The sequence below is a fragment of the Anas platyrhynchos genome, chromosome 36, assembly GCF_047663525.1.
Source record: "Anas platyrhynchos isolate ZD024472 breed Pekin duck chromosome 36, IASCAAS_PekinDuck_T2T, whole genome shotgun sequence".
In the NCBI taxonomy this organism is placed as follows: Eukaryota; Metazoa; Chordata; class Aves; order Anseriformes; family Anatidae; genus Anas; species Anas platyrhynchos.
In genome coordinates this window covers 3,473,818-3,603,389 of record NC_092624.1, presented here as the reverse complement: position 1 = coordinate 3,603,389, position 129,572 = coordinate 3,473,818, and the positions used below count along the sequence as shown (strand labels likewise).

Here is a 129,572-nt window from a genome sequence, read left to right as displayed (position 1 = left end):
TCCAGTATTAAATCCCAAGACCACTCTCAGCGAGTCCGCCAAATCCACACTAAAAATCCCAGATACCCCAAATTCAAAGAGAGGTTCAAACCTAATAGGGAACGGAGTGAGTTGTGGTGTCGGCAAAAAAACTCCTATCCCCGGGGAGGGCAGTGAGCCACCCTGCTCGGCGGGTATTAGAATTTCAATGGCTCTCTAATGAACACACTGACCCTATCATTGCTATTCCTGTTGAACCCCCAAAAATATTGGTAAATTTTCTTATTGATACCAGGACCCAAATGTCAGTAATTACGCATGAGACAGCACAAACCCTGAACATAACACCTGGTCAACGCAGGGTTAAATTCATGGGAATCAATGGTGTGGAAAAACAATGCCCCACTGCAAAAATTTCACTCTGGTTGCCAGAGGAACAAAAATTAACCAGGACAGAAGTATTAGTTGGTGCTGCATACACTAATATTTTAGGATTTGACATACCGCATAGTTGTAAGTGGAAACTCCCTGATGGAACTGTGTGGAGTTTCGCGACACATCAAAGGGATTCAGACACCATGAGACTAAGCCTGTTACAAACATCCATACCCCTATCCCCTGCTAAAATCATTAATGATCGGCAATATCTGTTGTCAGCAGCAGCACTTATGGGGATTGACGGGGTGGTAACAGAATTGGAAAAAAGAGGCATTATTAAAAGGACCAATTCACCTTACAATTCACCGGTGTGGCCAGTAGAGAAACCAACCAGGCAATGACATTTTACAGTGGAATACAGACAGTTGAATGCTAACACTACACCTTTGACTGCCAAAGTTCCAAACATGGCAGAGATAGTGAAAGCCCTCTGTGTTTCTAACAGTAGCAATAGTGCTAACTACTCCCAAATGTTTCTATGCATGGGAAATCAAAGATTGCTATTTCACCCTCTTTCTAACCCTGCTGGTTGAATACAACCGAGCATATTTTATTTTCTTTTGTGTTCACAGGAACCCTGAGCGAACTGTATAGGGATAGCTGGAAGATGACGAATCAACAGTTTGGATTAATGATGCTGTGCTTTACCCTGACCTTGATGCAATTACAGACCTTAAAGGAAACTTAGCTACTGTGGCTGTGCATGGAGCTGAGGTGTTTCACCATGGCATTTAACCATGTGTTGTCACAGTATAGCACTGTCGTGGTTTAACCCGGCCGGCAGTTAAACACCACGCAGCCGTTCACTCACCCTCCCCCCTCCCTCTCTAGGACGGGGGAGAGAAATGGAAAGTGAAGCCCGTGAGTTGAGATAAAGACAGTTTAATAAGACAGGAAAATAATAATAACAAAATAATAATAACAATAATAACAATAATAATACAATGGTGATAATAGGGAAATGATAATAATATGTACAAACAAGTGATGCACAATGCAATTGCTCACCACTCGCTGACCGATGCCCAGCCTAACCCCGAGCAGTCCGGCCCCCTCCCCCCGGCTAGCCACCCCTATATATTGTTTAGCATGACGTCAGATGGTATGGAATACCCCTTTGGCTAGTTTGGGTCACCTGTCCTGGGTCTGTCCCCTCCCAGCTCTTACTGCACCCCCAGCCTGCCCGTTGGCAGGGCAGAGCAAAAGGCTGAGATGTCCTTGGCTTGGTATAAGCACTGCTCTGCAACAATTAAAGCATCGGGGTGTTATCAGCACTCTTCTCATCCTAAGCCAAAACACAGCATTCCACCAGCTACTAGGAAGAAAATTAATTCTGTGCTAACTGAAACCAGGACATCTATCCACCCCTTATTCCATACAATTTATGTCATGCTCAGGTTACACTCTTTTCCATACATTCTAATTAGTCACCTATAGTAATCATGGTAGTGATAACATACAGTATAATATATTTATTGACATGGTACAATTCAGTTCATGGGCTATTCTCACCCAGTATTAAATCTCCTTGAGGTACACACCGCACCTCTCCGTTCTTTTGCATCACCCACCAAGTTTATCCAGGTCCCTGAGCGAAAACAATTCCACGAAGAGGTTTGCCTTTTCCTGAGGCAGGAGTAGCCCAGACTGTTTTACCCAGCATATTTTTTACATGCACTACAGGAACTTTATCCCCATCTACAGTACGTAACAGGTTTGATTGGGCAGGTCCAGCTCGGTTGGTAGATCCCCTAGTATTGACTAACCAAGTGGCCTTTGCCAAATGCGTATCCCAGTTTTTGAACATCCCAGCGCCCATTGCTTTCAAAGTAGTCTTTAACAGGCCATTGTACCGTTCAACTTTCCCGGAGGCTGGTGCATGATAGGGGATGTGATACACCCATTCAATACCATGTTCTTTGGCCCAAGTGTCTATAAGGTTGTTTCGGAAGTGAGTCCCATTGTCTGACTCTATTCTTTCTGGGGTGCCATGTTGCCATAGGACTTGATTTTCAAGGCCCAGGATGGTGTTCCGGGCGGTGGCATGAGGCACAGGATATGTTTCCAGCCATCCGGTGGTTGCTTCCACCATTGTAAGTACGTGGCGCTTGCCATTGCGAGTTTGAGGGAGTGTGATGTAATCAATCTGCCAGGCCTCTCCATATTTATATTTCAGCCACCGTCCTCCATACCAAAGAGGCTTTGACCACTTGGCTTGCTTGATTGCAGCACATGTTTCACAGTCATGAATAACCTGTGCTATAGCATCCATGGTCAGGTCCACCCCTCGATCACGAGCCCATCTGTATGTTGCATCTCTACCTTGATGGCCTGAGGTGTCATGGGCCCATCGGGCTATAAATAATTCACCTTTATGCTGCCAATCCAGGTCCACCTGAGCTACTTCAATCTTAGCAGCCTGATCCACCTGCTGGTTGTTTTGATGTTCTTCAGTAGCCCGATTCTTGGGCACATGAGCATCTACGTGGCGTACTTTCACAGCCAGGTTCTCTACCCAAGCAGCAATATCTTGCCACAATGCAGCAGCCCAGATGGGTTTGCCCCTACGCTGCCAGTTGTTTTGCTTCCATTGCTGTAACCATCCCCACAGGGCATTTGCTACCATCCATGAATCGGTGTAGAGATAGAGAACTGGCCATTTTTCTCGTTCAGCAATGTCTAAAGCCAGCTGAATGGCTTTCACTTCTGCAAACTGACTCGATTCACCTTCTCCCTCAGCAGCTTCTGCAACTCGTCGCGTAGGACTCCATACAGCAGCCTTCCATCTCCGATGCTTTCCCACAATACGACAGGACCCATCAGTGAACAGGGCATATTTCTTTTCATTCTCTGGTAACTGGTTGTACAGTGGGGCTTCTTCAGCACAACCCACCTCCTCCTCTGATGATATCCCAAAGTATTTGCCTTCTGGCCAGTCCATGATCACTTCCAATATTCCTGGGCGACTGGGGTTTCCTATTCGAGCCCGCTGAGTAATCAGTGCAACCCACTTGCTCCATGTAGCATCAGTTGCATGATGCGTAGAGGGGACCCTTCCCTTGAACATCCAGCCTAGTACTGGCAATCGGGGTGCTAGGAGGAGCTGCGCTTCAGTACCGACCACCTCCGAAGCAGATCGAACTCCTTCGTATGCTGCCAATATCTCCTTTTCAGTTGGAATATAGCGGGCCTCAGATCCTCTGTATCCCCGACTCCAAAACCCCAGAGGCCGACCTCGAGTTTCCCCAGGTTCTTTCTGCCAGAGGCTCCAGGTGGGGCCATTCTCCCCGGCTGCAGTGTAGAGCACATTCTTTACATGTGGTCCTGTTCGAACTGGCCCAAGGGCTACTGCATGGACTATTTCCTGCTTGATTTGTTCAAAGGCTTGTCGTTGTTCAGGGCCCCATTCAAACTCATTCTTCTTACGGGTTACTTGGTAGAGCGGGTTTACAATCAGACTGTAATTTGGGATGTGCATTCTCCAAAACCCCACAACACCTAGGAAAGTCTGTGTTTCTTTTTTGTTAGTTGGTGGAGACATAGCTGTTATTTTGTTGATCACATCCATTGGGATTTGACGACGTCCATCTTGCCATTTTATTCCTAAAAACTGGATCTCTCGTGCAGGTCCTTTGACTTTATTTTGTTTTATGGCAAAACCGGCTTTCAGAAGGATTTGGACTATTTTCTTCCCTTTCTCGAAAACTTCCTCTGCTGTGTCACCCCACACAATAATGTCATCGATGTACTGCAGGTGTTCAGGAGCTTCCCCCTGCTCTAGCGCAGACTGGATCAGCCCATGGCAAATGGTAGGGCTGTGTTTCCACCCCTGGGGCAGTCGATTCCAAGTATATTGGACTCCCCTCCAAGTGAAGGCAAGTTGTGGCCTGCACTCTGCTGCTAGAGGGATGGAGAAAAATGCATTAGCGATATCAATTGTGGTGTACCACTTGGCTGCCTTCGACTCAAGTTCGTACTGAAGTTCCAGCATGTCCGGCACTGCAGCACTCAGTGGTGGCGTCACTTCGTTCAGGCCACGATAGTCCACTGTTAGTCTCCACTCGCCATTAGACTTTCGCACTGGCCATATGGGACTATTGAAAGGTGAATGAGTCTTGCTGATCACTCCTTGGCTCTCCAATTGACGAATTAGCTTATGGATGGGAATCAGGGAGTCTCGGTTAGTGCGATATTGCCGCCGGTGCACAGTTGTGGTAGCGATTGGCATTTGCTGTTCTTCGACCCTCAGCAACCCCACAACAGAGGGGTCCTCTGAGAGACCAGGCAAGGTAGATAATTGTTTAATGCCCTCTGTCTCTAAGGCAGCTATACCAAAAGCCCACCGGAACCCTTTTGGGTCCTTGCAATATCCTCTTCTAAGATAGTCTATGCCAAGGATACATGGAGCATCCGGGCCAGTCACAATGCGGTGCTTTTCCCACTCATTCCCAGTCAGACTTACTTCAGCCTCCAATACAGTCAACTGCTGAGATCCTCCTGTCACTCCACAAATATAGATGGGCTCTGGTCCTTTATAGCTTGATGGCATTATAGTACATTGTGCACCGGTGTCTACTAAAGCCTTATACTTCTGTGCGTGTGACATGCCAAGCCATCGAATCCACACAGTCCAATAAACTCGATTGTCCCTTTCCTCCCCCTGGCTGGAGGCAGGGCCCCCCTAATCCTGGTCAGAATCTTCTTCGTTTCTGTGTTTGAAGGACTGTCTGCTGGAAGTTGGAGCAGCAAACTTTTCAGAGAATCCTTTTTTCCTGATTGTTTTCTTTTGCAACTCACGTACCCATGCCTCTAGGGTCGCGGTAGATTTTCCATCCCATTTTCTCATGTCCTCTCCATGGTCTCGTAAGTAAAATCACAGGGTGGCACGGGGTGAGTACCCACCATATCGTCTTCCTTGTGTAGATGAACGCCTACCCGTGATAGCTGAGACACTGCTCTGTACAGGTACAGAGGAGAATAATCTCTCTTCAAGTTTGTGAAACTTTTCAGAAAGTGTTTTCTCCCAGGTGTTCTCTTTCGGTTGTTGGACACTGGTTGGTTCAGGTGGGGAGGAAGATAGATTCTCTTCAAGTTGGTGAACTTTTTCAGAAAGTTTCTCCACAGCTGAGACGCAGGCCTGTAAGGAAGAGGAGAGACTTTCTTTGTACTGCTGGAGTTGTTTAGCCACTTCATCCACTGTGGGTTCCTCATCCTCTTTCCAGGCCATTATTGCCAATGAGCTGGCATATGATGATGGTGCACTCCGTACAATCTTCTGCCACATGGGTCGTGTACACTTGACTTCATCTGGATCTTTGGATGTTTGTCTGAGGTCTGGATCCTCATAAATCACTTCCCGTACGGCTAATTCCATCAGGTACTGGATTCCCTTCTCCATAGTGGTCCACTTGCCTGGTAGACATAAAAGTTCTTCCTTGAAGGGATACCTTTCCCTCACAGCTGAGAGGAGACGCCTCCAGAGGCTGGTGGGTTGTGCTCCTTCTGCAATTGCTTTGTCAATGCTGGCGTCTCAAGCAAGGGATCCCAGCTGCTTGGCTTCCCTGCCGTCTAATTCCACACAATTGGCTCCAGAGTCCCAGCACCGGAGCAGCCAGGTGACAAGCTGCTCACCTATACAGCGACCAAAATCTTTTCGCACATCTCGTAGCTCGCGCTCGTTTAGGCTTCGGGTAGTTACTGTTGATTTTTCGGCATCCTCACCTTCCTCCTCCTGATTCCTTGATGGCCCAGCGTCGTCATGTTCTCCGTCGTCTCTATACCTAGTTTTGGCAGAAGCCTTACCTGGATTGGCAGAAGACTCTCTGCGTTCTAAACGACCTGAATCTCTATACCATTTTTTCACCTTCTCTACAGGGGCAGCTTGCACTGCTACTGCTCGTTTCTCTGACTTTGTTACAGGGTCTGCCACAGGGGTTGGAATACCCTCTGCAGGGGCAGCTTGCACTGCTACAGCTCGTTTCTCTGACCCCGTTACAGGGGTTGGAATACCCTCTGCAGGGTCAACTTGCACTGCTACAGCTCGTTTCTCTGACCCCGTTACAGGGGTTGGAATACCCTCTGCAGGGTCAACTTGCACTGCTACAGCTCGTTTCTCTGACACGGCCACAGGAGCTGGAGCGGCTGCAGGAGCTGGAGCAGTTGCAGGAGCTGGGACTGGAGTAGCAGAAGGAGCTGGAACTGGAGTGACTGCAGGAGCTGGGACTGGAGCGGCTGCAGGAACTGGGACTGGAGCGGCTGCAGGAGCTGGGACTGGAGCGGCTGCAGGAACTGGGACTGGAGTGGCTGCAGGAGCTGGGACTGGAGCGGCTGCAGGAACTGGGACTGGAGCGGCTGCAGGAACCGGAGCTGAAACGGCTGCAGAGTCCACCGTAGGGGTCACAGTGGCCGTTGGATCTGTCACAGGGCTTGGAGTGGCCGAAGGGTCTGTCACTAAGTTGATAGCAGTATCAATGGCAGCTCGATAGGCATGAGCCAGGCCCCAGCACGTTACAATGATTTGTGTTACTTTGGAACTGCCAGAATCATGACACCTTTTTTTCAAGCATTCTGCCAGTTTTTGAGGATTTTGCCATTGTTCAGGGGTGAATTTCCAACACACTGGGGGTGCCAACTGCTCTAGATGCCTGCCCATATCCACCCATACTCCCTGCCACCCACAACTATACTGCCTCCGGGCAGATCTCCGGATGAGCTTCCTAAGTAGTTGTTTAACTTTAAGCAGAATCTGAAGTGCATTCAGGAGGCAGAACAACAAGACTATGCTGGTCTGAGTATCCCAAGAATATTCAATATCTTGGAGAGCTATTGTGACAAGCTCAGGGGATAAGAGGGTGGTGAAGGAGGAAGACAGAGTGATCCAGGAGGATACAGGGGTGGTGAAGGAGAAAGGGAGAGTAAGCAAGTAATAAAAAATGTGAGGAATGTTTTAACAATTCCAATTCGTGTCCATAAATTCGTGTCCATAAAGAATAATTCCGTTTGAATCCTGTCTGCCTCTAGGCCCTGCACTGGCAATTTAGTTCTTGAACCACAGATGCAGTGTGTCCCAGTCTCCCCCTCATTCTAGTCAATTTATCACGTCTTCAGAAAACAATCCTTAAATTTGTGAACCTGTTTGCTTTTGTTATTCCGGACTTCTATTTCTAACAGTTACAGCCGTTTTTCCTGTCTTCTTTGAGATTAACTTAACGCTGCCATAGATGTGTCTGTGAATGGCTGGGGAAGAATGTTTTAATTACTCGTGAAGCGTCAAATAAGAAAGCTGTTTGTGTTTGATGTCTGGGAGTTTCAGAACAACTGATAATAACTGGTGACTGTTATGAGATCCTTGGTATCTGGCCAGGGGGGCCAAGAGATTAAGAGGAAGAAAAAAGAAGCTGAAGGACGGTTGGGAGACAAGACCTGTGGAGAGTGTACAGAGAGTGTTCCATAAACTTGGAATAGTGCCGAGTGAGTACAAAGGGTGAGAGGAAGACTACGAGCCTTCAGCATGAAAGACCCCTAGAGACCTCCAGAGGAGACTGATGCGCATGCTCCAGTAGGAGGGACTGGACCCCGGAAGCTAATTATAATAATCTCCTTTTTTAGAAGTAGTAATGAATATGTATTAGTCTAGGTGCATAAAAATCAGCTGCTTGATGTAACTGGTGTGCGTCCTGGTGGAGCAGAGACTCCCGGTGCACCCAGCGCTGTTTGCTTACCTCTATTCCTTTATATTCTTTTAATAAATCCTATTTTTTTATTTAATCCTAATTTGAATCCTGAGCCATTTATAACAAAAAATATCCTCCCCTTTCCCTCCACAGATTGACTCCCTAATGGAAAAAAAACAATAGGTATAATTGATAATAGTTTCCAAGATACAGTTTCCAAAGTACAGAGTCGACGATGTTACTGAATACAAATAACAAGTTAGAGTCATGACAAGATATTTCATCGTCTCATAAGCCATTGCTACAACACACAGTACCATAATGATCTGAAACCAGGGCCCGGAGAGGATAAACAACACGACAGAGAGCAAATACGGAAAATAATGTACTATAATACTCAATTTGGAAAACAGGCGCAGCAGAGTTGAGATTAAAGCAATCAGCATCATGACAAGTGACTATTAAGCAGGTCTAATCCTTACACCAATTTTAGTTTAACACACTCTGGTCAGATCTGCCTTTATCTCAACCTTTCGGGCCCCACGTTGGGCGCCAAAAAGACTGTCGTGGTTTAACCCGGCCGGCAGCTAAACACCACGCAGCCGTTCGCTCACCCTCCCCCCTCCCTCTCTAGGACAGGGGAGAGAAATGGAAAGTGAAGCCCGTGAGTTGACATAAAGACAGTTTAATAAGACAGGAAAATAATAATAACAAAATAATAATAACAATAATAACAATAATAATACAATGGTGATAATAGTGAAATAATAATAATATGTACAAACAAGTGATGCACAATGCAATTGCTCACCACTCGCTGACCGATGCCCAGCCTAACCCCAAGCAGTCCGGCCCCCTCCCCACGGCTAGCCACCCCTATATATTGTTTAGCATGACGTCAGATGGTATGGAATACCCCTTTGGCTAGTTTGGGTCACCTGCCCTGGGTCTGTCCCCTCCCAGCTCTTACTGCACCCCCAGCCTGCCCGTTGGCAGGACAGAGCAAAAGGCTGAGATGTCCTTGGCTTAGTATAAGCACTGCTCTGCAACAATTAAAGCATCGGGGTGTTATCAGCACTCTTCTCATCCTAAGCCAAAACACAGCATTCCACCAGCTACTAGGAAGAAAATTAATTCTGTTCTAACTGAAACCAGGACAAGCACAGTCACTGGAACATCTCAAAACAGAAAGGACCTAAATCTCTCTACTTTAGTTCTACATGGAAACAAAATATTTTCAAAAGATGAATGGAGTTGGAACAATTCTCTAAGAATGGCTGAACTTCAAGCCATGTCTGGACAGACAATACAAATTGGTTGCCGAATAACTAACCGATCCACTTATAATCGGACGACTGAAAAGAAGACAGTTTCCAAAATAACTGAAACTGTCTCTGAGGTTACAGAGGCACAGAATTACTATTTGAATTCATGGTCAAAGGATAAGAAGCCTCTGCCCCTGCAGATATTTGAAAATGAACCCACTCAGACTCCCATTGGTCTAACTCCTTCCATCTTCAATACAGGCCCTTACGTAATTCAACAACAAATTCTCTTTGACCCTAGTTGGTCCCTAAAAAAGGGCCACAGGATGCAACTAGGTTATTGGGAACAGGATTAGGTATATTAAATAGCATTGATGCTGAGGTCCTAATGAGTAGACTAACTGCTACTACAGATGACCTAAGGAAACTGGAACAACCAATAAAATCATCCTTATTGGCCTTAGGAGCAAATCAATGGCTTCTATAAGATGTTTTGCCCCATTGGGAACAAATTGAGGAAAATGATCATCAATTAATTGTAAATGCCCTTGGCATACCTCCCTTCCCTTGAGCTGCATCCAAGTGCAGTTATGGATACAATCTGTAGCAGCAGCTATTATTAGAGAGGGAGAAGGAAAAACTTTGCTCACTGAAATTTGAAGACTGATTTGGGATAATGCTTCAGAATTTGAAAAAGAGTTTCAAGCATGGTGGCAATTAGTCAACTTTACCCATTATGCAGAAAATGATAAAGTTTTTGCCTTTATACTTACTATAAGTAATGCCCCCATATACAATGTATATCCAATCATTGCATTAGGACTCAATCATAGTGGAACTATACTTTATCCTAAAGAGCATAAAGTATGGGCCCATCAAAGGGGAGGAAAGTGGCAAACAATTGATGTAAATGCATGTATTGTGTGTGAACAAAAAGGTTTCATCTGTGAAAGTAACACTCTGGAATCTCAAGACATTTGTCTTGACACTGAGCAAAATATTTGCCACTTTGAGATACATCCTAATGAAACCCTTGAAACTGTACTTGTATATATTGGGAAAGGTTGTGTTTGTATGAGAACTCATTGTGATTCTATAGTCGCAGATAATACAGTGGTAGTAGACCAGCTTTGCACAAATATGTATCACAAGTATATCAGTGACCAGAAATCCAGGTCTTCCTACAGAAACGGATCAGAGAAGGCTTAGGAAGTAGTGGTGAAACCATCTTTTTTGAATTAGCTTGTAGGTTTTAATTTGATGGCAAAAAGCATGGGGTTAAATACAACGTAGTCAGAACCAAGGCTATGGATTTCAGCCATGCATTAACTGAGCATTCTCACTTTGTCCCTTCACTTCTCATTGTCATCAAACCCCTGGGCTATTTGTAGAGGCTCAGTGTCAACCTGTGTTGCAGTGGAACCTGTGGAGAAGAAAGGAAAGAGCTTCATTTCCTGGTTGTGGCTACTATCAAAGGAAAAAGTGAACAAAGCATTTTTCTGGTGGACATTGTAAAATAACAGCTTCTTGGTTGAGATATCCAGGAAGATCCCAATGTTACGTGGTCTACCACTCACAGTCAAACGGGTCCAAGGATCTGTGTAAGCCCAATAGTCTTGCCCATCTGCCACCCCTATGGCCCAGAAGCCATTCTGAGGAGAAAGAACCAAAGTGCCTTTGCGTGTCACAGTCTTCTGGGCAACACCCAAGATCCAGTTTCTCCTCTTTCCAACATCCACTTCCCAGTAGAGTCTCCCAGATGCATAACCTTCCTTTGCCAACACAAAGGTGTGGGAATCAAATCTCTCCTTCTTGCTGGGCACCCTTCTGATTACACCAGTGTCAATCACACTCTTCCCGTCTTTTGACACTTGCAGCCTCGGATGAGCCGTGTCAGCATCAAGGGTGACATCAACTGCAATAGTCAAGTAATTTGTTAAGTAGGAAAGAGCAAAAAGATCACTGCTTTGAAGCTTTCTCTTGGTTGACTTTTTGCATTTATTATTCTCCTACCATGTCTTGATCTCCACTTTGATAGGAAGTTGCTTTGACCAGGACCCCCCCACCTTCTGCCATCCCAGATCTCCTATGTCCCTTTTATGTCCCATCGATGGCACACAGAGAGAGAGGCCAATATTCAGCAAATTTAACACTCATGGAGACACTTCCTTGAAAATAGCATGTAGCTTCAAAAAGGAATGTAAGGAGATTACAAGCCTTTGCCTTAATCACTGGAGCTGTATAGAGGTGATGACCAGATAAGAGGCATGCTTAAACACAGAACTTGTCTTTGAGTAAAACTAGGACCACAGCATCCTCTTGTATGAGAATGGGGAGAAATTCTATTGGTCAAGACTGGCACATACACCATGTTAGCACACACTTGGCAGTAGAAATGTTGGAGCTAAACACCCTGAAATGAGCCTCTCCTTTCAAAGTGCAACATGGTTTCTTCTGGAGAAGAAATTATATTACGTTCCAGAAGCAGTAAACAATGGCCTTGAAGAGTTTCCAGGACACCAAATGAATAAGAGAGATTCGGAAACAAATTTTGCTGTTATGCTTTTGGTTTCGGAACTGTTACCTGAGAAGGGCAAATTTTTTAAAGAACTGCATTGAAGATCCAATTAGTGGAATTCAGCAAGTTTTGTTCTCATTTCTTACCTTTGTACCGTTGTGCATGCAGCAGTTCTGTGGAAAACAAGAAAAGGATGCAAACGGTGTTTTTCAGGAGAACAAGTGTCCAATGACTTATATAACAGCCTATGCTGTTGGTAGAAGACCATGCTCTTCTACAGTACCATGTCTCTTCTACAGGTTAGAAAGCTAATCAGAATGCTATTTAACTTTCCATGGTAAAGAAGAAAAAATCAAGCGGGGAAAACAACTGTTTACATACATCAGGCATAGATAATCAGGAAGTCCACAGTTTCTGTTAGTGGAGCCCTGCAGCACCAAAACAAAAAATGTGAAAACAGTCTACAAGTGGCTAGGGGGCACTGCCTTGGCAAAGCCAAAGCTAAAGAGCACCAAATGGAACAGTGAGACCAAGGCACAGACAGGTGCCTGGAAAAGCCGTCCTCATGATCTCCAATGACCGTATTGCCACACAGAAAGCTTGTGGAGAAGCTGAAAGATACTTGGACTCTGGGCAGTAAAACATCAAGAGACAACATTGGAAAAACCCCACTATCCTCCAGGCTGCTCACCATATCTCAGGGCAATAGCCCTGACTGGCACACACAGCATGCAACATTGCTGCCTGTAAGGCTATGACAGCTTCATGCCTTTGCTAGCTGTTGAGGTGCTGAAGGACACAGCAGCTCTCCTTGGCCAGACTGTTGCACATCAGAAACTGCAATAGCCCTAACACAGCACTACTACACATTCTTGCTTCCTCACACTATTAATTCAACCTAGTAGTCCTCTATGGCCCAGAGCTTGGCGTTCACTGTCTTTGGGGCTACTTGCTCTCCTGAGGTGCTGCTTTAAGCCTTGGCTCAGCATCAAGATCATTGAGCTTTCACAAGGGAGCCCACTAGGCAATGAGGTCCGAAAAGGTATAAGACCATCACAGTATCTGCTCTGATTGCATGCTTGGACAAAAATAGACCAGGATTGCTCCATCCCTGATACTTCCACCCTCCACTTAACTTTAGTGACAGTTTTAATCTTTCCAATTACATGCAGTCAGGGTCAATGAAAATTTTTTAGAAATTAAAAAAAAATTAAAAAGTATCCATAAGTTAAACATCAAGATTATGGGAGCAAAGAGCTTCCTCCAAACAGGTGTCTCCACTGACAGGGATTGCAATCCAGCCAAAGGAAACAGGGTTGCTCACTGGACCAGGCTCTCCAGCTCCAGCCACCACTTCTCAGGCTTCCATCCAAATCCCTTTCCCTCACTCTTGCTTGTGTTCCAAAGACTCCTCCACACAGGACCACTATACCATGTCCCAAAAAACTACACATCAGTTGTTGTGCTTGGCCTTCAGGCAGACAGACATGCTTACCGTTCTCCTTCTTCAGGGACTCTGCAAGAAGAGAGTGAGAAGGGAAGACACAACGCTTAGTATCCTGTCCCAAAAAAGGTCTGGTGGAAGAGAATGGGAAGCTTTCAGCGAGCCACACTCATCCTCCACCAGCACCTGCACCCAGCCACTGCTGCCCCATGCACAGAGGCATGGGAGCTGCACGCCACGCACTCACCCATCATGTCTGCATCCCCCTGCATCCTGCCTGGTGCCTGCAGCTCCTCTGCAAATACAAGTGAGGAGAAGGAAGAGAAATGAGGGCTGTGCCAGGCAGGAGCTGCTGCCAGCAGGGGGGACAAGGGATCCCTGGGTTCTGGGCAGTATAGCATCCAGCTCCAATGTTGGGAGATCCTCACCCCACTATCCTCTCTGCTTCTCCCCACACTCAACCTCCACCAACCCCCGTACAGAGGCAGGACTACCCTGGGCACTGAGACATGGGTCCCATGTCTCCACCAAAACCTCTCTACACTTCCCTTCTGGCTCACACCTGGACAGGATCCCAGCTGCTCTTTACTTCCCAGGGGACAGTGTTCCCCTTCCCTGGTTTTGCTTTCCCTCACAGTTTCATGCTTATAGTCTTCTCTCAGACATAATGCCACTGAGCTTTCACTACGGAACCCATTCTGAAATAGCATCCTTAACATTATGAGAAAATCCCATCGGTCATGCCAAAAGAACAGTGGGGAAAAATAAAGCCCAGGTGCCCAGGAGAGGCCCAACCCTCGCACAGTCCGCATTCCACGATGGAGCTTGATTCCATGGGCATCTATGGACATTATATACTGAACACCCACACTTACCAGTCTTCCTCTGGGCGTTAACTGAAATGAAAAATAAAGTAAAATAAAATAAAATAAAATAATAATAATAATAATAAACAGTTCTTTCAAGTTCCCTTCTTCCCAGGGAATGGTGTTCTCTTTCCTTGAGTTTCTTTTCTCACCAGTTGCCCTGCTTCACTGGTTAATTTGGCAATAGCTACAATCTAAATCTGCTACAATCTGTGCTAATTCCTTCTGTGAATTGTGGGTGCCTTGAATTGGAGGACCATGATGGTGGGAATGACAAACTCCCAACAAACCCAGAACATGTGCGGGATTTGCTGCTCTGCCTGGATCCATACAAGTCCATGGGTCCAGGTGCTTAAAGAGCTGGCTCATGTCATTGCGGGACCTCTCTCAATTATTTTTTTCAACAATCTTGGGAATCTGGAGAGGTCCCAGTGGACTGGAAGCTGGCAAATGTTGTGCCAATTTTCAAGAAGGGTAAGAAAGAAGACCCTAGCAATTACAGGCCTGTCAGTCTCACGACAGTGCCTGGTAAAATTATGGAGAAGATGATTCTTGAAGTTACTGAGGTGAACCTGGGGGAAAATGCAGTCATTGGTCCCAGCCAACATGGGTTCCTGAGGGGTAGGTCCTCCGTAACAAATCTATTTCCTTTTCTGATAAGATCACCCATCTAGTTGATCAAGGAAAACTAGCTGATGTGATCTGTATGGACTTCAGCAAGGCTTTTGACACAGTTTCCCATAGGATGCTACTGGATAAAATGTTCAGCATACAGCTAAACAAAAACATCATAATATGGGTGAGCAATTAGCTGACGGGCAGGGCTCAAAGGGTTGTGGTTAATGGAGCCACATCTGTCTGGCAGATGGTCACTAGTGGGGTCCCACAAGGCTCCATTTTAGGGCCAGTCCTCTTCAACATTTTTATAAATGATTTGGATGCAGGACTATAAGTTATTCTGAGCAAATTTGCTGATGACATTAAACTTGGAGGAGTTGTGGACTTGGATGAGGGTGGAAAGGACTTTCAGAGAGACCTGGACAGATTGGAGAGCTGGGTGATCACCAACTGCATGAAGTTTAACAAAAGCAAGTGCCGGGTCCTGCACCTGGGATTGGGCTACCCTGGCTTTACATACAGATTGGGCGATGAGACACTGGAGAGCATCCCTACAGCAAGGGATCTGGGGGTTGTGGTTGACAGGAAGTTGAATATGAGCCAGCAGTGTGCCCTGGCAGCCAGGAGGGCCAACCGTATCCTGGGGTGCATCAAGCACGGCATTGCTAGTTGGTCGAGGGAGGTGATTGTCCCGCTCTACTCTGCGCTGGTGCGGCCTCACCTCGAGTACTGTGTGCAGTTCTGGGCACCACAGTAAAAAAAGGATGTAAAATTATAGAGAGTGTCCAGAGGAGGGCAACAAAGATGATGAAGGGCCTAGAGGGGAAGACGTATGAGGAGCAGCTTAGGTCACTGGGTCTGTTCAGCCTGGAGTAGAGGAGGCTGAGGGGGGACCTACTTGCGGTCTACAACATCCTCGCGAGGTGGATTGGAGAGGCAGGTGACTTATTCTCTCTAAACACCAGTGATAGGACCCACAGGAATGGTGTTATGCTGAAGCAGGGGAAGATAAGGCTGGACATCAGGAAGAGGTTCTTCACTAAGAGGATGGTTGCCCTCTGGAATAGGCTCCCCAGTGAAGTAGTCACTTCACCAAACCTGTCTGAATTTAAAAAGTGATTGGACTGTGCACTTAGACACATGGTCTATACTTTCAGGTAGACCTGTGCAGTGCCAGGAGTTGGACTTGATGATCCTTATGGGTCCCTTCCAAATCGGGATATTCTTTGATTCTATGTTTCCCTTACATTTGCCTGTATGAATTGAGTGCCAGAGGAATACAGAAAACACAGACACCCTATGATCCTGCCTGATAGGTCTTCCAGGTAAAATGGAGACTAGGAATTGCCCTACTCCGTCTCTCTCCAGGCACATTTGGTGGGCTGTGGGAGAGAAGACTCTATGTCGATGAGGAACATGAGTAAGTGAAAGGGAGAAACAGTAGTGGGATGTTAAGGTCAATGTTCCTAGAGCCCCAACAGAGACCTTCACCAAAGCTACAGATCACTGAGAGCTCATCAAAAAACACTCCCTTCAAAAAAGTGGGAAAGAAGAAGGACCTTTACAACCTGCAGACCATATAGGCATTGGAATTGTCTCAAAGGTGAGGGACACATGGGAACACTCTCCCCCAAAGAAAGGGCTGTATTTCTTGATCCCATTCTACTAGAAAGTGAGGGCTTTCTCACTGGAAGATGTCTCTAAAGGATAATGTTGGCGTTTAGGGAGTCTGCCTGCTTACAAATTACTGTGCTCACCTTGTTTACGGTCCATCTTCAGCAGGTTCTCCTCGGACCACGACGTCTTTGCTGCCTCCAAATCATTGCTTATTTTAGCCTGCATCTCTGCTCTGAGGATCTCAAGGATCTCTGAGGCATCTTGCTTTCGAGATGCCTCTATGTTTTGCAAAGATGTCATCAGAGATTGCATTTTTTCGGAGATTGCCTGCAGGGAAGTCTGGGTGTTGGCCAGTTCCTCCAGAGGTGGGGCTGCGTGCTGTGAGACTTCCAGTTGGCTCTGCAACACAGCCAGCTTCTCAGTCAGAATCCTCTCCACCTCGTCCCGCATGGATTCCAGCGCCCTTGCGGTGTTTCTGTCCACGGTCCTTCCTGCAAAGAAAGAGAGGAACCACTGAGAAACTGACATTGCTTCCTGGCAAGTGCATCCTTATCTTTCTAAAGGGGGAGAGCACTTCATCTTAGAAAAGTCCGAGAAAATGCTCTTATCATTTCAATGCGAAGGTGGATTCTCATTGTAGCATGAAACGTTCAGTTCCTGAGATGTTTTTTCCACACAAGGGATACTGATCGTTTTGGGAGGAGGGAATCTGCACAAGGGCTGAGAGGGCACTACTTAGCCACTGCAAGAGAAGTGGGGCTTACCAAAAGACTGAACACTAGTTCCCTCCCCTACAGTCGCTTCCTAGGCCTTTCAGTCCCTCACAGCATTCTCCCTTACAAGTGAATCCTTCTCCATAGTCCGTGCTATTTGGGCTCTGGATGGAGGAGGAGGACAGAACGCAGAAGGTCCTTGCACCGCCCAAGCCTTGGTTTGCATAGACTGAATTCCAGAGGGATGGGCAAGGAGAAGAGGCTCCGGGATCCTGCCTGAAGGCTTGTCAGCGTGTAGCTGGGTGGGATGGAGGGTAGAAACTGCTCCACTGCATCCCTCCAGGCAGGATTTGTGGTCCATGGGTGGGATGACTCTTTGTTGATGAGCAATGTGAGTGAGAAAGAGAGGGACGGTGTCGGAGCCTGGAGGTGGATGTTCCTAGAACCCCACCTGCAACTTTCACCACGTGCAGGCATCACAGATAAACTACCAAGCCAAATCTCTTTAAAGGGGAGGCAGACAAGAAACAGCCTTACCATCAGCAAGCAGTACCCCGTCATGGGGCTGTGTCAGTGGAGTGGAACACAAGACCTCTCCCAAAGAAAGGGCTGTCCTTCTCACAACCATGGGGGGAACTCCGGAGACTAGCTCATTCAGTGGTGTCACCGAATGACACCATTGGCCTTCAGAGGCCATCCTGTTTTTGGCTGGCATAGGTTAATTGTCTTCATTGGAGCTGGTACGACATGGTGTTTTGAATTTGTGATGAAAAAGTTGTTGTTAACTGGCGGATGATTTAGTTGTTCTGGGCAGTGCTTCCCAACGGTCAAGGGCCCCTCTGCTTGTCATCATGCTCTGCCAGGGACGGTGTTGGGGGTGCCCAAGCTGCAGTGGGGGAACACAGCCAGGACAGCAGACCCCAGCTGCCCAAAGAGATCCCATACGACACCTTGTTCAGCAATAAAAGCTGGGGTGAAGAAGGAGGAAGGGGAGACATTCACAGTTTTGGCACTGGTCTTCCCCATGAAGTATTGCCTCTGGTGGAGCCCTGCTTTCCTTGTGATGGCAGAACATCTGCCCAGCAGTCAGAAGCAGTGAATGGCTTCTGAATTTTGCTTTGCTTGTGCTTGCGGCATATATCTTCCCTTGTCTATTAAACTGCCTATATCTCAACTCATGTGCTTTCTCACTATTACCTTTCGACTTCCCTCCCCCATCCTCTTAGAGGAACATGAGGGAGCATCTGTGTACTGTTTCACTGCCCACCGGGGTTAAGCCACAGGTCAAAGGCTTCTTTGGAGATTGTAGTGCTCACCATGTTTATTGTCTATCTCCAGCAGGTTCTCCTCGGACCACGACGTCTTTGCTGCCTCCAAATCATTGCTTATTTTAGCCTGCATCTCTGCTCTGAGGATCTCAAGGATCTCTGAGGCATCTTGCTTTCGAGATGCCTCTATGTTTTGCAAAGATGTCATCAGAGATTGCATTTTTTCGGAGATTGCCTGCAGGGAAGTCTGGGTGTTGGCCAGTTCCTCTAGAGGTGGGGCTGCGTGCTGTGAGACTTCCAGTTGGCTCTGCAACACAGCCAGCTTCTCATTGTTATTTGTCTCCAAGTCTCCCCGCGCCCTCCTGTTTCTGTCAACGGTCCTTCCTGCAAAGGAAGAGGGGAGCCACTGAGAAACTGACATTGTCACATATGAAGGAGATACTCTTCTTTATAAAGTGGGAGAGGATATTGATTTAAAGAATCATAGATATGTCGAGAGATGTTTTTTCCACGCAAGGCATACTGAATTTTTGGGAGAAGGGAGTCCTCATAACGTCTGAGAGATCACTGCTTTGCCACTGCCTACCAATTAGAAGTAGTGAATGACCTCTCTATTTGGCTTTGCTTTTTCTTGCAGCACTTGTCTTTCATATTAAACTATTTTTTCTTTCATCTTATTTTCGTTCTCACTATTATTTTTCCACTTTTCTTCTTCAAACTTTTAGAGGAACACAAGGGAACAAACGTGTAGTTTTTAGCTACCCACCAGGTCTAAAACAGTGTATGAAGGCTAGACATTATATTTAAACCTCTACGCATTCCTCTTCTCTGACAATGCCTCACACCAGCTGCTAGCCCAGAAGGAGCAGCAAGTGTACAAACACAGCTGGGAGGGGTCTGAGGATGCCCGAGCCCTCTATGCTCAACGAGCTAGAACAATTCGTATTGGACAGGGGAGACTTCACTTGGCCCAAAGCCTGGCCAAAGACTTTAAAATCTCTGGAGAACCTTTTTTGAGGATGCCACTTCTAAGAGAGCTGCCCTTGTTTGACTCCTTCCTGGCTCCATAGTATAAACTTTGGAGAAACACTGGAGGCTCCAATGAAAGACGGGAACCCAGAAGACAGAGAAAGAGACCCAGCACAGCCTTTCTAACACATCTCAAGACAAGTACACTACTCCCAACCTCTCTGCCTCCATTTGCCTCCAGACAGCATCCATGAAGACAAGATCTCACCTGCATGGGGAGTCATGTTCTTTCCACCAGGGACTGTAAGATGAGGAGCTCCAGAGATAGCAACTGCAAGAGAGGATAGGGTGAAGAATGTGCATTGCTTCCCTGGGCAGAGGAAGGCCTTGTGACTTGCCTTACTTGTCACAGGGAAGTCTCACAGAAGGGTGAGACACTCATCTTTAGCCTACAGCAACGGAGGGAAATCTCACAATGACCCGTTCCTGCCCCCACCCCACCCCCCAGCATCTTCCTCTGAGCCCATTCTTTGAAAGCTTTCCACTCCCCAGCACAGCAATACACTCTGCTGGAATAGGATGTGCCTAAAATCATTGAGGTGTGCCCCTAGGATCAAATCCATCCCTTCCCAAAGTCTCAGTGGACTCAGTCTCAGTCTGCTGTGGACTGGAAGGGCTTCTGTGTCAAACTAGCTCAGAGGAGTAGATTCCAGAGGAGCTCACTTCTGTCCACAGTGATACAACCCACCTTAGATGTTCCCCAAGAATACCACAGTAAAGAAGAGTGGGATCCTGCATACTTACCTGAACGTTGAAAGAAACCAATTAGCTCTTGGACACTGCGGATCTTGGTCCCAAGTTCTTAGCATAATGTTCACATGAAAAGAGATAAAAGAGGAAATTAAGAAAAGACCTTACCCAAAAGAAGAACAAGAAATTATTGGCACAGCTTTTGGGGAAGAACATATAATGTTGGCAGAAAATGTGGGCCTGATAACAACACCATGAGTTTGGACCAATTTATCCTACCATGCAGCCCCACTCATGTACTCGGGGCTGTGAGGCTCTGTAAGCTGCCCAAGAGATGAAGTGCAGCAGCCCATGGTCTTTGCTGGGAAGGCTTCAGAGGGCTCATGCTACTCCGTCATTTTGGACATGCTTAAGTGAAGTTCACAGGATGGTTTCACAATGGAACAGATTTTGATGTTGAGTCTTCCCCTGTCTGTATAGGAGAGCAGAGCATTTGGGCAGCTCCTACCTGAAAGATGGTTTACAATGGAAGAGTCCACTACCTTGCTGGTGCAGTGATTGAATCTCACCCACAGCCTTGACCTGGCTATTTGATAGGACCCTCACGCCAAGGAGAGAGATTCCTCCTTTGCTGTCTGAGTGAAAAGGAACAAGAGAAATGACATGCCAACTGCCCAGCATCTTCACACGAGCTCATCGTGCAAAAGGCTTCCACTACCAATCGCAGCCGTACACTGGGCTAGCATACGACGTGTACGATGTCAAAAACAGGTGCTTCATCCAGGACTTTGTAGGGATGTGTGGGGGAAGGCGAAAGTTCCAGACAAGAACACGGCATAGGTCAGCAGGCATCTCTGCTAAGGCTAGCAACTATTTCGCTCACCGTCTGGCAGCTTCCACCCATGTGCAGAGACGTCCGACCCTCTTCTCTCATCTCCTATATGCCTTCAAAAGCTAGAGCTCTTCCTTGCCATTGGTGTTCCTCTTGCATGGTGGTCCACCCCGAGGGTTAATCAGAACTCCCCCCTCCTCCTTATGATGGGTTCTCTCCAAGGGCATGACCATTCCTGACACGTGCACAGGTAAAGCTGAAGGCAGAGCAGGGACTGCTTTGTGCTCGGGACAGGCCATGGAGAAGGCTTACTGTGCTTTCTCCTAGAGCAATGGTTGCACAGTGCTGGGGTGGGCCTTTAGCATGACAGACCTCCCCAGGTTCCTCCTCTCTGGCAGTGTGCCACACCAGCAGCCATCCCAGAAGGAGCAGCAAGTGCACAAAGAGAGCGGGCGGAGGCGGAGGATGCCCGAGCCCTGTGTGCCCACCGAGCTAGAACTGTCTGCATTGCACAGGGGAGACACCACCTCTCCCAAAGTGTGGCCAGAGAGGTGGAAACCTCTGGAGAAGCCCTTCCAAAGATTCCAAATCTATGGAAGCTGGCCTTGCTGGAGACCTTCCCAGCAGTGAAGTAGGATATGTGAAGCAGCACTGGGGATTTCAAGGTAGGATGGGACCCCGGGAAGCAGAGGAAGGGACCCAGCAGTGCCCTTCTCATTCACCCCAAGACAAGTGCACTGCTCCCAGCCTCTGCGCTTCCCTTTGCCTCCAGACAGCGTGCATGAAGCCTCATCCTCACCTGCATGGGGAGTCTTCATCCTTCTCACCGGGTCTGCCTTCTGAGGAGCTGCAGAGCTAGCGCCTGAAAGAGAGTTTGGTGTTAAAAATGTCCCTTGTTTCTCTAGCGGCCACCAGGCATTTCTACGACAAATCCAAAGGTAGGGAACACCAGTTGGAACTCTGACCCTGGCACACTGGCTCACTCGATCATGGTGCAGGTTCAGGGGCAGCTGCCATTGCTGGTGCAGCTGTTGTCACTCGCCACTTCCAAGGCCTGTATCGCCTCGGGGAATCCTTGTGGGCAATTAGAAAGACTCACCCTCTATTGCTCAGAGCTCCTCTGCACAGTCACCGTGCACCCCAGAGAAGAAGAAAACAAGTCACGTCAAGACCCATGAGTTAGAAGGCAGTGCCTTCTGGGACTGTCCACCTCAATGCGGCACAGCAGAAGCCTCTGAGGGAGGTCTTGGGTCACGCCCCTTCCAGCTACCCCTAGCATCCCTCTGACTCTGGCAGGGATCATTGTCACCAGCCCAATCCTTGCACCTCACCAAATCAGGAAGGGCTACTTGGTGATCCAGCCTCTCCACATCCAGCCACCACTTTTCAGTCTTCCTGCCACATCCCCTTCCCTCACTATCACTCCTACTCCAAACCTGCCGCCACCAACGAAACCACCAGCAACACTATACCACTGCCCCAAAACCTGGGGGCAGTGCAATCTGGGTGTTATTTAAGCACACACTTATTTGTGTGCCACCTGAATGCTTCCCCTTCCCAGAACAAGCTCTTTGAGACAGAGGCGTTCTGAACAGTAACCTGTGCTCAAAGGCATGTCCAGTGTCTGTCCTGATGGAAGCTGATCTCTTCTGATTTGATAATCAGCTGAATGACATGGTTGCCATCCCAGCTGAGCTCCACTCTCACACCTTGCTGCTCCTCAGGAAATCATTACTTTGGTTAGTTCCCTGACTTATCCACAAGGACTTGGCGGTAGTCAGTGGGTCAATACCCCGATAAAAATTCAAAGAACGACCCCTTTGGCTTTCACTATTTGTATGAGGGAAGTCCCACAAAGGCTTGAAACAGTCCTCCTTATCTTACAACAAAGGGGGGATATCTCACAATGACCTGGTACCCCTTCCAGCATCTTCCTCTGAGCTCATTCGTTGAAAACTTTCCACTCCCCACCACAGCAGTACACTCTGCTGGAGTAGATAGGAAAAGATAGGAAAGATAAAATTTAGCCAAGACGTTCCCTGAAGGAAGGACAAGAACATATTTGCACAGCTTTCAGGGAAGAACAGGTCATGTCAGCACCCCAAGAACCCTAGGGTCCTGTGAAACATGGGCGTAATAGCAATGTCTTTTGTTTGGATCAATGTGTCCTACCATGGAGCTCCAATTATGCTCTCAGGGCCTTGATGCTCTGTGAAGTGCCTCAGAGCCTAAGTGCAGCAGCCCATGCTGGGAAGGTTTCAGGGGGCTCATGCTGCTCCTTCCTTTGAGAACACACTGAGCAAAAGTTCACAAGATGGTTTCCCTGTGCACCAGGTTTTGTGTTCAGGGATCTGAAGGCCTTCTTGGGGATTCTTCTGCTTACCTAGTTCCTTCTCCATCTTTTTCATTATCTTCACAGAAAAGAGTCTCTCCAAACAACCTCCTGCATTGATTCAAGTGTGGTCCTTCTGTTTGCTGCCACTTTTATTTCTGTGAAGAAACAGCAATAACCTGTGTTCAAAGACATGTCTCTGTTCTGATGGAAGCTGATCTCTTCTGATTTTATAAGTAGCTGATTATAAAATAAGCTCTTCTCCCAGGACTGCTTTTCATGTTTCCTCTCCATGGCCTTCAGTTTGCATCATCTTTAACTGGCTGAAACAGGCTCTGTCTGGCATAAGGCCCACACTAGTCTCATCCCTCAGAGGCCACCCGCATATTCCCTTCCTAACAAAGAATAAAACTCCAAGGATGTGTTTGTGAAATTGAATGTATGTGACTCTATGTAGGTGACTGGTATCGAGCCATTTCAGAAGAATCTTCTCTTTATCATGTCTTAACTCTGATTTCCTGATATGTGCTTTGTGCAACCTGCAGGGGAAGTAGGAACTCTGGCTTCTGTAAATATTTCCTAAAATACACCATTTCTATATCATAACATTGATTTTCCAGACAGAAAAGGCAGCACAGAACTCCACCTAGTTACAGCATCAGATCTGAAGGGAAATTTGAAAGAAAGCCAGTCCCAAACGACAACACAGTCCCAGAGGATGCAATTTCAGAAATGTCCTTAATCTAAAGAATAAGTGATGAAAATGTACAATGTAAGCATAGGAGCAATCACATAGGAAACAGGGCTTCAGCTCACAAGTGTACTTTTATTGAAGAGAGGATGAGGAACTCTGAAGAGGAGCCTTCATAGTCCAGGTCTCATGGATCTCTGAGTCAGACCTGCCAGGCTGCTGAGGAGGTCTCCAGTAACCAAGGGCCTCCTGAAAGATGCCAGACCCCATGGCAGAGGTATGAACTGCACCCGTGCAGGTGATTTAGTGGCTCTGCTTGCTCAAGCATGTAAACCTCTGCACACAGTCTCAGGAAGGACACTGAGAAACATGTTCTCCTCATGGAGATACTTTAAGTCCCAGAGACTTAAGTGCGCCTCAGGGCAATTAATGCCCAAAGTAACCATGACAGGAAAGAGCACCACAGAGGTATGATAGTTTCCACCTCAGTATTTCTGAAAGCAACAGAAACTCCCACAAACAGCTGACAAAAAGACTTGAAAATAACTTTGTGGAAACACAGTTTCAAGCAGTGTCTTCCTCTGCAACAGGAGTACCCACCCCGAGCAAGTGAAACTTTTCTGCAAGGTGAACTGACTCTTGGAGGGAGAAATCCCCTATGAGAAAAAGAGGAAAGAATAGTTCCCCTCATTGATTTTGCATTCATGCCTTGCCATGCCTTGGCTTACTTTTTGTCACAGACAAACAACCTATGATAACAAGTGTGTGTGTACTTCTGACCATCTTTCTTTTCACTAAGCTCTAAATCTAAACGTCTTTTAAAGACCTCCAGGGATGATGACTCAACCACTTCCCTGGTCAGTCTATTCCAATGCCTAAGAACCCTTTCAGTAAAGAAGTTCTTCTCAATATCAAATCATTAATTTATTTTCCGATAGCCAAGAAGGAAGACCAAAGGTAACATATCACAGAATCACAGAATCACAGAATTTCTAGGTTGGAAGAGACCTCAAGATCATAGAGTCCAACCTCTGACCTAACGCTAACAGTCCCCACTAAACCATATCCTTAAGCTCTACAATAGCACACTCTACATTTTCAGGGATTTTTTTCCTGGAAATGGTACAACAGAGTGATACATTCTTAAAGAATAACTGTGGATATATACAAAAATGCTGTAACGTACCTTCAGAAAATCCTCGTCTCATCTGTGTCACTCCTGACCTGACTGGCTTTCACTTGCAGTATGACGGCGCAGTTACAGGCAGCCTTCAGTGCCCTTGGACTTTACACAATTACAGGGAAGAGGGCTCTAAAAAAATGTTGACACTTGGGCACCTGAGTGGCAGAAGAGTTTTTATCACACTTGGAAATCTCACCCTTTGATAAGACTTAGTGTTGTGACTCTCTTTAAGGAATGCCTGCAGGCAATCTGAGGAAGAAAGGTTGCAGGTCATACATGACATGTGTGCTTGGAGTTATCTTGAATATGCCTCTAGCACAGATAACATACGAATGGTTACTGCCCAAAGACGACTGGTCACTAAGAGCAAGAAAGCTGTACTTTCAGGAATGGCTTGCCCCTCTGATATTACCGTGGAGACAAATTGCATTTTGAAAAGAAGCCTCTTTATTGTGCATTGTTAGGGATGCCTCTGTTGGCGAGATAGGGCCATATCTGCCTTTTTCTATTATTCCCTTTACGGAACACCGTAGAACATTCCGTGGTGAAAGGGACCTTCTAGATTCGGAATAATTTATGAATTAGGTCTAAGAAGCTTTGAGTCGCCTATGCAAGCAGTGATTTCTAGATGTAACATGTCAGCAGCTGTGTTCTAGATGTCTTCTGTAAATAAGAGAAGACTGTCCTCTTTTGAAACTGACAAGAATTGCCACTTGCAATGATTGAAAGCCCTATCTGAAATCCTCTGGTATTTATTGCCACATCATACCTCCCCTCAAGGAACTATTTAAAGTACAAAAGTCATTTGTAACACTTATCAGGGTTTCTTAGATTGCTTTTCCTGGACTTTTGATGGTAATTTTATGAAATATTAACTTGTGTTGTGGATTAGTCTGTCAGGCAGCTAAGCAACAGACAGCCATTTGCCCAGTCCCTCCCTGACATGGGACAAGGGAGAGAATCTGGAAACAGAAATGCAAAATTCCTGAGCTGAAATGGCGTTTAATAGAAATAAAAGAATGATGGAAAACAAGTGACGCACGGTGTAATTGCTCACTAGCAGCCAGTCCGTGAGCAACTGCAGCCCCCTTGGGCAACTCTCTCCAGATTAGATTGTTCACTTGATGTTGTGGAATATCCCTTTCCTTAGTTTGGGTCAGCTGTCCTTGTTGTCTCCATTCCCAGCTTCTAGTGCACCCTCATCCTCCTCACAGGCAGGGCAACAGAAAAGCAGAAAAATCCTCAACTTAGTGTGAGCACTGCTTTGCATCATTTAAAACATCAGAGGGTTATGAACATTAATCTTATCTTAAATCCAAAACACAGCACCGTAGAAATGATTAGGAAGAAGGAGAACTGTCCTAGCGAAGACCAGGACCTATGGCAACCTCATACCAACCTGTCTTGCTTCTCCTCCCACAGCCTCCAACAGCCAGGGCAGTAGAATTTCTGTTCAAGCCCTTTAGCCCTTTAGAGAAGTAGGAATATTCTTACAAGATAAGATCATTAACAAGTGTTAATATTTGAACTTAATGTAACTACCTCCAGAGTTTTCAGCAATTCTTGGTATGGAGTAGTTGTTGAGAACTAAGTGAGTGTGTGTGCTCATTCTGAAGTTGTTGTTAGAAACATAATCATCAAGGAGATTCTAGGATACTGAGGGACTGAGATATACACACACACAGGATGGCTATCCACAGGATGGTTTATTTATTGCGATTGGAGAGTCACCAAAACATACACAAACAAGCTAGAGAGAAGGGAATAAACCCATGGTTTGTTCCATTGATATTGGAAGCCGTGCCTAGTAATATAGGCAGACTTGGTCTCAAGAACTCTACTTAGAGTCTCACTACATCTACATTCCTAGCTGTCATCCATATCTTATAGGAGCACTTCCTGCACTTGTCCGCTGTGCATGAGGCAAGTAGCAGAATAGTAAAAGGGTTCTGATTACCTGCTATTTCACAGGACAGGATTTGCAGGCAGCTACTCTTTCAGGCATTTCACAGAGAGGCACGTGGATGCCTGTTGAGGGAGAAGCACTGCAATGTGTGTGTAGTTTTATGAGGTGTAGAGTGCTAGTAGCCATAGGAAGTTCATCTAAATGTGCCTGCAGAATTGTCTAGTTTTAGGTGAGATTGTCTTGCTTGTTTGTTAATTTCTTCCAATATGTGTTTCTAGGTGGTATCTGGTCTGATTCATCTAGTCTCTGTTCATTTGCTCCTTGCCTATTAGAACGTCTTGCATTTCAAACCAATAGCCAAGGTGTTCTCTGAAGGATGTCAAACTGCTGGCAACTGCCTTGATCTGAGTCTTCAACACCAAAAGAGCACCATGAGATTATGTAACAAACCACTGAGAGTTAGTAACAAACCACACTTAACAGTTGGTAAACTTGTGGTTATTAAAAATTATTAGAAACCTGTATTGCAAAGAAATGAAAGGTGATATTAGACAAGGACCTCACACCTATTGTACTGAAAAGACTATAGCTGTAGTAAGAGGGGCTGAATTTGTTTTTTTTTTCAGTCCAACAAAAAGAGAAAATGCAAATATTAGATCTCAGGAGGATAGGAATCACAAGACAAGATACAACAACTTAGGTGTCATGGCATTCAAATGGTGTGTTTTCTCCTTTATTTGCCTTCATCAACCATCTTTTTCAAGTTCTCCCTTCCACCCCCATCTGGATGTAGTACTCCAAGTCAGGCCTCACAAGGGCAGATAAGAGGGGGACATGTCCCTTGATCTGCTGGCCATGCTACTTTTAATGCAAACCAGGATGCATCTTTGCTTACTGTGGACTTTGGTCCCAAAGGTCCCATCTTCAGGTTCAGAAGTACTAAGTTCTATGTTTGTTGAAGACCCATGGGGATGGTGATTCAACCACTTCCCTGGGCAGCCTATTTCAATGCTTCACTGCCCTTTCAGTAAAGAAATTTCTCCTAATATCTGACCTAAACCTTCCCTGGAACAATTTGAGACCATTTCCACCAGACTTATCACTTGGTGCTTTAGAGAAGACCCTGATCTCCACCTTGATACACACTCCAGTAAGGTAGTTGTAAATTACCTACATTAAGTTCTCCCCTGGGCCTTGTTTTCTCCAAGCTTAACAACCTCAGCTCCCTCGGCTGCTTCTCATGAGACCTGTTTTCAAGACCCTTCTCCAGCTTCACTACACTTCTTTGGATACTCTCCAACACTGTGTGAGTAGTATTCAGTATTCTATATACTATACAGTATTTGAGGTGCGGCCTCACCAGAGTTGAGTACAGAGGGATATCACTTCCCTAGTCCTACTGGACAAACTATGTGAGATACAAGCCAGGATGCTCATGGCATTCTAGGTATCCTTAGCACACTGCTGGCTCATATTCACATGGCTATCTAGTAATACCCCCAGGTCCATTTTCTCCAGGCAGACTTTCAAGCCATTGTCCCCCCCAGCCGGTAGAGTTGCAGGAGTTTGTTTTGCCTCAAGTGCAGGACCCAGTGCTTAGCCTTGATTAACTTCTTACAGTTGACCTCAACCCATTGGTCCAACCTATCCAGATGCCTCTGCAGAGCCCTCCTGCCCTTGAGCAGATCAACACTTACACCTAACCAGGCTTCATCTGCAATCTTACTGAGGGTGCTTTCGATCCCCTCACCCAGATCACTAATAAAAATATTGAAGAGAACTGGCCCCAGTATTGAGCCCTGGTGGTACCACTAGTGACTGGCCTCTAACTGAAATGGAACTCCATTCACCACGACTCTTTGTGTCTGGCCACCCAGCCAGATTTTAACCCAATGAAGTTTACACCAATTCAAGCCTTGAGCATGCAGCTCCTCCAGGAGCATGCTGTGGGAAATGGTTTCAAGAGCTTTACGGAAGTCTAGGTAGACCACATCCACAGCCCTTCCCTCTTCAACTGAGCATGTAACCTTCTCATAAAAGGAGATCTAGTTCCTCAAGCAGGAGCTGCCTTTGGAAAACCCATGCTGACTAGGCCTGATTGCCCTGCATGATGACACTCAAGATAATCTGCCCCATGAGTTTTCCCAGAACTGAGGGCAGACCGACAGGCCTGTAGTTTCCCGGATTGTCCTCCTGCCCTTCTTGTGGCTGAGTGTCACATTTTCTAGGTGCCAGTCAACTGAGAGCTACCCTGATAACCAGGACTGCTGAAAAATGAGCGAAAGTGGCTCAATAAACACTTCCACCAGCTCCTTCCCACCTGGCCCCATAGACTTGCATATATCTAAGTGGAGTAGCAGATCAGTAATCATTTCCTCATGGATTATGAGGGCTTCATTCTGCTCTGTGCCCCTATCTACCAGGTCATGGGGCTGAGTACATGGACAACAACTGGCCTTGCTGCTAAGGACTGAGGCAAAGAAGGCATTAACTATTCCAGCCTTTTTCTTCTCTCTTGTCACTATGTTGACCCATTCCTCTCCCCCTGCCCCCTTCCCCACTCCCCAGTCCAATAAAGGATTGAAAATCCCTTGCAGTCCTGACAAATCTGGTGGCCTTCTTCCATGGGGTTGCAACACTGGAGTACAGAGGAAGAACAACTGAGCAACATGAAGTTCAACAAGGCCGAGTGCAAGGTATTGTATCTGGTCTGGGGCAATCCTAAGTACAATGATACAGGCTGGGTGGAGAATGGATTGAAAGTAGCCCTGATGAGAAGGACCTGGTGGTGTTGGATTATGAGAACCTTGGTATGAGCTTGCAATGTGCACTTGCAGCCCAGAAAACCAACTACATCTTGGGATGCATCAAAAGAAGCGTAGCTAGTAAGTCGAGGGAGGGGATTCTTCTCCTCTGCTCTGCTCTTGTGAGACCCCACGTGGAGCAGTGTGTTTACCTCTGGGGCCCCCAGCACAAGAAAGACACAGAAGTATTAGAACAAGTCCAGAGGAGGTCCATAGAGATGATCAAGGGGCTGGAGCACCTCTCCTGTGAAGACAGGCTGAAATAGCTGGGGTTGTTCAGCCTGCAGAAAGATTGAATCCAGCTTGGATGAGGTTTTGAGCAACCTGGTTTAGTGATAGGTATCCCTGCCCATGTTAGGGCGGTTGGAATGAAATGATCTTTAAATCACAGAATCACAGAATCACAGAATCACAGAATGTCTAGGTTGGAAGAGACCTCAAGATCATCGAGTCCAACCTCTAACCTAAGAGTCCCCACTAAACCATATCCCTAAGCTCTACATCTAAATGTCTTTTAAAGACTTCCAGGGATGGTGGCTCCACCACTTCCCGGGCAGCCTGTTCCAATGTCTAACAACCCTTTCAGTAAAGAAGTTCTTCCTAACATCTAACCTAAAACTCCCCTGGCGCAACTTTAGCCAGTTCCCCCTCGTCCTGTCACCAGGCACGTGGGAGAACAGGCCAATCCCCACCTCACTACAGCCTCCTTTAAGGTATCTGTAGAGAGCGATAAGGTCGCCCCTGAGCCTCCTCTTCTCTAGGCTGAACAAGCCCAGCTCCCTCAGCCGCTCCTCGTAGGACTTGTTCTCCAGGCCCCTCATCAGCTTCGTCACCCTTCTCTGGACCCGCTCAAGCACCTTGATGTCCTTCTTGTAGCGAGGGGCCCAAAACTGAACACAGTATTCGAGGTGTGGTCTCACCAGAACCAAGTCCAGGGGGACGATCACCTCCCTAGCCCTGCTGGTCACGCTGTTTCTGATACAAGCCAGGATGCCGTTGGCCTTCTTGGCCACCTGAGCGCACTGCTGGCTCATATTCAGCCGACTGTCCACCATCACTCCCAGGTCCTTCTCTGCCTGGCAGCTCTCCAACCACTCATCTCCCAGCCTGTAGTTCGGCTTGGGGTTATTGCGCCCCAGGTGGAGGACCCTGCACTTGGCCTTGTTGAACTTCATGCAGTTGACCTCAGCCCATCGGTGCAGCCTATCCAGATCCTCCTGTAGAGCTTTCCTACCCTCAAGCAGATCAACACATGCACCTAGCTTGGCGTCATCTGCAAACTTACTGAGGGTGCACTCAATGCCCTCGTCCAGATCATCGATGAAGATATTAAAGAGGACCGGCCCCAGCACCGAGCCCTGGGGAGTGCCACTAGTGACTGGCCTCCAACTGGACTTGGCTCCATTTACCACGACTCTTTGGGCCCGGCTATGCAGCCAGTTTCTAACCCAACGAAGCGTGCGCCAGTCCACGTCAAGAGCAGCCAGTTTCTTGAGGAGAATGCTGTGGGAGACGGTGTCAAAAGCCTTGCTGAAGTCAAGGTAGACCACCACCACAGCCTTTCCCTCGTCCACCCAACGTGTCACTTTGTCATAGAAGGAGATCAGGTTCGTCAAGCAGGATCTGCCTTTCATAAACCCATGCTGACTGGGCCTGATCGCCTGCTTGCCCTGTAAGTGCTGCGTGATGACTCTCAAGAGGATCTGCTCCATGAGCTTCCCTGGTACTGAGGTCAAACTGACAGGCCTGTAGTTTCCCAGGTCTGCGCTCTGGCCCTTCTTGTAGATGGGCGTCACATTCGCTAGCCACCAGTCGAGTGGGACCTCCCCTGATAGCCAGGACTGCTGATAAATGATGGACTGCTGATAAATGATGAAAGTACCTTCCTACCCAAAACATTCTATAATTCTTTGGTTCTATGGTTCCATGATTTTATGATTCTCCTTACTTCTATTTTTCTTCTTTAAGTATATATTAAAACAAACTTCATTGTCTTTAACGTCAGCAGCCAGATTGAGTTCTGGTTGGCCTTTGACCCATCTCATTTAGTTTCTGCACAGCCTCACTGTCACGTTAAGGGGTGTAGCCAATTTATCGTTACAGATCCAGTCAGATTCAGGGTACTGAACTTTCATGGTCACAGATTCACCAATAACACATTAACCAATATGGGTCTGATCAGATTCAGAGCACTGAACTACCACGGTCACGGATTCACCAAAAACATGTAACCACCATTAATCTAGTCATGTTTAATGAGAACTATCATGACTAGGAACAATGCAGTTAAGTGCAATTTATTACAGCAACAGGTACACAGGTGTTGTGGTTAAACCAGGTTGACAGCGAAACACCACACAGCCGTTCGCTCACCCTCCCCCCTCCCTCTCTGGGACGGGGGAGAGAAACGGGAAAGTGAAGCCTGTGAGTTGAGATAAACACAGTTTATTAAGACAGAAAAATATTAATAACAATAATAATAATAACAATAATGACAATAGCGCTACTAATAATAACGTGTACAAAACAAGTGATGCACAATGCAATTACTCACCACCCGCTGACCGATGCCCAGCCTAACACTGAGATGTCCGACCCTCCTCCCCTGTCCTGGTTTCAGTTAGAACAGAATTAATTTTCTTCCTAGTAGCTGGTGGAATGCTGTGTTTTGGCTTAGGATGAGAAGAGTTCTGATAACACCCCGATGTTTTAATTGTTGCAGAGCAGTGCTTATACTAAGCCAAGGACATCTCAGCCTTTTGGTCTGTCTTGCCAACGGGCAGGCTGGGGGTGCAGTAAGAGCTGGGAGGGGACAGACCCAGGACAGGTGACCCAAACTAGCCAAAGGGGTATTCCATACCATCTGACGTCATGCTAAACAATATATAGGGGTGGCTAGCCGGGGGGACGGGGCCGGACTGCTTGGGGTTAGGCTGGGCATCGGTCAGCGAGTGGTGAGCAATTGCATTGTGCATCACTTGTTTGAAGACATTATTAGTAGTAGTACTATTATCATCATTGTATTATTATTATTATTATTATTGTTATTATTTTTGTTATTATTATTTTCCTGTCTTATTAAACTGTCTTTATCTCAACTCACGGGCTTCACTTTCCATTTCTCTCCCCCGTCCCAGAGAGGGAGGGGGGAGGGTGAGCGAACGGCTGCGTGGTGTTTAGCTGCCGGCCGCGTTAAACCACGACAGTCTTTTTGGCACCCAACGTGGGGCACGATAGGTTGAGATAACAGCAGATCTGACCAGAGGGTGTTAAACTAAAATTGGTGTAAGGATTAGACCTGCTTAATAGTCACTTGTCATAATGCTGATTGCTTTAATCTCAACTCTGCTGCGCCTGCTTTCCAAATTGAGTATTATAGTACATTATTTTCCGTATTTGCTCTCTGTCATGTTGTTTATCCTCTCCGGGCCCTGGTTTCAGATCATTATGGTGCTGAGTGTTGTACCAATGGCTTATGAGACGATAAGATATCTTGTCATGACTCTAACTTGGTATTTGTACTCAGTAACATCGTCGACTCTGTACTTTGGAAACTGTATCTTGGGAACTATTAGCAATTATACCTATTGTTTTTTTTCCATTAGGGAGTCAATCTGTGGAGGGGAAAATGGAAGATATTTTTTCTTACTTGATCACTCTCCCTTTCTCCTTCACCACCCCTGTATCCTCCTGGATCATTCTCCCTTCCTCCTTCACCACCCTCTTGTCCTCCAAGCTTGTTACAATAGCTCTCCAAGATATTGAATATTCTTGGGATACTCAGACCAGTATAGTCTTGTTGTTCTGCCTCCTGAATGCACTTCAGATTCTGCTTAAAGTTAAACAACTACTTAGGAAGCTCATCCGGAGATCTGCCTGGAGGCAGTATAGTTCTGGGTGGCAGGGAGTATGGGAGGATATGGGCAGGCATCTAGAGCAGTTGGCACCCCCAGTGTGTTGGAAATTCACCCCTGAACAATAGCAAAATCCTCAAAAACTGGCAGAATGCTTGAAAAAAAGGTGTCATGATTCTGGCAGTTCCAAAGTAACACAAATCATTGTAACGTGCTGGGGCCTGGCTCATGCCTATCGAGCTGCCATTGATACTGCTATCAACTTAGTGACAGACCCTGCAGCCGCTCCAAGCCCTGCGACAGATCCAACGGCCACTGTGACCCCTACGGTGGACTCTGCAGCCGCTCCAGTCCCAGCTCCTGCAGCCGCTCCAGTCCCAGCTCCTGCAGCTGCTCCAGCTCCAGCTCCTGCAGTTGCTCCAGTCCCAGCTCCTGCTGCTACTCCAGTCCCAGCTCCTGCAGCCGCTCCAACTCCAGTTTCTGCAGCCGCTCCAGCTCCTGTGGCTGGGTCAGAGAAACGAGCTGTAGCAGTGCAAGTTGACCCTGCAGAGGTTATTCCAACCCCTGTGGCAGACCCTGTAACAAGGTCAGAGAAACAAGCTGTAGCAGTGCAAGTTGACCCTGCAGAGGGTATTCCAAACTCTGTGGCAGACCCTGTAACAAGGTCAGAGAAACGAGCAGTAGCAGTGCAAGCTGCCCCTGCAGAGGGTATTCCAACCTCCGTGGCAGACCCTATAACAAGGTCAGAGAAATGAGCAGTAGCAGTGCAAGCTGCCCCTGTAGAGAAGGTGAAAAAATGGTATAGAGATTCAGGTCGTTTAGAACGCAGAGAGTCTTCTGCCAAATCTAGGTATAGAGACAACGGAGACGACGACGACGCTGGGCCATCAAGGATTCAGGAGGAGGAAGATGAGGATGCCGAAAAATCAACAGTAACTACCCGAAGTCTAAACGAGCGCGAGCTACGAGATGTGCGAAAAGATTTTGGTCGCTGTATAGGTGAGCAGCTTGTCACCTGGCTGCTCCAGTTCTGGGACTCTGGAGCCAATTGTGTGGAATTCGATGGCAAGGAAGCCAAGCAGCTGGGATCCCTTGCTCGAGACGCCGGCATTGACAAAACAATTGCAGATGGAGCACAATCTAACAGCCTCTGGAGACGTCTCCTCTCAGCTGTGAGGGAAAGGTATCCCTTCAAGGAAGAACTTTGATGTCTACCAGGCAAGTGGACCACTATGTAGAAGGGAATCCAGTACCTGAGGGAATTAGCCATATGGGAAGTGATTTATGAGGATCCAGACCTCAGACAAACATCCAAAGATCCAGATGAAGTCAGGTGTACACGACCCATGTGGCGGAAGTTTGTACGGAGTGCACCATCATCATATGCCAGCTCATTGGCAATAATGGCCTGGAAAGAGGATGAGGAACCCACAGTGGATGAAGTGGCTAAACAACTCCGGCAGTACGAAGAAAGTCTCTCCTCTTCCTTACAGGCCTGCGTCTCAGCTGTGGAGAAACTTTCTGAAAAGGTTCACCAACTTGAAGAGAATCTATCTTCCTCCCCACCTGAACCAACCAGTGTCCAACGACCGAAAGAGAACACCTGGGAGAAAACACTTTCTGAAAAGTTTCACCAACTTGAAGAGAGATTATTCTCCTCTGTACCTGTACAGAGCAGTGTCTCAGCTATCAGGGGTAGGCGTTCATCTACACAAGGAAGACGATATGGTGGGTACTCACCCCGTGCCACCCTATGGTTTTACTTACGAGACCATGGAGAGGACATGAGAAAATGGGATGGAAAATCTACCGCGACCCTAGAGGCACGGGTACGTGAGTTGCAAAAGAAAACAATCAGGAAAAAAGGATTCTCTGAAAAGTTCGCTGCTCCAACTTCCAGCAGACAGTCCTTCAAACACAGAAACGAAGAAGATTCTGACCAGGATTAGGGGGGCCCTGCCTCCAGCCAGGGGGAGGAAAGGGACAATCGAGTTTATTGGACTGTGTGGATTCGATGGCCTGGCACGTCACACGCACAGAAGCATAAGGCTTTAGTAGACACCGGTGTACAATGTACTATAATGCCATCAAGCTATAAAGGACCAGAGCCCATCTATATTTGTGGAGTGACAGGGGGATCTCAGCAGTTGACTGTATTGGAGGCTGAAGTAAGTCTGACTGGGAATGAGTGGGAAAAGCACCGCATTGTGACTGGCCCGGATGCTCCATGTATCCTTGGCATAGACTATCTTAGAAGAGGATATTGCAAGGACCCAAAAGGGTTCCGGTGGGCTTTTGGTATAGCTGCCTTAGAGACAGAGGGCATTAAACAATTATCTACCTTGCCCGGTCTCTCAGAGGACCCTTCTGTTGTGGGGTTGCTGAGGGTCGAAGAACAGCAAATGCCAATCGCTACCACAACTGTGCACCGGCGGCAATATCGCACTAACCGAGACTCCCTGATTCCCATCCATAAGCTAATTCGTCAATTGGAGAGCCAAGGAGTGATCAGCAAGACCCATTCACCTTTCAATAGTCCCATATGGCCAGTGCGAAAGTCTAATGGCGAGTGGAGACTAACAGTGGATTATCTTGGCCTGAACGAAGTCACGCCACCACTGAGTGCTGCAGTGCCGGACATGCTGGAACTTCAGTACGAACTTGAGTCGAAGGCAGCCAAGTGGTACACCACAATTGATATTGCTAATGCATTTTTCTCCATCCCTCTAGCAGCAGAGTGCAGGCCACAACTTGCCTTCACTTGGAGGGGAGTCCAATATACTTGGAATCGGCTGCCCCAGGGGTGGAAACACAGCCCTACCATTTGCCATGGGCTGATCCAGTCTGCGCTAGAGCAGGGGGAAGCTCCTGAACACCTGCAGTACATCGATGACATTATTGTGTGGGGTGACACAGCAGAGGAAGTTTTCGAGAAAGGGAAGAAAATAGTCCAAATCCTTCTGAAAGCCGGTTTTGCCATAAAACAAAATAAAGTCAAAGGACCTGCACGAGAGATCCAGTTTTTAGGAATAAAATGGCAAGATGGACGTCGTCAAATCCCAATGGATGTGATCAACAAAATAACAGCTATGTCTCCACCAACTAACAAAAAAGAAACACAGACTTTCCTAGGTGTTGTGGGGTTTTGGAGAATGCACATCCCAAATTACAGTCTGATTGTAAACCCGCTCTACCAAGTAACCCGTAAGAAGAATGAGTTTGAATGGGGCCCAGAACAACGACAAGCCTTTGAACAAATCAAGCAGGAAATAGTCCATGCAGTAGCCCTTGGGCCAGTTCAAACAGGACCACATGTAAAGAATGTGCTCTACACTGCAGCCGGGGAGAATGGCCCCACCTGGAGCCTCTGGCAGAAAGAACCTGGGGAAACTCGAGGTCGGCCTCTGGGGTTTTGGAGTCGGGGATACAGAGGATCTGAGGCCCGCTATACTCCAACTGAAAAGGAGATATTGGCAGCATATGAAGGAGTTCGATCTGCTTCGGAGGTGGTCGGTACTGAAGCGCAGCTCCTCCTAGCACCCCGATTGCCAGTACTAGGCTGGATGTTCAAGGGAAGGGTCCCCTCTACGCATCATGCAACTGATGCTACATGGAGCAAGTGGGTTGCACTGATTACTCAGCGGGCTCGAATAGGAAACCCCAGTCGCCCAGGAATATTGGAAGTGATCATGGACTGGCCAGAAGGCAAATACTTTGGGATATCATCAGAGGAGGAGGTGGGTTGTGCTGAAGAAGCCCCGCTGTACAACCAGTTACCAGAGAATGAAAAGAAATATGCCCTGTTCACTGATGGGTCCTGTCGTATTGTGGGGAAGCATCGGAGATGGAAGGCTGCTGTATGGAGTCCTACGCGACGAGTTGCAGAAGCTGCTGAGGGAGAAGGTGAATCGAGTCAGTTTGCAGAAGTGAAAGCCATTCAGCTGGCTTTAGACATTGCTGAACGAGAAAAATGGCCAGTTCTCTATCTCTACACCGATTCATGGATGGTAGCAAATGCCCTGTGGGGATGGTTACAGCAATGGAAGCAAAACAACTGGCAGCGTAGGGGCAAACCCATCTGGGCTGCTGCATTGTGGCAAGATATTGCTGCTCGGGTAGAGAACCTGGCTGTGAAAGTACGCCACGTAGATGCTCATGTGCCCAAGAATCGGGCTACTGAAGAACATCAAAACAACCAGCAGGTAGATCAGGCTGCTAAGATTGAAGTAGCTCAGGTGGACCTGGATTGGCAGCATAAAGGTGAATTATTTATAGCCCGATGGGCCCATGACTCCTCAGGCCATCAAGGTAGAGATGCAACATACAGATGGGCTCGTGATCAAGGGGTGGACCTGAACATGGACGTTATAGCACAGGTTATTCATGACTGCGAAACATGTGCTGCAATCAAGCAAGCCAAGCGGTCAAAGCCTCTTTGGTATGGAGGATGATGGCTGAAATATAAATACGGAGAGGCCTGGCAGATTGATTACATCACACTCCCTCAAACTCGCAATGGCAAGCGCCACATACTTACAATGGTGGAAGCAACCACCGGATGGCTGGAAACATATCCTGTGCCTCATGCCACCGCCCGGAACACCATCCTGGGCCTTGAAAAGCAAGTCCTATGGCGACATGGCACCCCAGAAAGAATAGAGTCAGACAATGGGACTCACTTCCGAAACAACCTTATAGACACTTGGGCCAAAGAACATGGTATTGAATGGGTGTATCACATCCCCTATCATGCACCAGCCTCCGGGAAAGTTGAACGATACAATGGCCTGTTAAAGACTACCTTGAAAGCAATGGGCGCTGGGACGTTCAAAAACTGGGATACGCATTTGGCAAAGGCCACCTGGTTAGTCAATACTAGGGGATCTACCAACCGAGCTGGACCTGCCCAATCAAACCTGTTACGTACTGTAGATGGGGATAAAGTTCCTGTAGTGCATGTAAGAAATATGCTGGGTAAAACAGTCTGGGCTACTCCTGCCTCAGGAAAAGGCAAACCTCTTCGTGGAATTGTTTTCGCTCAGGGACCTGGATAAACTTGGTGGGTGATGCAAAAGAACGGAGAGGTGCGGTGTGTACCTCAAGGAGATTTAATACTGGGTGAGAATAGCCCATGAACTGAATTGTACCATGTTAATTAGTATATTATACTGTATGTTATCACTACCATGACTACTATAGGTGACTAATTAGAATGTATGGAAAAGAGTGTAACCTGAGCATGACATAAATGGTATGGAATAAGGGGTGGATAGATGTCCTGGTTTCAGTTAGAACAGAGTTAATTTTCTTCCTAGTAGCTGGTGGAATGCTGTGTTTTGGCTTAGGATGAGAAGAGTTCTGATAACACCCCGATGTTTTAATTGTTGCAGAGCAGTGCTTATACCAAGCCAAGGACTTCTCAGCCTTTTGCTCTGTCCTGCCAACGAGCAGGCTGGGGGTGCAGTAAGAGCTGGGAGGGGACAGACCCAGGACAGGTGACCCAAACTAGCCAAAGGGGTATTCCATACCATCTGACGTCATGCTAAACAATATATAGGGGTGGCTAGCCGGGGGGAGGGGGCCGTACTGCTCGGGGTTAGGCTGGGCATCGGTCAGCGAGTGGTGAGCAATTGCATTGTGCATCACTTGTTTGTACACATTATTAGTAGTAGTACTATTATCACCATTGTATTATTATTATTATTATTGTTATTATTATTTTTGTTATTATTATTTTCCTGTCTTATTAAACTGTCTTTATCTCAACTCACGGGTTTCACTTTCCATTTCTCTCCCCCGTCCCAGAGAGGGAGGGGGGAGGGTGAGCGAATGGCTGCGTGGTGTTTAGCTGCCTGCCGGGATAAACCACGACATCCCCCTGGCTAGCCACCCCGATATATTGTTCAGCATGACATCAGATGGTATGGAATACCCCTTTGGCTAATTTGCATCAGCTGTTCTGGGTCTGTCCACTCCCAGCTCCTGCTGCACCCCCAGCCTGCCCACTGGCAGGACAGACTGAGAAGCTGAAATGTCCTTGGCTTGGTGTAAGCACTGCTCTGCAACAATTAAAACATCGGGGTGTTATCAGCACTCTTCTCATCCTAAGCCAAAACATAGCATTCTATCAGCTACTAGGAAGAAAAATAACATTGTCCTAACCAGGACTAGAGGTTGTTTGGGTTGTTGGTGATAATTCACTCTCTGCAAAAGCAAGCTACCATGCATGAAATACACAGGAGCACAGCCTGGAAATTAACACTTTAAAAGGCATAAAGACTCTAGAGATTTTTAAGTTTCAGCAGAGACGCACATTAAAACCAAGTGTTCAAATCTCACCCAAAGGCATCCCAGTGGGAGGGGGAAGAGAGTTTCAGCCCATCGCCTGATCTCAGAAGTCAGGAGGTCCTCGTGATGGTATATTCCCTCATGTAGGTATTTCTCCTGACAATGGTATATTCCTTAATATCCTCTCTCTCTTAGGCCAATTTATATTATTTTCTATCTTTTAGGTGGAGCTTGAGTGACTCTCGTCAAGCATATCTTAGTTATGATTGGTGAAAAATTTTCCCCTCCCTGTTTAAAGGTATAGGCTCCAAGAAATTCAGAGCGCATGCTCAGTAAGGGGTGGATGCAACTTGGAGGTGGGTAGTTTGTGGGATGGAGGTGTGTTTTGGTACTATAATGATATTATAATGAGCAAAAGTACACTAGAGTACAACTTTTTGTCAAAAACATGACAGGTTGTTGGCTCAGGGTAGCAAAAGTGCAGCTTATCAATCTTGGTGTGCACAAGAACAACTGAGTCCCCCTCTTGTCACAAGCCTAGCCGCAGTGTCTCCACTCTGCTCTACGCTCCATACTGTTCCTTAGAATCAGCACACCAGGTTCCCCCAGTGCGATAGCATCTAAGGTTGGAAGCCTGGAGAACGCTCAAGTAATGCAATTACACGCAACTCTGAAAGACTCTTCAATGCTGTACATTTTCCTTAAAATGTGTATATTATTTTTATTTTCCTAGTTTAGGCAATCCCACCACATTCACTGCATCTTTATAGTCTTCCCAAGTGGAACTCCCCTTCTTCCAATGGTCATAAACCTTCTTTTTCCTTCCTGGACTCTGTGCACAGTTATCTTTTCAGCCAAGTCAGTCTTCAGTTCCAGCTCATCTTTTGGTATGTGGGGATTTCTCTCCTGGAGAGTTTCCAGCCTTCCTGACCTCCAATCTTCACATCACCCACAAGTCCTTCCCAATTTATGAGTAAAAGGTCTAGGGGGGTACCATCACTCGTTGTCTTACTCACCAGCTGTGTCCACACAGTCTAGAAACCCCCTAGACAGTTTTCTCTCCACAGTGTTGCACTTCCAGCAGACATATGTTAAGTTGAAGTCCCCATGAGAACAGGGGCTAGCAATTTTGAGGCTTCACACATCTGTCTGTAGAATATTTTGTCTGCCTCTTTGGCCAGCTTCGATGATCTACAACAAACGCCCACCAAGACATCTGCCTCACTGGCCTTCCCCCTAATTCTTACCCATAAACACTCACCTCTGTCATTGCCATTATTAATCTCAAGACAGTCTAAACACTCCCAAATATACAAGGCCACTCTACTGCCTCTCCTTCCAAATCTATCCCTCCTGAAGTGTTTGTAGCCATCTGTTGCAGTGTTCCATTCCAGCAAGCTGTCCCACCACATTTTGGTGATACTAACTTTGACATAGCCCTCCTGTTGCACAATGTCTTCCAGCTCCTCCTGTTTTTCGCCTGAGTGCATTGATGTAGACATACTTCAGCTGGGCTAGAGATCCTGCCACACTTTTGGAGGCAGAAGCCCTAATTCCTGCCTGACACTTCCCAGGCACTTTTGTGATTTCTAAATTGTCAATGTCCCTTGTACCTCTGCTGCTGCATGGCTCTCCATTGACGGCAGACAGATGCACCTTACTAGCATACCATCCCATAAACATTGTTATAACACCCCCAGGCTTTCTCGGTCACGATCCCTTAATCAGTTGTCCCAGGGCCTTGAAGTCTCTTTTGATTGCCCTCTGACTTCTTCTTGGAACTTCATCGCTGCCTGCCTGAAAATCAGTAATTGTTAATAGTCAGATTGCTGAACCAGGGCAGGGAGCTTTCTCTTCACACTTGTAATCAGGACCTCATGGATGCAGCAGACTTCCCTGAAAAGTGGGTCTGGTCTGTATACTGGTCCTGCAGTTCCCTTCAGAAGGGAGTCTCACATGAGAACAACCTATCTTTTTTTTTTTTTTTCTTGGCGGGAGCTGATTTAATGCAGGGTGCAGCTTGATATGACCTCAGTGTCACCTCCAAGCCAGATGTACCATGTTCCTCATTATTGTCCAGATCAACCTGCAAAACTTCATACCTATTGTGCGCAGGCACCTGGGAAAGTGGGGACGTCCCTGAGGGGTACCAACCTGCCACACCATGCAGGGACTTGTTGCCACCGGCCCTTATCCTCTAGTTCGGTGCTTTCAGCCAGGTGGAGAGATGATACAGTCCTCCAACATGTGTTTTCTTTCTGCCTGCTGGGCCTGTCTCGGGGAAGGTAGGGAGTGGCTCCAGTAGCCTGGCTCTCTCTTGGACTCCCTGGTACTCCTCAGCCTCTTCACCCATTCCCTGAGTTCTGTCACTAGGTGGAGGAGTGCCTCCACCTGGACGTCCCTCCCACAGATTTGCTTGCTTGTGCTGTCCTGAGCTGGTGTGAGAGTTGGGCATACCTTGCAGCCTGACACCTGGGTGGCAGTGTGTTCCCTGCAGAATGCCGCCTGGGAGGCTGCATTACTTTTGGGGGAAGTCAAGCTCTGAGGGGCTGTGGCTTTCTGAAGGGTAGATAACATCCCTGAACAAGGTGGTCAAGCGTCCGGGCCATGACATAGTTGACAAGCCATTCTCCATCATATGTGAAAAGTCATGGCAATCAGGTGAAATCCCTGTTAAATGGGAGAGAAACATCACTCGCATTTTTAAAAAGGTCAGAAAGGAGGACCCAGGGAACTACAATACAGTGAGCCCTACTTCCATGCCTGGGGAGATCATGGTACATATTTTTCCTGGAAGCAATGTCAAGGCACATGTAAGACAAGGAGGTGATCTGAGACAGCCAGCACGTCTTCACCAAGAAGGCTCTTGTGGCCTTTTCTGATGGAGTGACGGCATCAGCTAACAAAGGAAAACTGACCAATGCTATCAATCTGTGTATCTGTAAGGCCTTTGACATGGTTCCTCATAACATACTGATTTCTAAATTGGAGAGATATTGATTTGAAGGGTGAAACACTTGGTGGATAACGAATTGGATGAAGAAAGGAAGGAAGGAAGGAAGGAAGGAAGGAAGGAAGGAAGGAAGGAAGGAAGGAAGGAAGGAAGGGAGGGAGGGAGGGAGGGAGGGAGGGAGGGAGGGGTCCATACAGTTTTGGTCAATGACTCTATGTCAAGGTGGAGGTCGGTGATGTGTTGTGTCCCTCTTGGATCTGTCTTGGGACTGGTATATCTTAATATCTATCAGTGACGTAGACAGTGGGATTGAGCACACTCTCAGTAAGTTTGCAGATGACACCAAGCTGAGTAGTGCAGCTGATCCATCAGAAGGAAGGGATACCATCGAAAGGGATCCAGACAAACTGGAGAAGAGGGTCTGTGCGAACCTAATGAGGTTCAACAAGTCCAAGTGCAAGGTGCTGCACCTGGGTCAGGGCAATCCAAGACATGAGGACAGACTGGGAGCAGAACACATTGAGAGCAGCCCTGCAGAGAAGGACTTGGGGGTTCAGGTGGATGAAAAGCTCAGCATGATCCAGCAGTGTGTACTTGCAGCCCAGTAGGCAAATTGCATCTTGGCCTACATCAACAGAGGCGTAGCTTGCAAGATAATAGAAGTGATTGTCACCCTCTGCCCTGTCCTTGTAAGGCTCTACTTGCAGTACTTCATCTAGGTCTGGGGCCCCCAGCACAAGAAAGATTTGGATCTCTTGGAGAGGGTGAACAGAAGGGTTGTGAAGAGGATCAGAGGGCTGGAGCATCTCTTTTGCCTGTAGAACAGAAGGCTCTGGGGAGACCTTGTTGCAGCCTTTCAGGACTTCAAGGAAACATATTAAAAAATAAAATTAAAAAAAAAAAAAAAAAGAGAGAGTGAGAGAGAGCAATTTTTACATGAACAGATAGGTATAGGACAAGGGGGAATGGTTTTAAACTAAAAAAAAAAAAAAAGGGGGGGGGGAGATTTAGTTTAGATGTTTGGAGGGAATTAGATTTAGACGGTAAGACATTGGAAGAGGTTGCCCAGTGAAGCTATGGGTATGTCACCAATGGAAAAGTTCAAGTCATGCTTGGATGGGGCTTTGTGGGAGGAGTACGTATGCACGTCAGGGCAGGTGGATGCAGGTGAACTCTTTTTCACTTAATCCTGTTCCCTTAATGGAATCTGTGTCCAGTATTTGGCTTTGAAGATTCTACAGGCTTTTGCCACAGAAATGACAGATCACAAGAAGTTTGATGTTGGCACGTACGTCTGGAGGTCATCTGATCAAAACCTACTGCTCAAGCAGGTCCACCTAAAGCAGATTTCCCAGGACCATATCTTCATAGAAGTATGGTTCAAGGTCAGGTTGGATGAGGTGCTTGGCAACCTGATCTAGTGGGTGTCATCTCTGCCCTTGGTACAAGAGTTGTGACTAGATGATCTTTAAGATACCTTTCAACCCAAGCCATTCTCTGATTCAATGCTTCTATGATGCCCTGAGCTGTATCATTGCATCTCCTTTGCCACCCATAACAAGCCTGAAAATACCACAGGCTGCAACTGCTATTACTCTAAAATAAAACTGTTTTTTCCTGCTTGCAAAAGACTTTCTAATTAAACCAGCTTTTCTTGACACTGGTTCATGTTTATGAGATTTTAATGAGCACTCTTAATCTAGTGGTTCCCAGCATCATCCTTCCAGATATCTTCAGTTCCTTGTTTGCCATTGCTTCTCTGCTTTCAACATGTGTTTTCATTTATTTGACCCTGACTGTAAATTTAACTTTCATAACAGTGACCAGCAACCATGCCTGGTTTTTAATGTGAAGAGTATTGTGGGGTTTGAAATTTTCTGTGAGGTAGGTGATTTCTGGCCACTTTGCCATCACTATCTGACAAGAGCTAGGGGTGATCAAAAGGATTCTCAGCATCCTGACATCTAACTGTGTGTGCAGATCCTCCTGGGCTCATGATGAACTTGCCGGGAGAAGGTGTCCTAGCAGGAGGAATACCCAACATAGAGGAAGGGAAAGACATTCTCCTGCTGGCAGAAGCTCTTCTGCAAACTGTGCATGGGATAATTTGTACAGGTATTGTAAATGGACAGTGTTCTTGAGTGTGTATTCATTGTACAATGTATTTGTTGTTTCTTGATGAGAGAAAAGGATTAAATGCATGAATCCATGCAGGAAGGACAGGAGAGCTTGAGAGCAAGCTCATTGATGTGGAAAGTTTGGCTATCTTGATTTTCATGTGTGAATTCTGTCCTTCCTCACTAGAAAATGGAGGATATTCATACTTTTCAAATTCCCCTGAAGATTATTTGGACTGCATCCCCAAACCAGGGATGTAGGACTATTTCACACCCTTTCCAAATGAAAGGGGTTTCTGCAGCTCATTGAGAAATACTGATGACAAGTCATGTAAGTGGCCTTCAGGAAGCAGAGCATACTTGCAAATGACGTTGAAGGACCTGCTATGACTGGTGATCATCTAGAAACATAAGTCAGAGATATTTTTAGGAAGGGTGGCTTCGGCTCATCAGAAAGCTCTCCCTCCATCTCTAGAATAGCAGCCCAATTCTGCACAAAGATATCCCAGGTATTTCCTGTGATGTTTAGTGTGCAGAAAAATATGTCAAAAATATGTCATGTTCACACTGACATAAGGATATGTAAACAAAGATATATAAAGAGAATAATACTTTTAATTTCCTAGGCTGAGAATTCATTTGTTTCTGCAGGTTCTTAGAATACCTGGAGGTTGTCTCTACCAAGTGACTTTGTGGCCTGAAGTCCAGGTCTTCCTAGAGAACTGGCTCACAGAAGGCTTAGAAAGTAGTGGTGAAAGCATCTTTTATGAATTAGCTGTTTGGTTTTAATTTGGAGGCAAAAAGCATGGGGTTAAATACAGTGTAGTCACACCTATGGCCCTGGATTTCAGCCATACATTAGCTGTACATTCTCACTTTGTTCCTTCACTTCTCATCATCATCAAACCCCTGGGCTATTTGTAGAGGCTCAGTGTCAACCGTTGTTGCAGCGGAACCTGTTGAGAAGAAAGGAAAGAGCTTCACTTCCTGGCTGCAGTCATTATGAAAGGAAAAAATATACAAAGCGCTTTTCTGGTGGACATTGTAAAACAACAGCTTCTTGGCTGAGATATCCAGGAAGATCCCAATCTTTCGTGGTCTACCACTCACAGTCAAACGGGTCCAAGGATCTGTGTAAGCCCAATAGTCTTGTCCATCTGCCACCCCTATGGCCCAGAAGCCATTCTGAGGAGACAGTACAACTTTTCCTTTGCGTGTCACAATCTCCTGGGCAACACCCAAGATCCAGTTTCTCCTCTTTCCAACATCCACTTCCCAGTAGAGTTTCCCAGATGCATAAGCTTCCTTTGCCAACACAAAAGTGTGGGAATCAAATCTCTCCTTCTTGCTGGGCACCCTTCTGATTGCACCAGTGTCAATCACACTCTTCCCATCTTCTGATACTTGCAGCCTCGGATGAGCCGTGTCAGCATCAAGGGTGACATCAACTGCAACAATAAAGTAATTAGTTAAGTAGTAAAAGGCAAGAAGGTTTGTAATTTGAAACTTTCCATTTGTTGACCTTGTGCATTTATTATTTCCCTTCTATGCCTTGATCTCAACTCTGAAGGTCCCTAGGAAGGTTCTTTGACCAGGCTCCCTCCACCTTCTTCCATCCCAGATCTCCTATGTCCCTTCTATGTCCCATCTATGGCACACTGAAAGAGAGGCCAGCATTCAGTAAATTTAACACTCATAGAGACACTTCCCAGAAAATGGCCTGTAGCTTCAAAGAGGAATGTAAGGAGATTACAAGCCTTTGCCTTAATCACTGGAGCTGTATAGAGGTGACGACAGGATAAGAGGCATGCTTACACACAGATCTTGTATTTGAGTAAAACTAGGATCACAAAATCCTCTTGTATGAGAATGGGGGGAAATTCCACTGACTGAGATTGGCACATACATCATGTTAGTACACACTTGGCAGTAGAAAAGCTGGAGCTAAACACCCTGAAATGAGCTTCTTCTTCTTCTAGTTTCTTCTGGAGAAGAAATAATGTTGTTTTACATACCAGAAACAGTAAAAAAAAAAGGTCTTGCAGAGTTGCCAGTACACCAAATGAAAAAGAGAGATCCAGAAACAATTTTTTATTTTTTTCCCTGTTTTTTTCCAGAACTGTTACCTGAGAAGGGCAAAAATTTTACACAATGTCATTGAAGATCCAAGTTGTGGAATTCAGCAGGTTTTGTTTTCATTTCTTACCTTTGTACCGCTGTGCATGCAGCAATTCTGTGGAAAACAAGAAAAGGATGCAAAGGGTGTTTTTCAGGATAACAAGCATCCAGTGATTTAAATAACAGACCATGCTGTTGGTAGAAGAGCATGCCCTTCTACAGTAGAGTGACTTGTCTACAGGTCAGAAAGTTAATCAGAAGACCATATAACCTTCCATGGTAAAGAAGGGAAAGTCAAGGGAGGAAAAAAACTGTTTATGTATAGCAGCCATAGACAAACAGGAAGTCCACAGTTTCTGTATAGCACCTGCAGCACCAAAAACAAAAGATGAAAAACACACAGAAAGCTTATGGAGAAGCTGAAATACACTTCTTATTCCTTGGGCTCTGGGCAGTACAACATCGAGACCCAGCATTGGTAGAACCCCACTATCCTGCAGGCTGCTCACCATATCTCAGGGCAATGGCCCTGACTGGCACACATGGCCTGAAACATTGCTGCCTCTAAGGCTATGACAATGACATGCCTTAGAAAGAAGCTGCAGTGCTGAAGGACACAGCAGCTCTCGTTGGCCAAACCATTGCACATCAGAAGCTGCAGTAGCCCTAACACAGCACCACTAAACATACTTGTTGCCTCCCACTTGCAATTCAGCCTCACAGTTCCCTACAGCCCAGAGTTTGGCCTTCGTTTTCCTTGGGGCTACTTGCTCTCCTGAGGTGCTGCTTTAAGCCTTGACTCAGCATTGAGATCATGGAGCTTTCACAAGGGAGCCCACTAAGCAATGAGGTCCCAAAAGGTATAAGAACATCACAGGATCTGCTCTGATTGCATGCTGGGACAAAAAAGAGACCAGGAGTGCCCCATCCCTGATACATTCCTCCCTCCACTTTAGTGAGTTTTAATCTTTCCAAACACATGCAATCAGGGTCAATAAAAAATAAACAAGAAAATTAAAAAAAAAATAGAAAAACTTCAAAAATTAAACATTAAGATTATGGGAGTGTTAGGAATGTTTTAACAATTCGTGTCCATAAAGAACAGTCCTGTCTGCCTCTGGGCCCTGCACTGGCAATTTAATTCTTGAACCACAGATGCAGTGTGTCCCAGTCTCCCCCTCATTCTAGGCAATTTATCAAGTCTTCAGAAAATACTCCTCAAATTTATGAACCTGTTTGCTTTTGTTATTCCGGACTTCTATTTCTAACAGTTACAGCCTTTTTTCTGTCTTCTTTGAGATTAACTTAACACTTCTATAGGTGTGACTGTCCCTGTGAATGGCTGGTGAAGAATGTTTTAATTACTGGTGAAGTGTCAATAAGAAAGCTATTTGTGTTTCTATGAAGTCTTTGATGTCTGGGGGTTTCAGAACAACTGATAACAACTTGTGACTGTTATGGGATACTATGCAAACCTCTGGTATCTGGCCAGGTGGCCAAGAGATTAAGAAGAAGAAAAAAGAAGCTGAAGGACAGCTGGGAGACAAGACTTGCAGAAAATGTTCTATAAACTTGGTACGGTGCCAAAGGAGTACAAAGGGGAAGGACTTGGAGAGGAAGACTACGAGCCTAGAGACCCCCCAGAGGAGACTGATGCACATGCTCCAGTAGGAAGGGCTGGACCCCGGAAGCTAATTATAATAACCTGGTTTTTTTTTAGAAGTAGTAGTGAATATGTATTAGTCTAGGAGCATAAAAATCAGCTGCTTGATGTAACTGGTGTGCGTCCTGGTGGAGCGGAGACTCCCGGTGCACCCAGCGCTGTTTGCTTACCTCTATTCCTTTATATTCTTTTAATGAATCCTATTTTTTTATTTAATCCTAATTTGAATCCTGAGCCATTTATAACAGGAGCAAGGAGATTCCTCCAAGCAAATGTCTCCAGTTTCTACCAGGAATTGCACTCCATCCAAAGGAAACAGGGCAGTTCAGTGTGGACCATGCTCTCTACCTGCAGCCACCACTTTTCAGACTACCCTCCACATTCCTCCACTCTTGCTCCTGCTCCAAGGACTCCTCCACACAGGATCACCATATCATGTCCCAAAAATCTCCAAATCAGCTGGCATGCTTAGCCTCCAGACAGACAGACACACTCACCATTCTCCTTCTTCAGGGACTCTGTAAGAAGAGAGTGAGAAGGGAAAACACATTGCTTAGTATCCCATCCCAAAAAAGGACTGGCAGAAGAGCACAGGAAACCTTCAGCAAGGCACACCTGTTCTCCACCAGCAACTGCACCCAACCATGGCTTCCCCACACGTAGAGGCATTGGGGCAGTGCTCTGCATACACTCACCCTTCTCCGCATCCTCCTGTGCTCTGCCTTGTGCCTGCAGCTCCTCTGCAAAAGACAGGTGGGGAGAAGGAAGAGACATGATGGCTCTGCCAGGCAGGAGCTGCTGCCAGCATGGGGAACAATGGCTTCCTGCACTCTGGGCAGTGGAGCATTCAGCCCCAACACTGGGAGAGCCCCCACCCACTCTCCTCTCTGCTGCTTCCCACACTCACCCTCTACCAAGCCCTGTAAAAAGGCAGGACTACCCTGGGCACTGAGACATGGGACCAGTGTCCCCACCAAAACCTTTCCACACTTTCCTTATGTCTCACACTTGGAGTGCATCCTGGCTGCTCCCTGTTTCCCAGGGGACAATGATCCCCTTCCCAGGTTTTGCTTTCCCTCACAGCCCCATGCTTATAGTCTTGTCTCAGCTGCAATACCTTTGAGCTTTCACAAGGGAACCCACTCTGAATCAGCATCCTTAATTTTTACAAGAACATTCCATCAGCCATGCCAAATGCACACTGCAGCACAAGAGAGTGCAGGTGTCTAGGAGAGCTCCAGCCCTTCCACTGTCCCTATTCCACTATGGCGCTTGCTCCATGGGCATCCATGTACTTTATACTCTGAACATGCACACTTACCATTCTTCCTCTGAGCGTTAACTGAAATGAAAAAAAAGTAACCACCAACAACAAAAAATAGTACCTCCAAGTTCCCTACTTCCTAGGGAATTGTGTTCTCTTTCCCTGAGGTTCTTTTCTCACCACTTGTCCTGCTTCACCAGTTAATTTGGCATTAATTACAATATATATTTGGAAGTCAACCTTTCTCTGGTTTGCTATCTCTTGTCAGAAATTCCTACCATTCCTGCTGAATTGTATAATGTGATAGGAGAACAGCCTTTCATCACAGGTGAGAACAACACTTGCATAGTCACCTCTCCCATTCAGAGCTCTTTCTCTGGTCCATCAATTATACGTGTGTACTCAGACTTATCAATCCACTTGTTCTATCCCATTCTCCCTGTTTTGGTCTGTGGTATCACAGCCATCAGAACCATTTCTAGTGAAGGACTGAACATCTGCTGTAAGGAATGGGAGAAAGGTCTATGGGCAACTGTAAACTTTCCTTGCTTATAGTACCGCCCCTGTTACACTGCCATTGCTTCCTGTGAGGAATGGAGTTGACTGTCTGATGGAGGAGGGTGCTAACTATTAGAAAGGACCAGGAAGAGACAGTTCTATTTCAGTGACAATGCGACACAGCTTCACAGCATATTGTAGTATAAACTATGCAGATCATGGCTGTTTTTTTTTTTTTTTTTTTTTTTTTTCCGGAGAAGGACAATGTTCTGGGTGAGATGGCGCGGGGAGGACATAATTCACACAAAGACTGATGTACCACTCCCTATCTAATGGAAAAGAAGCAGAACTTGCCAGAGGCCTGAGCCCAGGCTCTGTCCCTTTAGCTCTTTCTCTGATGCTTTCAGCCTCCTGTGGTAATCACTCTGAGAACAGTCCACCACCCCATGGTGGACAAGAGGACATGTCCAAGAGGACAGAAGTCAGAACAATATTCAACTTGACTTCCATTGGCTTGTATGAATTATGTGTCAACGGAATGCAGAAAACACAGACACTATGATCCTGTCTGATGGGTCTACTAGGTAAAATGGAAAGTAGGAGTTGTCCTACTCTGTATCTCTAGGCAGGTTTTGTGAGCTGCAGGAGAGAATTTTTTATTTTTTTTTTGTTGATGGGAAAGATGAGTAAGTGAAAGGGAGAAACAGTAGTGGGATGTTAAGGTCAACATTCCTAGAGCCCCAGCAGGGACCTTTGCCAATCATATTGATTACTGAGAGCTCATCAAACACACTCCCCTCAAAGAAGAGGGAGAGAAGATGGACCTTTATAACCTGCAGACACAATATTGGCACTGGAACTGCCTCAGTTGTGAGGGACACTTGGGTGCACTCTCTCCAAAAGAAAGGACTGTATTTCTCAAGCACATTCTAGGGGAACCTGAGGGCTTACTCAAAGGATCATGTCTCTAAAGCATAATGTTGGCTTTCAGGGAGAAAAAGACCTGCTGGCAAATTACTATGCTCACCTCGTTTCTTGTCGATCTCCATCTGCTTCTCCTCAGACCAGGACCTCTTTTCTGCCTCCAAATCTTTGCTTATACCACCCTGCATCTCTGCTCTGAGGATCTCAAAGTCTTGCTTTCTAGATGCCTCCACGTTCTGTAAAAATGTCATCAGAGATTGCATTTTTTCGGAGATTGCCTGCAGGGAAGCCTGGGTATTGGACCATTCCTCCAGAGGTGAGGCTGCACGCTGTGAGACTTCCAGTTGGCTCTGCAACACTGCCATCTTCTCAATCAGAATTCTCTCCACCTCCTCCCGCATGGATTCGAGAAACCTCGTAGTTTTTCTGTCCATGGTTCTTCCTGCAAAGAAAGAGAGGAGCCACTGGGAAACGGACATTGCTTCCTGGCAAGTGTGTTCTTATCTTTCTAAAGGGGGAGAGCACAACCTCTTAGACAGGTTCAGAGGAAATGCTCTTCTGATTTCAGTACTAAGGTGGACTTGCCATTGTAACACAGAAGGTTCCATTCCTGAGATGTATTTTCCAGGCAAGGGATACTGATTGTCTTGGGAGGAGGGAATCCACACAAGGTCTCAGTGGGCACTACTTGGCCACTGCAATGGAAGCAGGGTTCAGTAAAGGCCTGAACACTACTTTCCTCCCCTACGATCTCTTTCTAGGTCTTTCAATACCTCATAGCAGCTACCCCTGTGACTCCTTCCCCTTAGTCCATGGTATTTGGGCTCTGGATGGAGGAGGACAGAATGGAGAAGGTCCTTCCATCTTCCTTGCCTTGGTTTGAATAGACTGAATTCCCAAGGGGTGGACAAGGAGAAGAGGCTCTGGGATCCTGCCTGAAGGGTTGTCAGTATGCTGCTGGGTGGGATGGAGGGTAGGAATTGCTCCACTGCATCCCTCCAGGCAGGATTTGTAGTCCGTGGGAGAGATGACTCTTGAACAATGTAAGTGAGAAAGACAGGGACGGTGTCGGAGCCTGGAGGTGGATGTTCCTAGAACCCCACCTGCAACTTTCACCACGTGCAGGCATCATAGATAAACTACCAAACCAAATCCCTTTAAAGGGGAGAGAGAGAAGAAACAGCCTTACCACCAGCAGGCACTACCCTGTCATGGGGCTGTGTCAGTGGAGTGGGACACAAGACCTCTCCCAAAGAAAGGGCTGTCCTTCTCACTACCATGGGGGAACTCTGGAGACTAGCTCTTTCAGTGGTGTCACCGAATGACACCATTGGCCTTCAGAAGGCCACCCAGCTTTTGGCTGGCATAGGTTAACTGTCTTCATTGGAGCTGGTATGACGTGGTGTTTTGGTTTTGTGATGAAAATAATGTTGTTAACTAGCGGATGTTTTAGTTGTTCTGGGCAGTGCTTCCACACAGTCAAGGTACTCTCCGCTTGTCAACATGCTCTGCCAGGAAGAGTGCTGGGGGTGCACAATATGTTGGGAGGGAACACATCCAGGACAGCAGACCTCAGCTGCCCAAAGGCATACCGTATGATACCGTGTTCAGAAATAAAAGCTGGAGTAAAAAAGGAGGAATCACAGAATCACAGAAATGTAGAGTTTGGAAGGGACCTAGAAAGATCATCAGGTCCAACCCCCCTGCCAAAGCAGGTTCCTCAGAGCAGGCTGCCCAGGTAGGCGTCCAGACAGGCCTTGAATATTTCCAGAGAAGGAGACTCCACAACCACCCTAGGCAGCCTGTTCCAATGCTCCATCACTCTCACCGTGAAGAAGTTCTTTCACGTGTCAGTGTGTGTCGTGGTTTAACCCGTGGTTTAACTTCCTGTGCTCTAACTTGCAGCCATTGCCCCTTGTCCTATCCCCACAAACCACTGAGAAGAGGTTGGCTACATTCTTCTGTCCCCCACCCCTCAGATATTTATATACACTGAGGAGATCCCCTCTCAGTCTTCTCTTCTCCAGGCTGAACAGACCCAAGTCTCTCAGCCTTTCTTCATAGGGAAGATGCTTCAGGCCCTGTATCATCTTTGTGGCCCTCCACTGGACTCTTTCCAGGAGATTCCTGTCTTTCTTGTACCAGGGAACCCAGAACTGGACACAGTACTCCAGGTGAGGCCTGAGCAGGGCAGAGTAGAGGGGGAGGATCACCTCCCTTGAGCTGCTGGTCACGTTCCTTTTAATGCACGCCAGGATCCCATTGGCCCTCTTGGCCACCAGGGTACACTGCTGGCTCATGGTCAACCTGTCATCCACCAGGACCCCCAGGTCCTTCTTCTCAGAGCTCCTCTCCAGCAGGTCATCCCCCAGCCTGTACTGATACTTCACGTTGTTCCTTCCCAGGTGCAGGACTTCACGCTTACTCTTATTAAATCTCATTTGGTTTCTTCCTGCCCTTCTCTCCAGCCGGTACAGGTCTCACTGAATGGCAGCACAGCCTTCTGGAATGTCAGCCACTCCTCACAGCTTTGCATCATCAGCGTACTTGCTGAGGGCAGACACTATTCCCTCATCAAGGTCGTCGATGAAGGGGAAGCATTCATAGTTATGGCATTGGTCTCCTCAGGAAATATCTGTGATGGAGCCCTGCTTCCCTTGTGATGGCAGAACATCTGCCCACCAATCAGAAGCAGTGAATGATTTCCGTATTTTACATTTCTTGTGCTTGCAGCATATGTCTTGCCTTGCCTGTTAAACTGTCTACATCTCAACCCATGTGCTTTCTCACTATTATCTTTCCACTTCCCTCCCCCATCCTCCCGCTCAGAAGAACATGAGGGAGAAACTGTGTAGTGTTTAGGTGCCCACTGGGGTTCAACCAGATGATGAAGACTTTTGGGGGAATTGCCTTGCTCACCTAGTTTATTGTCTATCTCCAGCAGATTCTCCTCAGACCAGGACTTCTTGGCTGCCTCCAAATCTTTACTTATTTGTCCCTCCATCTCTGCTCTGAGGATCTCAAGATCTTGCTTTCTAGATGCCTCCACATTCTGGAAAGATGTCAACAGAGACTGCATTTTTTCAGAGATTGCCTGGAGGGAAGTCTGGATGTTGGCCAATTCACCCAGATGTGGAGCTGCATGCAGTGAAACTTCCAGCTGGCTCTGCAAAACAGCCAGCTTCTCACTCAGGACGCTCTCCGCTTCCTCCCGCATGGATTCTAGGGCCCTCGTGGTGTTGACCTCCACAGTATTTCCTGCAAAGAAAGAGAGGAACCAGTGGGAAACTGACATCACTTTTCGGGAAGTGGCTCCTTGTCTTTCTTATGGGGGAGTGCACTGGTAGAAAGGTCAATGAAAATGAGCTTTTCATTTCAAAGCCAAGGTGGGCTTATCTCCAGAATCCATTGTAGCATGAAAGATGACATTCCTGAGAAGTTATTTTTTTTTTGTTTGTTTGTTTTTTGTTTTGTTTTTGTTTTGTTGTTTTTGTTTTTTTCCAGAAGAGGGACACTGTTAATGCCAAGATGGTAAAGGGTAGGAGGGAATCCACAGAAGGTCTGGGTGGGCACTACTTTGCCAGTGGAAGTGAAGTGGGGATTACAGAAGGCCTGAACCCTAATTCCTTCTGCTAAAATGCCCATCTAGAGTTTGCAGTCTCTCATGGTTATTCCCCCCTGTAACTGACTTCTTCCAAATCATCCATGGCAAGTGGGCTCTGGATGAAGGAGGACAGAATGGAGAAGATTCTTCTACCCTCCTTGCCTTGGTTTGAGTGGACTGAATTCCAGAGGGATGGACAAGGAGAAGAGTCTTCATGATCCTGCCTGAAGGGTTGTCAAAGTCCTGCTGGGTGGGATGGAATATAGGAATTGCTGTATTCCATCCCTCTAGGCAGGATCTGTGGGCTGTGGGAGTCATGACTTTGTGGATTGTACTGGGTCTGGCTGGAATGTTAACTTTCCGTGCAGCAGCCCATACAGTTCTGTGCTTTGCAGTTGTAGCTGGAACAGCAGTGTTATCACACCAGTGTTGTGTCTACTGCTGAGCAGTGCTGGCATAGCATCGGGACTCTCTCTAACCCTCCTAGGGGATGGGCAAAAAGTGAGGAGAGAAACATCACTAGGGCAGCTGACCTAAACCAACCAAAGGGATATTCCATACCATATCATGTCACACTCAGCAATAAAAGGTGGAAACAGGAAGAAGAGGGGAGGGGTAGGCTCTCATTGGGAAAATGGCGGTCCTCCTCCTGAACACCAGCTATGTGCATTGAGGCCCTGCTTCAAGGATGTGGTCAAGCATCGCTCATTTGTGGGAAGCAGAGAGTAATTTCTTTCCTCTGCACTTCCACATCGCTTTCATTTGTTTTATTTGTTTGCTTTCCTCCCTTTTTTTCCTTTCCCCCTCCCTTTTCCCCTTTTCCTTTTTTTTCCCTTTAGTTAAATTGTTTAGTTCATAATAATCTTTCTCTTATTATTATTATTATTATTATTTCCCTTTAATTAAATTATCCTTATCTCAACTCGTGAGTTGTTCTTTGCTTTACTTCTTCCCCTCCTCATCTAAGAAGGGGGAGTGAGAGATCGGTTGTGGTGTTTAGCTGCCCAGCACGGTAAAACCACTACATGGATGAGCAATGTGAGTTACAAAAAGGAGAGACAGTATCAGGACCTGGAAGTGGATGTTCCTAGTGCCCCATGTGAGGTACCACAGAGAAATCACAGAGAGACTATCAAGCAAAATGCCTTCAAAGAGCAGGGAGAGAAGAAACACCCTTACCACCAACGGCCACTGCCCTGTCACGGGTCTGTCTCAGTGGAGTGGGACACAAAACTCTCTCCCTAAGAAAGGGCCATCTTCCTATAATGCCATTGAGGAAATGCTGGAGACTAGCTCACAGGATGGTGTCACTGTTGGTCTTCAGGAGGCAATCCTACCTTTGGCTGGCATAGGTTAACTGTCTTCTCAGCAGCTGGTACAAAGCTGTGTTTTGGATTTGTGATGAAAATAATGATGATAACCTGAGGATGTTTCAGTTGTTTTGGGCAGTGCTTCCACACAGTCAAGGGCCCCTCTGCTTGTCAGCATGCTCTGCCAATGAGAAGATTTACGATGTCCAAGATATTGGGTGGGATCTCAGCTGGGAAGTAGACCCCTTCTGGCCAGAAGATATACTCCATATCACATGATACCATGTTCAGCAAGAAAAGTCAGGGTAAGGGAGGAAGGGGAGATACTCATAGTTATGGCATTGGCCTTCCCCAGGAGATGTTACATGTGATGGAGCCCTGCTTTCCTTAAGATGGCTGAACATCTTCCCACCACTCAGAAAGACTGAATGACTTTCATATTTTGCTTTGCTTATGCTTGCAACTCTTGCAGCTCTGGCTTCGCCTATTAAACTGTCTTAATCTCAATCCATGAGTTTTCTCACTTTGACCTTTCCAATTCTCTCCCCCCTCCAACTGGAGGAAAGTGAGAGAGCAGCTGTGTAGCGTTTAGCTGCCCACCAGGGTTAAACTACAACATGAAGTCTTGTTTGGGGATTACTATTCTTACCTTGCTTATTGCCCATTTCCAGCTGGTTCTCAGTCCAGGACTTCTTGACTGCCTCCAAATCTTTACTTATTTGTCCCTCCATCTCTGCTCTGAGGATCTCAAGATCTTGCTTTCTAGATGCCTCCACATTCTGGAAAGATGTCAACAGAGACTGCATTTTTTCAGAGATTGCCTGGAGGGAAGTCTGGATGTTGGCCAATTCACCCAGATGTGGAGCTGCATGCAGTGAAACTTCCAGCTGGCTCTGCAAAACAGCCAGCTTCTCACTCAGGACGCTCTCCGCTTCCTCCCACATGGATTCTAGGGCCCTCGTGGTGTTGACCTCCACAGTATTTCCTGCAAAGAAAGAGAGGAACCAGTGGGAAACTGACATCACTTTTTGGGAAGTGGCTTCTTGTCTTTCTAATGGAGAAAGGGGTTGCTGTTAGAGAAGACAAAGAAAAATGCTCTACTTATGTTCCAGGGCAGAACCATCCCTGCATAATTCCTTTGCAAGACCAATGATGTTTACCCTGTGTTTTTTTTTTTGTTTGTTTTGTTTTGTTTTGTTTTCCGTAATAGAGGGGTACTTCTGAGGGTCAGATTGTGATGGAAGAAGGAAATACACACAAGGATTGATCAGATACCCTTATCCAATGGAAGGGTAATAGAGCTTTCCAGAACCATGTGCCCAAGCTCCCTCCATGCAGAGATGTCTACATAGGCTCTGGATAGAAGTGTACAGAAGAGGGAAGATCCTTCCACCTCCCTTGCACTGTTTTTTATGGACTAACATCAGAGTGATAGGGAAAGAACTCAGGCCCCATGATCCTCTCTGAAAGCTTGTCAAAGTCTTCTGGGCTGAATGGAGCATTGAAATTACCCAAGTATAATAAAATCTAAGGATATCTTGAATGGGAAAGGACCAACAAGGATCCTCAAGTCCAACTCCTGGGTCCCCAAAGGACCACCCAATCAGACTGTGTCTGAGAACATTGTCCAAATGTTTCTTGAACTCCAGCAGACTCAGACCCATGACTATTCCTCTGGGGAGCCTCTTTCAGTGTCCAGCCATCCTCTCGGTGAAGAACCTTTTCCTGATATCCAGTGTGAACCTCCCCTATTGAAGCCTCAAGACAGGTCCTGTCATGGTCACCAGAGAGAAGAAATCAGCACTTGCCTCTCTGCTCTCCCTTGTGAGGAAGTTGTAGACTGCAACAAGGTCTTCCCTGAGTATACTCTTCTCAAGACTGAACAATCCAAGTGACTCCAGGCTCTTTACCCTTTGTTGCCCTCCTTTGGATGCTCTTGGACAGATTTATGTCTTTCTTCTATATTGTGGTGCCCAAAACTACACACAATACTTGAAGCACTAGCACAAAGCAGAGCAGTACAATCACTTCCCTTGACCAGCTAACAGTGTTATGCTTGATGCACACCAGGATACAGTTGGCCCTCCTGGCCAGCAAGGAACTGTACTGGCTCATGTTCAGCTTGCTGTCGATCAAAACCCCCAGATCCCTTTCTGTGGGGCTGCTCTCCAGCATCTTGCCACCCGGTCTGTACATATAACTAGGTTTGTCCCTTCCCCTTGGAAGAAGCCAACACTTGTTCTTGTTAAATTTCATGTTGTTGGTGATTGCCCAGCTCTCTAATTTGACAAGATCTCTCTTGAAGGCCTCACCACTCTTGAAGGAGTCAACAGCTCCACTCAATTTGGTATCAACTGTGAACTCGTTCAAAAACCTTCCAGCCATACATACAAATCATTTATGAAAACAAAGAGGACTGGTCCTAAAATGGAGCCTTGGTGAATCCCACAAAAGGCAGGTAACCAGCTTGAATTAACATCATTTACAAGAACCCTTTGGGCCTGACCTGTCAGTCAATTCTTCACCCATCTTACTATACTTTTATCTAACTGTATTCTGGTCATTTTGTCCAGAAGGATACCTTGAGAGACAAGCTTTATCGAAAGCTTTACTGAAATCACAGAATCACAGAATTGTAGGGGTTGGAAGGGACCTCAGGAGATCATTGGGTCCAACCCCCCTGCCAAAGCAAATTCCCTAAAGCAGGTTGCCCAGGTAGGCATCCAGACAGGCCTTGAATATCTCCAAAGAAAGAGAATCCACACCCTCCCTGGGCAGCCTGTTCCAGTGCTCTGTTACCCTCACTGTGAAGAGATTCTTTTGCATGTTGGTGCAGAACTTCCAGTGCTCCATTTTGTGTCTGTTGCCCCTTGTCCTGTCCCCACAAAACACTGAAAAGACATTGGCCAAATCCCTCCATCTCCCACACTTATTTGTAAACATTAATAAGATCCCCTCTTGGTCTTCTTTTCTCAAGGCTGAACAGACCCAGGTCTCTCAGCCTTTCCTCACAGGGGAGATGTTCCAGACCCCGTATCATCTTTGTGACCCTCCACTGGAGTCTTTCCAGGAGATCCCTGTCTTTTTTGTACCGGGGAGCCCAGATCTGGACACAGTACTCCAGTTGAGGCCTGAGCAGGGCAGAGTTGAGGGGAAGGATCACCTCCAGAAAGATTACTTTTACTGCTTTCCTTTGGTCAACTACCTGGGTGACCTTGTCATAGAAGGAAATTAAGTTTGTTAGACTACTTTCCCTACTGAACCCATGTTGGCTCTCACCAATTACTGTGTTGTCCTTCAGGTGTTTTTCAATAACTCCCAGAATAATCCTGTCCATATATTTAGTGGGGACTGAATGAGACTGGCAGGCCTGTAATTACCATGATCTTCTCTCTTGCCCTTCTTGAAAACTGGGACCACATTTGCCAGCTTCCAGTCAGATGGGACCTCTCCAGATTCCCAAGACTACTGAAAATTAATTGAGAGGTCCTGTGATCACATCATCCCTCTCTCTGAGTACTCTGGGATGAATTCCCTCAGGCCCCATAGACCTGTGTGCATCCAGGTGGAGCAGAAAATCTTGCACAAGTTCAGGATTGACTGGAAGTTTATCATTTGCACAGTCATGGTCCTCCAACTCAGGGCAGATGGAGTCTCAGAGCCCATCACTGGTGTTGAAGACAGAGGCAAAAAAAAACGCATTAAATATCTCTGCTTTGTCTATGCTTTTGTTAGATGACAGTCCTCATCAAGTATTGGACCCATGTTTGCTCTGGTCCTCCTTTTCTCATTAACATACCTTAAAAAGCCTTTTTTATTGTCCCCCACAATGCTGGTCAGCTTCAACTCTTATCAAGCTTTGGCAGCCCAGATTCTCTCTCTGCAAAGGCAATCAGCATTCCTCTAGTCCTCCCATGTCTCCTGGCCTTGCTTCCAGCAGCCACACATTTTCTTTTTTTGCCTACGCTCTTGAAGAAGATCCATGCTCAGCCTTCTGCCTCTGTTGCTTGACTTCCGACACTTTGGAATTTTCTGTTCCTGTTTTCTTAGGAGGTGGTCCTTAAAAAATAACCAGCACTGATGGACCCCAATGTCTTTAAAAGCAGTTTCCCAGGGGACCTTACTAACCAATTCCTGGGCAGTTTGAAATTAGTTCTCCCCAAATCCAGTGTTGAAGTTATGGTGGAAGTTCTCCTCCTATCACCAAAGATTTTGAATTTGACTAGCTGTGGTTGCTATGGCCAAGGTGACCACCTATCACCACTTCACCCAGCAGACCCTCCCTGTTTACAAGTAACAGGTGCGGGAAGGCACCTTTCCTACTTTAGTTCCTTTAGTCCCTCTTCCAAGTTATCATCAAGATGCTTCAAGAATCTCCTGTACTTGTCTCAGAAGTGTAATATTCCTAGGTGACATCTGTCCAGTTGAAGTCCCCCATGAGTATAAGGGCAGCTGATCTAGAAGTATCTCTCAGTTCTTTAAAGAGTAGTTCATCAATGTCATTGTCATGGCTGGGTGGTCTATAGAAGACTACCTCAACGACATCCCCTTTATTTTCTTGTCCCTTGATCCTTATCCAGAGGCTTTCAACTGCATTGTTATTGATGGCAAACTCCATACAGTCCTGTGCCTCCACTATAAAGGGCATTCTGCACCCCCCCCCCCCCCCCCGCCCACATACACACACACCTTGGTTGCCCTGCCTGTCTCTTCTGAAGAGCCTGTAACTGTCCATTGCAACACACCAGTCACAGGCCTCTTCCCACCAGGTTTCTTTTATGCCAATGATATTGTAGTTCTGGGACTGGGTCAATGCTTCTAGCACCTCTTCCTTGTTTCTCATGCTGCGTACATTTGTATAGAAATATGTCAGGTGTCTTCAACTGAACCAAGCCACTTGTGGGGCAGACTGAATGCTCTCGCTAGCATGCAGTCCCTCAAATATTGGCATGCACTCCTATAGATTATCACTGCTGGGAATACTCATTGAGAACAACACTGTGGAGAGAACTTGAAGGTTACAAAGGGCTACAAAGATGATTAGAGAGATGAAGCACATCTCCTACAAAGAAAGGTTGAGAGAGCGGGGATGTTCAGCCTGAAGAAGTGAAGGTTCTGGGGAGACCTCATACTATCATTTCAATAGAAGAAAAGGTCTCATAAAAAAGGATGGAGAGGAACTCTACTTGAGTAGATAACAATAGAACAAGGGGGAATGGTCTTAAACTAACAGACAATAGATTTAGATTAGCTATTAGGAAGAAATTCATTACTGTAAGGGTAGTGAGGAACTGGAACAGGTTTCCCAGAGAAGTTGTCCCATCACTGGAGGTGTTCAAAACCAGGTTGGATGGGGTCTTGGCCAACCTGATGAAGTGGGTGGCATCCCAGTCTATGGCAGATGGGTTGGATTTAGATCATCTTTAATGTCCCTTCCAATCCAAGACATGCTATTATTCTAGCTTTTTTACTCTCTCCTGCATCCCAATTGAGCAGAGTGAGTGACAGTTTGTGTGGTGTTTACCTGCCAACCAGGGTTAAAAACACAACCAAGATGAGTCATCCCCAGACTTTATTGTGTAGCAGAGCATTTGGGAAGCTCCTACCTGCAAGACAGCTTACAGTGGAGAAAGCACGCTATCTTACTGGTGCAGTGAATGAATCTCACACACAGCCTTGACCTGGCTATTTGATAGAACCTTCACACTAAGGAGAGAGATTCCTCCTTAGCTGTCTGAATGAAAAGGAACAAGAGAAGTGACATGCCAGATGCCCAGCATCTTCATACGAGCTCATCATGGGAAAGCCTTCCACTACAAATCACAGCAGTATGCTGTACTAGAGTAGGACATGTATGATGTCAACTGCATGAAGTTTAACAAGGCCAAGTGCCGGGTCCTCCACCTGGGGCGCAATAACCCCAAGCAGAGCTACAGGCTGGGAGATGAGTGGTTGGAGAGCTGCCAGGCAGAGAAGGACCTGGGAGTGATGGTGGACAGTCGGCTGAATATGAGCCAGCAGTGTGCTCAGGTGGCCAAGAAGGCCAACGGCATCCTGGCTTGTATCAGAAACAGTGTGACCAGCAGGGCTAGGGAGGTGATCGTCCCCCTGGACTCGGCTCTGGTGAGGCCGCACCTCGAGTACTGTGTTCAGTTTTGGGCCCCTCGCTACAAGAAGGACATTGAGGTGCTTGAGCGGGTCCAGAGAAGGGCGACGAAGCTGGTGAGGGGCCTGGAGAACAAGTCCTACAAGGAGCGGCTGAAGGAGCTGGGCTTGTTCAGCCTGGAGAAGAGGAGGCTCAGGGGCGACCTTATCGCTCTCTACAGATACCTTAAAGGAGGCTGTAGTGAGGCGGGGGTTGGTCTGTTCTCCCACCTGCCTGGTGACAGGACGAGGGGGAATGGGCTAAATTTGTGCCAGGGGAGTTTTAGGTTAGATGTTAGGAAGAATTTCTTTACTGAAAGGGTTGTTAGGCACTGGAACGGGCTGCCCAGGGAGGTGGTGGAGTCACCATCCCTGGAAGTGTTCAAAAGACGTTTAGATGTAGAGCTTAGGGATATGGTTTAGTGGGGACTATTAGTGTTAGGTTAGAGGTTGGACTCGATGATCTTGAGGTCTCTTCCAACCTAGAGATTCTGTGATTCTGTGATTCTATGTCAAAGATGTATCCTTGATACATGACCTTGGTAAGACCTGTACTTCGGGGTTGATAAAAGTTTGACACAAAACAATCTAAAAGGTCAGCAGACATCTCTGCCAATGCTACCAAATAATTCACTTATTCTTAGGCAGCTTCTGCTGACCCTTGTCTCTGATCTGCTATGCCTTCAGGAGATAGAGCTCTTCCTTGCCTTTGGCGTTCCTTCCTGCATGGTAGTCCTTCCCTGAGAGGACCTCATGGATCCTCTCCAGGGACATGACCAATTCTTGACACATGCACAGATGAAACTGAACACAGAGAGAGGAAGTGTGTGCTTGGAAGAACCAGTAGGGAAGGTTTACCATTGCTCTTTCCAAGAGCAATGGTTTCACGATGCTGGGGTGGACCTTTAGCATGACAGACCTCCACAGGTTCCTCCTCTCTGGCAGTGTCCCACACCAGCTACCATCCCAGAAGGAGCAGCAAGTGCACAAACAGAGCTGGGAGGGAGCGGAGGATGCCTGAGCCCTCTGTGCCCAACGAGCTAGAACTGTTTGCATTGGACAGGAGAGACGTGACCTCTCCCAAAGTGTGGCCAAAGAGACGGAAAACTCTGGAAAAGCCCTTGTGAGGAAGCCACTTCATAGAAAACTATTCTTGTTGGAGACCTTCCCAGCTCTGAAGTATAATCTGTGGAGCAGCACTAGGGGCTCTGAAGTAGGATGCAGCCCCAGGAGGCAAAGCAAAGCAGTGCCCTTCTAATTCATGCCAAGACAAATACACTGCTCCCAGCTTCTCTGCCTCCCTTTGACTCCAGACAGCATGCATGACACCAGGCTCTCACCTGCATGGACAGTCTTCTTCCTTCTGTCCGGAACTGCCTGCTGAGGAGCTGCAGAGCAAGCACCTGCAAGAGAGTTTGGGGTTAAAAATGCCCATTGCTTCCCTGGGCAGAGGAAGACACGTCCTGGTGTCTTAACCTACTTGTCACAGGGATGTCCCACAAACGGGAGAGACACTCCTCCTGACCATACAGCAAAGGAAGGAAAACTCACAATGACCTGCTACCCCTCCCAGCATCTTCCTCTGAGTTCATTCTTTGAAAGCTTTCCACTCCCCACCACATCAATACACTCTTCTCAAGTAGGATGTGACTGGCATCAGTGAGGTGTGTCCCTAGCATGAAATCCATCCTTTCCCAAAGGCTAAGATTTCTGTTTTGGTCTGGAAGGGTTTCTGTGTGTAATTTGCTCAGAGGAGTAGACCCCTCAAGGGCTCACTTCTCTCTGCAGTGATACATCCCACCCAAAATGTTCCCAAGGATGATCACAGGCAAGAGGAGTGGGATCCAGAATACTTAGGAGGCTCAAATATTTTCTTTATCTCTTTACACAGTCACAATTTTTTGCATCCCCTACCACCCCGCTGTGTGACTGCAGCTCCTCTGCAGAATCCTCTGCAGAATCCATGTTTGCCCCCTATCCCCTTTCCCCTTGCCTAAAATGAAGGAGTAAAAGCAACTACTTTGGTGGCCAATGGGCGTTTCTTTGAGAAAGCCCAAGCTAGGGAGCACCAGTTGGAACCCAGACCATGGCACATGGCACCATGGCAGGCTCCATCATAGTGATATTTAAGGTGCAAGAGCCATTGCTGGAGCAGCTGTTCTCACTCGCCACTTCCAAGGCCTCTATCCCCACAAGAAAAGCTTGTGGGCAAATAGCTGTGGTGTAACTGCCTGAAGTAACCGGGAAAATAAAACTAACATTCACATTTTTAAGGAAAAGGTACAGCATTGAAGAGGCTTTCAGGGTATGGTGTAACTGCCTGAAGTAACCAGGAAAATAAAACTAACATTCACATTTTTAAGGAAAAGGTACAGCATTGATTAACTGTCTGACCCCCAGACAGTTAATGCGTTTTTGGTGAATGTCTGAATGGACCCCCAGACAGTTAATGCATTTTTGGTGAATGTCCAACTGATTCAGTACTCTGAATCTGACCGGGCCCGTAACGGTTAATCAGCTACACCCCTTAACGCGACAATAGCTCACCATACATTGCGTGGAGTTCCAATGCACAGTCAGTATGGCCTCCAGAGAAGACAGGTCAGGTCCAGACACACGAGTTACAAGGCAGTGCCTTCTTGGACTGTCTACCTCCACATGGTACAGAGAATGCCTCTGATGGAGGCCTTGGCTCACGCCCCTTCCAGCTACCCCTAGCATCCCTCTGACTCTGGCAGGGGCCATTGTCACCAGCCCAATCCTTGCACCTCACCAAAATGAAACAGGGCTGCTCAGTGTACCAGGCTCTCCACCTCCAGCCACCACTTCTCAGAATTCCCTTTGCATCCCCTTCCCTCACTCTTACTCCTGCTCCAGAGCGTCACCCACACATGACACCACCAGCAACACTACACCATGACCCAAAAACCTCGGCATTAACTAGTGTGTTTGGATTCATGTCCCCACTCACCATTCTCCTTCTTCAGGGTGTCTGTCAGGAGAGAGTGGAAAGGGAGGACACATTGCTAAGCATCCCATCCCACCAAAGGTCTGGCAGAAGAGCACAGGAAACCTTCAGCAAGGCACACAAATCCTCCACCAGCACCCACATCCAGCCACAGCTTCCCCATGCACGGAGGTATGGGGTCAGGACTCTGCACGTACTTACCCTTCTCCACATCCTTATGCACCCTGCCTTGCTCCTGCAGCTCCTCTGCAAAAGACAGGTGGGGAGAAGGAAGAGAAGTGAGGGCTGTGCCAGGCAGGAGATGCTGCCAGCACTGTGGACAAGGGCTCCCTGGGATCTAGGTCATTTGCCATCAAGCTAACACTGGGATACCTCCACTGTCCTCCCACGTCTCCACACACCTTGGGGAAATAGATCTGCCAGGCACACACGGCCTGCTATGTGTATGTCTCCATGCTCATGACAGCCACATGCCTGTGTTGGCAGATGAGGTGCTGAGGGACATGACACCCCTCCTTGGCCACCCCCTTGCACACCAGAATCAGCAGTACCCCTACCACATCATGCGTAGACCTTCCTGCTGCCTTCCACCAGGAATTCAACGTGGCACTACCCCACATCCCAGTGCATGGCATTCCCTTTCCCTGTGGCTACTTCCTATAGGACCATTTCTAGCAAAGGACAGGACATATTCTGTAAGGAGAGAAAGTCTGTTGGCAAGTACAAACTTGTCTTGCTTATAGTACCATGGAGCTCCCTCCCTCAAGGCAGTCTTTTTGGACAGTGTTTGGAAGAAAGATGAGGGAAAGTTGTGAGAGGTTTTCTTAAATTCAGACCTCTCTCAGCTTTCTGTTTGCATTACAGACTCACATCTCCTTTCCACAGAAAGGATCATCTCACAGGAAAGCATATTCCTTATAATTTTGGAATGTATCAATCCTACAACTTACTAATGGCTTTCCTTTGAAACAATAAAGACAATAGAAACCTAACAGGAACTTCATTCCCAGCCAAAAGACATAACACCTAAATGTGAACTATATATATGTATTTAGGAGACATAAATAAAAATCAAGAAAACTCACTTGTATCAATGAATGGGTTCCAGATGATATACTTGAAAATCTGTAGTACAAATGCTAAAAACAAGGCAATACTATTATCATCATGACAGAATATAAAGCATGAACAGTTAAATTTGAAATGCCATCACCCCAGAGAGGACAGATTGGTATTCATTTTATCATAATCTGAAATCTTCACATTTGTTTTCTACAAATGCTGAGGATTTTGTTTCATACAGAAATGCCCCAGAGGCTTTGAGACATTGGCATTTTTAATATGCTCACTTCTGATGCTCACAAGAGCTAATTTTTCTTTTTCCCCAAGTAATATTAAATTTTCCAAAATATATCATGTCAATTGCATCAAAGTACTAGCAAATGCGGGTCGAATTCTATGCATTGTGATGGAAAAAAATGTGAACAGTAGATTCCTAACATCTTTACTGATTGATGCACACAAACTAACTAACTAAACAGATAAATAAAAAGGTAATATGAACAGGTATGATGAGGTGATGAAAAAAATAAAACAAAAAAACAAGTGTTTGTATTGAAGAAAACCAACATCAGTAAGTCTGGGTGCTAGAAACACAGAGGATCTGGAAAGGGAAAGAAGGATATTTTTATGGGGTTACGATGGAAAATGTCGATTTGTGGAGTTAAAGAGCTTTGGGGTACATTTGGAAGGATGGCAAATTCTTGAGTGAATTTAACTACAAAAGGATTCTTCTGAAGGAATCCAGAGCTTCTAGTTTCTTGAGAAGAATGAGTTATCTACAACATGGAATGTCTATGCCACTTTGGAGGGACAATAAATGACTGGAAAATGTGGGTTACAGTGTGTTTGGAAGTTCACTGCAAAGAAGAACTGGAAAATGGGGAGAGTAGCATGGGGGAATAGCTTACCTATTAAAATAAGGAGGAGGAGGCAAAAGAAGTAAAGAATCCAGAACCAGTCACAGTTTTCTGGAAAATGGAGAAAAAGCAATTAAAAAAAATGATATCAAATTCCTTGCAATATAACACAGATGTAGAGTTGCAGTGGAGTCATACAGTCTGTCCCATTTGGACATGGTTAGCAGAATCATATTTTTAAAAATAATTATTCATATGGAAGAGTGGTGAGGAACACTAAGTTTTAAAGAAAGTCTAGACACAACCTTGATGTTTGCATTTTATATCACTGCTAAAACAAACTGGAGATAAACTGGGAAGTATTTTTTTCCCCTGGGGAATTTTTAAATTATACTTGATCTGGATGTTATGTCTCTATTTTTATTCAAGAGCATACCTATTTCCTACACGACCTCTGAATGGAGTGATATTGCTCTAAGCGATATCATAAAAATGCTTTAGCTTAAGTTGATTATCAACGCTTTGAACAAGTAAGAATTACAGAAGAGAGCTCAGCCTTAGTTTTGCTTCTTGAAAACACCTTTCAGCCAGAATAATTCTTTAAGACCCTAACACCAAAGTATTTCATTGCTGGTGGAAATCTCAGCATCTGACAGTCTAAAGATCTGTGCGAGAAACCTCTCTGCAGAAACATAGAGGCCCATGCTAGTAAAAAGGCTAGAAGCACTGACCTCAGGAGCCCACTGCCTTCCTGGCTTTCCTGTCATCACCAGATGTTCTTCGCTTTTCATAAAATCATAAGATCATTCAGGTTGGAAAAGACCTTCAATATGGCGGAGAAGGACCTGGGAGTATTGGTTGACAGTCAGCTGAATATGAGCCAGCAGTGCGCTCAGGTGGCCAAGAAGGCCAACAGCATTCTGGCTTGTACAAGAAGCAGTGTGGCCAGGAGGTCTAGGGAAATGATTGTCCCCCTGTACTTGGCTCTGGTGAGGCCACTCCTTGAGTGCTCTGTTCAGTTTTGGGCCCCTCACTACAAGAAGGACATGGAGGTGCTGGAGTGAGTCCAGAGAAGGACGACGAAGCTAGTGAGGGGTCTGGAGAACAAGTCTTACGAGGAGCAGCTGAGGGAGCTGGGTTTGTTCTCCCATGTTGGTGACAGGACAAGGGGGAACGGGTTGAAGTTGCACCAGGGGTGTTTTAGGTTGGATATTAGGAAGAACTTCTTTACTGAAAGGATTGTTAGGCATTGAAATGGGCTGCCCAGGGAAGTGGTTGAGTCACCATCCCTGGAGGTCTTTAAAAGATGTTTAGATGTTGAACTTAGTGATATGGTTTAGTGGAGGACTTGTTAGTGTTAGATCAGAGGTTGGACTTGATGATCTTGAGGTCTCTTCCAACCTAGACAATTCTGTGATTCTGTGATCATCTGGTCCAACCATCACCCTACTACCAATGTCACCCATTAAACCATGTACCTAAACACCATGTTCAACCTTTCCTCAAATGTCCCCAGGATGGTGACTCCACCACCTCTCTGGGCAAACCCTGACTAATTCTGAGAAGTAAAGTTTCCTAATTTCCAACCTGAGCCTCCCCTGGCACATCTTGAGGCCATTCCCTTTAGTCCTATCAACAGTTACCTGTGAGAAGAGGCCGACCCCCAGCTCCCCACAACTTCCTTTCAGGTAGTGGTAGAGAACAATAAGGTCTCCCCTTAGCCTCCTCTTCTCCATACTAAACAACACCAGTTCCCTCAGTTGCTCCTAATATGACTTGTGTTCCAGACCCTTCACCAGTTTTGTAGACTTTCTCTGGACACACTCCAGGGCCTCGATGGACTTTTTGTAGTGAGGAACCCAAAACTGAACACTGTATTTGATGTGCGGCCTCACCAGTGCAGAGCACAAGGGGATGATCACCTCCCTGGTCCTGCTGGCTACACTAGTCCTGATACAAGCCAGGATGCCATTGGCCTTCATGGCCACCTGGACACACTGCTGGCTAATGTTCAGTTCAGCTAGCACCCCCAGATCCTTTTCTTCTGCATAGCTTTCCAGCCACTCTGTCCCAAGCCTGCAGAGCTGCACGGAGTTGTTGTAACCATAGTGCAGGACATGGCACTTAGCCATGTTGGCTTTTCATGAACCCATGGTGACAGGGCGTGATCCCCTGGTGGTCTCACACATGCTGTGTGATTGCATTCAGATGACCTGTTCCATCACCTTTCCTGGCACTGAGGTCATGCTGACAGGCCTGTAGTTCCCCGGGTTCTCCTTACAACCCTTTTTACAGATGGGCGTCACATTAGCATTTCTGAAGTCAACTGGGACCTCTCTAGATTACCATGACTGCTGATAGATGATGGAGAGCGGCCCAGCAATCACAACGGCCAACTCCCTCAGCACCCTCAAGTGGATCCCATCTGGCCCCATGGACTTGTGACAGTCCAGGTGGAGCAACAGGTCTCTAACTGTTTTCATCTGAACTGTGTGGGGGGGTTTCTTCCATTCCCTGTCCCAGACTTCCAGATTGGGAGGCTGAGTACCCCAAGGATAAGTGGTGGCTAGTAAAGAAGTCTAGTCTGATGTAAAGAAGGCATTAAGAACCTCTGTCTTTTCCTTATCTTCAGTGGTCATGTTCCCCCATGTGTCCAGTTTTCAGCCACAGCCTGGAGGATGGGATGCCATGACCGCAGAGACATTGACTTCATCAAAGTTTTGAGCAGCATACTCCTGAACAAAGTTAACTATGGAGCATTGTTGGAAACTGAATGAAATAATTCACAGCTTTAGGCCCATCCTGTTTATTAGTGCAGGTTGATATTAAAAGCAGGTACATTCGCTTCCTCAGAGAATGTCAAAATTCAATAAATGGATCTTAATTGCTGCATACCTGACTGTTGAGCTACGTGTAGACTGGATTCCACATTAGTGGTAAAGAAAGAATGAGATGGTTGTCCACAGGGTATCTCAATGGAACTTTCTGTTGCAAAAACACTGTCCTTCTCCTGTAGAATGCTTGTCTGGGCCAGTGAAGATAGATCTTCTCCTTGGGGATTAACCCACGTGGCTTTGGGCTTTACAAAGGAACCTCTCATTTGGCTTTTGTACATACAAGTGTTTGGCTTTTTCAGAATCATTCCATTCAGGGAACCTGCAACAGAGGCAACTGAATTGGGCACAACAAAGAAATGCCAACTACGTCATGGGAGAGATCTCACAAAACACCTGCACTTTTGTTGCTATTTCATCTACAATTAAAAACCTTCTGGCTTTTAAGCATTTTGTATTAAAATACAACAAATACAACAAATGCTTCTCTTTGTTTTCCACTCACAAATGTGTAACTTCCTGCCTGGAAGGGGTCTGATTCCCTCAGCAATGCAGATACAAGTGTTAAAATGTTACCTACCAGTTCGGCTTATCTTTTCTTTGACGAGTGTGACTACGCATTTCACATCTGTATCATCACAAGGCACTGTCATGATGCTTTGCAATGCAAAAAGATCTCTCTCATTCCATGTTACATAGGTCTCGGCCTCCACGTTTTTATTGCCTCCTCCATAGTTTGTCCAAAGTACTTCAGGCTTTGGATTCCATCCTTTTGACTTACATGTGTAGCGACACATGCCTTCCTCCTGCAGATCCCTTTCCAAAGTTGGCTTATTTCCAAGTGCTATAATGGAATTATTGCAGTAAGGATGAAACATGAGAGTTAAATAAAAATATAAACAAACATATAAGTAACAACAACAACAAAAACTACAGAAAGATGACACTTTCTGATTTTTTCTGTTTTGTCTTGTTTCAATTTGTTTGTTAATACAGTGCTCTAACTATTCATAGCACATAGAAACAACTGTAATTGATCAGATGAAAGTGGCCATTTAATTTGATTCCCACAAGGAAACACACTACCCCAGACAGTGAACGCCAATGAGTATGGAGAATGAAAAGTGATAATAAACTATCTGGGAACTTGCAAAACCAGATGAGCAATCTCTACATGGTTGAGAGTATATATGATACAGGGCTATAAAAAGGGAATGCTCTGAAGAGGAAGAAGAGCAAGGAATTGTTCCCTGTCTTTTCCAATACCAAAATAAGAGACATCAAATCAGACTAGCACATAACAGATTCAAAAAAGAAAAAATTGATTTCACACATTCCACTGATCTGTGGAATATATCAATGACATTTTTGTGGATGCTAGTTGTTTAAATGAACTCAAACTAAGCTCCTGTCTGACCTGTCCAACAGAACGTCAGACCTGAAAATGTGCTTTCTGGCAGTATTTCCAGGTTTATATTTGGGACAAGTCTTCCATGATGGGCAATTTCAAATGAGGAGGGAAAAGGGGTCCTTAGTGTATCATTGTGCTCACTGCACATTGGTAAATACCCTCCTTAGTAGCTCTGAATATATATATATATTATATATTATATATTATATATATATATATATATATATTATAATATATATATATAATATATTATATATATATATATTCATATATATATATATATATATATATATATATCGTTTTACAAAGCCAGACTTTCAGTTTACAAAGCTAAATGGAGAAGCTGAATATCGATAATTCCATAGTAGAAAAACATGATAGGTACTCGTACAGATACTCAGCAGTTCCCCATTGCACGGCTTTCCCACATGACAAGCCACATGGTCTATGCCCTTCAGTACCCTGTCTTCAGATACTCAGAACTGAAGCAAAACTTTCTAGCTATTTCCTGGGTCTCTGTATATTTCCCCAGGAGAAGGTCTCAACTGTTGAGGAAGGAATAGGCAGAGGCTAAAGAGCCCTGATGGGAATTGAAGTCAGCATGGTAGTAGCAGGTCTCATTTCACTGTGACAGCCTCCCTGCTTACCTGTAACATCAAGGTGAGTAACAGCCTCTTGTGAGCCAGCACTGCCACTCACAGCACAAACATATTCCCCTTCATCGGTTACTTGCACTTGCTGGATAATCAGAAGAAGTGATCTTCTTTCCCAGCGCCCCTTAATCCTGCACCATTCTTCATCCTGGTACTGCTCCACCACCCCACCCAGGCTGGGGGAAGAGCACAGTGGAGTATCCCTTTCCTTTTCCTTTTTGTACCAAATCAAGCCTGTGTTGGAGGGGAGACTGTGTGTCAACTGGCAGGACAGAGTCACTTGCTCACCAACACATACTACTGAAGGATCAACATTGATGGTGATAGGAACTTCACCTGCAAGGAAAAGGTGGGACCAAATGTATTGTTGTTGTTGTTGTTTTCTGCAAATATATTCTTTCTATTAAGGAAGCAATTAGGCAAAAAGTTATGTGTTACTTTAGTCCAAAACATAAATCTCAGGTTTAGGCTAGAGTTGTCTAGTCCCCTGCAAAAATGAGGACAGGATCTTTAGTCATTGTTACCACCTCCTCCAGGCACATACATGCTTTAGGATTTCCACATTTCCAGGTTTTTATATACATGGAAGTCATGTTATATGTTCATGGAGAAGAGGGTTATCGGGGGCAGCAATTTATTCAAGAAGACCATGGGTACGCCGGTGGGAGGATTGCAAACAAAAGCTCACTGAGATAGGAGCAAGTTACCATAAATGAGCTGCAAGGAGCTGACAATCTGATCAGCTTGAAAGCAATCTGTGTAGGTTCTTGCTCTCCACTGACCTTGGCTGTACTATCTGTGAGAAACTGACCAAGCCTCTTTCATCTGTGTGGTAAGATAATAAACCTATGTTTAGTCCCTGAGATAGCCAACACTCCAGATCAGGACTGTCATGTATCACCTCATCTTAGATGGCCAATGTTATTCCACACTCGGGAGTTGCCAGACATTACACAGGGTCTACAGTACCTTTATTCCTTCAGGGAATGGGTACATGAATGAAAGTGCAAGTGTGATATCTTAGGAAATTGGCTAGCTGAGCCAAATATTAAGCCATGCATAAGACATGAGCAGAACAACTTGGAGCCAACTCCTGGCCATGCAGTGCCAGGCATGGGATTAAAACAAATGTCCTAAAGGTGACTCAGGCAGGGACTGACATCTCAGACCAGAGTAATCTCAATCAGGATTATCCGTCTACACCAAAGTTAGGTTTCAGTAATTGTTTCTGTGAGGGACTTTTCACCCTGAACAACAACCCCTTCATGATCAGCAACTAAAATAGTCCACAAAAAAAATATGTTTAACTTGGTGGTACTGTCATTTTTCTACAAATGCAGGAAAAAGGGGAAAGGGAAGGTTTTTTTCTTCTGTGTTGCAGCTTCCTCCATGGATCCTGTTTTCTTCATTTCATTACATGTACTGATCTTTCATATAATTCATCATATTTATTTCTATTCTGTAGCTAAAGTGAATTGCTAGATATAGTAAGGATTTTCTTACCTGTAAACCACTTTGAAATTAAAAAACATTGTGGAAGAGCTAAGAACAGGACTGCTCTGAGATTCATTTCTTAGCACACGTTCTGTAAAACTTCCAAAAATATAACGTCAATCAAGTTAACTTGCTAATAATTCTGGAAATGGCTGATGTACTATGAGAAAGAATTCCTGAAATGAATAAAAAAAAAATGAAACATAATCTCACTAAAACAGAAACACTTTCTCAAACAAGGCACAGAAATCTTCACTTTTCTTTAGCATATACAGGCTCTATCTGACTGGATAACTTTTGGGGAGGGGAGTCTTGGGAAGAAGAGATGGACCAGTTAGCACAGATGTTTGGCATCCTGGGTAGAAGTTATTTAGCAGGTCACCATTAGAGTAAGTAGGGTGATAAGTGGAGGTGGCAAACCAGAGGATGCTGTGTATATCGTAAGTGGGAAATATACTGCACACTTCCTGATGATATTTTCCTAAGTGAAAAATGTGTGACTTGAACAGAGGCCACATTTTTTGTGTCATGGACCACAGGCCTGTGCCTACCTCTCCCTCCTTGACAGACTTTGGACCTTGTGTCCTGAATAGATTTTGGACTCATATTGGAGCTTGTCTCTAGCCCCGTCTCCATCTTGCTCCTGACTGTACCCCTTAAATGGATCCTGCAACTGATTCATCACTTTGCCTTGTGTAGGGCTGCTGATGGATTCCACCAGTAGCACCTGGCTCTGCCTGCTGTCTTCAGACCCTGTGGAATTGTTGGGTTATTTAGACAAAGGGGGAATTGTGCTTCCACAGCTCATAGCTCACTGTATCTGAGGGAACTGCTGTCCATCAGTTTCCTAACTATCCCTTTTATGGGGTATAGTAACTTTCAACTTAAAACTTATTTTTATGTCAGGCCAGGAGTGGAGGATGCCCTCTATCAGCCCTCTACTTACATTGCTGGGCTCTCATTCAATGTATACAAGAGCACCTGCTCTTGTGTTCTTTTTAGGAAACTGGGCTGTATTTCAATACTTCCCCACCTACTTTGTTTGTACAGTGGTATGTCACATCCTGGTGCAAGAGGTGCAATGTAAGAACACATCCTGAAAGTGGACATGACATCCTGCTTTCACTTTGTAACAGACTAGCATGTGTAGTCTATACATAACTGAGAGAGGGAATGATGGTCTGGTCTGGTTCTCCCATAACCTCCTTAGAAACTTCTCCAGGGTCCCATCTCAGAAGACTTCAGACAATAAATGCATTCCACAGAGTTGCAGAGTTGCAAGACAGGACCTCATTTGTGCATACAGTTCTAGACTGTTGTGACTTAACTACCATGAGGCACTCCTTTTTTTTTTTTTTCTTTTTTCTTTTTTTTTTTTTTCACTTCCTCTCATAGCCTTTCAAAATCAATCAGCCTGTGTCTCCCAGCATACCCCATTCCTTATCTGTGTGTGTGTGTTACCTTGCACCTGCAAGCCATCATAATTCCAAAAGGCTTGTACTCTTGTCCTTGACCACTGTGAACCACTGAAGTGTAGTAAAAGAGGGCAATGAAACTGAGTGTTGTAAGGAAGCACCTGGGGAATATATCATGGCTTCATGAGTCCAGCATTTGCTCAAAATACGCAGAGTATAAGAGGGAGGCAATTCAACTACAGTGCAGGAAAACACAAGATACTGTTCTATTCACTCAAAAGTGAGGTTAGAGAATAATGAGTCCCCATGTAAGTCACCTCCCTTTTCTTTTCCAACCAACAAAGTTGTGACAAGCTGCTTGTTACAAAAGATAAACTGCATATGAAAATGCACATTAATCCACATTCTGATTGCAAGTTTGCACTTACAAGCTCTTTCCGTAATACCCCATTTGAAGGACAGAGTATTAACATCTATGTCTAAATCATTCAAGAATAAAAAAGTATGAAAACAGCAAAATATGTATCTGTCATTCCATATCTTTGCACATTTCTCCTACAATCCTTAATTCCTTGTTATGATAAATGTTTACACTTATATTATGAACATTTTAACAGATTTTTACCATTCCAAAGCAGAGTATGTTACGTTTTCAATCATTCACATCAGAACACTACATATGTTTACAAAGTAGTAGTTCAATTAAATAAAATAATTTAAACTACAATATAAATCTCAAAACAATACATGATTAACTTATATAAATACTCAGAGGTTTAGTTATCAAAACACTCTTTCCTTAATAACGCTAAGATATCTTCTACTATATTTCTTATAATTATAATAATTCCAAGATATATCTTGTGAAGTAGTAAAGAGAATATACTTGAACAAAACAGCATCTAGAATATATTATTTTGCTGTTTTAATTGTGCTTCTTTTTTAGCCTTTAAAAGTCTCGTGCTCTTACCTATCAGCAGAAACTTCTCGACCGCCCATTACTAAAAAATTCAGGAAGAAAAGAGATGACTCATGTTCCAGGATGAAGTAGGAGGAGCAATTCTGCACTAATGGGAAAAGGACAATAAATGCCTCTCACTTGCTGCTAGAAATAAAATCGAGAAGACTAGTATAACATGACAGGTAATTGTAGAAGAATAAAAAAATCTTCCTTTCTGTGTGTATTGGGTGTCTGTGGCAAGGATTTAGTAGCTGGGGGGCTGCAGGGGTGATCCCTTTGGGAAAAAGTGAAGGGCTGCCCCCATGTTGAGCACAGCTGGGTACAGCAGTCTTCTAAATGGACCCACTGCTGGAGAAAGATGAATCAATCAGTCAAGCTGGTGGCACCTTTGGGAAAATATATTTAAGAAAGGACAAAATGCTGTATGACAAGTAGGAATGAAGAAAATAAATAGGAGAAACTGCCCTGTAGACAGCAAGGTCATCAAAGAAGGAGGGGGAGGAGGTGTTCCATGCCCCAGAGCAGAGATTTCCACCGCAGCCTATAGGGAGGACTACAGTGGAGCAGGTACCGCACTGCAGCTTGTGAAGAGGACCATAGTGGAGCAGGTGTCCCTTCAGCCTGTGGACGACCACACTAGAATAGATATCCACACTGAAGGGGGCAGATACCTAGATCATTCACGAAAGCGTTTAAGACTACTGGCCCTAAAATTGAGCCCTGCGGAACCCCATAAATAGCTGTCCACCAGTTTGATGTTACCCTATTTACTATAATGCTTTGAGCCCAACCCATCAGCCAATTGCTCATACACCTGGACATTTTGTCCAGAAGGGTCTTTTGAGAGATAATATCTAAAGCTTTGCTTAGAAAAAAAATACATAAAATGGCATCCCTTGGTCAACTATATGGGTAACCTTGTCATAAAAGAAAATTAAATTAATTAAATGGGTCTCTCCCATCATGAATCTTTGTTGCCTATGACCAATGATTGTGTCGTCAGTCAATTTTTTTTTTTCAGTAACTCCCAGAATAATCTTCTCTATAATTTTAATAGGCATTGAAGTGAGACTGACGGGCCTGTAATTACCAGGGTCTTCTATCTTGTCCTTCTTGAAAATTTGAACAATGTTTTCCAGCTGCTAGTCAACTGGGACCTTTCCAGATTCACAAGACAAATTGACAAATAATTGAGAGAGGTTCTGTAATGACATCAGCAAGCTCTTTGAATACCCTAGGATGAATCCCATCAGGACATATAGACTTACACACATTCATTTGGAGCAGAAAATCCAACAGAAGCTTAGTGCTGGCTGGAAGTTTATCATTTTCACAGTCATGGTCCTCCAATTCAAAACACCTGGGGTACCAGTGCTCATCGTCAATCTTGAAGACAGATACGAAGAAGGCATTAAATGTCTCTGTTTTGTCTATGTCCCTGTTTGTGAGGTGAACATCCTCAAAGGTAATGGACAAATGTTTACTCTGGTCCTCCTTCTGCTGTTAATATATATATATTTTTAAAAACCTTTTCTTATTGCCCACAGTACTGGTCAGCTTCAACTCTAACTGAGCCTTGGCTATATTAATTTTCTCCTTAGAACAGCAAACAGAATCTTTGTAGTCCTTCCATGTCACCTGCCCACGCTTCTAGTGGTCATGCGCTTTCTTTTTCTACCTAAGCTCTAGAAGAAGATACCTGCCCTGCCAAGATGACTTTCTGCCCTGCCTGATTAAATTTTGAGATTTTGGAATTGTCTGTTTCTGTGCTTTTAAGAGGTGGTCCTTGAAAAGTGACTAACACTGTTGGACCTTGATGTCATCAAAACCAGTTTCACAGGGAATGTTACTAACCAGTTCCCTGAGCAGCCTGAAGTCTGCTCTCCCCTAATCCATTGAAGTTTTGGTGGCAATTTCTTCCTATCAGGAAAGATTTTAAACTCAACTACTTCATGGTCACTGTGGCCAAGATGCCCTCCAATTTACAATTCATCCATGAGAAAAGGAGCATCAGATCTAGGGGGGCACCTATACCAGTCAGTACTAGTCTTCTGACCTATCAAGGTAAAAAGGACATTTCAGTTCTTTTTTTTTTTTTTTTTTTTTTTTTTTTTTTTTTTTTTTTTTTGGGAGGGGGTGGAGCTTTGTACATTTATGGGGAAGGGAAGCACTCTGGTTACTGAGTTCAACTGAACACTACTTTTTCTGGAGAAGAATGGGAAAAGAAAACCACAGTGAAGAGCTTCCTTTGTTTCTTCTCACGTGAACAGACCAGGTGGATTACTTCCTGTTATAAAGATCTTTATAAAGGGAGGAAAGTAACTCTGAACTTACCAAGAGAAATCCAGACTTGATTTTGGACAGCTATTCAGCTACAGGGAGCTGATGAAAGAGAGACCCTGAACAGGATGGCTGATGGGGGCAAGTAAGGGAGGAAACTGAACATTTGAACGTCATATCACTTCATCTGTTGGGTCATGTCTTGTATCCAGAGGTTTATTCAAGAATAAACCTGAATTTGTGAACTTGCCTTCTTATCTAGATTCAGGGAATCTTCACATATTAGTGTTGTTGTTTTTTTTTGAGAAATCTAGTCATTTATTCAACTCCCTTATGATGAAAATGGAGAGTTTATTATACATGTATTCTCTGTGACTAGCTGAAATATTAAGCATTTTAGTAATTCCTATCATTCTGAGCTCTATTAAGTGCATTTTCTGTGTTCATTGGGCTGCGAAAAAACTGGGAATTCGGCCCCTTCTACCACATCTGTAGTGTTTTCAGAACGATATGCATAAAATCTTAGTCAGATATTATCTTTCTACTTCTTATTTTCGATATACATATGTGTTTCTAATAACTTCCAATAACCACAAGGTTACCAATTGTTAATTGTGATTTGTTACTTACTCTTAGGAAAGAATATCAAAGAACACATAATGGCTGAGATTAGATCCAGTCAAGATGAAATGAAGAATTTACTGGATCATAAATTTATAAGTATCCACCAACATCTCAAAACACAATTCCATGATCCTCTTTCAGTGTTGAAAACTCAGATCAAGGCAATTGCCAGCAGTTTGACATCCCTTAGAGAAAACCTTGGCCACGGGTTTGAAATGCAACAAGTTCTAGTAGGCAAGCAGCAAATGAATAGAGACTAGATGAATCACACAAAATATCACCTAGAAACACAAACTAGAAGAAAAGAACAAATAAGCAATCCAATCTCACCTAAAACAAAACAATTCTTCAGGTGCATTTAGATAAATTTTTTTTTGCTACTAGCACTCTAACCCTCATAAAACTACATACACCCAGAAATGTGTTTCCCTCACCAGGCATCTATGTTCCTCTTTCCCATCAGCCTGTGAAAGTCCTGAAAGACTAGCTTCCTGTAAAGCCTGTTCTGTGAAGCAGCATGCAATCAGAATCCCTTTACTATTTACTACTATTATTCTGCTATCTGCCTCATGCAGAGTGATCTAGTGAAGGAAGTTGTCCCATAGGGTACAGATGACAGCCAGGAATGCAGAAGTAATGAGACACTAAGTAGAACTCATGAAACCAAATCTGTCTAGGTAGAGTTAATTTCCTTCTTAGTAGCTGGTATGGTGTTCTTTTAGTTGTTGCTGAGCAGTACTTAGACTAAGTCAAGGAATTCTTGGCTTTTCATACTGCCCTGCCCATGAGGAGTCTGAGGATGCACAAGAAGATGAAGGGGACAGAATCAAGACAGATGATCCAAAGTAACCAAAAGAATTTTTCATAACATCATGTTGAACAATAAAATCTTAGGGGAGTTTTCCAAGTGGTCTACTGATGCTTAGGAACTGGTTGAGCATTTGTTTTCTGTATTATTTTCTTTCATTTTTTTTTTTCCTCTTTATTGTTTCCTACTAAACTTTATCTCAGCTTGTGAGTTTTGCAATTCTTTTTCCAGATTCTCTCCCCTGTTTCACTATTGGGGGGAGGGGGGAGTGGGGGGGAGTGAGCAAACAGTTGTGTGGTACTTAGCTCTCTGCTGGGTTAAACCACAACACAAGTTAATATTTCATAAAATTCACAAGAAAAGGCCATAAAAAATAATCCAAGAAATTGTGATAAGACTTTAAAATGACTTTTGTACTTTAAATAGCTTATCAAGAGGAGGCAATATATATGGCAATATATGGCAATATATGGCAATAAAGTAGATTTCAGGTAGGGCTATAAAACCTTACTAGTGGGAACTCTTGTCAGTGTCAGAGGAGGACAAACTTCTTGGAGTGCTAGTGATAGGACAAGAAGGTATGGCCTCAAGTTGTACCAGAGGAGGTTCAGGTTGGAAATTAGGAGACACTTCTTCTCAGAAAGAATAGTTAGGCTTTGGAACAGGTTGCCCAGGGATGTGGTGGAGTCACTGTCCTTAAGGGTAATTTAAGGAAAGGTTGGACATCGTACTTAGGGACATGGTTTAGTGGGTGATATTGGTGATAGGGGCTGGTTGGACCAGATGATCTTGGAAGTCGTTTCCAACCTTAATGATTATATGATTCTTTGATTCTGTTATTTAGAGAAAAATTCTAGAACATGGTTGCTGGCATGCTACTACTAGAAATCACTATTTCATGGGCAAGACAATGTTTCTTAAACCTGATTCCCAACTTATTCTGAATCTAAAAGGTCCCATTCACCACTTAATGTCCTACAATGTTCTGTAAACAATAGAAAAAGGCAGATATGGCTCGATCTGGCCTACAGAATCATCCCTAAAAATGCACAACAAAGGGGTTCCTTTACAATAAGTTGTCTCCTACTGTGAAATCAGCAGGGTAATCCATTCCTGAAAGTACAGCTGTCTTTCTGCTAGGGACCAGCCTTCACCATGTAGGATCCATTCATATGTTATCTGTACCAGAGGCATATCGAAGATAACTCCAACCACACACATCATGTATGTCCTTCAACCTTTCTTCCTCAGATTACTTGGAGGCATTCATTAAAGAAAGGCACAATGCTAAATCTTATCCAAGGTTGAGATTTCCAAGGGTGATAAAAACTCTTCTGCCTGTTAGTGAAAGGCCTAGTGCAACATTTTTTTAAAGCCCTCTTCCCTGTAACTGTATAAAGTCCAAGGGCACTGAAGGCTGCCTGTAACTGTGCCATCATACTGCAAGTGAAAGCCAGTCAGTTCAGAAGAGACACAGATGAGATGAGGTTTCTCTGAAGGTACGTTAACACATTTTTGTATATATCTACAGTCATTCTTTAAGAATGTATCTCTCTATTGTACTGTTGCTAGGAAAAAATCTGTGAAAGCATAGTGTTCTAGGTTACCTTCATTATTTCAAAAAGAAAATAAACAAATAAGAAAGCAGCTTAAAGGAATAGAGTTTTTGTTAATCATATAAAAGCATGATATTTTTAATATAATATATATATTATATATGTATGTAATTATATATAAATACATATTTCAACCAATACGATTTCAAGATATTTTGAAATTCAGGTTTGAGAAATGTATTGTTCTGGGGTGAAAAAAAAGACAACCAGAAGTACACACAGTTGCTATCATAAGTTGTTTAGCCATGAGAAAAAGTAAGATATGGCAAGTCTTATCTGCAAAATCAATGAGGAGAACAATTCTTTGCTCCATTTCTCACAAGGGATTTCTCCCTCCAAGTGCCAGTTCAGCTGGTAGAAAAGTTTCACTTGCTCAGGGTGGGTGCTCTGGTTGCTGAAGAAGGAATACTGCGCTTAAAACTGTGTTTCCATAAAGTTCCTTTCAGGTCTTTTTCTCAGCTGTTTGTGGTAATTTCTGTTGCTCTCAGAAGTACTGAGATGGGAAGCATCTTTCCTCTGTGGTGCTCTTTCCCAGCATGGTAACTTTGGGCATTTATTTCCCTGAGAGAGGAGGACGTATGTCTCCAGGCCTGGGACTTAAAGATTCACTGCTAGGACTGAGCACCCTTCCACAGGGGCTGAATCAATTGGAGTTCATAGATGCACAGGGTGTCCTTCCTGGGACAACATGCAGAAGTTTATATGCTCAAGCAAGCAGAGCCACTACCTCACCTATAGGGTGCAGTTCACATCTCTACCTGGCTGTCTGGCATCTTTTGGGATCCCCTTGGTTACTGGAGACTTCCTTATGGGCTTGGCAGGTCTGAGTCAGTACTTAGTGAGACCCGGGCCCTCAAGCGGCAACTGCTGGAGAAGAGCAGGGACAGATGATGAAGGGCATCACCAACATCTCCCAGACACCAGAAATCCAGATAGTTAAGCTAGTGGTGTTACACAACCCAGAATAGGATTCCCTTCCAAGGAACGCATTCCCACTTCAAACACCAATACTAGTATAAACGGTAGACAAGCATTTCAGCAGCCAAGGCTGTGGTGATCTACATGTGTGCTGTTCAGTTTAGCTTGCATTTTAGAGGAGAGCTAGTCAGCTCAGCCAAAGGTGTACAGTGAGGGATGTAGATCAGCTTGAAGTAGGCACAGTAGGACGCTGGGGGCTCCTCTTCAGGGTTCCTCTTCCGCCCTTTGATAAAACCACACTTGTGGGCTGCTGCCTTGTGTCTTATGTGTTTGCTCATATACATACATTGTACATTTCCATCACTTGTTCTTTATATCAAGGAAGCTTCTGCAATTGCATCCTGTGGGACTGTACTGTCCTCTGGCACTGGCTTTCTTTAAAATTTGCCTTCCCATTTGATGCTGTAACTGGGTGGAGTACAATGCTGCCTTTACTGTGTAGCAAATGGATGTTATGACAAAGAAGTGGTGTATTTTAGGAAATGTCTCACAGAATCCACAGTTCCTGCGTCCCCTGCAGGTTGCATGGATACCACAAAGTACACATCAGGAATTCAGAGCTCAGACATGACACTAAGGCACACACAAATACATTCACTTTCACAAACATATATATGTATCTTTTCTCACTGTTAGCACCTCCACTTTCTCAATGCCTTTAGCACGTTCAAGGCAGTGACTCTGCTGACACCTAACAGTCCTTTCTGTAATTCACTAACTCCTGGACAAAATCCTTCTCGTTTTCATCATTGCACTTTCCAAAGAAAGCTAAAGAGGTGACAAGCAGACAGCAACAGGAAAGATGACTAGGAGAGAGATGAAGAGCAGAGCACAGCAATCAGGTGTGCCATGAGCAGGACTCCTCCACAGTAACAAACAGATCCCTATTTCTCCCTTCAGAATGATTGGTCAGAATGATCTTCAGAGCACCTCCTTAGCTTGTTGCTCTGTCTCCAATGGCAGATACCTTTCTCCTTTGACTGTGTAGGATAATGTATTGGTTTTATTTGGGAAGGCTTTGGTGGGGCTGGGGGTGGCAGTGGATGCAGGGGTGGCCTCTGAAGAATGAGACCAGTGTCTCTGCCTTGTGTAAGACATAGCAGGTTCCAGCCAGTTCCACATAATGTAAGCTGAAGACCTTGGAGAGGATTCATGGTGGAGCAGTTTTGGAAGGACTGCATTGTTTGCAAGGGACCCCACACTGAAGTGGAACACTGTGTGGAAAAAGAATCAATGGAAATAAAGTCTATGAACTGACCAACCCCCCATTCCCATTCCTGTGCTCTAAGATGCAGGTAGGCAGGCTACGACTTGGTTGCCATCATGGAAACGTGGTGGGACCACTCTCATGACTGGAGGGCTGCAATGTCTGGCTATAGGCTCTTCAGAAGGGACAGGCAGCATGGAAGGGGTGGTGGTGTGGCTCTCTATATCAGAGAGAGTTTTGATGTCGTGGAACTTGAGGCTGGGAATGATAAGGTTGAGTCCCTATGGGTTAAGATCAGCGAGAAGGCCAACAAAGGAAGCACCCTGGTGGGGATCTGTTATAGACCCCGCCGAACCAGGATGGACACGGAATTCTACAGACAGCTGGCAGAAGTTGAGAAATCGTCCGTGCTTGTTCTTGTGGGGGACTTCAACTTCCCAGATATATCCTGGAAGCACAACACAGCCCAGAGAAAGCAGTCTAAGAGGGTTCTGAAGAGCGTGGAAGATAGCTTCCTGACGCAGCTGGTTAGTGAGCCTACCAGGGAAGGTGCCCCGCTAGACCTGTTCATAAACAGAGAAGGACTGGTAGGAGATGTGGTGGTTGGGAACTGTATTGGTCAGAGTGACCACGAAATGGTAGAGTTCTCCATTCTTGGTGAAGTCAGGAAGGGGATCAGTAAAACTGCAGTCTTGGACTTCTGGAGGGCTGACTTTGAGCACTTCAGGACACTGGTTGGTAGAGTCCCTTGGGATGTGGTTCTGAAGGGCACAGGAGTCCAGAAAGACTGGGTACTCTTCAAGAAGGAAATCTTAATGGCTCAGGAGCAGTCTGTCCCCACGTGCCCAAAGACGAGCCAGCACAGAAGAAGACCAGCCTGGCTCAACAGAGAACTGTGGCTTGAGCTTAGGAGAAAAAAGAGGGTTTATCATCTTTGGAAAAGTGGGCAGGCCACTAGGGAGGACTATAAGGATGTTGCGAGGCTGTGCAGGGACAAAATTAGGAAGGCCAAAGCTCATCTGGAGCTCAATCTGGCTACTGCCGTTAAAGAGAACAAAAAATGTTTTTACAAATACATCAACACAAAAAGGAGGACTAAAGAGAATCTCCAGCCTTTACTGGATGCAGGGGGGAACTTAGTTACAAAAGATGAGGAAAAGGCTGTGGTGCTTAATGCCTTCTTTTCCTCAGTCTTTAGCAGCAAAACCAGTTGCTCTCTGGATACCCAGTACCCTGAGCTGGTGGAAAGGGATGGGGAGCAGAATGTAGCCCTCACTATCCATGAGGAAACGGTTGGCAACCTGCTACGGCACTTGGATGTGTGCAAGTCGATGGGGCCAGAAAGGATCCAACCAAGGATACTGAGAGAACTGGCAGAGGAGCTGGTCAAGCCATTTTCCATCATTTATCAGCAGTCCTAGCTATCAGGGGAGGTCCCAGTTGACTGGCGGCTAGCAAACGTGACGCCCATCTATAAGAAGGGCCAGAGGGCAGACCCAGGAGACTATAGGCCTGTCAGTTTGACCTCAGTGCCAGGAAAACTCATGGATCAGATTCTCTTGAGTGTCATCACACGGTACTTACAGGGGAACCAGGTGATCAGGCCCAGTCCCCATGGGTTTATGAAAGGCAGGTCCTGCTTGACAAACCTGATCTCCTTCTATGACAAAGTGATGCACTTAGTGGATGAGGGAAAGGCTGTGGATGTGGTCTACCTTGACTTCAGTAAGGCTTTTGACACCATCTCCCACAGCATTCTCCTCAAGAAACTGGCTGCTCGTGGCTTGGACTGGTGTATGCTTCATAGGGTTAAGAACTGACTGGATAGCCGGGCCCAAAGAGATGTGGTGAATGGAGTCAAATCCAGCTGGAGGCTGGTCACTAGTTTCCCAGGGCTCAGTGCTAGGGCCAGTCCTCTTTAATATCTTGATCAATGATCTGGATGAGGGTATCAAGTGCACTCTCAGTAAGTTCAAAGATGACACCAAGTTAGGTGTGTGTGTCAATCTGCTCGAGGGTAGGAAGGCTCTGCAGGAGGACCTGGATAGGCTGGACTGATGGGCTGAGGACAACTGTATGAAATTTAACAAGGCCAAGTGCCGGGTCCTCCACCTGGGGAACGATAACCCCAAGGAGAGCTACAGGCTGGGTGACGAGTGGTTGGAAAGCTGCCAGGCAGAGAAGGACCTGGGAGTATTGGTGGATAGACAGATGAATATGAGCCAGCAGTGTGCTCAGGAGGCCAAGAAGGCCAAGAGCATCCTGGCTTGTATAAGAAGCAGTATGGCCAGCAGGACTACGGAAGTGATTCTCCCCCTGTACTTGGCTCTGGTGAGGGGGCACCTCGAGTACCGTGTTCAGTTTTGGGCCCCTCGCTACAAGAAGGACATGGAGGTGCTGGAGTGAGTCCAGAGAAGGGCAACAAATAATGAAGTCCAGTTGCCTTTTACCTGCTGAGAGGAGACAGGAGAAAGCAAAGCAATCCCTATGTGGCTTGGGAGGAGTGGAAGGGTCAGAATGTGCTCCCTGAAACCTTCCCAGCAAAGACCATGGGATGCTGCACTTGGGCTGTGAGGCATTTTAGAAGGGCTCTGGGGCAGTTTAGACAGCCTCATGGCCCTGAGAGCATGAGTGGGGCTCCGCAGCAGGATACATTCGTGCAAACCCACAATGCTCCTATCAGGCCCTTGGTTCAGAGGACACCATGTTTTTTGCGCTGCCTACGTGATGTGTTCTTTCCCAAAAGCTGTGCATATCATTTCTTCTACTTCCTTGGGAAAAGGTCTTTGCTAAATTTCCTCTTTTCTGTCTTTTCAAATGAATACAATGCCCAGGACACAAGGAAACATCTTTGACGGTCCAAGACCTTGGAATGGATTTTGAGCCTTCAAGTAAGTATGCCGGATCCCATTCCTCTTGCCCGCGGTCTTCCTTGGGAACATCCCGGGTGGGATGGATGACTGCAGAGAGAACTGCACCCATGGGGGCTCTATTCCTGTGAGCAACTTACCCACAGAAGATCTTCCAGTCCACAACAGAAAGCTTAGGCTTTGGGATGAGATTAATTTGATCCTAGGGCCACACCTCTTTAACGTCTGGCGTGTCCTTCTACAGCAGAGTGTATTGCTTTGTTTGGGAGAGGAAGACTGAATTCTTTTAGGCCCCGTCATTCTGATGTCAATCCATTCAAACCAATGCAAGGGAGATGAAAGCATCTTCTGTGCTCTGTAAATTTCTAACCAAAACCTATATGACCGTTAGGAGACGGACAGTTCACGGCTGAAGTTATCATGAGTAACTAAAAGCCTTAGAGAGATACCTAAAAAAGAGAGACCTTGAAGCAAAGTCTTTGGCAAGCTCTGCTACTCTTCTTTTGATAAGTAGGGCCCAGCTAGACCTTTTGTGAATTCTGTCCTCTCCATACAATCTTGCCTTCAAAAGTGTGAATTCCCTGGATAGAACTGAAAGAAAAAGACTGTTCCAAAAGAATTATGTAGACATCAGTCCATTATGGCACATCAAAAATAAAAGTACATATATGTTTTCCATCCTGTGTTTTTCTCAAAACACACATTCACATTATTGAGAGAAGGGCTAACATAACAGGAAGAAATGTCAGTTTCCCAATCAGCCTTTTTTTTTTTTTTTTTTTTTTTTGTAGGAAGGAATGTGGAGATAGACATCACAAGGGCCCCAGAATCCTCACGGCAAGAGATGGAGAGGATCATGGATCAGAAGATGGCTGTGCTGCGGAACCAACTGGAGGTTTCACAGAACATAGCCCCACCTCTAGAGGAACAGGCCAACACCCAGACTTCCCTCCAGGCCATCTCAGAAAAGCTACATAATCTGCAGGTGTGTCTGAAGAACCTGGAGGTATCCAGAGAGCAAGACCTTCAGATCCTCAGAGAAGAGATGGAAGACAGAATAACCAAAGCCAAGAAGTCCTGGACCAAGGACTGCCTGATTGAGATGGAAAACAAACTAGGTGAGCAGTGCAATTCCTAAACAAACCTTCAATTCTATTGTGCTTAAACCACAGTGGGAAGCTAAATACTGCAAATTCTCTCAATCACTTTCCTCCAATTGGATGGAGGAGTGATGTGGAAAGCTCAAAGTCAGAGAACTCACGGATTGAGATAGAGAGATTTTAAGAGGTAAAAGCTGCAAGCCCAAGCAATCCCAAGCAAAGCAAAATGTGGGATATATTCATTGATTCTGAAAGGCAGGAAGAGGTTCAACCATTTCTGGGAAAGCAGGGCTGTGTCACAGGTAACATTTCCTGGGGAAGACCAATGCTATCATATGAATATCTCCCTTTCCTCCTTTTTATCTCAGATTTATTGCTGAGCATAGTGTCATACTGTAGGGAGTATCCCTTTAGACCACTCAGGTTGGCGTCACAGATGTTCTCCCTTCCAATATCATGGGCATCCCCTACCTCCTCACTGGCAGAGCGTGATGACAAGAAGAGGGGCCTGTGGCTGTGTGGAAGCACTCCTCAGAATAAATAAGGCATCCACAGGTTATCTACATGACTTTCCTAACAAATACAAAATGCAGCATCATACCAGCTCCAATGAAAAAAAAAAGAAAAAAAAAAATTGACTCCATCCTGGCCAAAAGCAGGACGATTCCTTGAAGGCAAACAGTGCTATAGCATGACACCATCTTGTGAGCTAGTCTCCGGCATCTCCTCCATGGAAGGGGACATGGAAGGGGACTCCTGCAAGAGGAGGGCAGCCCATTCCCGGGGAGAGGGTCTCGTGTCCCTTTCCCCTGAGAGAGCTCCACACCAAAGTGGCAGCTGCAGGTGGTAAGGGTGTTTCTTCTCTCCCTCCTCTTGGAAGACATTTGGTTTGATAGTCTCCATCCATGATGGCTGAATGTGGAAAAGGTTACTGCTAGGTCCCAAGGAACATCCACCTCCACGTCCCGATACCGTCTCTCCCTTTTGTCACTCAGAGTGCTCGTCCCCAAACAGTCAAGTCTTCCGCAGCCTGCAGATCCTGCCTGGAGAGATGGAGTGAGACATGCCTACTCTCCAGCCTGTCCAGCAGGACTTCAGGCAGGACCATGGAGCCTATGCTCCTTCTCCATCCCCCTGGAACGCTTTGGTCTATCCAAACCAATGAGAGGGAGGTGGAAGCATCTTCTCAGTTCCGTCCCCTTCCATCCAGAGCCCGTGTACCATGCACCATGGGAAAAGAGTCACTTACAGGGGGCAATGACCGTGAGAGTCTGTAAGCCCTAGGTGAAGATCTAAAGGGTGGGAACTGCAGTCCAGACCTTCAGTAAGCCCTACTTCACTTCCAGGAGCTCAGGCATGCTCACTCCTGCCTTGTGTGCATTCCCTCTTCCCAACATCATCTTGCCATCCACAGTGTCCCTTTCCTGTAAAAAAAAAAAAAAAAAAAAAAAAAAATCTCAAGAATGACACCTTCTGACGTACAATGTACTCTAGAGATAAGTCCACCGTGAAACTGAAATCACAATAGCATGTTCTCTAATATTTCTAGGAGGAAACACCCTCCCCCATTATAAAGACATGGAACCACTTCCCAGGAATCAATGTCATTTTCCCATTGGTTCCTCTCTTTCCATGCAGAAAATATTGTGGACATTGTGGACATAAACATCACAAGGGCCCTTGAATCCACTCAGCAAAAGGCAGAGAAGATCCTGAGTGAGAAGGTGGCTGTGTTGCAGAACCAACTGGAAGTTTCACAGAATGTCTACAGAGAAGAGCTGATTTTATTGGAAAACAAACTAGGTGAGCAGGGCAGTCCACAAGGATGACTCCATCTCTCTTGGGGTTAAACATCCATGGGCAGCTAAACACTACACAGCCACTCACACCCTTTCCTCCAGCTGGATGGGGGAGAGAAGTGGAGAGGTCAAAGTGTGTAAACCCTTGGATTGAGATAGAGACATTTAAGAGGTAAAGCAAAAGCTGCAAGCCCAAATGGCACTGGTATAGGCACCAGTATAGGCTGGGGACTGACCTGTTGAAGAGCAACATATGGAAAAGGGATGTGGTGGTCCTGGTGGACAGCGGAATGACCATGAGGCAGCACTGTGCCGTTGTGGCCAAGAAGTCCAGTGGCATCCTGGGGTGTATCAGAAGGGCTGTGGTTAGTAGGCTGAGGGATGTTCTCCTCCCAGTCTACTCTGCCCTTGTGAGACCACATCTGGACAATGGCATCCAGTTCTGGGCCCCACAGCTCAAGAACGACAGGGAACTGCTTGAGAGAGTCTCGTGCAGAGCCATTAAGGGATGATTTCATTATGAGGAAAGGCTGAGGGAGATGGGTCTCTTTAGCTTGGAAAAGAGGAGGCTGAGGGGAGACCTTATTAATGTTTATAAATATGCAAGGCGGAAGTGTCAGGAGGATGGAGCCAGGCTGTTCTCGGTGACATCCAATGATAGGACTAGGGGCAATGGGTGCAATCTGGAACAAAAGAGGTTCCTCTTATATATGAAATGAAACTTTTTCACAGTGAGGGTGACAAAACACTGGAACAGGCTTCCCAACGGAGTTGTGCAGTCTCCTTCTCTGGAGACATTCAAAACTCGCATGGATGGGTTCCTGTGGAACCTGATGCAGGTGTTCCTGCTCCTGCAGGTGGATTGGACTAGATGACCTTTCAGGGTCCCTTCCAATCCCTAGCATTCTGTGATTATGTAATTCTGTAAAAATATGGAAGTCATTCACTGCTTCTGATTGGCAGGCAGAGGTTCAGCCTTTTCAACGAAAGCATAGATCCGTCACACAAAACATCTCCTGGGGAAGATCAATGCCATCACTATGAATGTCTCCCCTTCCTCCTTTATTTAAGCTTCTATTACTTAGCATGGTGTTATAATGAAGGGAACAATAGGGGTCATCAACATGGCTGTTTCCGACATTGTGGGCATCCCCTACCTCCTCACTGGCAGAGCGTGATGACAAGAAGAGGGGCCTGTGGCTGTGTGGAAGCACTCCTCAGAATAAATAAGGCATGCACAGGTTGTCTACATGACTATCCTCACAAATCCAAAATGCAGCATCATACCAGCTCAAAAAAAAAAAAAAAAAAAAAAAAAATTGACTCCATCCTGGCCAAAAGCAGGACGATTCCTTGACGGCAAACAGTGCTATAGCATGACACCATCTTGTGAGCTAGTCTCCGGCATCTCCTCCATGGAAGGGGACATGGAAGGGGACTCCTGCAAGAGGAGGGCAGCCCATTCCCGGGGAGAGGGTCTCGTGTCCCTTTCCCCCGAGAGAGCTCCACACCAAAGTGGCAGCTGCAGGTGGTAAGAGTGTTTCTTCTCTCCCTCCTCTTGGAAGACATTTGGTTTGATAGTCTCCATCCATGATGGCTGAATGTGGAAAAGGTTACTGCTAGGTCCCAAGGAACATCCACCTCCACGTCCCGATACCGTCTCTCCCTTTTGTCACTCAGAGTGCTCGTCCCCAAACAGTCAAGTCTTCCGCAGCCTGCAGATCCTGCCTGGAGAGATGGAGTGAGACATGCCTACTCTCCAGCCTGTCCAGCAGGACTTCAGGCAGGACCATGGAGCCTATGCTCCTTCTCCATCCCCCTGGAACGCTTTGGTCTATCCAAACCAATGAGAGGGAGGTGGAAGCATCTTCTCAGTTCCGTCCCCTTCCATCCAGAGCCCGTGTACCATGCACCATGGGGAAAGAGTCACTTACAGGGGGCAATGACCGTGAGAGTCTGTAAGCCCTAGGTGAAGATCTAAAGGGTGGGAACTGCAGTCCAGACCTTCAGTAAGCCCTACTTCACTTCCAGGAGCTCAGGCATGCTCACTCCTGCCTTGTGTGCATTCCCTCTTCCCAACATCATCTTGCCATCCACAGTGTCCCTTTCCTGTAACAAAAAAAAAAAAAAAAAAAAAAAATCTCAAGAATGACACCTTCTGACGTACAATGTACTCTAGAGATAAGTCCACCGTGAAACTGAAATCACAATAGCATGTTCTCTAATATTTCTAGGAGGAAACACCCTCCCCCATTATAAAGACAAGGAACCACTTCCCAGGAATCAATGTCATTTTCCCATTGGTTCCTCTCTTTCCATGCAGAAAGGACTGTGGACATAAACACCACAAGGGCCCTTGAATCCACTCAGCAAAAGGCAGAGAAGATCCTGAGTGAGAAGGTGGCTGTGTTGCAGAACCAACTGGAAGTTTCACAGAATGTCTACAGAGAAGAGCTGATTTCATTGGAAAACAAACTAGGTGAGCAGGGTTGTCCACAAGGATGACTCCATCCCTCTTGGGGTTAAACATCCATGGGCAGCTAAACACTACACAGCCACTCACACCCTTTCCTCCAGCTGGATGGAGGAGAGAAGTGGAGAGGTCAAAGTGTGTAAACCCTTGGATTGAGATAGAGACATTTAAGAGGTAAAGCAAAAGCTGCAAGCCCAAGCAAAGCCAAATGGCACTGGTATAGGCACCAGTATAGGCTGGGGACTGACCTGTTGAAGAGCAACATATGGAAAAGGGATGTGGTGGTCCTGGTGGACAGCGGAATGACCATGAGGCAGCACTGTGCCGTTGTGGCCAAGAAGTCCAGTGACATCCTGGGGTGTATCAGAAGGGCTGTGGCTAGTAGGTTGAGAGATGTTCTCCTCCCAATCTACTCTGCCCTTGTGAGACCACATCTGGACAATGGCATCCAGTTCTGGGCCCCACAGCTCAAGAACGACAGGGAACTGCTTGAGAGAGTCTCGTGCAGAGCCATTAAGGGATGATTTCATTATGAGGAAAGGCTGAGGGAGATGGGTCTCTTTAGCTTGGAAAAGAGGAGGCTGAGGGGAGACCTTATTAATGTTTATAAATATGCAAGGCGGAAGTGTCAGGAGGATGGAGCCAGGCTGTTCTCGGTGACATCCAATGATAGGACAAGGGGCAATGGGTGCAATCTGGAACAAAAGAGGTTCCTCTTATATATGAAATGAAACTTTTTCACAGTGAGGGTAACAAAACACTGGAACAGGTTTCCCAACGGAGTTGTGCAGTCTCCTTCTCTGGAGACATTCAAAACTCGCATGGATGGGTTCCTGTGGAACCTGATGCAGGTGTTCCTGCTCCTGCAGGTGGATTGGACTAGATGACCTTTCAGGGTCCCTTCCAATCCCTAGCATTCTGTGATTATGTAATTCTGTAAAAATATGGAAGTCATTCACTGCTTCTGATTGGCAGGCAGAGGTTCAGCCTTTTCAACGAAAGCATAGATTCGTCACACATAACATCTCCTGGGGAAGATCAATGCCATCACTATGAATGTCTCCCCTTCCTCCTTTATTTAAGCTTCTATTACTTAGCATGGTGTTATAATGAAGGGAACAATAGGGGTCATCAACATGGCTGTTTCCGACATTGTGGGCATCCCCTACCTCCTCACTGGCAGAGCGTGATGACAAGAAGAGGGGCCTGTGGCTGTGTGGAAGCACTCCTCAGAATAAATAAGGCATGCACAGGTTGTCTACATGACTATCCTCACAAATCCAAAATGCAGCATCATACCAGCTCAAAAAAAAAAAAAAAAAAAAAAAAAAAAAAAAATTGACTCCATCCTGGCCAAAAGCAGGACGATTCCTTGAAGGCAAACAGTGCTATAGCATGACACCATCTTGTGAGCTAGTCTCCGGCATCTCCTCCATGGAAGGGGACATGGAAGGGGACTCCTGCAAGAGGAGGGCAGCCCATTCCCGGGGAGAGGGTCTCGTGTCCCTTTCCCCCGAGAGAGCTCCACACCAAAGTGGCAGCTGCAGGTGGTAAGGGTGTTTCTTCTCTCCCTCCTCTTGGAAGACATTTGGTTTGATAGTCTCCATCCATGATGGCTGAATGTGGAAAAGGTTACTGCTAGGTCCCAAGGAACATCCACCTCCACGTCCCGATACCGTCTCTCCCTTTTGTCACTCAGAGTGCTCGTCCCCAAACAGTCAAGTCTTCCGCAGCCTGCAGATCCTGCCTGGAGAGATGGAGTGAGACATGCCTACTCTCCAGCCTGTCCAGCAGGACTTCAGGCAGGACCATGGAGCCTATGCTCCTTCTCCATCCCCCTGGAACGCTTTGGTCTATCCAAACCAATGAGAGGGAGGTGGAAGCATCTTCTCAGTTCCGTCCCCTTCCATCCAGGGCCCGTGTACCATGCACCATGGGGAAAGAGTCACTTACAGGGGGCAATGACCGTGAGAGTCTGTAAGCCCTAGGTGAAGATCTAAAGGGTGGGAACTGCAGTCCAGACCTTCAGTAAGCCCTACTTCACTTCCAGGAGCTCAGGCATGCTCACTCCTGCCTTGTGTGCATTCCCTCTTCCCAACATCATCTTGCCATCCACAGTGTCCCTTTCCTGTAAAAAAAAAAAAAAAAAAAAAAAAAAATCTCAAGAATGACACCTTCTGACGTACAATGTACTCTAGAGATAAGTCCACCGTGAAACTGAAATCACAATAGCATGTTCTCTAATATTTCTAGGAGGAAACACCCTCCCCCATTATAAAGACAAGGAACCACTTCCCAGGAATCAATGTCATTTTCCCATTGGTTCCTCTCTTTCCATGCAGAAAGGACTGTGGACATAAACACCACAAGGGCCCTTGAATCCACTCAGCAAAACGCGGAGAAGATCCTGAGTGAGAAGCTGACTGAATTCCAGAACCAACTGGAAGTTTCACAGAATGTCTACAGAGAAGAGCTGATTTCATTGGAAAGCAAACTAGGTGAGCAGGGTTGTCCACAAGGATGACTCCATCCCTCTTGGGGTTAAACATCCATGGGCAGCTAAACACTACACAGCCACTCACACCCTTTCCTCCAGCTGGATGGAGGAGAGAAGTGGAGAGGTCAAAGTGTGTAAACCCTTGGATTGAGATAGAGACATTTAAGAGGTAAAGCAAAAGCTGCAAGCCCAAGCAAAGCCAAATGGCACTGGTATAGGCACCAGTATAGGCTGGGGACTGACCTGTTGAAGAGCAACATATGGAAAAGGGATGTGGTGGTCCTGGTGGACAGCGGAATGACCATGAGGCAGCACTGTGCCGTTGTGGCCAAGAAGTCCAGTGGCATCCTGGGGTGTATCAGAAGGGCTGTGGTTAGTAGGCTGAGGGATGTTCTCCTCCCAATCTACTCTGCCCTTGTGAGACCACATCTGGACAATGGCATCCAGTTCTGGGCCCCACAGCTCAAGAACGACAGGGAACTGCTTGAGAGAGTCTCGTGCAGAGCCATTAAGGGATGATTTCATTATGAGGAAAGGCTGAGGGAGATGGGTCTCTTTAGCTTGGAAAAGAGGAGGCTGAGGGGAGACCTTATTAATGTTTATAAATATGCAAGGCGGAAGTGTCAGGAGGATGGAGCCAGGCTGTTCTCGGTGACATCCAATGATAGGACAAGGGGCAATGGGTGCAATCTGGAACAAAAGAGGTTCCTCTTATATATGAAATGAAACTTTTTCACAGTGAGGGTAACAAAACACTGGAACAGGTTTCCCAACGGAGTTGTGCAGTCTCCTTCTCTGGAGACATTCAAAACTCGCATGGATGGGTTCCTGTGGAACCTGATGCAGGTGTTCCTGCTCCTGCAGGTGGATTGGACTAGATGACCTTTCAGGGTCCCTTCCAATCCCTAGCATTCTGTGATTATGTAATTCTGTAAAAATATGGAAGTCATTCACTGCTTCTGATTGGCAGGCAGAGGTTCAGCCTTTTCAACGAAAGCATAGATCCGTCACACATAACATCTCCTGGGGAAGATCAATGCCATCACTATGAATGTCTCCCCTTCCTCCTTTATTTAAGCTTCTATTACTTAGCATGGTGTTATAATGAAGGGAACAATAGGGGTCATCAACATGGCTGTTTCTGACATTGTGGGCATCCCCTACCTCCTCACTGGCAGAGCGTGATGACAAGAAGAGGGGCCTGTGGCTGTGTGGAAGCACTCCTCAGAATAAATAAGGCATCCACAGGTTGTCTACACGACTATCCTCACAAATCCAAAATGCAGCATCATACCAGCTCAAAAAAAAAAAAAAAAAAAAAAAAAATTGACTCCATCCTGGCCAAAAGCAGGACGATTCCTTGAAGGCAAACAGTGCTATAGCATGACACCATCTTGTGAGCTAGTCTCCGGCATCTCCTCCATGGAAGGGGACATGGAAGGGGACTCCTGCAAGAGGAGGGCAGCCCATTCCCGGGGAGAGGGTCTCGTGTCCCTTTCCCCCGAGAGAGCTCCACACCAAAGTGGCAGCTGCAGGTGGTAAGGGTGTTTCTTCTCTCCCTCCTCTTGGAAGACATTTGGTTTGATAGTCTCCATCCATGATGGCTGAATGTGGAAAAGGTTACTGCTAGGTCCCAAGGAACATCCACCTCCACGTCCCGATACCGTCTCTCCCTTTTGTCACTCAGAGTGCTCGTCCCCAAACAGTCAAGTCTTCCGCAGCCTGCAGATCCTGCCTGGAGAGATGGAGTGAGACATGCCTACTCTCCAGCCTGTCCAGCAGGACTTCAGGCAGGACCATGGAGCCTATGCTCCTTCTCCATCCCCCTGGAACGCTTTGGTCTATCCAAACCAATGAGAGGGAGGTGGAAGCATCTTCTCAGTTCCGTCCCCTTCCATCCAGAGCCCGTGTACCATGCACCATGGGGAAAGAGTCACTTACAGAGGGCAATGACCGTGAGAGTCTGTAAGCCCTAGGTGAAGATCTAAAGGGTGGGAACTGCAGTCCAGACCTTCAGTAAGCCCTACTTCACTTCCAGGAGCTCAGGCATGCTCACTCCTGCCTTGTGTGCATTCCCTCTTCCCAACATCATCTTGCCATCCACAGTGTCCCTTTCCTGTAAAAAAAAAAAAAAAAAAAAAAAATCTCAAGAATGACACCTTCTGACGTACAATGTACTCTAGAGATAAGTCCACCGTGAAACTGAAATCACAATAGCATGTTCTCTAATATTTCTAGGAGGAAACACCCTCCCCCATTATAAAGACAAGGAACCACTTCCCAGGAATCAATGTCATTTTCCCATTGGTTCCTCTCTTTCCATGCAGAAGATATTGTGGACATTGTGGACATAGACATCACAAGGGCCCTTGAATCCACTCAGCAAAAGGCAGAGAAGATCCTGAGTGAGAAGCTGACTGAATTCCAGAACCAACTGGAAGTTTCACAGAATGTCTACAGAGAAGAGCTGATTTCATTGGAAAGCAAACTAGGTGAGCAGGGTTGTCCACAAGGATGACTCCATCCCTCTTGGGGTTAAACATCCATGGGCAGCTAAACACTACACAGCCACTCACACCCTTTCCTCCAGCTGGATGGGGGAGAGAAGTGGAGAGGTCAAAGTGTGTAAACCCTTGGATTGAGATAGAGACATTTAAGAGGTAAAGCAAAAGCTGCAAGCCCAAGCAAAGCCAAATGGCACTGGTATAGGCACCAGTATAGGCTGGGGACTGACCTGTTGAAGAGCAACATATGGAAAAGGGATGTGGTGGTCCTGGTGGACAGCGGAATGACCATGAGGCAGCACTGTGCCGTTGTGGCCAAGAAGTCCAGTGGCATCCTGGGGTGTATCAGAAGGGCTGTGGTTAGTAGGCTGAGGGATGTTCTCCTCCCAATCTACTCTGCCCTTGTGAGACCACATCTGGACAATGGCATCCAGTTCTGGGCCCCACAGCTCAAGAACGACAGGGAACTGCTTGAGAGAGTCTCGTGCAGAGCCATTAAGGGATGATTTCATTATGAGGAAAGGCTGAGGGAGATGGGTCTCTTTAGCTTGGAAAAGAGGAGGCTGAGGGGAGACCTTATTAATGTTTATAAATATGCAAGGCGGAAGTGTCAGGAGGATGGAGCCAGGCTGTTCTCGGTGACATCCAATGATAGGACAAGGGGCAATGGGTGCAATCTGGAACAAAAGAGGTTCCTCTTATATATGAAATGAAACTTTTTCACAGTGAGGGTAACAAAACACTGGAACAGGTTTCCCAACGGAGTTGTGCAGTCTCCTTCTCTGGAGACATTCAAAACTCGCATGGATGGGTTCCTGTGGAACCTGATGCAGGTGTTCCTGCTCCTGCAGGTGGATTGGACTAGATGACCTTTCAGGGTCCCTTCCAATCCCTAGCATTCTGTGATTATGTAATTCTGTAAAAATATGGAAGTCATTCACTGCTTCTGATTGGCAGGCAGAGGTTCAGCCTTTTCAACGAAAGCATAGATCCGTCACACATAACATCTCCTGGGGAAGATCAATGCCATCACTATGAATGTCTCCCCTTCCTCCTTTATTTAAGCTTCTATTACTTAGCATGGTGTTATAATGAAGGGAACAATAGGGGTCATCAACATGGCTGTTTCTGACATTGTGGGCATCCCCTACCTCCTCACTGGCAGAGCGTGATGACAAGAAGAGGGGCCTGTGGCTGTGTGGAAGCACTCCTCAGAATAAATAAGGCATCCACAGGTTGTCTACACGACTATCCTCACAAATCCAAAATGCAGCATCATACCAGCTCAAAAAAAAAAAAAAAAAAAAAAAAAATTGACTCCATCCTGGCCAAAAGCAGGACGATTCCTTGAAGGCAAACAGTGCTATAGCATGACACCATCTTGTGAGCTAGTCTCCGGCATCTCCTCCATGGAAGGGGACATGGAAGGGGACTCCTGCAAGAGGAGGGCAGCCCATTCCCGGGGAGAGGGTCTCGTGTCCCTTTCCCCCGAGAGAGCTCCACACCAAAGTGGCAGCTGCAGGTGGTAAGGGTGTTTCTTCTCTCCCTCCTCTTGGAAGACATTTGGTTTGATAGTCTCCATCCATGATGGCTGAATGTGGAAAAGGTTACTGCTAGGTCCCAAGGAACATCCACCTCCACGTCCCGATACCGTCTCTCCCTTTTGTCACTCAGAGTGCTCGTCCCCAAACAGTCAAGTCTTCCGCAGCCTGCAGATCCTGCCTGGAGAGATGGAGTGAGACATGCCTACTCTCCAGCCTGTCCAGCAGGACTTCAGGCAGGACCATGGAGCCTATGCTCCTTCTCCATCCCCCTGGAACGCTTTGGTCTATCCAAACCAATGAGAGGGAGGTGGAAGCATCTTCTCAGTTCCGTCCCCTTCCATCCAGAGCCCGTGTACCATGCACCATGGGGAAAGAGTCACTTACAGAGGGCAATGACCGTGAGAGTCTGTAAGCCCTAGGTGAAGATCTAAAGGGTGGGAACTGCAGTCCAGACCTTCAGTAAGCCCTACTTCACTTCCAGGAGCTCAGGCATGCTCACTCCTGCCTTGTGTGCATTCCCTCTTCCCAACATCATCTTGCCATCCACAGTGTCCCTTTCCTGTAAAAAAAAAAAAAAAAAAAAAAAAATCTCAAGAATGACACCTTCTGACGTACAATGTACTCTAGAGATAAGTCCACCGTGAAACTGAAATCACAATAGCATGTTCTCTAATATTTCTAGGAGGAAACACCCTCCCCCATTATAAAGACAAGGAACCACTTCCCAGGAATCAATGTCATTTTCCCATTGGTTCCTCTCTTTCCATGCAGAAGATATTGTGGACATTGTGGACATAGACATCACAAGGGCCCTTGAATCCACTCAGCAAAAGGCAGAGAAGATCCTGAGTGAGAAGCTGACTGAATTCCAGAACCAACTGGAAGTTTCACAGAATGTCTACAGAGAAGAGCTGATTTCATTGGAAAGCAAACTAGGTGAGCAGGGTTGTCCACAAGGATGACTCCATCCCTCTTGGGGTTAAACATCCATGGGCAGCTAAACACTACACAGCCACTCACACCCTTTCCTCCAGCTGGATGGGGGAGAGAAGTGGAGAGGTCAAAGTGTGTAAACCCTTGGATTGAGATAGAGACATTTAAGAGGTAAAGCAAAAGCTGCAAGCCCAAGCAAAGCCAAATGGCACTGGTATAGGCACCAGTATAGGCTGGGGACTGACCTGTTGAAGAGCAACATATGGAAAAGGGATGTGGTGGTCCTGGTGGACAGCGGAATGACCATGAGGCAGCACTGTGTCGCTGTGGCCAAGAAGTCCAATGACATCCTGGGGTGTATCAGAAGGGCTGTGGCTAGTAGGTTGAGAGATGTTCTCCTCCCAATCTACTCTGCCCTTGTGAGACCACATCTGGACAATGGCATCCAGTTCTGGGCCCCACAGCTCAAGAACGACAGGGAACTGCTTGAGAGAGTCTCGTGCAGAGCCATTAAGGGATGATTTCATTATGAGGAAAGGCTGAGGGAGATGGGTCTCTTTAGCTTGGAAAAGAGGAGGCTGAGGGGAGACCTTATTAATGTTTATAAATATGCAAGGGGGAAGTGTCAGGAGGATGGAGCCAGGCTGTTCTCGGTGACATCCAATGATAGGACAAGGGGTAATGGGTGCAATCTGGAACAAAAGAGGTTCCTCTTATATATGAAATGAAACTTTTTCACAGTGAGGGTAACAAAACACTGGAACAGGTTTCCCAACGGAGTTGTGCAGTCTCCTTCTCTGGAGACATTCAAAACTCGCATGGATGGGTTCCTGTGGAACCTGATGCAGGTGTTCCTGCTCCTGCAGGTGGATTGGACTAGATGACCTTTCAGGGTCCCTTCCAATCCCTAGCATTCTGTGATTATGTAATTCTGTAAAAATATGGAAGTCATTCACTGCTTCTGATTGGCAGGCAGAGGTTCAGCCTTTTCAACGAAAGCATAGATCCGTCACACATAACATCTCCTGGGGAAGATCAATGCCATCACTATGAATGTCTCCCCTTCCTCCTTTATTTAAGCTTCTATTACTTAGCATGGTGTTATAATGAAGGGAACAATAGGGGTCATCAACATGGCTGTTTCTGACATTGTGGGCATCCCCTACCTCCTCACTGGCAGAGCGTGATGACAAGAAGAGGGGCCTGTGGCTGAGTGGAAGCACTCCTCAGAATAAATAAGGCATCCACAGGTTGTCTACACGACTATCCTCACAAATCCAAAATGCAGCATCATACCAGCTCAAAAAAAAAAAAAAAAAAAAAAAAAAAAATTGACTCCATCCTGGCCAAAAGCAGGACGATTCCTTGAAGGCAAACAGTGCTATAGCATGACACCATCTTGTGAGCTAGTCTCCGGCATCTCCTCCATGGAAGGGGACATGGAAGGGGACTCCTGCAAGAGGAGGGCAGCCCATTCCCGGGGAGAGGGTCTCGTGTCCCTTTCCCCTGAGAGAGCTCCACACCAAAGTGGCAGCTGCAGGTGGTAAGGGTGTTTCTTCTCTCCCTCCTCTTGGAAGACATTTGGTTTGATAGTCTCCATCCATGATGGCTGAATGTGGAAAAGGTTACTGCTAGGTCCCAAGGAACATCCACCTCCACGTCCCGATACCGTCTCTCCCTTTTGTCACTCAGAGTGCTCGTCCCCAAACAGTCAAGTCTTCCGCAGCCTGCAGATCCTGCCTGGAGAGATGGAGTGAGACATGCCTACTCTCCAGCCTGTCCAGCAGGACTTCAGGCAGGACCATGGAGCCTATGCTCCTTCTCCATCCCCCTGGAACGCTTTGGTCTATCCAAACCAATGAGAGGGAGGTGGAAGCATCTTCTCAGTTCCGTCCCCTTCCATCCAGGGCCCGTGTACCATGCACCATGGGGAAAGAGTCACTTACAGGGGGCAATGACCGTGAGAGTCTGTAAGCCCTAGGTGAAGATCTAAAGGGTGGGAACTGCAGTCCAGACCTTCAGTAAGCCCTACTTCACTTCCAGGAGCTCAGGCATGCTCACTCCTGCCTTGTGTGCATTCCCTCTTCCCAACATCATCTTGCCATCCACAGTGTCCCTTTCCTGTAAAAAAAAAAAAAAAAAAAAAAAAAATCTCAAGAATGACACCTTCTGACGTACAATGTACTCTAGAGATAAGTCCACCGTGAAACTGAAATCACAATAGCATGTTCTCTAATATTTCTAGGAGGAAACACCCTCCCCCATTATAAAGACAAGGAACCACTTCCCAGGAATCAATGTCATTTTCCCATTGGTTCCTCTCTTTCTATGCAGAAGATATTGTGGACATTGTGGACATAGACATCACAAGGGCCCTTGAATCCACTCAGCAAAAGGCAGAGAAGATCCTGAGTGAGAAGCTGACTGAATTCCAGAACCAACTGGAAGTTTCACAGAATGTCTACAGAGAAGAGCTGATTTCATTGGAAAGCAAACTAGGTGAGCAGGGCTGCCCACAAGGATGACTCCATCCCTCTTGGGGTTAAACATCCATGGGCAGCTAAACACTACACGGCCGCTCACACCCTTTCCTCCAGCTGGATGGGGAGAGAAGTGGAGAGGTCAAAGTGTGTAAACCCTTGGATTGAGATAGAGACATTTAAGAGGTAAAGCAAAAGCTGCAAGCCCACTAAAGCAAAAAATTGAAGTCATTCACTACTTCTGATAGGCAGGTAGATGATCAGCCATTCCCAGGAAAGCATACCTCTGTCACACACAACATTTCCTTGCGAAGACCAATGCCATATCTATGAATGTCTCCTCTTCCTCCTACTTTATCTCAGCTTTTATTGCTAAGCATTTTTTTATAATGTATGGAGCACACTTTGGGTCTTTATTCATGGCTGTTTCCCCTCCCAGCATTGTGGGCATCCTCTTCCTTCTCCCTGGCAGAGAATGATGACAAAGAGTGGCCCATACAAGAATATTGCAGGTGTTGATGTCTCATTTTTGTTCCTGTCCAGAAATGACTAAGACACCTCTGTATGCTTGTAGGACCAAGTGCAGGAGTGATTGGAGTGTGAGTGCTTGAGTGCCTGACATTTCTAGGGATAAGTACTACCTTCCTGGGAAGTTTGTCCCTGTGAAAGGTGATGTTTTTGGTCAGTTGTTTGCCCAGTTCTTTGACCTTTTCTTTACAGCTGAAAAGGAATGAGAATCTCATCCTATGTCTCCCCAGCTTTTAGTCCTCTTTTTTGTTTGTTTGTTTCTTTGGTTGTTTTTCTGTTTGTTTGTTTTTCCCAACTGAGGATGGAATTTGGTAAGATAAATGTGTGTGTTTATGGCAGGGATGGTGGGACTTGCTGTCACCTAAGGCAGATAATTGGTGAAATACCTTTGGATATACTACAGGAGAAAACAGTCTTTGTATTCAGCAGCATGGATGGTGTCTTATCACCCTGTAGACCGGCATACTTTGATAAATCCACTTACTGCCTGCTATATTCTTTTTCTCCACAGAATTTTTCATAATTCAGATCTACAAAGGTAAGCATAACAGAGATGATGAACCTACATTTTCTGAGCCTGAACCCAACTTCAGGAAACACATCCAACCCTCTCACAGAGCTGTTTGGAGAACAACATGCTCAGAGGAAGGATTGCTTGATAACTTTTTTTGGTTGTGTTCTGCCAAAGTCCCTGTGCATGATTGACTCGAGCCATTTTAGCTGTGGGAAGTGGGGATGGAAAGCCTGTATTGGCTACTTCCATTTCCCACTCTTCTTTTTGTGCACTTCGGAGTTTAGAAGTGTCAAGAGATGATCTTGCTCCAAAAGATCTCTTTCATATTCCTGAAATCTGAGTTGAGCTAGCTGAGCTTAGTTCACACCATTGTACCTTGCTAGAGTTCTGTCCAGTTATTATCATGTACACTGATAAGCTGGGTAAACTGTGGAAAGAAATATCGTCTTACCATTCCTGCAGTTAAGATCACTCTTCCATTCTAGTCCATGTTGAAAAAATACCCAAGACTGGTGCTTTCCTTTTCTTGAGAAGAAACTATGCAAGGTTTGAAAACAGAGCCTCCAGGCTTTACTAAGGAGATAATCATGAGACACAAACCAAATTCCAGATGATGTATATAAATTTATGCATGATTTATACTTGTATTCAACACAGGCGACACTTGAATTTCTTCCACCATGATTGCTAATAGTCTCTCTTCCCACACATGAATGTTTAAACACACCTACAGGACACTTTGGATCTATATCTTAGCGTTTCTTGCAGAACAGTGTGTGTCTACACTGATTTCCAGGTGTGTTTCTGTTGTGTGCAGGGTTGATCAATTATCTTACTAACTGTGGTAGCTTTACTCAGGCGGGCAGCCGAGCTCCACCACAACTGCCCTTTCACTCCCCCTTCTCAAAGGGAAAGGGGGAGAAAATACAACACAAAGATCTCAAGGGTTGCGATAAGTATGAGGAGATTGACCAACAATTATTGTGACAGGCAAAAGAGACTCAGAGTAGGGAGACAGTAAGATTTATCGCCTATTGCTAACAAACTATAGAAGTGAGAAACAAAGAAAAAAAACAGAAACACCTTCCCCCATCCACCCTCTTCCACCTCCTCCCCCTGAGCAGCACAGGGGAACAGGGAAATGGTGGTTGCAGTCAGTCTATTGCACTTCTTCTCCACTGCTCCTTCTTGGTCACTCTCTTCCCCTTCTCCAATGTGGGGTCCCTCCCAAAACTGATCCTCCCTGCCATCCTTCCCAAATTGATCCTATGCAGGCTTTCCATAGGCATCAGCTCTTCAAGAACTGCTCCAATATGGAACCATATCACAGGGTCCATCCATCAGGAGCAAGCTGCTCCAACATGTGTCCCCCACAGGTGACAGCTCACCCTCAGCTCTGGTCCTGAATGGGCTCCTCTCCACTCCTCTCCATGGGCTGCAGCTCTGGCCTAGAGTCTGCTCTGGCAGGGACTCTCTACAGGCCACAGACTCCTTCAGGGCAGATCCACCTGCTCCACCATGGTCTCCTCCATGGGCTGCAGCGTGATCTGCTCCATGTGGGACCCATGGGCTGCAGGGGAACAGCCTGCTCACCAGGGGCCTCTCCACAGGCTGCAGGGGAATTTCTGCTGCATGCCTGGAGCACCTCCTGCCCTCCTGCTGCACTAACCTTGGTGTCTGCTCTCACAGAGGCACTAACAACATTGTTTATTGTCTCGACCCTGGGCAGCAGTAGGTCCCTTTGGAGCTGGCTGAAACTAGACCTTATCTAACATGGGGCATCTTCTGGATTCTTCTCACAGAAGCCACCCCTGCAGCTCCCTGCTACCAAAACCTTGTCACGTAAACCCACTTCACCAACTGCTTCATAAAATGACTTCTTTGGCCAGTAGGATTGCATATCAGTGCTCTTATAAAAGTCAGTTTTGATTCCAGTGTTGCCCAAAGAGAAGTCATATGGTCAATTCTCAGTCCTTTTCCCAAGGTCATCCCTACAGAAATTCAAAAATAGAGGAAGCAGGTATTCAGCCCTACACACTTCTCCTTGGTGCTGAAAGCTGGTGCCAGAGAAACCTTGGTTCAGTGCCTTTCATTTCAGGCACACTGTCTGGTCTTTGTCAGGGAACCAAGGATGGAAATGGAGGCATACGTGAGGTAGGGGAGTGAAGATAACACAGGCACCCTGAGGCAAAAGCCTGTCTAGCACACCTGAGTGTAGAGATGGAGAAGGGATAAGTAAGAGATGGGTGAGGATGCAGAAAATAAAGTCTCAGAAAAACAGGCCTTGTGTTTTCAGCTACTTATTGTATGACTTGATCATTGCAGTTGATATCTCCCTGGATGCTGACACGGCTCATCCCAGACTGGAAGTGTCAGAAGATGGGAAAAGTGTGAAGGATGCTGGCATGATCAGAAAGGTGCCCATGAGGGAGAAGAGAATTGATTCCCACCTTTTTGTGTTGGCAAAGGAAGGGTACACATCTGGGAGATTCTACTGGGAAGTAAATGTTGGAAAGAGAAGAAACTGGATCTTAGGTGTTGCCCAGGAATCTGTGACTCGCAAGGGGACAGTGGCTTTGTCTCCTAATAATGGTTTCTGGGTCATAGGATTAGTAGATGGGCAAGAGTATTGGGCTTACATGGATCCTTGGACCCATCTGGCTGTGACTGGGACACTGCAAAAGATTGGGATCTTCCTGGACATCTCCACCAAGCAGCTGTCATTTTACAATGTCCATAAGAAAACAATTCTGCATGCTTTTACCATTGCTGATGACAGCATGCAGGAAGGGAAATTAATTCCCATCTTCTCAACAGGTTCTGCTTCTGCAAAGACTGACCTTGAGCCACTAAGTTTAGTGTAGTATTTTGATGATGGTAACAGATCCTGAGATCAAACTGATGTCCTGTCAAACAATCCTGAAGATGTGCTTATCAATCAAAACAAGACAGGTAATTCATATAAGAAACACTTGGCACAGCCTGGTAACCCTGCACTGAGTCAATCAGAAGACGCCTTGGAGGACTGATTGCTTGTGTGTGAGACACAAGCATGAAAGAACTTCAGTTATAGTGAACACTTATGCAGAAGAGTGAAATGTCTCCTCAGGGAATGAGGTGAAAGAATATGCCTTTTGTATTGCATCCTTCTGGCTCTATGGTTTTCCCACATCTGTCAATCAAAATGAAAGTGAATATCCAAGAGATGTATTTGTACAAAAGCAGATCACTGTTCTGGAGCAAGAAAGCTTTCTAGTGAGCTTGAAACACACTTCACAAGAACAAACTTCACCTCTGTACTTAAATTTGCACTAGTCACATAAGGCCGCTTTCAAACCAGTTGAGAAACAGTGGCATGTCCTGAAGGCAGTTTACCTGACTTGTCATCCAAGTTTGCTCTAGAGGTGTGGACATTGCATTCTGAAAGTTCCTATTTTGTTCCAAATGCTTCAAAAGTTAACAAGGATTAGTCAGTCATTCCTAAGTATCTAAATGGTCCAAGATGAAATTTTACTCACAGCTAAATATTTGGGGCATTTGTAATTTCTCCTATTGAAGCTTTGCACTAAATAATTCAATGTTCACTTAAAAAGAGCATAGGAGGCAGTCCTATCCACCATATTTTTGTATGCAGTCTTTACATGCTGGAGGATTTACAGTGTTTGGATGTGCTTCGCTTTCTAGTGAGTGATGACTGACTTAACTTGTTGCAGGAAGAATGGCTAAAAACATGACAGACACCAGTATGGCCAGATCGTGATCTCCTTTTATTACCCGAATAGCCTGACTTTTATAGCAAACTTAACAGGGGCGGATAGTATCTCACCCAAGGGTAGGAGATGGGAGAGACTAGTGTATACTTTCCTACAGCATTCAACAGACTGAGAAGTGGGAGGAAAGCCAGGGAAAACTGGAGGACATTGGGGTGCATCCTCAAGAATGCTGTTATTTTGCTACGCTCACTCTAAGTCTCCCTGGTGCAGTTTTCCAAGAAGCCTCCAGCAGAATGAAAATGTCTTTCCCTTCCTCTCTAGTGAGGGCCTCTACTCCTAGGATACCAGAGCCAATGTGCTGCTAATATATCATCTATTGAGGATGCCATATGCCAGAATACTGGAGGTTGATTACTTTTGGTCAAATCTGGTTCCCAGCAGAAGGTAAAGTCAACATGGCCGGAGACCACCTTGGGAGCATTACAAATCCAACCATCTTCATGAAATTGAAAAACAGTACTATGGTGGTTTTACTCGGGTGGGCAGCCAAGTTCCACAATGGCCACTCTCTCACTCTCCCTCCTCAAAGAGGAAGGGGGAGAAAATACAACACAAATTGCTCAAGGTTTCAGATAAGAATCATAGAATCATAGAACATCCCAAGTTGGAAGGGACCCATAAGGATCATATAGTCCAGCTCCTGCCACCACACAGGTCTACCCAAAATTTTAGACCATGTGACTAAGCGCACAGTCCAAAAACTTCTTAAACACCGACAAGCTTGGTGTAGTGACTACATCACTGGGGAGCCTGTTCCAGTGTGCGACCACCCTCTCAGTGAAGAACCTTTTCGTGATGTCTAGCCTAAACCTTCCCTGACGCAGCTTGACACCATTCCTATCACTGGTAATTAAGGAGAATAGGTTGGTGCCTGCCCGTCTACTCCCCCTAGTGAGGAAGCTTTGGACTGCGATGAGGTCTCCCCTCAGCCTCATCTTTTCCAAGCTGAACAGGCCAAGTGACCTCAGCCGCTCCTCATACATCTTCCTCTCTAGGCCCTTCACCTTCTTTATTGCCCTTCTCTGGATACTCTCCAACAGTTTTATATCCTTTTTGTACTGTGGTGCCCAGAACTTCACACAGTACTCAAGGTGAGGCTGCACCAGTGCAGAGTAGAGTGGGACAATCCCCTCCCTTGACCGACTAACGATGCCATGCTTGATGCACCCCAGGATACGGTTGGCCCTCCTGGCTGCCAGGGCACACTGCTGGCTCATATTCAACTTGCTGTCAACCACAACCCCCAGATCCCTCTCTGCAGGGCTGCTCTCCAGCATCTCGTTGCCCAGTCTGTACATATAGCCAGGGTTTCCCCGTCCCAGGTGCAGGACCCGGCACTTGTCTTTGTTAAACTTCATGTGGTTGGTGATCGCCCAGCTCTCCAATCTGTCCAGATCTCTCTGCAAGGCCTTTCCAGCCTCATCAGAGTCCACAACTCCTCCAAGTTTGGTGTCGTTGGCAAATTTGCTCAAAACACCCTCTAGTCCTACATCCAAATCATTTATAAAAACATTGAAGAGGGCTGGCCCTAAAATTGAGCCCTGGGGGAACCCACTAGTGACCATCTGCCAGCCAGATGTGGCCCCATTTCCCTTCGTCAACTAGATGGGTGATCTTATCATAAAAGGAAATCAAATTTGTTAGGCAGGACCTATCCCTCATAAACCCATGTTGGCTGGGACCAATGATGGCATTGTCCCCTACGTGCACTTCAATAACTTCAAGGATTATCTTCTCCATAATTTTACCAGGTGCTGATGTGAGACTGACAGGCCTGTAATTGCTAGGGTCTTCTTTCTTGCCCTTCTTTAAAATTGGCACAACATTTGCCAGCTTCCAATCTACTGGGGCCTCTCCAGATTCCCAAGACCACTCTAGTCTAGAAGCAACATGAAGTTTCTAGTGAGGCAAAAATGCTGGGCTGAGACCAAAACCCAGATGGAGGGGCCTCTACCCAGACAGACCTCCCAGGGACTGAAAGGGCTGCCCAGACCACCTGTTTCAGGGCTATCTCGAAGATAGCTCCAATATATGGAGTTCCTGATAGGGACTAAAGGCAGAGCTGGGTGTCATGGGTACAAGTGTGACCAGACAGATGAACTCTCTGAGCAAGCTGCTAGGTTGCAGCAGGAGCTCAGAAGGTTGTGATGCATCCAGGAATCTGAGTGAGGGATCAATGCATGGTATCATGTGCTGTTGCAGGCTGAGCAAAAGCTTTGCCTTAAGCCCTTTCCAGGAGGTGGTAAGATGTCTTCCAACCCAAATCCAGAAGAATTGATGGACTCACAAGACAAGGGAGGCTGGACCTTCATCTCTTCTTGGAGCAGACTGAGGAATCTCCCCCTTGCCCCTGAAGTGTCCCTGTGTAACAGATACAATGCTCTGGGGCTTATAAAAAGGAGACCATGTCAATAACAACAATGGTAATGGTCAATACCCAGGAAAGGGCAACTGTGTAAGAACCAATGCCACCAAAAATAAGTAAATAAATAAATAAATAAATAAATAAGCACAGATGGTGTTGTTAATTGGCAATCCCTGTCTGAGAGGCACTGAGGCTCCCATTTTCGGCCCAGAAAATCTCTCAAAGTTTTGCTGCAAGCCTGGGGCCCACATTTGTGACATCACAAGGAGACTACCAAGACTGGTCAAGCTGGAGGATTATCACCAATTCCTGCTCTTTCATGTAGGAACAACTGAGGCCTCACCAAGGAGACTTGGAAATACTGAAAGGGTCTATGTCCCTTGGAAAGGTGCTGAAAGGATCAGGAGTACAAGTAGTGTTCTCCTCATCCCTTCCAGTCAGAGACTGGGACCCAAGGAGGAGGTGGAGTATGCATCAGGTGAATGATTGGCTGGACAGCTGGTGCAGTGTTCAGGGTTTCTTGTCCTATGATCTCAGATGTGCTTTTGAGAGACTGGACATTCTGACATGGGATGGGGTGCACCTGAACAAGTGGGGCAAGAGCATTTTGGACAGCAAGCTGGCTGGACTCATTAGCAGGGCTTTAAACTGGACTTGGTGGGGGAAGAGGATGCACTTTTAAGTGGAAAAAAAAAAATAGAACCCCTTAATACCAATACTTTAGAAAACAGCAGGGAAACACCTGTGAATCCTCCCATAGGAGTTAGGAAGGACTCCTCTAAAAAGGTGACATGGCCTTTGCCCAGCTGAAGTGCCTTTACACCAATGCATGCAGCATGGAAAAGAAGCAGGAGGAGTCAGAAGCCACAGTGCAATTAGAAAACAATAATCTAATTGCTGTCATGGAAAAATGGAGGATGGGGTATCAGGATCATTACCTTCCCTGAGGAGCCCTCAGATGATCCTATGGGACCATTCAGAGGTTTTTCCATACTATCTTCATCATAGTCAGCAGTGACAACATCCCCCAGCCCTCCTCTGTCACTTCTAACTCCCCTCCCTTCCCTCATCATACCTAGTTTAAAGCCCTGGTAATCAGTCCAGAGAGCTTGCTCCCCAATACACTTGTGCCCCATTTGCTGAGCCGGAGTCCACCAGCAGCACACATACCCGGCTTCTCAGAGGCCTGCCCAAGATCAAAATACCCAAAGCCTTGACCCAGACACCATCCTCTCAGGCAGTCATTTACCTGCCCTGTTCTCCTCCTTCTTTCTGGGTCCCTGTCACCCATGGGGAGGACAGAGAACACTACCTGCACCCCCGATCCCTTCAACATCCTTCCCAGGGATGCAAAATCCTGTTTAATATTATTCGTTTTTCTTGTTGAAGCTTCCCAGGACCCAACCTGAATGACAACAAGAGGATGGTAGTCCTCTGGTTTAACAAGCTGTGGCAAAGCCTTCCTAACATCTCTGACATGCCCCGGGAAGACAGCACAACTCTCTGGAGAGGTTATCCAGATGACAAACGGGAGCCTCAGTGCCCCCCAGCTAGAAGTCTCCAGTCACTAAGACTCTCCGCCCTTTTTTTGTGGCACTGGTTTTGATGCAGTGCCCTGTCTGGCCCCGCTCCCTATGTTTGGTACTCCCCTCATTCTTAACATGCTTGTTGTGGCCCAGGTTTCTGACTGCTGTCCAGACCCTCATCCTTTTCCTTTTCCTGCCTGAGAGCCTCGAATCTATTACTTGCAGATGGGATGACTTGCAGAAACCGGACACCACAATCAGTAAGATTGTAAAGTAGGTATGTTTATTCAGCGTTGGGCAGCACAGGGGTAGTCCCACCAAAGTCATGCGTGCCTGATGCAGCAACTTCCAAGGTCATATGCAGCAGAGTTACATATGCATGAAGTTTCACAATGTGTCTATACATAATCATAACCTGCCCCTGCTTCATATTAAAATTAGTTAAGAAGTCATTTCCATAAGCTCCTCCTGTCTGCACTTGAGCAGTGTCTCCTGGTAGTGGTTGCTGGGGGTTTTGAGCATGAAAGTTGGTGACTCTTCCTCATCACCGCTGGTTGACCTCTTGTCTCTGCACCGACTCAGTTGCTCCTTTGCTCTCGTCCATCCGCAGGATCAGTTTCTGCCAGTTTCTTAAGATAGGTTCACACTCTTATCAAGACGCTAACTTTGGTAAGGGGCCCAAAGCTTTTTGCTTTAATTAATTTGCACAATGAACAATATTTAGCAAAGACACTAAGTAGCATCCACTCGTTTAATACTGTCAGCACTCTATCTCTACTTGATAAAATTCACCTAACTCCCTCTCTCTGGAACACTGCGGGGGTTAGTGGCACCATGGGCATTGGGGGCAGATGCCTCCTTCTGCTTCAAGCAGAGACGAAGGTCCAGCCTCTTTCATCTCGTGAGCTGTCAAGCCCTCTGTCCTGCAGGTAAACAGCAGGATCAGCTACTACCCCTCGCAGGGTTTTAGGAGGGGGCTGCTGGGCCTCAGTAGGGGCAGATTGAGACCTCCTATATGTCTCACTTGGAGACTCCCAGAAGCCCCTCAGGCTGCCAATTTCTCACTGCAGCCTGGCCATCTATTCAAGCAGTTCCTTGAGCGGGGCGTAACTGCAACCACAACAGCTCTCTCTTCCCTCAGGACCCAGGGGGGCCTCCAGATTCCAGAACTCCCCACAGTCTCCCATCTGGACTGTCACTTCACCTCTCAAAGGATCCACCTGGGTGCCCACATGAGCCCAGAGGGGCCGCGTCCCCTCAGGTTGGGTTGCTGCCATGGATCAGCCGTTGCGACAGGTGCCCACCATGGTGAATTTTAAGTTGTAAGAGGCAGAGTTCCCAGAGGAGAGGAGAGGAAGAGAAAGAGGGGTGGGAAAGGGAGGAGAGGATCCTCCCTGCGCTCCTCCCTGCCCCGCGCTCATCCCTGCCCCACACAAACTGCTTGCCTTGTCATCTGTCCTGTTTGCTACGCTCCTGGGTCATGGCACTCCCTAAGCCCTGCTTTTATACCATCAAGGGGTGGCTGCTGTCACCTCTGGCTCCACCTTCATCCCCATCAACACTCACAGCAGCACAAGCACAGCTCTCACCTGCTCAGGGTAGGGGGCTTCAGCTCTGACAAAACAACTCTGTGCTGCATTATTCAGGGTTTAGGGACCTATGACCTGATTGCTATCATGTAAAAGTGGAGGGATGAATCACACAGCTGGAACATTGGAATGCTAGGCTACAATCTTTACAGGAGAGAGAGACAGGGAAGGAAGGGTGCAGGTGTTGCCCTCTATGTTTAGAAATGAATAGGTTGTGAAGAGTTCCCTCTGAGAAACAGCCACGAGCAGGTTGAGAGCCTGTGGGTAATAACCCACAGGCTGGACTGGACCAACAAAGGACTCCTTGTGGTCGCAGTCTACTACAGGCTGCCCAATCAGCCTGTGGATAAAGCATTCTTTTCTAACTACGAGAAGCAATGCGCTCACAGGCTCTCATCTTCCTGGGTGATTTCAACCACCCAGATGTCTGCTGGAAAAGCCACACAGGAGGAAGTAAGCAATCCAGGAGACTCCTGGAGTCCATTGAGTACAATTTCCTTGTTAAGGGATTACACAAACCAACCAGAGGAGAAGTATTACTGGGCCTGGTGCTCACCAATGTGGAAGAGCTTATTAAAGAGGTTAGGACTGGAGGAAGCCTGGGTTGTAGTGACTATGCCCTGGTTCAGTTTGCGATCTCAAGGGATATGGGCCTGGCTAAGAGCAAAGTCAGGACCCTGAACTTCAGACGAGCAAACTTCACGCTATTCAAAGAATTGGTGGATGAGATCTCATGGATCCTTAGGGATAAAGGATCTGATCAGAGCTGACAACTCTAAGAATATTTACCTAGGAGTGCAAGGGCTCTCTATTCCCATATGTAATAAATCAAACAGGGAAGGTAGGAAACTGACATGGCTGAACAAGGACCTACTGGTAAAACTTAGGCAAGAGGAGGAAATGCACAGACAGTGGAAACAGGGCCATGTTCCCTGGGAAGAGTACAGAAACACTGTCCGGATGTGCAGGGATGGCAACAGGAAAGGCAAGGCACAAATGGAACTAAACGCAGCAAGGAATGCAAAGAATAACAAGAAGGGCCTGTACAGGTACATTGGCCACAAAAGAAAAACTAGGGAGAGCATACTATCTCTGACAAATGACAGAGTACCGGTAACAACAGACATGGAGAATGCAGAGGTACTTAACAATTTATTTGCCTCAGCCTTCACTGTCAGTCAGGCTTCCCACATCTATCAAGTCCCCAGATCTCTAGGCAGGGTCTGTGGGAGCAAATTCCCTCCCACTGTAAGCAAAGAGTAAGTTCAGGACCACCTGATGAAACTAAAGTACAAGTTAATGGGACTGATGGCATGCATCCCAGGATCCTGAGAGAATCGGCTGATGGAGTTGCCAAGCTGCTCTCCATCATACGTGAAAAGTCCTGGCAGTCAGGCAAAGTCCACAGTGACTGGAAAAAGGGAAACATCACTCCCATTTTTAAAAAGGGTAGGAAACAAGACCCAAGGAACTTCAGACTGGTCAGCCTCACCTCTGTGCCTGGCAAGATCATGGAAAAGATCCTCCTGGAGGCAATGTTAATGCACATGCAAGACAAGGAGGTGATCTGAGACAGCCAGCACGGCTTCACCAAGGGAAAATCATGCCTGACCAATCTGGTGGCCTTCTGTGATGGAGTAACTGCATCAGTCAATAATGTAAAACCAACCAATGTCATCAATCTGGACTTCTGTAAGTCTTTTGACACGGTTCCGTACAATATCTGTGGAAGATGACACGTGCTCGGCCTCATTGTTTGCAGAGTTTTCTGCCTAGCAATGTATCCACATGGCTAGGACATCTCTTCTTGATTGCCTGGTACCTGAACAGACTGGAATGCATTGGCAGGAGAAAAATGCCAGTATGTGATGTGCTGGGCACATGATACTGGAGGTCTCCCTGCCCAGTGACAGTGGTCTCAACCAGTCAGAAATAAGAATATGCATAATGATGAACTGGCTATGTGCAGTTACCTAGAAACTAGGTAAAAAGACCATGAGGGGAAACTATAAGAAGACAATGCCTTTTCAAAACACAAGGGACCCTCTTCACCACATCTTTGAAGACAACAGACCAACAGAATGCCACTTGGATCCATGGTAGTGATCTTGCAATCTATAAGAGGGCACCTTCACTTATATTTTAAAACATTTTCTATCACTACGTCCCCAGGGACATAGTCATGGCACCAAGCCTGTTGGAGTTTAAGAAGCATTTGGACTGCACTTAGTCATATTGTTTCAATTTTTGGGTAGACCTGTGTTGCCAGGAGATGGACTCAATGATCCTTGTGGGTCCCTTCCAACTCAGGATATTCTATGATTCTAGGATTCTCCAGACTAAATAACCCCAGTTCCTCAGCGGTTCCTCATAGGATTTGTGTTCCAGATCCTTCACCAGCTTTTGTTCTTCCTATTCTCTCTCCCGAGAGCAAGTGAGCAGCTGTTTGCTGCTCAGCTGCCGGCCATGTTCAACCAACCACTGCAACTAAGACAGCTTAGCACATCGAGGTGAAGTTCAGCATTTGTAGGTTGTTTTATTATTCTGCAGCAGTTTCTATTTCTGACTTCTAACATAGTAATGCAGAGGAACCTACAGCCAAGGGAGTGGGTAAGACTTCACATTGACTAAAAGTAAAGAGCGAGATTCCTTTATAAAACTATTCATCTAAGTTGTTTAAACAAACTTAGCTGCCAATAAATATTGAAGTGCTTTCTCATTCCCAACCTTCATCCTTTGGGATGTAGGAAGCATGGAAATATGCCAATCCATAACAAGGGTACAGTGAGAAAAAATATATTTTTTCAGCTGCAGTCAGAATAAAGAGCTGATCTCAGGAAACTGTGGCCTGCAAAGGATGAGATCACAGGTTTATTAAGTGGGTCTTTTAAAGATGCTTCCCTCTGTTCTAGCACCTCTCACTGCCAGGCTGATCATTATCTTGCACTGGTGATCTACTTTATCTCCAACAATCTTGTTCTCTAATCCTCTCTTAATCAACACACATTTATTGCCCCATGGCAGTTACCTATGAAATTCACAATACCTTGGGTCATCTGGATTAACAGAAAGGCTATGCCTACTTTAAATGAGCAATTATGGATTATGCCATGACTTGAAAGAATCCAGTATTTATTTTAAATGTATAAAATACACAAGGTATGCAACATTCCTCAAAGACAGTTTGGAGGATAAAAACCTGTAGTGGGTTTACGTGGCAAGGTTTTGGTAGCAGGGGGCCATAGGGGTGGTTTCTGTGAGAAGGATCTAGAAGCTGCCCCATGTTGGGTAAGGGCCCCACTGCTGACCAGAGCTGAGCCAATAAGAGATGTTGTTTTGCGCCTCTGTGAGAGCATATTTAAGACAGGGAAAAAAACGCTGCGCCACTCAGCAGCTGGGAGAGTGAGAGGAGTGAGGAACAGCCTTGCAGGCACCAAGGTCAGTGAAGAAGGAGGGGGAGAGGTTCTCCAGGCGCCAGAGCAGAAGTCCCCTGCAGCCTGTGGTGGGGACCATGGTGAAGCAGGATGTCCCCCTGCAGCCCACGTGAAGCAGGGTTCCACGCTGCAGCCCGTGGAGGAGACCATGGTGGAGCAGGTGGCCCTGCACTGACGGAGGCTGCCGCCTGTGGAAGACCCCTGCCCGAGCAGATTCCGGGCCGGACCTGTAGCCCATGGAGAGGAGACCACGCAGGAGCAGGTGACCTGGCAGGAGCTGCTGCCTGTGGGAAGCCCACGCCAGATCAGTTCATCAAGGACTGCATCCCGTGGGAGGGACCCCACAGCACAGGGGACGAGAGTGACCAAGAAGGAGCGGCAGAGAAGAAGCGCTGTAGACTGACCCTAACCCCCATTCCCCCGTTCCCCTGCGCCGCTCGGGGGGAGGAGGTGGAAGAGGGTGGATGGGGGGGAAGGTGCTTTTGGTTTCTTTCCTTTGTTTCTCACTTCTCTAGCTTGTTAGTAATGAGCAATAAATCTTACTATCTCCTTATGCTGAGTCTGTTTTGCCCATTACAATAATTATTGCATGATTTTCTCGTCCTTATCTCAACCTTTGAGCCCTTTTCACATATTTTCTCCCCATTCCTCTTTGAGGAGGGGGAGTGAGAGAGCGGCTGTGGTGGAGCTCGGCTGCCCACTCGAGCAGAACCACAACACAACCCATTCACAGGTTGGTCCTTTTCCTCTGCTTTAATGTATATTTCTCATTTCTCAGTTGGTCATTTTTCAAAGGCACTGGTGACTTTGAGTAAGAAGGCCATGTTGTTTTACCTGGACACATCTCACAACACTGACACAATACGTTGATTGACCTTTCAGTTATTCACACAAATGTTATTCATGAGAGTTTTAAACTGAACTAAGTATTAAGACTGAGCTACCCTCTTTTTTAATGTTGATGCAGCCCCACTCTGAATTAGAGGTGATACTGAGCTTGCACACTTGGTCATTTAATTCTAGGTGCCTACATTCTCTACTGATTGTAACTGGAATGTGATGTCATTCACTTGCCTGAAGACAGACATCTATTGCCATTTACAAGCCATGTTCTATCTTCCCTCTTCTTCAGCTGCTACTCCAGGACAGAGATTCCAATAAATCTTATGTTCAGACAGCCCCACTGGGAAGTCAGATTGCATTAGGCTTTCACATTCAGGCAGCAGAATCTAACTGTTGTCTACTGTTCCTTAGGTCAAACTATCTTAACCAATTGTTTACATACAAGCAATTGTTTCTGAGTTTCATCACTACCAGTAGTTTTATCACATCCAGTATGTAATCTGTGGATTTCACCTTCATCACTTAATATTATTTATAAGCATAATTCCAAAATGGAGTCTTCTATTTCATAGTTCACAATTTGTTTGATATCTGTACTTTTCTGTTTCTGTATAAAATTAGAAATTTCAGAATCACAGAATCATAGAATTGTCTAGGTTGGAAGAGACCTCCAAGATCACCTAGTCCAACCTCTGATCTAACACTAACCAGTCCTCCACCAAACCATATCACTAAGGTCTACATCTAAACATCTTTTAAAGACCTCCAGGGATGGTGACAAACCACTTCCCTGGGTAGCCCATTCCAATTCCTAACAACACTTTTGGTAAAGAAGTTCTTCCTAATATCCAACCTAAACCTCCCCTGGTGCAACTTAAGCCCATTCCCCATTGTCCTGTCTCCAGGCATGTGGGAGAATAGACCAATCCCCACCACTACAGCCTCCTTTAATGTACCTATAGAGAGCAATAGGGTCACCCGTGAGCCTACTTTTCTCCAGGCTAAACAATCCAAGCTCCCTCAGCCACTCCTCATAAGACTTGTTCTCCAGACCCCTCACCAGCTTTGTAGCCCTTCTCTGGACTTGCTCCAGCACCTCCATGTCCTTCTTGTAGCGAGGGGCCCAAAACTGAACACAGTACTTGAGGTGCGGTCTCACCAGAGCCGAGTACAGGGGGACAATCACTTCCCTAGACCTGCTGGCCACACTGTGTCTTATACAAGCCAGGATGCTGTTGGCCATCTTGGCCACCTGAGCACACTGCTGGCTCATATTCAACCGACTATCAACCAATACTCCCAGGTCATTCTCTGCCAGGCAGCTTTCCAACCACTCCCCTCCCAGCCTGTAGCTCTGCTTGGGGTTATTGCGCCCCAGGTGCAGGACCCGGCACTTGGCCTTGTTGAGCTTCATACACTTGACCTCAGCCCATCAGTCCAGTCTTTTCAGATCCTCCTGCAGAGCCTTCCTACCTTCTTGGGGTCCTACCTTTGAGCAGATCGACACATGCACCTAACTTGGTATCATCTGCAAACTTACTGAGGGTGCACTTGATGCCCTCATCCAGATCATCAATAAACATATTAAAGAGGACTGACCCCAGTACTGAGCCCTGGGGGACTCCACTAGTGACTGGCCTCCAGCTGGATTTGACTCCATTCACCACAACTCTTTGGACCCAGCTATCCAGCCAAATTTTAACCCAACGAAGCATACGCCAGTCCAAGACATGAGCAGACACTTTCTTGAGGAGAATGCTGTGGGAAACGGTGTCAAAGGCCTTACTGAAGTCAAGGTAGACCACATCCACAGTCTTTCCCTCATCCACCCAGCATGTCACTTTATCATAGAAGGAGATCAGGTTCATCAAGCAGGACCTGCCTTTCATAAACCCATGCTGACTGGGCCTGATCATCTGCTTGCCCTGCACATGCCACATGACGACACTCAAGATAATCTGTTCCATGAGCTTCCCTGGCTCTGAGGTCAAGCTAACAGGCCTATAGTTCCCCGGGTCTGCCCTCCAGCCCTTCTTGTAGATGGAAAGCGGTTTGGCCAGCTCCTCTGCCAGTTCTCTCAATACCCTCAGGTAGATCCCATCTGGCCCCATCGACTTGCGTACATCCAAGTGCTGTAGCAGGTTGCCAACCATTTCCTCATGGATTATGAGGGCAACATTCTGCTCCCCATCCCCTTCCACCAGCTCAGGGTACTGGGTATCCAGAGAACAACCGGTATTGCCACTAAAGACTGAGGCAAAGAAGGCATTAAGCACCTCTGCCTTTTCCTCATCTCTTGTAACTAAGTTTCCCCCTGTATCCACTAAAGGATGGAGATTCTCCTTAGTCCTCCTTTTTGTGTTGATGTATTTATAAAAACATTTTTTTGTTATCTTTAACGGCAGTAGCCATTTTGAGCTCCAGATGAGCTTTGGCCTTTCTGATTTTGTCCCTGCACTGCCTTGCAACATCCTTATAGTCCTCCTGAGTGGCCCACCCTCTTTTCCAAAGATTATAAACCCTCTTTTTTCTCCTAAGCTCAAGCCACAAATCTCTGTTCAGCCAGGCCGGTCTTCTTCTGCGCCGGCTCATCTTTGGGCACGTGGGGACAGACTGTTCCTGCGCCATTAAGATTTCCTTCTTGAAGAGTGCCTGGCCTTCCTGGACTCCTGTGCCCTTCAGAACCACATCCCAAGGGACTCTACCAACCAGTGTCCTGAACAGTTCAAAGTCAGCCCTCCAGAAGTCCAAGACTGCAGTTTTACTGATCCCCTTCCTGACTTCACCAAGAATGGAGAACTCTACCATTTCCTGGTCACTCTGCCCCAGACAGTTGCCGCCCACCGCATCTCCTAACAGTCGTCTGTTTATGAACAGAAGATGTAGTGGGGCACCTCCCCTGGTAGGCTCACTAACCAGCTGCATCAGGAAGCTATCTTCCATGCTCTCCAGAACCCTCCTAGACTGCTTTCTCTGGGCTGTGTTGTGCTTCCAGGATATATCTAGGAAGTTGATGTCCCCCACAAGAACAAATGCTGACGATTTTGCAACTTCTGCCAGCTGCCTGTAGAATTCCTCATCCATCCCCTCATCCTGGTTCAGCGGACTATAACAGACTCCCACCAGGATGCTTGCCTTGTTGGCTTTCCCACTGATCCTAACCCATAGGGACTCAACCTTATCATTCCCTGTGGGGTTACTCTGGGTCGTGCCTGCATGCACGAGGGGAAGAGTCTGGGGTGCCTGCAAGCACAGTGGGAGGGGTCCTGGGTTCCTGGGTGGGACGCTTTTGCGCTATATAAGATACTGTCACATAGCAATAAATTGGGCTTACAGCACAGAATGCTGGTCGTTGTGTCCATTTGTCCCAGGGCCTTTCGGTCGGGTTATCCGACATTTGGTGACCCCGACGTGATACAATTCTCAACGTGAAACCGGTTGGCACGAGTTAGGTGCGGCGCGAGTTAAGCGTGGTGCATACATGCTAGGTATGTGGGTGGCCATGGGGCCTGGAGTCGATGAGGTGGTGAGTACTGTTAAATCCTTGGCCAAGGAAGTAGCGATAACACTACAAAAGAAGGACGTACAGTCCCTCTTGCTCTGGGTGACACGCCGGAATCTGGCAGAGTCTCCTGTCCATTGCTTGAGACAGACCGTTTTAGAAACGGTGGGACGGGATTTATTTGATAACGCCTGCATCGGGAACAAAGAGGTGCTAGCTTTATTTCCGACGTATGGATCGGTGCGAGCAGTTTTAGAAAAGGTAGCCAACGAGGCATGCCTGTGGGCTACTGTGCGCCGCATGCTTTTGTCAGATGGGGACGGTGAGGATAAGCTGGCCCCTATGGAGCTTCCGGTAAAAAACAATCTAGAGGAGGGGTCAGGGCAGGCGAAGGAGGAGGCTCGATCGGGAGATGAAAATAATGTGGAGCAGGAGAAAGAAGAAGGTGGGAACCCCCTTTTGGCCCCCCTGCGAGTTCGGTTAGATCATGAAAAAATAGCAGTGCCTAGTGCTCCCCTGGCAGAAGGGAACGTGGTACATACTTCATTGGACGGGTTCTTTTGGGGGGTAAATAAGAAGGGCTCCCTTATCCTATTCCCTGCCGGGGGTCCTGAAGGGGTAGGGGTGGCATCCGGGCAGGCGCCGGCTTTTTTGGGCTCCCTCCAGGTGCCGCTGTGTGCCCCTCCGACGTTTGACCCTGGAGAGCGGGAGGGGGGGCAAGCACGGGTGGAATCTTTTTCGGAGAAGCCTCTACCATCGTCCGTGTGTCGTGTTCCTGATCCGTTGGGTGCTATGCCCCGAGAGAGAGAACGAGCAGATAGTGAGAGTTCAACAGATGAGGAGTCTCAGGATCCTAGACAGGCTACTCCGTGACAGCCGATGCACATCCGTGAGGAGGTGCAGAAGGCAAGGGAAAAATGGACTGTTAGTGTGCGAGAATGTCTTCTCTCAGGTTGTGAAATAACACCAAGTCCTGTGCGGGTAGGGTGCTTTCCTGTTTTCGTGGGGTCTCGTGGACATTAGTGGCAGCCGGTAGACTATAAGATGCTGCTACAGTTGAAAAAGGCTGTACAGGAGGGTGGATTCTCTAGCCCACAGACACAGGTTTTGTTGGATGCGGTGGCTTTGCAAGGGCCCCTGATGTTTGACTGGCGGCAGGTTGCCCGAGCCTGCCTGATGGCAGCGCAGGTACCCATGTTTGAGTCTTTGCTGGAAGAGGAGTGTGAAGTCTTGATGGTGCGTGCATGGGCGAACCCCCAGGATCCTTTACATGGCATGTCTGGGAAAGCGTTGTTGGGACGAGGGCGGTGGAATACTCTGCAGGAACAATTATTGCTGCCACAAGCTGTGCTTATTGCCGCCGCCAATTTGGGCCATAGGGCATTAGAGAGGATGAATGCTGTAGTCAGCCCGACTCCCAGTTACCTGCATATTCGGCAAAAACCTGAGGAACATTTTGGGCGTCTTGCAGACAGGGTGCAGACAGCTGTGGCAAGCAGTAACTTACCACCGGAAGCACAAGATGTTGTTTTGAGGGAATGCTTAAGAACAGGAGCTCTGCCTGAATTCAAAGCTGCTCTTGCAGCGCTTTCAGCTTCAGCAAGCGCGGGCGGGCTGATCGCTCGTGGCTGTGCGTTTGGAAAGGCTCAGGAAATGCAACCTCTTGCTGCTGCCCTCAGTGAGCAGATGATGGGAGTCACGTCTGCCTTCCAGGCATTTGCCCTCCAGATGCATCCTGGTGGTTGTTTTTCACAGAATCACAGAATTTCTAGGTTGGAAGAGACCTCAAGATCATCGAGTCCAACCTCTAACCTAACACTAACAGTCCCCACTAAACCATATCCCTAAGCTCTACATCTAAACGTCTTTTGAAGACTTCCAGGGATGGTGACTCCACCACCTCCCTGGGCAGCCCGTTCCAGTGCCTAACAACCCTTTCAGTAAAGAAATTCTTCCTAACATCTAACCTAAAACTCCCCTGGCGCAACTTTAGCCCATTCCCCCTCGTCCTGTCACCAGGCACATGGGAGAACAGGCCAACCCCCACCTCACTGCAGCCTCCTTTAAGGTATCTGTAGAGTGCGATAAGGTCGCCCCTGAGCCTCCTCTTCTCCAGGCTGAACAAGCCCAGCTCCTTCAGCCGCTCCTCGTAGGACATGTTCTCCAGGCCCCTCACCAGCTTCGTCGCCCTTCTTTGGACCCGCTCTAGCACCTCCATGTCCTTCTTGTAGCGAGGGGCCCAAAACTGAACACAGTACTTGAGGTGCGGCCTCACCAGAGCCGAGTCCAGGGGGACGATCACCTCCCTAGCCCTGCTGGTCACACTGTTTCTGATACAAGCCAGGATGCTGTTGGCCTTCTTGGCCACCTGAGCACACTGCTGGCTCATATTCAGCCGACTGTCCACCATCACTCCCAGGTCCTTCTCTGCCTGGCAGCTCTCCAACCACTCATCTCCCAGCCTGTAGCTCTGCTTGGGGTTATTGCGCCCCAGGTGCGGTCAGCATGGTCATGTAGCCCGTGAATGTCCCAGGAAAAGGAAACCTGTGGTCAAAGTCAGCCGTGTTCGTTGTTGGGTGTGTGGGCAGTCTGGCCATCGTGCTCGGGAGTGCTCACAATGCAAAGGGGAAGTGAAAGAGGGAAAAAGGGATGGACAGTCGGGAAACGTTAACGCCGGGATGAAAAGGGACCCACCGTCTTGGCCGCAAGCGTGTGTCCCAGCCCCCATGGAGCAGGGGTGGACAAGTCCGCCGTCCAGTCTCAGGATGGAAAACGAGTGGTAAATACAGAAGCCTGGCTTGCGGGTGTGCAGGCAGTGGAGCAAGGAGGGGAGATTCCTGTGCAGCTGCGGACTGCCACAACCGAGCCCACTGTGTTTCCTCTGGTAACCGAAAGTGATGATGGGCTCTCTAGCACGGATTATCCCCTGATACAAGTTAGCTTTGACATGGGCTCTCGGCCAACTTTGCCTGCCCAAGTAGCTATTCATGGTGTGAAGGATCTATTTCCACCGGTAGCCACTATAACCTTTTTAGTGGACTCTGGTGCAGATGTCACCTCCATTTCCGCTGCACACTGGCCTTCACAATGGCCGCTAGATCCGCTGCCACAAGCGGTCAGTGGGGTGGGTGGTTTGGTGGAAGGTCATCACAGCCGTCATCCAGTATTGATTCGCTGGGATGATGCTGATGTCCGGCGGGAGGTGGGGCCCCTCAGACCTTACGTTCTAGCCATTCCTATATCTCTGTTAGGTCGTGATGCATTAGTGTTAGCAGGAGCTCGCTTACATATTGAACTTTCACAGCAGGTTTTATCCAGGGGGCCACTGGGGAGCCGCGCCCCTGTTGGTGTTTAACGTGGCAGTCGGATGACCCCATATGGGTTGCCCAGTGGCCCATCACAAAAGAGAAGCTTATCGCTCTGCATGAACTCGTCAAACAAGAAGTGCAACAAGGACATCTCGTTCCATCAACTAGCCCTTGGAACTCCCCTGTATTTGTAATTAAGAAAAAATCTGGGAAATGGCGCTTTTTGCATGATTTACGCACGGTTAACGCCTCGATGGAGGACATGGGGTCCTTACAGCCTGGGTTGCCGTTACCTACTATGATCCCTAGAGATTGGCAATGAATGATTATAGATTTAAAAGATTGTTTTTTTCAGCATACCTCTGCATCCTGATGACACCAAGCGTTTTGCTCTAACCATTCCATCGTTGAACAATACGCAGCCAGCAGCCCGGTACGAGTGGGTTGTCCTCCCTCAAGGTATGAAAAATTCCCCTACGATTTGTCAGATGTATGTGGCCAAAGCCCTTGAGGCGGTTCGTCAGCAGCACCCCACTATCTTGGTTGTCCATTATATGGATGACCTGTTGCTTGCTGCCCCCGTACTGCCTCTGTGTCTGTATGATCAAATAGAGGCCACTTTATTGGGATTTGGTTTGACCATCGGGAAAGATAAAACTCAGCTAGTGTCTCCATACAAATATCTGGGGACTCAGCTTACAGAACGCCTTGTGCGACCTCAAAAATTGTTAGTCACAGAGAATTCGGTTACTAACTTGCATCAGTTACAAGTGTTGGTTGGCGCCCTGCAGTGGCTCCGTCAATTTGTTCTGCTGCCCCCTGACAAGATGCAATTATTTACTGATCAGTTACGGGGCGACACTGACCTGACAGCCCCGCGCCAGCTGTCTTCCCGACATCAGCACATATTAGAGCGATTTATGCAACGTCTCCAAAAGCAAGGCTTATGGCATCGCGATGCCGCACAACCCTTGCTTGCACACATCCTTTTGCAGGTACAGGGAGCTATTATTATTCTACATCAGGGCCAGCTGCAGCGCCCACTGCTTTTTGGCTACGTGTCTGTGCCCCGCGTTGCGTTTCCACAATGGGATGAACTCCTTGCCCTCGCTATAGAGTGGGCTCAAACAAAGGTGCGTGCAATTGATGGCAGTGAACCGCGCCTGTTGTCGGTGGAACTACGGCCGAATGCCTTGGCGTCTCTTTTACAACAATCTATGCGGCTGCAGACTGCCCTAGCAGCTTACCCTCATGCTTTGCAGGCGTATCCAAAGTCGCTTTATGCGAATCTGTTTTCCGTACTTGATGTAATTCCTGCTTTGCCAATCTCTCTAGAGCCATTGCAGGCTCAAACTGTTTTCACTGATGCAGCTGGCTCCACTCACAAGTTTGCCGTTGTGTGGTGGACTGGCTCGAAATGGGAAGGCCAAGTGCGCTGCAACACTTCTGTTTCTTTACAGTGTCTTGAAATGCTTGCTATTTGTCTCGCGCTCTCTCTTTTTCCCACAGAGCCTTTGAATATTGTAACAGATAGCCAATACTGTTTTCGCTCTGCCGCTCTCTGCCGTTCCTGCATCACACCACGGACTGAAACCGCAGTCCTCCTGTATAATGCTCTTTCTCGGCGCAGACAGCCTGTTTTTGTAATGCATGTTAACAGCTATACCCAGTTACCTGGTTTCATTACGGTGGGTAACGCGGCAGCAGACTTGGCATGCTACCCTGCTCTTGTCGATACCCGTGTAGCTGCTGCCCAGTCGCACCGCCAATTTCACCAATCAGCTTTGTCACTGCATCGTCTATTTAAAATTCCATTAGCCGATGCATGGTCTATAATAGCCACATGTCCAGCCTGTAGTCACCCTGCTCCTCTGCCGTCTGGGGTAAATCTGAGAGGACTGCATCCCAACGAGCTGTGACAGATGGACATTACAGAATATGCACCTTTCGGACGTTTCCGGTTTCTCCACGTCATGGTGGATACCTGTAGTGGTATGATGTGGGCTACTGCTCTCACAGCACAGAAAGCTCGAGAATGCATTCATGCCCTGCGCATTGCAGTTGTGGTCATGGGAATCCCACACACTCTAAAAACAGATAATGGTCCAGGCTACACTAGTTGGCTCTTTGGCCAATGGTGTTGCACCTGGGGCATCACTCATATCTTGGGTATTCCGCATAATTCTACTGGGCAAGCCATTATTGAGCGTACTCATCTGACTTTGAAAGCTCGCCTCGATGCCCTTAAAGAGGGGGGAATGGAGGTGACTGGCTATGGAGATTCCTGTCCACACGCTTTGTTATTAAAGGCCCTTTTTTAGTTTAAATCATTTGGAAGGTCGATCCGCAGACCATGCTATGACAGAACGCACACCTTTAGGGGTTGTTCAGGTACGCCTGGATGGTGGGCCGTGGAATCGGGATCCGGTACCCTTGTTAGTTATGGGTCGGGGTTACGCCTTTGTACAACTACCATCGGGAGTTCGATGGGTTCCAGCCCGATGGGTACGTCCGTTCCCTGAGCAGGTGGATTCAAAGGAACAGCCACTCCCTGAGCTGGTGGACTCAAAGGAACAGGAAATGAGTAAGTAACTTTCTCCCCTTTACAGCGACTCCTACTTGTCCTTGCCTTGTGCCCTGCAGTGTACGGGGACTACTGGCAGGAGTATGCTGTGGGCTACCGGACCGCTCCGTTGTTTCCAATGCCATACACTTACAACCTACGGTCTGCTGAGCCAGTACCCAATGGGACACTTCGTGGACCGTTCCCGCTTGTTACTTGCTGGGAACGAAAGCTGACTACCATCCGAATCCATGTCACCATGCAGGCAGGTATCAATCTGACACATGAAACACACGTCATCGGATGGCACCACACATGCGACGGAGGACGGAAAAGAAACCGTTCTGCCAGTGGCGCAATTGTGCAGCTCCATTGACATTTGGGACAGTGGGACAATAGCGGATGTGACCGTTCCGCCGTGGACAGTTAAGACCACGGTGTGCAATCAGTCAGTGGCCTGATTTTGGGTGGGGCCACCGGGCCAAGCTCCTGCACCGGTGGACTTTTTCCCTGGGGATGTTTGGACTGTAAATAGCCATGCGACGGCCCCTTATCAATCGGTCCGCGTCGCACATGTTTCGAACTCTGCTCATTGGAGCTTACCTAACCCCTATTGGTTGCTCTGTTCTCAGAAACGTGCTTGGAAGGTGATCCCAGCTAACAGGACACTTGGTTTGTGCTCTATGGGTCTGCTATTGTGGCTACATCGCTCTGTTCACAGCCCACGAGCAACCCGAGGAGTCTGTAAAACTCCGGTGTTGTTAAAAATGAGAGATAAAAGGTCAGCTCAGTACACACAGCAAGCAAGGAGCAATCAAGAGGAAAATTTAATGATAGGGTTAATTAGAGATTTTGCAAAAATGCAGAATGCGAGTCAAGTGACCGCTTGTTTACCTATACCTAAATCCGCAGGTGATCCTATACCCTGGGGCATAATCACATCACCGATACCCCAGATTGAGAAAAACAAAACAGTCCAATGTGAATCGGAAACAATCATTGAGACAGAAATTTTGGGAGGGTTTTATAGAGAGTGTCAGATTCGCCTTTATCCTTGGTGTCAAAAGGAAAGAAATTACATATTTATGGACCTAGACAATGAGGATGGACGACTAGGGATGTGTGAGTATGATGCACCATGCACAAAACAAAAGGAAAAGGTTATATGGAAGTGCAAAGAAGGAAATGAGATAGGTGGATTAGAGGGTTGGGAGTCAGCATGGGCATTAAGTATACTGCAGAAATACCAATATGGGGGGAATACTCCTTGGTGTTTGCAATGGGTAGGAAGGACAAATAGTGACCAGAGTTTACTATATGAGACGGCTCAGAGGGAAACTAGTAGTCAGGAGAGGGTGAAGGCAGTCCCGTGGTGGAATTGTACACAAATATTCAATTGTGACACTGCTTTAGAAACAATATCTCTGCTCCCGGTAAAGAAAGCCTTAGCCACCAGATGTGCATGCAGAGGTCTACAAGTTAACACGAGTATCACCAATCGGAATATAGCCAGCCAGACTGGTAGGAAAAAGATCTTAGTGAATTGCAAATCTTCAGCTATATGAAGCATGGGACATTTTGTGTGGGCCACCAGTGATGGAACTTGGACAACTCATTTAAGTTTGGATGGCCCAGTAAAAGAAATAACTTTAGGATTGCCCACCCTTTGCCCACTTTGGAAGAAATCCTCTCTCATAAGGAGAAGGACAAAAAGAGAAGTAAGTGAAGAAAATGATGAGTGGCAGGAACCGTCCACTGGGATTAAATTTGGATGGATGGCAGAATCATGGTTGGTGACCTGCTACGGCACTTGGATGTACACAAGTCGATGGGGCCGGATGGGATCCACCCAAGGGTACTGAGAGAACTGGCAGAGGAGCTGGCCAAGCCCATATCCATCATTTATCAGCAGTCCTGGCTATCGGGGGAGGTCCCAGCTGACTGGCAGCTAGCAAATGTGACGCCCATCTACAAGAAGGGCCAGAGGGCAGACCCGGGGAACTACAGGCCTGTCAGTTTGACCTCAGTACCAGGGAAGCTCATGGAGCAGATCCTCTTGAGAGTCATCATGCGGCACTTGCAGGGCAAGCAGGCGATCAGGCCCAGTCAGCACAGGTTTATGGAAGGCAGATCCTGCTTGACGAACCTGATCTCCTTCTATGACAAAGTGACACGCTGGGTGGACAAGGGAAAGACTGTGGATGTGGTCTACCTTGACTTCAGCAAGGCTTTTGACACCATCTCCCACAGCATTCTCCTCAAGAAACTGGCTGCTCTTGGCTTGGACTGGCGCACGCTTCGTTGGGTTAGAAACTGGCTGGATAGCCGGGCCCAAAGAGTCGTGGTAAATGGAGTCAAGTCCAGTTGGAGGCCAGTCACTAGTGGAGTCCCCCAGGGCTCAGTGCTGGGGCCGGTCCTCTTTAATATCTTCATCAATGATCTGGACGAGGGCATTGAGTGCACCCTCAGTAAGTTTGCAGATGACACCAAACTGTGCGCATGTGTCGATCTGCTCGAGGGTAGGAAAGCTCTGCAAGAGGATCTGGATAGGCTGCACCGATGGCCTAGGTCAACTGCATGAAGTTCAACAAGGCCAAGTGCCGGGTCCTGCACCTGGGGCACAATAACTCCAAGCAGAGCTACAGGCTGGGAGATGAGCGGTTGGAGAGCTGCCAGGCAGAGAAGAACCTGGGAGTGATGGTAGACAGTCAGCTGAATATGAGCCAGCAGTGTGCTCAGGTGGCCAAGAAGGACAACGGCATCCTGGCTTGCATAAGAAGCAGTGTGACCAGCAGGGCTAGGGAGGTGATCGTCCCCCTGTACTCGGCTCTGGTGAGGCCACACCTCTAGTACTGTGTTCAGTTTTGGGCCCCTCGCTACAAGAAGGACATCGAGGTGCTTGAGCGGGTCCAGAGAAGGGCGACGAAGCTGGTGAGGGGCCTGGAGAACAAGTCCTACAAGGAGCTTCTGAAGGAGCTGGGCTTGTTCAGCCTGGAGAAGAGGAGGCTCAGGGGCGACCTTATCGCTCTCTACAGATACCTTAAAGGAGGCTATAGCGAGGTGGGGGTTGGCATGTTCTCCCACGTGCCTGGTAACAGGACGAGGGGGAATGGGCTAAAGTTGCGTCAGGGGAGTTTTAGGTTAGATGTTAGGAAGAACTTCTTTACTGAAAGGGTTGTTAGGCACTGGAACAGGCTGCCCAGGGAGGTGGTGGAGTCACCATCCCTGGAAGTCTTTAAAAGATGTTTAGATATAGAGCTTAGGGATATGGTTTAGTGGGGACTGTTAGTGGGGACTGTTAGTGTTAGGTTAGAGGTTGGACTTGATGATCTTGAGGTCTCTTCCAACCTAGAAATTCTGTGATTCTGTGATTCTGTGATCATTGTTTGCCCCGATAGCTTCCTACCACAACAGAGAGCTGATTTAGAATTTGATGGGGCAAATACATAGATTGGCCAGCATTACCAGAAAGGGGTTTAAGGACTTGAATATACAGTTACAAGCCACAACAAGAATGACCCTGCAGAATAGATTGGCCCTGGATATGCTTTTGTTAAAAGAACACGGTGTCTGTGGATACCTGAAAGAAAAGGCTGACCATTGCTGTATACACATTCCAAATGTAACTGCCGATGTAGGACGTGACATATCCCAAA

General features: G+C 46.6%; 3 protein-coding genes across 8 annotated transcripts; 1 reads left to right on the top strand and 2 right to left on the bottom strand.

Moving 5' to 3' along the window:
• Window positions 1-8,759: 8,759 nt before the first annotated feature.
• LOC119715016 (uncharacterized) lies at window positions 8,760-40,164 on the bottom strand. Of its 2 annotated transcripts, none has more exons than XM_072032155.1 (12): window positions 40,060-40,164; window positions 23,334-23,440; window positions 21,750-21,812; window positions 20,173-20,229; window positions 19,637-19,699; window positions 18,448-18,783; window positions 16,559-16,909; window positions 14,193-14,213; window positions 13,565-13,612; window positions 13,369-13,389; window positions 12,020-12,046; window positions 8,760-11,270 (listed from the first exon to the last, which is right to left on the bottom strand). In XM_072032155.1, exons 2-12 carry the CDS (start codon window positions 23,356-23,358, stop codon window positions 10,708-10,710), a joined length of 1,575 nt encoding a protein of 524 aa, XP_071888256.1. In that variant the 5' UTR covers window positions 23,359-23,440; window positions 40,060-40,164; the 3' UTR covers window positions 8,760-10,707. The 2 variants fall into 2 exon arrangements, with proteins under 2 accessions (XP_071888256.1, XP_071888255.1); XM_072032154.1 differs by lacking the exon at window positions 40,060-40,164 and adding an exon at window positions 25,160-25,296.
• A 5,509-nt stretch (window positions 40,165-45,673) lies between these two features.
• On the bottom strand, window positions 45,674-76,363 carry LOC106017007 (uncharacterized). Of its 2 annotated transcripts, XM_072032149.1 has the most exons (16): window positions 76,268-76,363; window positions 73,892-74,058; window positions 72,383-72,724; window positions 70,905-71,168; window positions 70,386-70,646; window positions 67,542-67,601; window positions 66,657-66,710; window positions 65,773-65,817; window positions 63,944-64,006; window positions 57,109-57,444; window positions 54,465-54,803; window positions 51,649-51,987; window positions 49,555-49,599; window positions 49,357-49,377; window positions 47,285-47,311; window positions 45,674-46,526 (listed from the first exon to the last, which is right to left on the bottom strand). In XM_072032149.1, the coding sequence occupies exons 2-16, from the start codon at window positions 73,956-73,958 to the stop codon at window positions 45,964-45,966; spliced, it is 2,826 nt and encodes a 941-aa protein (XP_071888250.1). In that variant the 5' UTR covers window positions 73,959-74,058; window positions 76,268-76,363; the 3' UTR covers window positions 45,674-45,963. The 2 variants fall into 2 exon arrangements, with proteins under 2 accessions (XP_071888250.1, XP_071888251.1); XM_072032150.1 differs by lacking the exon at window positions 47,285-47,311.
• A 5,010-nt stretch (window positions 76,364-81,373) lies between these two features.
• Window positions 81,374-109,298, top strand: LOC113845425 (E3 ubiquitin-protein ligase TRIM7-like). Of its 4 annotated transcripts, XM_072032166.1 has the most exons (11): window positions 81,374-81,469; window positions 86,606-86,662; window positions 87,433-87,759; window positions 89,380-89,544; window positions 91,864-92,019; window positions 94,356-94,511; window positions 96,838-97,002; window positions 99,330-99,494; window positions 101,826-101,990; window positions 103,011-103,037; window positions 105,339-109,298. In XM_072032166.1, exons 2-11 carry the CDS (start codon window positions 86,644-86,646, stop codon window positions 105,875-105,877), a joined length of 1,884 nt encoding a protein of 627 aa, XP_071888267.1. In that variant the 5' UTR covers window positions 81,374-81,469; window positions 86,606-86,643; the 3' UTR covers window positions 105,878-109,298. The 4 variants fall into 4 exon arrangements, with proteins under 4 accessions (XP_071888267.1, XP_071888269.1, XP_071888268.1 ...); XM_072032168.1 differs by lacking the exon at window positions 89,380-89,544; XM_072032167.1 differs by lacking the exon at window positions 94,356-94,511.
• The last annotated feature ends 20,274 nt before the right edge of the window (window positions 109,299-129,572 follow it).

Bases quoted from the DNA above. Each gene is read 5' to 3' on its own strand.
- LOC119715016 (XM_072032155.1), bottom strand. From the start codon at position 23,358: ATGAAAAAGATGGAGAAGGAACTAG. The intron at 18,784-19,636 runs GTGAGATCTTGT...CTTCCTTTGCAG, and splicing joins GAACATGACTCCCCATGCAG to GAAGGACCGTTGACAGAAAC. The intron at 13,390-13,564 runs GTGAGTGCGTGG...CTCTTCTTGCAG, and splicing joins GGGGGATGCAGACATGATGG to AGTCCCTGAAGAAGGAGAAC.
- LOC106017007 (XM_072032149.1), bottom strand. From the start codon at position 73,958: ATGAATCTCAGAGCAGTCCTGTTCTTAGCTCTTCCACAATGTTTTTTA. The intron at 57,445-63,943 runs GTGAGAGCCTGG...CTTTCTTTGCAG, and splicing joins GAAGAAGACTGTCCATGCAG to GAAATACTGTGGAGGTCAAC. The intron at 46,527-47,284 runs GTAAGAAATGAA...TTATTGTTGCAG, and splicing joins GCATGCACAGCGGTACAAAG to TTGATGTCACCCTTGATGCT.
- LOC113845425 (XM_072032166.1), top strand. The intron at 89,545-91,863 runs GTGAGCAGGGCA...CTTTCCATGCAG, and splicing joins TTTATTGGAAAACAAACTAG to AAAGGACTGTGGACATAAAC. The intron at 97,003-99,329 runs GTGAGCAGGGTT...CTTTCCATGCAG, and splicing joins TTCATTGGAAAGCAAACTAG to AAGATATTGTGGACATTGTG.